This window comes from Sprattus sprattus, assembly GCF_963457725.1.
Source record: "Sprattus sprattus genome assembly, chromosome: 13".
In the NCBI taxonomy this organism is placed as follows: domain Eukaryota; kingdom Metazoa; phylum Chordata; class Actinopteri; order Clupeiformes; family Clupeidae; genus Sprattus; species Sprattus sprattus.
The window spans coordinates 18,405,244-18,549,422 of NC_137911.1; the positions used below are offsets into that span (position 1 = coordinate 18,405,244).

The 144,179-nt window shown below is 41.3% G+C and overlaps 10 protein-coding genes across 55 annotated transcripts; 6 read left to right on the plus strand and 4 right to left on the minus strand.

The window, feature by feature from the left end:
• Positions 1-1,364: 1,364 nt before the first annotated feature.
• Positions 1,365-4,105, plus strand: fhl5 (four and a half LIM domains 5; the record flags this gene model as incomplete). Its single annotated transcript, XM_080849672.1, has 5 exons — positions 1,365-1,523; positions 1,977-2,151; positions 2,657-2,826; positions 3,129-3,315; positions 3,954-4,105. 5 exons carry the CDS (start codon positions 1,365-1,367, stop codon positions 4,103-4,105), a joined length of 843 nt encoding a protein of 280 aa, XP_080705798.1.
• Positions 4,106-5,626: 1,521 nt separating this feature from the next.
• On the plus strand, positions 5,627-15,001 carry LOC308373941 (transforming growth factor-beta receptor-associated protein 1; the record flags this gene model as incomplete). The annotated part of the gene is made up of 11 exons (XM_080849616.1): positions 5,627-6,302; positions 8,337-8,531; positions 9,628-9,782; positions 11,149-11,231; positions 11,509-11,853; positions 12,031-12,088; positions 12,189-12,332; positions 12,757-12,897; positions 13,049-13,205; positions 13,938-14,359; positions 14,846-15,001. The coding sequence occupies 11 exons, from the start codon at positions 5,627-5,629 to the stop codon at positions 14,999-15,001; spliced, it is 2,532 nt and encodes an 843-aa protein (XP_080705742.1).
• Positions 15,002-30,365: 15,364 nt separating this feature from the next.
• On the plus strand, positions 30,366-35,197 carry col10a1a (collagen, type X, alpha 1a; the record flags this gene model as incomplete). Its single annotated transcript, XM_080849720.1, has 2 exons — positions 30,366-30,492; positions 32,779-35,197. 2 exons carry the CDS (start codon positions 30,366-30,368, stop codon positions 34,623-34,625), a joined length of 1,974 nt encoding a protein of 657 aa, XP_080705846.1. The 3' UTR covers positions 34,626-35,197.
• Positions 35,198-41,219: 6,022 nt separating this feature from the next.
• fyna (FYN proto-oncogene, Src family tyrosine kinase a) lies at positions 41,220-47,472 on the plus strand (the record flags this gene model as incomplete). Of its 2 annotated transcripts, XM_080850624.1 has the most annotated exons (11): positions 41,220-41,466; positions 41,653-41,749; positions 42,358-42,456; positions 43,065-43,168; positions 43,433-43,582; positions 44,524-44,688; positions 45,315-45,494; positions 45,847-45,923; positions 46,283-46,436; positions 46,841-46,972; positions 47,260-47,472. In XM_080850624.1, the coding sequence occupies 11 exons, from the start codon at positions 41,220-41,222 to the stop codon at positions 47,466-47,468; spliced, it is 1,614 nt and encodes a 537-aa protein (XP_080706750.1). In that variant the 3' UTR covers positions 47,469-47,472. The 2 variants fall into 2 exon arrangements, with proteins under 2 accessions (XP_080706750.1, XP_080706751.1); XM_080850625.1 differs by lacking the exon at positions 44,524-44,688.
• A 3,224-nt stretch (positions 47,473-50,696) lies between these two features.
• On the plus strand, positions 50,697-88,044 carry LOC308374608 (uncharacterized protein). 45 transcript variants are annotated; one of them, XM_080850435.1, is made up of 59 exons: positions 50,697-51,004; positions 52,379-52,540; positions 52,691-52,807; positions 53,068-53,172; positions 53,290-53,376; positions 53,672-53,776; positions 54,555-54,668; positions 54,816-54,935; positions 56,853-56,960; positions 57,150-57,176; positions 57,296-57,322; positions 61,021-61,086; positions 61,174-61,263; positions 62,384-62,494; positions 62,990-63,112; positions 63,802-67,041; positions 67,170-67,214; positions 68,990-69,037; positions 70,367-70,414; positions 70,806-70,847; positions 71,006-71,053; positions 71,244-71,279; positions 71,763-71,804; positions 71,997-72,038; positions 72,172-72,213; positions 72,393-72,434; positions 72,595-72,636; positions 72,774-72,815; positions 72,985-73,026; positions 73,233-73,295; positions 73,412-73,453; positions 73,629-73,670; positions 73,873-73,914; positions 74,052-74,093; positions 74,273-74,314; positions 74,479-74,520; positions 74,658-74,699; positions 74,872-74,913; positions 75,121-75,162; positions 75,300-75,341; positions 75,514-75,555; positions 75,763-75,804; positions 75,942-75,983; positions 76,135-76,176; positions 76,307-76,348; positions 76,855-76,902; positions 77,349-77,396; positions 79,621-79,662; positions 80,015-80,056; positions 80,158-80,205; positions 80,426-80,467; positions 81,162-81,203; positions 81,319-81,366; positions 81,822-81,869; positions 82,151-82,192; positions 83,183-83,221; positions 83,359-83,406; positions 83,738-83,776; positions 83,892-88,044. In XM_080850435.1, the coding sequence occupies exons 1-59, from the start codon at positions 50,983-50,985 to the stop codon at positions 83,975-83,977; spliced, it is 6,540 nt and encodes a 2,179-aa protein (XP_080706561.1). In that variant the 5' UTR covers positions 50,697-50,982; the 3' UTR covers positions 83,978-88,044. The 45 variants fall into 45 exon arrangements, with proteins under 45 accessions (XP_080706561.1, XP_080706583.1, XP_080706601.1 ...); XM_080850457.1 differs by lacking the exon at positions 82,151-82,192 and adding an exon at positions 83,057-83,095; XM_080850475.1 differs by having other exon boundaries at positions 76,855-76,872.
• Positions 88,045-92,390: 4,346 nt separating this feature from the next.
• On the minus strand, positions 92,391-93,274 carry fabp7a (fatty acid binding protein 7, brain, a; the record flags this gene model as incomplete). Its single annotated transcript, XM_080849703.1, has 4 exons — positions 92,391-92,441; positions 92,568-92,669; positions 92,915-93,087; positions 93,205-93,274. 4 exons carry the CDS (start codon positions 93,272-93,274, stop codon positions 92,391-92,393), a joined length of 396 nt encoding a protein of 131 aa, XP_080705829.1.
• Positions 93,275-99,404: 6,130 nt separating this feature from the next.
• Positions 99,405-101,715, minus strand: gja1a (gap junction protein alpha 1a). The gene is made up of 2 exons (XM_080849718.1): positions 101,587-101,715; positions 99,405-101,004 (listed from the first exon to the last, which is right to left on the minus strand). Exon 2 carries the CDS (start codon positions 100,979-100,981, stop codon positions 99,881-99,883), a length of 1,101 nt encoding a protein of 366 aa, XP_080705844.1. The 5' UTR covers positions 100,982-101,004; positions 101,587-101,715; the 3' UTR covers positions 99,405-99,880.
• Positions 101,716-102,647: 932 nt separating this feature from the next.
• LOC308374292 (uncharacterized protein) lies at positions 102,648-111,821 on the minus strand (the record flags this gene model as incomplete). Its single annotated transcript, XM_080850031.1, has 15 exons — positions 102,648-102,797; positions 103,736-103,941; positions 104,694-104,793; positions 104,907-104,985; positions 105,153-105,314; positions 105,543-105,645; positions 105,962-106,134; positions 106,403-106,507; positions 107,026-107,099; positions 108,033-110,243; positions 110,499-110,541; positions 110,633-110,684; positions 110,926-110,998; positions 111,213-111,358; positions 111,694-111,821. The coding sequence occupies 15 exons, from the start codon at positions 111,819-111,821 to the stop codon at positions 102,658-102,660; spliced, it is 3,795 nt and encodes a 1,264-aa protein (XP_080706157.1). The 3' UTR covers positions 102,648-102,657.
• A 2,265-nt stretch (positions 111,822-114,086) lies between these two features.
• Positions 114,087-142,452, plus strand: fam184aa (family with sequence similarity 184 member Aa; the record flags this gene model as incomplete). Its single annotated transcript, XM_080849783.1, has 17 exons — positions 114,087-114,269; positions 115,228-116,082; positions 116,381-116,516; positions 117,190-117,371; positions 118,362-118,547; positions 119,777-119,899; positions 121,318-121,479; positions 122,094-122,215; positions 125,598-125,748; positions 129,154-129,366; positions 133,755-133,908; positions 134,454-134,581; positions 136,104-136,288; positions 137,530-137,676; positions 138,758-138,875; positions 139,379-139,483; positions 142,326-142,452. The coding sequence occupies 17 exons, from the start codon at positions 114,087-114,089 to the stop codon at positions 142,332-142,334; spliced, it is 3,159 nt and encodes a 1,052-aa protein (XP_080705909.1). The 3' UTR covers positions 142,335-142,452.
• A 1,072-nt stretch (positions 142,453-143,524) lies between these two features.
• pln2 (phospholamban 2) lies at positions 143,525-143,683 on the minus strand (the record flags this gene model as incomplete). The annotated part of the gene is made up of 1 exon (XM_080850814.1): positions 143,525-143,683. One exon carries the CDS (start codon positions 143,681-143,683, stop codon positions 143,525-143,527), a length of 159 nt encoding a protein of 52 aa, XP_080706940.1.
• Positions 143,684-144,179: the final 496 nt, after the last annotated feature.

Here is a 144,179-nt window from a genome sequence, read left to right on the forward strand (position 1 = left end):
AAAACAGATATCTTACCTAGATGTGGGAACAAGTCCATTGGATTCTGGTAGGAACATTATTCAAATGACATAATTTGCATAATAAAATAACTAAAACGACTTGCATGATTTTCATATTGTCATGAAATTATTAATCCTCCAGGGCAATACAATGCCATGAAGGCCTGCGGTTTTTGAGAACACTTTGTGTCCCAGGATCTTGGCATGGCCATCCAGAGGCTCTGCCAACTTAGACACAATCCTGCAGAACAATGACTACAGGAGCATAGTACAAACACCAACCACACAGTCTCCTCTGGTACTGGTGGGTTTGTGTTGCCTCTAACCAGGGCCCAACAGCTGACCTTTACTAGATCTGTTTGATTACGTGTTTGGACTAGAGGCCTTCCTGGGCTATTTTTTGCCTATTTTTTCCCTGAAGAGCCAACCCCCTCCATAATCCTTCTGCAAAATGATACATCTGCACACACAGTTTGTTTCACATATCATAAGTGGTTTGCATATTTGCCCTCATTTGAAATGTTCATCTGTAAAAAGCAACCTTCACTGTCTATTTACGACTAAAATGCCTGATAAATAATTGTTTGTTCAGGCTGAACACATACGGAGGCCCCTCTCGAGGAAAGCTGGCCCTGTTTGCCTCACCCTGCAGCCACAGAGAGCCTGTCAACTGATCTCATGCCAAGACAGTGTCAGTATTTATTAAGATACTTAGCAATCACTTGGGCCCATGGCCTTGTGTTCGTGGCTGAAGCACAGTTAGACTTTGCCACCAGCGACATATGTGTATGTGTGTGTGTGTGTTAGTGCAAGGACGAATTCCACCTCAATCAAAATTACACGGCATGACATGTTTGGTGGTAGATAACCCACATGCCCGCCTACCAGGCCCGATACTTATTGTTGTTTTTTCGTGTCGTAAAACGAGCGGGCATACAGTGTGCAGTGGGGGAACTCCCATAAAAGGTGCAGCAATGTGCTGTCGGCATGGTCTCTCTCCCCAGGGACCCTCAGCTAATAAGAGGGCTCGTATTTATAGGCTGTCTGTTCAATGCATCCCCCCTAATCCCTGGCCATCACTGCGCCTCTTCACTCTACGACCCCTCTAGCCAAAAGCCTCTGCGTATGTGTGTGTGTGCGCGCGTGAACATCACAGTGCAGTAAGTACCATGCATTTGTCACTATAAATGTTACATGACAGATATTAACATTGCTTTTATCTATGTTATACCTTGACCTGCAGGTAAGCACTGGGACTGTGCAGCCTTCAATTTTATTACAGTGTTCATTGGCTGTATATACCACTGCAGCAGATATTTGGATTGTCTTTCCAAAAGCTATTTCTCTCTGACCCTCAAGAAACGATGTCTGCTGAACGCTTTGACTGCCATTACTGCAAGGAGTCCTTGCTGGGGAAGAAATACATCCTGAAGGAGGACACCCAGTACTGCACTAAATGCTATGAGAATCTGTTTGCTAACAGCTGTGATGAATGCACCCTGCCTATTGGATGCAACAGCAAGGTAAGAGAGACATGGCAGTTAGCTACGTTTTTACAACTCTTTGGCAAAATACATGTACTCTCTCCCACACACACACACAAATACAAATACAAATACAAATACAAATACACCTACTCTCTCTCTTTCTTGCACACACACACACACACATACATGCACACAAGTACACATACTCTTTCTCTTTTGCACACACACAGTCACGCACAAAAATACATACTCTCTCTCTCTCTCTTGCACACACACACACACACACACACAAATACACACACTCTCTCTCGCACACGCATACACGCATACATCTTACATAAAACCCACAAACAAAACTCTCTTTACAACACAATCGCATTCTTTTTTCAAAGCATTCTTCTCATTCTGAATTAGTTTCATGCATTTTTGCTTCGGCCATAACTAGAGTGTACTGTACCTTGTTCTCCCTCTTTTCTCCCTCCATGGCAGGACCTGTCCTATAAGGAGCGCCACTGGCACGACCAGTGCTTCAAGTGTGCCAAATGCAGCCGCTCCCTGGTGGAAAAGGCCTTCGCCGCCAAAGATGAGCTCCTGCTCTGCACCGACTGCTACTCTCACGAGTACTCCTCCAAGTGTAACACCTGCAAGAAGACCATCATGCCAGGTACTGTCTGACTGGATTGGCCTGCAGTGCTAAATGTCATATTGGTACTTTGCAATGAGAGTTTAGTCTAGAGGACAACTTGTTGAAAATGAATGCACACAAGACAACTATCCCCCTGACCCAACCTGTGCATATGCCTGTTTAGCATTCTCCTCCTATGAGCCCGGCACTTTGACTGTTAGCCCTGCCTTCAGAATGTGTTTGGAGTAGTTGGGACATGTTGCTGTAATTGCACCTATCCACATTGCAAACTTCACCAAGGTATTGAGATGTAAATGCTTTTACTTCTGGCTACATGAGAATAACGTAAGGGCAACCAAGCAATTTTTTTTACGTTGATATACATTTGGCTACATGAGACACTAAGGCAGTCCAATACTAGCATATTGTTTGTATTTAGTGTGGTCCAGAGTGCTAGATGTGGGCATCAGCACTGAACACTAAAATTCTCCTCTTTGTGTGTGTGTGTGTGTGTGTCTGTGTGTGTGCCTGCGTCTGATCTCAGGCTCAAGGAAGATGGAGTACAAAGGGAATAGCTGGCATGAAACCTGTTTCCTGTGCCAGCGCTGCCAACAGCCAATAGGAACCAAGTCCTTCATCCCCAAAGACAATGGCTACTTCTGTGTCCAGTGCTATGAGAAGCAGTTTGCCTACCAGTGTTGTGCTTGTAAAAAAGTAAGTCATGATTCCAGTGAGTCAGTTTGATTAAAGATAATAAAAAGAATAGGCATTACATTTGTCGCAGAAAATGACTGTGATGACAAGCTTTGTTGCTCATGTAATTGTGATTCACTGGAACAAATCCAAAAGTTCAAATCCCAACGTGCATTGCATTCAAATAACAAAATGGCTTTGTGGAAGTTCCAATACCAAAAGAGTCTAAAGGTGTCAGTCAGGGTGCATTATTCTCTAATAACTGCACTACCTTCACATTACTACATCCTGTGACCTGAAGCTAAACCACATGTCCACCGCAGGCTATAACCACCGGTGGAGTGACTTACCAGGACAAGCCGTGGCACAGGGAGTGTTTCCAGTGCATCGGCTGCAAGAAGCAGCTGGCAGGGCAGCGCTTCACTTCCCGAGAGAACTACCCATACTGCCTGGACTGCTTCAGCAACCTCTACGCAAAGAAGTGTGTTGGCTGCACCAAACCCATTACAAGTAAGTTTGAGCGTTTGACAGTAGGTATAACCAACAGATTCTCCAGTGATCTGAGAGATCTAGCAGGTGTGTGCTTCTCAAACATGTCTAAGAGATCATTTGCTCCTGTTCCATTTAGTGATTTATAAACAGACATTGTGGAATGTAAGAAATAATAGCAACTTCATGTCACTGGGTGTGCTTTACTCGTCACAATGCAGACCAGCGGCCAACAGAACAACATTCAGTATCAAATTGTCTGAATGAGTCTGACTGCTAGATGTGTGTGCAAAACTGTCTTGCCAGTTTTATAATAGAGCTATGGTGCATTACATGTTTTGCAAGTGCAACATTATGGAGTATTAACACTAGCTGGCTTTGCATGTCTATGTCTTTTGGTTTGCGGCATGCCCCACATATGGACATGCTGGCATATCATAATGCGTGAACATTTGTGTATGTGCATATATTTATGTACCTGCATATGTGTATCTGTCTGCACACGCTATTTGTACCTAAAGATGTATGGGCTGTGTACTTGCATTTGTTTGGTTTGTATCTGTGTATCTTATGTATTGACTATGTGTTTGTGTGTGTGTGCGTGCCTATGTGTGTGTGTGGTGTGTGTGTGTGTGGTGTGGTTGTGTGTGTGTGTGAAGGCCTGGCTGGATCGAAGTACACCTCGTTTGAGGAGCGTCAGTGGCACAGCGAGTGCTTCACCTGCATGCAGTGCTCCGTGTCACTGGTGGGCCGAGGCTTCCTCACACAGAGGGACGACATCCTCTGCACCGATTGCGGACGGGAGAAGTGAGATGGCCAAAAATATGTACACATGTACACACACACACACAGACACACAAACAAACATAGATGCACACATACACACGCAAACACACACTCACACACAACTATATAAATATATACACACAAACAAACACGCACACACACAACTGGGAGCCTTGAGGTCAGGAAGAGAACCCAGAACATGTGGCCTGTTTAGGATATAATGCAGTGTATTCAGTGTATTATACCACTATGTTGTTGTAGCTCCTAAAATGCTAAAAAAGGTGAATCTGCCATAATTCACTTTCTCTGTGAGCACTTTAAAGAACTAAACACAGTTTGTATGAGTGTATCCACGTTGCAGTTGTGTGATATTCTATAAAATATAAAACATGCCCTTGTATCTTGTTCTTGTCTTTTTATGCAGAGTCTTACTAAATGTTTAATGGCTTAATGTTTTTTGCATTCAGATTTTCCAAACAAAATAAGCGTAACCACACAGAAGAGTGAATGCAATGGCAACATTACAGTGCACACATTACCAACAAATGGACTCTAATGGATCAGCATTAAGTAAGCATAGTGCCTTAAAGCATTCAAATGCATAATGCTTAGTTAAACTCTGATGGAAACTGCTCGGCCCTTCGGCGGGCCAAGATTTGACACAAAATCTTCATGGTATCACTGTCAAGCAACATCTTTCTGACATTTCAGATAGGGCATATGGTACTCAAAAGGTGTTTTATCATATTTTGAGGGCTTCTCTGTAGCATGACTTGAAAATATGCCTCCATCCTATGCCTTAAACTGAAAAGTAGGCCTTGCAATTTGGGTATGCAATTTTAGGCGGAAACTGCCAAAAAATGGAAAGACTCCATGCATTTGAGTTTGCCGCAGCACACACTCACACACAGACACTGGTTAATGAAAGCACGTGAGCATATGAGCCTCCTCTGTGTGGCATTGTGCAACTGTGAGCGCAAACCGAAGAAATGGCTACAAAGTGCTGACTCCTGCTTCCTCTCAGGATGTCTGCAGTCACATGGCAAGGTCAAAGTATACTTAGAGGAGTGAGGTTTTTTACACCAGCGCTGTGAGCAAGGCGAGGTAAGGACAACTTCACTTTAAAAGACCAACAACAAACATTGCAGAGTGTGATTTGAGCATTGCATTGATTGAGGGTGATAAACAATCTCTTTATTTTTACTCTTTTCTATCTACAAGCAGACAGAGTGAAGTATGCAAACGGTTTTAAAGTGCTGCTGAGGCGAGGGGGGCTAGAGGGTTAAGATGGCAAGTTGCCAAGAAGCTGAGAATTTAATGGTGATTAGTGGGTAGTTGGTAATTTGTTTATTATTTACAAATTGTGTAAAAATTGTCCAAAATCTTCCAAAAATATAGAAGCAGAACATTTACTTTCAGAGTACTTGTATAATTTTTCATTGCAGAGTATAAGTTTGGCGACTACTATACAATTGATATCATCTTTCTCCCTCGACTAAGCATTTGAAAGTGTTCCGCTGTCACTTCACACAATCAGTGAGCCGCCATGAGTCTCAGAGTCTTCAGCTCCGTGCTTCTGACAGAGAAGCCGACGACAGGGAAAGGGAAGGACAAAGCTGGCATTCAGTGTGTGGAGTGCTGCTGCAAGAGCCTCTATATAGGGGGGAAGGACAGTGTGGTCCATCAGTTAAACCTGCCCGCCATGGGGGCCGCCGCCACTCCAAACGTCCGGGAGGTCAACCGCAGACAGATGGGCAGGGGTGGCGCCGTCGTTCAGCTGAGGGCTATCCCTGTCCTGAACCACCTGCTCGTGCTCTGGGACGGTTCCGTCACCGCCCTGAACATGTTCTCCTTAGAACCCGTCGCGCCACTGAAGAAGCTCCAGAACGTGTCCTGCATGGAGGTGAGCGCCTCTGCTTCCCCCACCCAGCCAGTGTTTGTGGAGCTCCTCACGGCCTCCATGAAGAGGAGGTGCGTAAGCCTCCACAGGGTGTATGTGAATAAGTGGGAGTGCCTGAAGCAGCTGCCCCTGTTGCAGGAGCCCATGGCTTTGGCAGTGAGAGAACCCTGTGTGTGTGTGGCCACAGCTGACAGGTACATGTTGCACGATTATGAGAGTGGAAACACACTCGACCTGTTTCATCACAACCTGAGCAAGCCCAACCTGATCGTAAAACAGGCGGGGGAAAGGGAGTTCCTGCTGAATGGACCTGGATCACTGGGTGAGAGTTAATCCATTCATTAGGCAATCAATCAACCAATCAAATAATTAATACATTAATTCAATTAATTAAATAAGCCCTCTGTCTGGTTCTCCCTCCATCCATCCATTCATCTCTCTATCTATCCATCCATCCATCCATCCATCCATCCATCTATCTATCTATCTATCTATCTATCTATCTATCTATCTATCTATCTATCTATCTATCTATCTATCTATCTATCTATCTACAGTGCCACTTTAAAGTATGTGAACCCCTTGACCACTTAGGAGTTTTCTGTTGTTTTACCATGATTTTTCATTTTTTTTCATCACCAATTTTCCATAGAAGGAATGTCAGGTTTATGTTTATCATTTGCATGTACTTTTTTTAGAGGGAATTGTTTGAGTAGCCAAAAGACTACATGAAACATGGAATTAGTCCATTTCAAAAGTAAGTGAACCCCCAGCTGAATTTGTAAAGTCAAGCAGGTAACAGATTCAGTGAAACTTATTTGGGTGCTTAATTAGTCAATTAAGCAAACCGATCATCTGAGACATCCTTAGGGAAAGGTTTGGGCAACACAGATTAAAAGAGAGAGGAAACCAACCAAACTACTGTAGTGCCAAGGTGTACCCACACAGATCAACAATGCCGAAAGGAAACGAGATATCCGAGAACATCAGAAAGAAGGTTCTGACAGCCCATCAGTCTTGGGAAAGCTATAAGACCATCTCCAAAAGATTCCAGCTCCATCCATCCATCCAAGACAAATAATTTAGAAATGGAGGGCATTCAACATGACCGCATCTCTGCCTAGAAGTGGACGCCCATCAAGACCATCACCAAGAAGCACCAGAAGAAGAATAAATCAGGTAAAAGTCAACCCACACATCACCTCTAAAGAGTTTCAGACCTCTCTGGCAGCATCTGGGGTAAATGTACATGGGTCTACAATCAGACGAAAATTGAATAGACATGACATTCATGATCGGGTTGCTAGAAGGAAGCCTCTGCTCTCAAGAAAGAACAAAACTGCCCGTTTCAACTTTGCCCGAGAGCACTTGGATAAACCAAAGGCCTTCTGGAAGTCCCTTCTTTAAACAGATGAGTCCGAGATAGAATTATTTTGTCACAATCAAAACCAACAATTTTCGTCTGATTGTAGACCCATGTACATTTACCCCAGATGCTGCCAGAGAGGTCCGAAACTCTTTGGAGGTGATGTGTGGGTTGACTTTTACCTGATTTATTCTTCTTCTGGTGCTTCTTGGTGATGGTCTTGATGGGCGTCCACTTCTAGGCAGAGATGCGGTCATGTTGAATGCCCTCCATTTCTAAATTATTTGTCTTGGATGGATGGATGGAGCTGGAATCTTTTGGAGATGGTCTTATAGCTTTCCCAAGACTGATGGGCTGTCAGTACCTTCTTCCTGATGTTCTCGGATATCTCGTTTCCTCGTGTGGGTACACCTTGGCACTACAGTAGTTTGGTTGGTTTCCTCTCTCTTTTAATCTGTATGGCCCAAACCTTTCCCTAAGGATGTCTCAGATGATCGGTTTGCTCAATTGACTAATTATTCACCCAAATAAGTTTCACTGAATCTGTTACCTGCTTGACTTTATCAATTCAGCTGGGGGTTCACTTACTTTTGAAATGGACTAATTCCATGTTTCATGTAGTTTTTCAGCTTCTCAAACAATTTCCTCTAAACAAGTACATGCAAATGATAAACATAAACCTGACATTTCATCTATGGAAAATTGGTGATAAAAAAATGAAAAATCATGGTAAAACAACAGAAAACGCTTAAGTCCTCAAGGGGTTCACATACTTTCAAGTGGCACTGTATCTCTCTTACTCTCTGTCTTTCTGTCTTTCTGTCTGTCTGTCTGTCTGTCTGTCGGTCTATCTAATCTAATCTGCTCTGGGTCAATATCCTCTGCAACCTGACTGTATCACTTCAGTTTCACACGCCGTACCTCATGCAGAAACTGTTGGCACTGTGACTGCCAGAGACATCTGACCCCTGGCGTCTGTTCCCCCCTCAGGCATGTTTGTGATGTCAGATGGCATCTCCCAGCGTCCACCGGTGCCGTGGCCTGAGGGCGTCCTGGACGCAGCCGTGTGCTTCCCTTACACCCTGGCCCTGCAGAGTCAAGCAGTGCACGTCTACAGCATGCTGGACCAGAAGCTGAAGCAGGTCATCCCCATACTGAAGGCAGGAGCACTGACCTCGACCACAGGTGGCACTTTCCCACTAGCCTTTACTCCGACATGGTGAAATCATAACGTGGCAGTGTAGTCAGAAAAGCCTTGGGTTTGGGCTTTTAGACTACGGGTAGGGTGATCATGAACATGTGTGTGACACCCATGGAACATTTATTTATACTACAAATAGCTACGTATTTAACAGATTCTGCATGTACATGTAGTCAGTGTCAATCTACTCAACTGACTCAGGTCAACACCTGCCTACTGGTAGTATCTCAGATAGCCAATCGCAAGATACAATTCAGCGATGAAGAGTTCAGTGGTGTGGTTAGGAACAACACAGAATGTGATTGGTTTATGTAAGCCCCATATCCTGACTTTAACTGTAAATATTATTACACAATTTTTCACTTCTCTTCTGTGGTCCAATCAAACCCTAGCAATGCCTCAGACATGGACACTACACATGATCTACTGGTTGAGAGACACGTCACAGGTGTCTATACATTTTAAACATTTTCTGTTTGTTTTTGTTTTTTTTTGCTGTGGATGACAACAGAGAAACCTCCTTGTCATATGTTTAACAGATGATATAATAACTAATGTCTGTAAACTTGGATAGATATTGTGGCAGATAGTGAAGCAAAATGAACTGGACTGAATGTAATAAGTGTGAAAAATCGCAAAATACTACACATACCTATATTTACACTGAACAGATTGTGCATGCAGCCAATGTCAATATATGGAACAACATTCAGGAACTTAAAATTAACAATACTATGTCTTAGTTCTAACTGCGTTATAATGTGCCTACTGTCTGGAGTCTCGGCAGTGCACCTTGCTGAAGATGAGTCATAGCTAACACTGTAATTGGTATTCCTAACATGCTCATTTAAAAAACTTATTTTTTTTCTGTGTAATGTGATCCTATCGAGGATAATGATGGTGGTGATGATAATGATGATAATTATCTTAAGTGGGGCCATTTAAAAAAGACTACAAGAGTCAATCCAGCTGAGGATAACTCCTCAGACCTTTCAAAATACAGAAATACCAGGCTTTTTCTGCACCTCTCTCCACCCTAACACCCCACTCTATCCCTCCCATCCCCCCTTCTTCTCCCAGAGGGTGTGTTTGTCATTGCCGAGAGAGACATTTACTGCCTGCGTCCCAGTGCCCTTGGGGATCAGATAGAAGCCCTGGTGGCTGAAGAGCAGATGGACCAGGCTTTGGTTCTGCTGGAGGGAGTTAAAGATCTCCTGCCACAGGACACATGCAAGGTAGAATACCAGCAAGGGAAGCAGTGAACATATTGGGATCAGGGTTCACCAGGCCTGTTCTGAGGTCAGTGTTTGACTCCAGCTTTGATGTTCGTGTCTAAAGCTCGCTCAGCTGGTATAGTGAAGCGCTAACAACACCAAGGTCATGGCTTTGTTACCCAAGGAACACACATACTGATGAAAATGATAGTGATAAACCTTACTATACAACACAGTAAATCATTTTGGATAAAAGCGTCAGCTGAATGACTAGAGGTAAATGTGAATCTCTATCAGCTGAGGGACGCATCTGTTACACACCCACACAGCTGTTACACATCTGTCTCTTCTCATGTTATGAAATAATACGCAAGAATGTAAATCATATTAGTGGCATAAACCCCTTCAAAATGATTGAATCAGATGAAACACACCTACTGCGCTCAGATGGATGAGAGGGGTCTGGCACACACACACACACACACACACACACACACACACACACACACACACACACACACACACACACACACACACACACACACACACACTACAAGCATTACAACGGCTGAATTTTGATGGGATGTATGTCGCCGTGCTCTTAAGCACTTAATCGAGTCATTGTGTCTATGGGGATAAGCTACCCGCTAGCTTGAGCTGATTACACAGCGTATTCATGAGATACACGGAGACCAGATGTGACACGTGGTATAAAATCAGTTCAGGCGGAAGAGAAAAATATAGGTTGGCCCAGCCCGACCCAAGAGCTGTGGTTCATATCTGGAAGCAGCTGATATCAGTAATATCAGTGCCACTGTCTTACTACAGAGGTCATGGATGACTTGCATTCCACTGGGAGCACATTGCAGATTGCAGACAATTAATTGAACGCCTTTATTGCCATTGTATAGCTCTTCAAACAACACAATTTTGGAGCAGATCCAAGATCATGGGTTCTACACCAAGGAGAATACACAAACTAATGAAAATGTACATGTATTGTGCTGTCACTTGGCATAAAAGTGCCTGTCAAATGAATTAATGTGAGGTAGGAGGCATGCACTAACGTCACAGTTTCGACCATCTTCATAGTTAGCTTTTTAGCTAGACAGCCGGGAAATATCTTTCCCTACTGGCCAGAGCACCAGGGTGATTCTGGTCAGTGTTACTCTCATGTATACATTCATTCCTCATGTAAGTCGGACATGTGGTGTTAAATAATTCAGATAAAGAGCTATGCAGCTAATCTGGTCATGTATTATTATGGATGGACTAATCTTTAATCCCACTGTCATCTTGGCCTTAGGGTTGAAGGGCAAGTTGCATTGTGAGGGCTAACACTTGCTTTTTTTTTTTTTTTACATCATTTATTATTCATGATTCTTAGGACCTACGGAAGAACATTTCCTGCATGTTGGGATTAATGCACTTCAACCAAGAGCGCTTCAGAGAGGCCAAAGAACTCCTAATGTAAGGACTTGTGAATCAATGTTCTAATAATTTATACAACGCTGACATCTTGCCACTATGAATTGACAACATTAGCATTTATTACATTTAAAATTGTTCAGAATGATTTAATTGTAAATGTGTAGCTTCATACAAGCTGAAACACAAATTAGCCATATTATACTTCAGTGAAGCAATATTATACTTCAGCTTCCATTTTGTTTTTGTGAACTGTTGTGACTGCATCAGTTAAAATGTTCTGTGATTAAGCCTTTCCTGCTTTACACTGTTTTCCCAGAGAAAGTCACCTGGACCCGCGGGAAGTCATCCGACTGTACCCAGAGGTGAGCAGCGTCTGTGGCGACTTCGACACCCAGCTGCCATCCATCAGTAACAGCAGAGACCTGCAAGCCCTGAGCAGGGAGGACCAGGCCTCGTACCAGCGCTTCCTCCACTTCCTTGGCGAATTCCTACGAGCGGTCAGAGGGACGGCTCAGGCCGTGGCGTGCCGGTCGGACGTGGACTCTGCACTGTTGAAAGTGTATCTGCAGTCAGGGGAGACTGAGAGGCTCATTCAGCTGGTGTGTGCTCTCAATGACTGTCATCTTGACCTGTGTGCCTCAGAGCTGAAGCAGCACAAAAGGTTAGAATACCTGGTTTATTTACTTGCTTGCAAAAGTCCATTGGGTTTAAATGGTGATGATAATAGTGAAGAATATATTTATTCATTGTTTATTTATTTAATTATTTGGACAAAAGTGTCTGCTAAATACCTTAACCATAACCATCACCATATTTCCACATGTTTTTTTTTCTGCAGATTTTTTGCCCTTGGACTACTCTACCAGAGTCACGGTCAACATTTCAATGCGATCCAGGTAACGATTCAGCACAATGATTCATCTCCATGCCTAAAACTGATCCCGTCCCCTCCAGGACGGCAGACTGCCAGCTACAACAGTGGCTTTGTCTCCGCAGACGTGGGTGAGGATAGATGAAGGGCAGTACGATGACAGCTCTGCGACCAACGTGTACGATCACATCCTGAGCACACTCAGACAACTGAACAACAGAGACACCTTCTGGAAGTTTGCAGACTGGGCTTTGCAGAGAGACCAGGAGGTATTCTATTCTTTCTCTCTCGCCTCCACACAGTACGTACACACACACACACACACACACACACGTTTCTCCTGCTCTGCACAGCAGCATAGGGTAGAGGGCAGAGTTGCACAGCGAATGCAATGCTGAGGCGAGAGTTAAGAGTACAACACCAGAGACCTGCACAGTACTGTACACACGGATACACACACACACACAAGTACGCAGGTCAAAGACCTCCACAAGAGTCAAAACGGGTGTTAAAGACCTCCTTGAGAGTTAAGAGGACAACCCAGAGAGCTGCATTTCCCAGGCACACCTTGGCAGCACATTCTGAAACTGAACTGTGAATTTGTGTGTGTGATTGTCCAATGCTGTAACAGTGTCACTGTCATATAACTATGAATGATAATTGTGATTTTGTATGTCTCATCTCCACATGAAGGCTGGAGTACAGATCTTCATACAGGACACTGAGGGCTCCATCCCTCCCTTTCACTCTGACGAGGTCATCTGTTTTTTGCAAAAGTATCCCGTGTCTTTGCTGACATATCTGGAATATTTAGTCGGAGAATTAAAAAGCAAGGTCGGTGCTAAACCCCTGGCATTCATGTTTAATGCCATAATACCTTAATACGACAAGGCTTGGATGAGATTTAGCGTGGTATTCGGACGAAGGGGGGCAGACCCCTGGCGTCCCTGACATGATGGTCTCTGATGAAGTGGTCTCTTCGCAGGAGGAGAGGCATCACACCCTCCTGGCCCTGGCATATGTCGCCCAGATTCTCCAGCGGGGCACCGAAGAGGCTGTCCAATCTGCTGGCAACAGCGTCAGACGGAAGCTGCAGCAGCTTCTGTGGCAGTCGACTCACTGTGACGCTGGCGCTCTGCACGGTCAGTGGATCTCATGATGATAAACACACACAGATGAATCATTAACACACACACACACACACACAGGTCAGGTCGTCTGAGGTGAAAGCGCTTTTACATTTTTTTTTTATTATATATTTGTACAGTGTAGTCTTGATAAGGCTGAAAATTCAGTAAGTAACAGAAGAAACAGAGTGTAGCAGTGGGTTTGGTTGTCAGTGAGGAGGGAGCACGTCTGGGCATGCATGACAGACTCTGTGTATGTGTGTGTTTGTGCGAAAGACAGAGACTGTGTGTGTATGTATATTTGTGTGTGTCTGTATGTGTGTGTGTGTGTGTGTGTGTGTGCGTGTGTGTATGTGTGTGTGTGTATGTGTGTGTGTGTGTGTGTGTATGAGTGTGTGTGTATCTCAGGACATCCTGTTTCATATTATGATGATCATCTCCAAACCGGTTAATGGCAGATGGTGTTCAATCTGTCAATGAAAATCCCCCTGCAGTGAAATCTGTGATTACACCTTCAAAGCAGCCTTCACTAACCAAAAATGCTCTTTTATCCAAAAAAAATAAATAAATTGAAGGAGAAACAGTTAAACCATGAAACAGAATCAATGTACTATTGTTCTGATATTCTACTGTTAAGGTGTGTCTTATTCTTTTATGAAGGTTCCCTGTAAATGCTGAATGTAATTTTGTCATGATGTTGTTGACATAACACAACCTTCACACATACACACTGCATCTGTATTGCAGATAAAATGTCATGCACAAACTTACACACGGAGAAAGCGATCCTGCTTGGGAAGGCTGGGGAGCATAAGAAGGCCCTTCAGATCTTAGTCCACAACGAGAAAGACAGGCAGGCAGCAGTGGATTACTGCTGGAGGACCTCTGCTGGTCGAGAGCGAGACTTCAGGCAGAGGCTCTTCCTCTCACTGCTCCAAATCTACCTAGACTCCACACCAGCAGTGGGAGCTGCTGCAGACCTGCTGAACAACCATGCTGCCGCGTTCGATGCGATGGTCGTGCTGCAGGTGCTGCCAGGCAGCTGGTCTGCGCAGCTGGTGATGCGCTTCTTGCGGGAAGCGTTAAGGGACGCCTTCCACCAGAGGAGGATGAAGGAGATGGAGAGGGCCTTGGCCAGCGCAGAGCAGCACAGGCTCAGATACACACGGGTGAGCCGCACCAAAACAAACGTGCTTAACAAAGAGTCCAAATGTTCCAACTACAATAAAACTGGAACAGAAACTCAAAAAAAGAAAAGGCTCTTGCTAGAATACCGATGCAGTGGATGTTCTAATGAGAACTTTTAGTTCGGGTGAACTTTATCAAAGAACATTCACCACATTTGCATTTTCACTGTAACTTTCAGATGTCAGGTCAATGCCCTTTTTTTTGTCAATAACTGGTTCTTTATGTGTAGAAACGTCTGCGTAGAATCGTTAATCATAGAACCTTCAGTTATGAACTTTTTACATACCTGACATGTGGAACTTTTGTCCTCGGTTTCGCAGCTCAGGCATTGAAATCGCAGTCCAGGTACTGTATGTGGATCTGCTGTTTTTAACTTCTCTTGACCTGTCATCAGAGCACACAAGGACACATCTAACAAGCTCAAAGGCACTGATGACTGTGCTCTCTGTCTCCCCCTCTCTCCTCAGACTAAGACCTCAAACACCATGATCAAACTGGAGAGCAGCACCATGTGTCATGTCTGCCAGCGACTCCTCACACAGCCCGAGTTTGTCTTCACGCCAACGGGCGAACTCGCCCACCTCCACTGCACAACAGGAGGCAAAAGTGCCCAGACATTATAGTTCCCATCTAGCAAAGCCAGAGTCCCAACCAAACACTATGAAATACAAATCTTAACCCGAAAAGGCCTACATCTCCTTTAGAAGGGGAGGGGGTTGGGAATATCTTGCCTATGACCCCCTCTTGTCTTCCATCTTTCGGTAAATTACTGCATAATTAAAGCAACTTTATGGGACTGGGAATCATGCATCACAAGGCGCTGCACTGCTGAACTGTGTGTAGGGAACAGTGCATGTCCCCAGGGGTTTATGACGTCCGCCTTTTAACCGTGCGCTCGTAAGTCCTTATTGTGGCCGCATGCTGACGTCATCACAGGAGGGCACCCGTTGCCACTACGTACATCTCTTTCGGTTCGTTTGAAGCCAATTACAGCTTAGCTCTGATACTTTCGGTCCCAAGCAGCACAAAAGTGAGAAGGTTGCAGGGGACCAAACGCACCGCCCCGTTTTAATTAGCGACTTTATAGGCAACTAGGCAGTCTGAAGGTGTGCGAGAGTGACTGTGTGCATTCTGGGCATGTTTTCTTATGTTTGCCTGTCAGGCAGGGGCACCTGAACTGGGCCTGGACCCGCTCCAGAAATGCTGACTGTGGTCCGACAGATGCGCCGTCCAGACTCCCACAGGACACACGCTCCGGAGGATATTTCAGCCTCACCACAGTCTAGCCCGACAGGAAGACCCTAGCTATTTTATACACACGCAGGTTACTAGTGCAAGTCATGTGCCCGTCTCCATTAGTGTCCGAAAATAAACGAAAGACAAAATCCTTTTCAGCCCCCTCACAGGCTTAATTTGCCCTGTGGCGGACCCAAAACATACATCCCAGGGCACTATATGACACTGTGAATATTCTGCTTGCATTAAAATACACTCAAAAATACCACAGCAGTGGAGCTTGACTGCTTTTGGAGGGTGATATATATTCCATAGACCATAGCATGTCAAAACCCACTTCCTATGAATGAGATATATTGTTATAGTGGGCAACCGCATGGGCCGTAGTCAGAGGAATCAGAGGCTACTTTTTACATGTTGACCTCAAACGTTCAGGCTGCGGGCCCAAGGACGTCCTTCTGTCCTGGCGTGTCTGTCTTCCAATCCCCTAAAAGGTTTCGCTGCCTGTATATATATAATTCATTAATTCCACAATAAACCCAGTCTTCTGACACATAAATACATATACCGTTTAATTCAAATGATAGTGTTTCGAAAAGTAATAATATGTAAACAAATATAGCAATATGTGGAAGCTTGTTTTAAGTAAGCATAAACACATAGTATTGTGCCAGATGGAGAAGAAAAATGGCCCAGATTTATGAATCGAAGCTCTTTTGACTTAATGCTAACCGTAGGCACAAGTGTTTTTTTTTTCTCTCTCCGTCTGTTCGACTGGACTTTTAAAAGGAGGAGCGTACATAGAAATTGCAGGCTGGGCTAAAAGCTGCCATTGCAAAGGGTTGTGTGTGAGAGGGAGTTTGTAAACACATGAATGCATGCGCGTGGGATGTACCTTGTGTTTTTCTCTTGCACGTCCATGACGCTTTTGGCCCTGAAGGAACCTGGTCCATTACTGTTTGGGTTAAGTCCAACTTCACTGGACTGTGAGTTCTTATTGACCCTTTATAACTCTAATTATTTTTAACATTGCGATGCCCATTTATGTGATTAAAGTTTCAAATGACAAAAAAAAAAAAGTAAAAGGCAAAAAAAAAGTGTGCTTTCTAGTGGTTAAATAATCACTTTGTTGTAAATATTGACTCTCAAATGTCATGGTCTTGTAACTTATCACGTGGGCAGGCTGGATGGTTGCTGGCAGGACTCCTGAATCTTTAAAGGGCACCCACACATATGGTCATTTCACACTCCAGGAAACAGGACGGGATGCAAAAATCAACAGTTATGGAACAGATTATGGTAGAAAACCAGACGTGGCTCTCTTTATAAATATCTATGCCAAAGACAGAGGCAGAAAAGCACAACAGGAACATTCTCTTCTCAAACTCTCTATCTAAATTTAAAAGCATGCCTGATCTTAAATTGCAACTGTTTACTTGGAAACTTTTCAGTAAAACAGTACATTTGATTCAGATGGAGCACGGAGTGTGCCTGAAGCTAAGAGCTTGTCATTGAGTTTTTATTCCAAGACAAGCAAAATATACTGTGTCTCCCCACAATGTCAAGTCAAGTCAGACTAAGGACTGGAGACTTCTGCTGATGCATGTCCATAGTAATTACCTTTCACTACAAAATCAACTCAAGACACTTCAACTCTCTGCTTTTATTTTTACATCACTGCACCTATTAACTGGCCAGAGACAGCTCATCTCGGCCAAATGGTGAAATCAGGTGCTTCAATAAATAAAAACCCTTGCATGGGAAAAGTGTGTAACACAAATTGTATGCCAGTCATTTTTAGAAAACTTGCCACAAATTATGGTGTCGTCTCCCTCGTGACGCATTTTTGAGTGGTGCAGCGGTCAGGGAGAGACAAGGCGAATCTTAATTTGCAACCCATGGCAGCAATAATGTTAAGGTACCAGAAAAACCTAAAAAGATAGAACCTGCTTTAATTTCTAGTTTCCCTAAAGGACCTAATGCTATAGCTGCGGCGTCACAAGTATGGGAATACATAGATTTCGAGGATGATCAAAACATATCTATTTTCTACTCCACCCCCCTCACCCCCCTTTGCTACAACAACGCTGTCATTTCCACAGCTTTCTTTACCATTTTGGAGAGTAGCCACGGGGGAAATGCCGTGGACCACTGGAGACGCCGGGGAAAGTGGCCGTCGCCACAGGCTCCCACCCCGGGCCCTGACTCCCAGACACAGGCCCCCGGACCGCCCAGAACCGAGAGAAATGGTCCCACATCAGGGCAGGCAGGCAGGCAGGCAGACAGACAGAGACAGACAAAGAGGCAGAGATGATGGCTGACCCCATACCACTGTACTGGTATTGTCTGAACATGCAGCGGTTGGGCTATCTAAACACAGGCTGCACAGTGTTTGCCCTCTGTTTGTACTGTCTCATGTGGATTTATGTATTCAAATATAATCCTATAGGCTGCAAAGCCTCCACCAAAACCATTCAAATGTACTCAGATGAACTACAATGTCCTATTTACAGGTGCATAGCTTGAGGTTGTTACTGATGAGATGGGAAAATGTATGGTCAGTATCCTGCCAACCACTTATTCATCTCAAATATATTCAGAGACCTATCATAACAAAAATTATTTCATTACAAAATATCGGTTTGGGTGCTGATCTAGATCCGGATTCTGATTATATTCATAGCTGAAAAAGATTGCTTCTTCTCAGAGCGGTTTTGGAGAAACCAATTTAAAAATATGAGCAGAGAGAGAGCTTGGAGTGTGTCCTTAAGTCGACTGGCCAACACGATGTATGAAAAAAATATTTTTATATGTCTTATCAGTCAAATAATCTGTACAGCAGGAATTAGACCTAAAAGCTGTGAGAGGGATTGCTTGAGGGCCACATCTGTGCCCTGGCACTAAGGTCTTTCCATTTTTCTATCTTTTTAGTTGCTAATGACCAATGGGATTTTAAGACCTTCCAAAATTTTAACAGCCTGTTCATTCTTTGCCTTGTTACCTTTTTCAAGCTCGTAATGATGGATAAAAGCTGTTATGGAAGCAAGTGATTTTGAATGTTTCTCCAGGCGTGCTGACAAACACAAAGCCTCCAGAGATCCAACCAAGGTGTGGTTGTGTTCTGGGGTCCTGAACTTGACGATATGAGTGCCTGCCCTGGAGTCCACTCTAACCACCGTTCCTCCCTTTGCCTCATTCAGATTTCTGGGAAGAGTTCCAACCTTTGGCTGCTGCTTGCTGACTCATGCAAACCTTCAAACTAAACATTTGCCCCTTGAAACTATAAAAAGGCCTGGACTGCCCTTTCCAACCCCCCCTACATTTTGGGACCTAAAAGGGATGTCACTTAGAGCACATTAGCACAGTCAGCAAGAAAGCTGGGTTGTTTTTTTATTTTTATTTTTACTTTTATATACTGGTAACAATTGTAAAATGTTATTCAAGATACGGGTGTGATATTCACAAGACCACTTCAATGAAGAGTAGGTGTGTTGTAAATGAAACATAACTGAATGTAATGATTCTGAGACCTTAAAATACACTTCACAAAGTGGGGGTAAAGATGGTATCTTTAAAATTCATGCATGACACATAGGAAACACTTGTGTAAATGAGCTGTGTTAACTTTGTGGAATGTGTTTGTCTCTTCACTGATGGGTTTCCTTAGTCCAATTGGGGGCCTAAGTCTCGGCACAATGGGAATACCTGACTCTCACAGTTCTTATTTTTTTGGCCCAGGTAAGCTGGTTTAGCTTAGCTATGGAAGGCTATCTTTAAGATCTTTGAAAAACAGAAGCATCTAGAGGAGAGGAAAGACAATCAACATCAACTGTGGAAATCATGATGCAGGAATGCCTTCATGGAGTCACAGTGGTTTGGACCACTTATGAAAACAGCAAATATTTGGGCAAACAAACAAAGCCTAGCCAGTGGTCTGGTACCAAGCGGTGGGCTTGCATGTCCACCCCTGGAGCTCGACAAGCAAAGCAAGGTGCACTTCACAGCCAGCAAGGGAGCTACCACAGTCTACAAACACTGAACTAAATAAACTTCAAGTGTAATTGGGAAAAAAACACAATGACCAATAGCCGGCTATTTTATAGGACAGGCAGTGCATTCAAGGCAAAACTAGGAGAAGTGGAATCTTGGGTCAATTGTTCTGAATGCCAGGAAACACACACTGTAATGAAATGGACCCCTCAATAAATGTACTACAAATGAAATGGACCCCTAAGTAAATGTCCTGCAACAGCACATAACACACTTACCTTAAATATCACTATAAGGAGTCAACATATTGAGAACTTCGACTTTTAAGGTTCTATCATTTTTTTATTATTATTTTTTAAATAAGTGACTGTAGTGGATATGTTACTTAACATCACTTAAAGTGTATAGGAAGTTTTATGAATATTGTGTTTAAGAGCAACAAACGCACATCATTAAAAGGGCTATGGGTACTCAGTCAATACTGATGGACTCTAGTTTGCAGCTAAATAAAATCAAAGCAAAAAAGACACCTCATTTTGATAATTTTTGATAATATGCTGCATTCAATTATTTTCAATATATTGCAACTGTTAGTTAAGAAGTACATCCACCAGAAACCCTTGGCTCACGCAGACAGGTGTATTAGATTGTAAACTCCGAAGTGGTTTGGCACGATTTCAATTCAGAAACAAGGAGTAGCTCCACCTAGTCAGACATTTCACAACCTTTTCATACATATGTGCACATCTTTCCGACGGACAATTTAGAAAAGGTCTACAGAGAAGTCAGTCCAGAGTCATTCCTGTAATGCCATGAAGGCAACATTTATTTAAGTCAACAATGAAATCACTCCATATGATTTAGTATGACAAACAACTCTGTAATGTAACTGGCCTGCCAGGTTCTGTGAAATCTCTGTGGCATCTGGCAACCCCAGTGTTCTGTCTTTCACCTGGCATTTGCCAGTAAGCACAGCATACAGTGACTAAGCGAAATGTGAAGTGGTTTGCTCACCACAACTATAAAGGTAGTGTGAACGGGAACTCATTTTAGCAGATGCAGTGTGTACTTACTGTAGGCCACGCTGCCAGTTCTCCTGCTGGCAGGGGACACACTTGTGTTTAAGCTGCTTTTCTTTTTTCTGTTCCGGATTCGCATCGGGCCAAAGAGTCAGATGCTACTGTATAAATATGAAATCATAAAAATCACTGAGAGGGAACAACTATGAGAGGCTATAAGTTGTGTATAACGGGAAGTATGACTTGTAAAGAAACAGTCACTCTTTCTTAATCATCTTTTGTAAGATTAAAAACAGATGCTGCAAGAATGAGTATGCAATGTTATACTCATTTTAATCTTTGATCTTGTCAGAACTCCACCCCACAAAAAAGCAAGGCATACATATTTACCAATTAATGCGAAAATTAAAAAACCCACAACCAAACATTTGCAATGTTGAGGAACAGTATCTAAGATACGTTAGTCTTTGTACATCAAGATTTTCTACTTTGGGGAACTCTACACCAAGAAGAACCCAGGATGGGGCAGTGGTACAGTAAAAACACAACATTTACTTTCAATTGTGCTGTCACACGGGCCTACCAATAAAGCCTGCTGGAGGCCCTAACATGGATCCTAACCCGTTTAAAAGTGAGCTTCATTAAACTGCAGTTCTATGGAAACAGCGGTTAGGTTATGCATTCGGTAATTCAATATAAAAACAGACCTCGGGTAAATTCAACAGATTAAACCTCCATTGCTCTCCATTTGAGTCCACAGGTCATTTATTTCTTAGAAAAAGGGGAATATAATCTGCCTCGCTGAAGCGAGGAAAAAAACTAAAACAGATTCAAGTGTAGATATAATTTTTTGCCCGTGTGAAAGCAGGCTACTATACCCTTCCCTCTCTCTCATTTTCCCATCTACCTGTCAGCTCCCCTGCGGCATGAAGAGTAATGTCTGGTGTGTGTGTGTATGTGTGTGTTCACGGCTCCTTCTCATTAGGAGCGGGTAGCGCCGCTTCAGTCTCCTCCAGCCCATAGATCTCATCATGAGATAGGCAGAGGAGTTTGGGTGGACTCGCTTCCAAAAAAGCTCACGGCTCGTAATGTCAGGCTCTGGCACGTCAGTCCTTTAATTTGGAGAGGGGTGTTTCAGAGGCCGCGCAGAAAGCTAAGAGCTCGGGCGTAATGTATAGATGAGAGTTTCCAGGCGCGAGTATAATTAGTTTAATTTCAGCTGAATGCCACACTTGATGGGAAACTGTAAATGGGGTATGAAAGTGATAAAAATCTTCAACTCAAGAACTTTGCATAAAGCTCAAAGACAGGTGATGCACATCACTAAAGCATGGGGATTAACTGCTTACAGTTACCTGGCTGAACTGATTCTGCAGCTCTCTGAGAAATGCCATCTAAATAAAACTGATACTTTACCTTATTTTCTCATAAGTAACAAATAGATATGGTCACTGTTGGTTAGAATCACTCAAGCCCAATTTTACTCAGAAAACATTATAGTCTCAATACCTCAGTTGCTCATCTTTGAAAACTGACAGTGAAGAGCTGATATGGATAATCAAACAAACCTCCGGTTTAAACAGGTTAAATCCAGCCCATATTATAGTAATTTTCCATGGAATTATTACAAATCTCTGTCCTCCCATTTACCACAGAGGAATTAAGGAATGTTGATGGTGCTGGAGCGCCTGACCAGACCTGAACCACACTGTTGAATCGGATCCAAATATAACCAGGCAAAGGTAAACTCCTAACTGTTACATCCTGGGAATCAGCTGGAACCTTTTTTCTTTCTTTACCACCAAACCAGAAGCTCCCATTTATAGGGATCATGTACAGAAGTGCAAATACCTGAAATGTCTTTCAAACAGAGCTGAAATGTTTGTGAAGCACCTCTCACTTGCATTGACTTCTGCTTGAACAAGCAATGACCCTGCCCTTGTACCCTTGGAAAAAACATTCCCAGTTCTCCAGGTTCTCTTTTCCCATACAAGCATTCTTGTATGTTCTAGAACTTTTTAATGAGGGTTACTTGGAAATCTTCCCCTGCACTCTGTGCATTAAAAAGCCTGTTGTAAAAGATTAAGGTCTTTTTAAAGACCATGTTAAGAACCTATATAACAGCACACTCAAATAAAATCCCTTGATTGACAGAAGGGGTGGCAGAGCTTTTTCTTTAACTTAAATGGAAAGGGCAGTGGCAAATATAGAAAACAGGCCTCCACCGTAAAGACCGCTGAGATTCACAGCAATCATCATTGTGTACATGAGGCTATTGAGGAAAAACCACGGATGTGACGTCATAATTATTACCTCTGAAGGAAGGGAAAGTCTTACATGTGGATGTGCCTGGTTAACAGGACTACAGCTGTGGTAACTAAGTGCAGCTTTTGCATAAACTAAAATTACAGAGATGACTCAAGGACCGCTCACTTTTTGGTCCCTTGGGGTTGTCACAGGACCAACATGGGTAGACTTTCCATTAAGGGGAGTGTTTGGCTCAACCAAACCTCAGCTGTCTTGTTCTGTGAGGCTTCACTTGTTCATTGTTTAGCGAAGCCCTTCATTTTGTGTTTGTGTGCAGAGTTACTGTACCACCTACCAGTGAGAAACAAAAGGAAGCTACTGTACGTTGAGAGCAGGGAAATTAGCCTACTGAGATGGCAATAACAGAGATTGTGGAACTGTCTAACCAGCGTAATACTCGCAACCTTTTTACATACATCTAACCTATCCAGGTCGTCTGCCAACACTGACATCATGAAGCCTGCAACTCTATGTCCACAATTTCTGATCCTATTTACTAGTAAATATTTTGCATCAATGACAAATACATCTATCATATTCGATAAGCAAAATCATTCAATTCAAAGCAAATTCAATAACTCAAAGCAAAGTTATTCCTATTTTACAGAAGAGAATATATGCACCACAAGCAGCCAACACTGAGAGCTTGTGCGAATGACCAACACAGAGCACTTGGTCAAATAGAAACCAAATGCAAACACATCTTGAAGCTGTGTGATGTTGATTCTACACACCCTCTTTCAGAAGGACCTGTAATTACTGCCATATTTGTCACAATTTATTTTTAGTTTTCGTTGCTTTCATGGCGAATTAAGAGTGATTCCCATCGCTTAAACTTTCCTTTACTCAGAGGCCATCTCATGAAAGTAACTTTAATCAGTTTAGCCATGACTAAACATTCATCTTTTTATGCACTGTGCCAGTGGTGACCTTGCAACGTACCCAGTAAGCTGACATAATAATAGCTTATGAGTGTTTAGTTAGACATCTTTCTGTGTCAAACACGCTGGTTTCAGGTGCAGGGATACACAGCTGCCCCAGACGCTCATAAAACCCCTCTGGGACCACCCCAGGTGACCTCTGTGGCATTCGCACATCAACTCGCTCATCGCATTTGCAGTTCAGCTCAGCGATTGTGAAAAGGGCACACTTGATCCCCAGCAGACAGCAAGCTAGTGCAGACCTGTAATTTGCACTGGTATGCAATCTAAGATTAGTCATTATCTTTAAATACAGGATTTACCACCAACACTTATGCCCTGAGAAAGCTATTAGGGTTGCTTTATTTAACTTTGATTCCTTTAATTGATACCACAATAAGCTCAGGCGAAGCACTCATGTCCCAAAGCTGCCTTTACATGTTGGACATTAAAGAAACCCCTAACAGACAAGCAAGGATACAAGATGCACTGGTAATACCCAAAGACACAAGTTAATTGTTGCAGCTTTTTTTTCCTGACGGAGAGCTTGACAGATGTACTTTATTCAGAGGGGCATCTGCTTTATGATCGATTGTGTGTGAAGAGATCATCCTGTCTTTTAAGTGTGACATCTATAAAACTTTTAAAGCGGCACATGGGGATGAGGGGTCAGCTGACCGTCTGCCAACCAATCAGGAGTCAGGAATGTAAAGGAATGTAAAGGAATTTAACATAAGTGTGTAACAGATGCACCGTGTTCCGCATGAAGGTCCCCTGACACGACGGATAATGACATGACAGACGTAACATGCTGTTCCCCATCTCCACTCAATGCCCAGGGGGACCACAGATGATTTACGCGCCGATTCAGTTTCAGCAGACACAGACATACACAAAGCTATTAAATACACAGAGTTTGTGTCTGGAACTAAGTTGTGATTGTCGTGCTTTGATGTGAAAATACGTCGTTTTTATATATATTTATAGTTGTAATCATTATTGAAGCACATGGGTGCAAACACTAGACCACACAGAAGGCCACAGGCACAATTCCTTCATTCCTTTAAGTGTAGCCATTTTTGACAAGAGTCTCACACTGAGGGAAGTAGAATATTTTAACTAGACTGCACTAGCAACTTTACAGAGGGGCAACTGGCAATTTCCATGTTTTATGGTAAGACGAGGAACAGGGCCAACTCTTTCTGGAGAAGAGCGTATTGTCAGTGGTTTGTAAAGAGACTTGTGATAGCAAATTACTGCTGGTGAAAATGTCCTCCTACACCAAGCGCTACAGAACATTGCAGTGTTGCACAATACCTGATGTGGCATCGAACCCGAATGCCTCTGAAGCAACTCATTAAAATGTCCAGCATGACGAATAAAGCCTAAAAATGTTAAGGCCCTAAATATCACATATTTTCCCAACTTAATTTTAATTTCGTCAGCCCACGTCCAGTGTGTGCGCGTGTGTGTGTGTGCGTTTGTGTGTGTGTGTGTGTGTGTGTGTGTGGTGTGTGTGTGTGTGTGTTTGTGTGCATGCATGCACAACTGTGTGCCAGAGATCTGGCTGCCAGAGAGTGCCATCCTGCAGGGGGACCAATCTGCTCAAGGTGAATTAGAGCATCATCTCAAACACACAGTCACGCCTGCTATATACACAGCTAGTGGAGATATTATACTTCTTATGTTATCATCAAAGGCTTTATTCGTCTTTCACAAAATACACAAAAAAAACATAAAAACAAAAAAAAGCTCTGTGTGCAACAAAATTATCTCACAGAAAGTCCTCCATCATTGCGATACAAGTATCAAACCCAAACATATTCAAAATTAAAAGTCCCTTAAAAGCACGACCATGACTGATACGTTCAGCAGATAGAGAGACCACATCTTTTGTTGGTGTGTGTCCTTCACTGTTCTGTTCTAAGAGCTGGGGCATTACTTCTTTGAGATTCTTCCCAGATATGAAATCTAGACAAGAACACTCAAAAGGCCTGTGTTCCAGTGTCTAACCACATCACCTAGTAAAGCCACACACACACACCGCTACTGTTACTGTAATTGTGACATGTAGATCTGTGGGCAGACTGCCAAAAGCCCTAAGGGGTCTACAGACAGGTTCACTGAGCGTGCTTGAACACAACATCACATAGCCATATGGCATTGTCACCCCCCTCAGAGCTGATATCACTGAATAAAACCAAATACAGACAACACAGAGTATGGAAACTATACCAGTCAAGGCAATCATCTTGAAAGAATAGAAATGGTCTGGCCCTCTAAAACAATAAGGATGAAAGCATGCCATTTAATGGCAGCACTGATGTGCTGTATCTTTGTCCAATAGGAACCATCGCACTGCTTCCTGTTTCCTGTGAGCATCACCCCTGTGAACGTTCTAACTTCCGGCCGCCATTCTGGGGCTCCGTTTCTAAGAGCCTGTAATTTCACCGACAATTGCGCCGGTGGGACGCTGGCAACCCTACCATTCATAAAACTGAAAGTGGCTCTTAGTGGTGTGTCGAATGTATCAAAATTTCAACTTTGCTCTCCAACATATAGGGGTTATCTTTAGCGTTTCCTCACGTGCAGGTTTAGGTCGGATCAACCGACAATTAGGGCACGTTCTCTTGGGTGCCTAGAACTCACCAGGAAGGAAAACCAGATAAGTCTATGTCTGAGTGGTGAGAGCATGCTTATCTACAGACACACACACACACACAGACACACACACACACACACACACACACACACACACACACACAAACACACACACACACAGGACAAAAACAAACCTTTCCTACCCCACCACTACAGTGACATCATGCCTCTTGGGGAATTATGAAATGTCGAAGCCCAGAATCGATTTTAAAACCCAGACCTCCTAGAACACAGATACGGATCAGCCTGCTGTGTCATCACTTATCTCACAGTGTCTGCCTCCTTCCCCATCTCACTGTTTTTCACAGTCCAGAGCCAAACTGCAGCCTACAGTATTTTTCCCCTGTGCCGTACATGGCAACCAAACAGACGTGTTTTACTGTGACCCAACACAGTAAATGAATTAAGAGCTATGTCATTCGGTTTTAATATCGAAGCTGCGAGTCCTACCCAGGGTGGTTATCACAATGGGCAAGGACAGGCCACATCAAAGGGCCTGCGAGAGGGTAATGACTTTTGCAGAGCATCACTTTAAGACCTGCCCATGCCTTCCTCCCCTCCCTGTCACAGATTTCCATGGAGCCGTCTGCAGTCATGGACACAGCCATGTCTTCTTTAGTTTCTCGGGAAAATGCATAATCTTAGCACATGTCCATACAGTGTGCTGTATACAGTGGTATACTGTGTATAATGGCCAGATTAAACTAACTCTGCATTTTCCAACACGTGACTCAATGAAAACAAACACGTATTTTGGATTTGAGCAAAATCTTTGTCAATAAATAGGACCAAAGGAAACTGTATTTCGGGGCTGTGTGGTTTGACAGTTTTTTTTATAAACACACACACACACACACACACAAAATAGCTGAAATTATGTGAGCAAGTGAAAAAAAAGAGACTCCACCCGCTGGGGCTCTGTCATTTGGCTGGATGTTACTAACGTTAGCCGCGTCTAGCCTCTTTTGTGGGCAGTAAACACAAACATAGCCTGGAAGAAAATGGCTGGCTGATACTGACTAAGGTGGCACAGGCAACACAATTTGAGATGTGGGACACCAACCCAAATGCTCACTTCTATACAAAGTCAGCAATGTGTATACAAAAAGCCAACCATAAATGGCATGTTTCATTTCTGGTGTTTAATTGCTGTGTGGATGTGTGCTGATTAATTTGTGTAATCATTCATTCCCAGTCATTTCACACTAAAGTCAGTGAATGCGAATCATCACTTTGGTCTCCAAATACAAAATGTCAAGATGTTTTTGAAATCTCGGTTAAGAAGGGGAACAAGCACAAACAATGCCTTCTCAACTCCAGTTAAATGCCATAACTATACACTGTACCAAAGCATCACTTTGGAAAATTGCACTTGATAGTCCAATTCTGAAAATCGTAAATGCACAAACACGCCTTGTGTTCAAGGAATGCTTAATTACAACCCTATGAGCAGGCAGTCCCCCCTCAGTTGCAGTTTAGGAATATCCCACATAAACCTGGTAAACCCCTACAACACAAATAGACGCACAAACTATCAGGCTGCAAAAAGTCGTCGGGGAATCAACCCAAAAGTGTCATTATGTGCGCGAAGATTTAGGGTACAAAGTGTACATTGACAATTCTAATCATACTTTTGGGGGCCCTTGGGTGTGTACCTTATCATCAATGGGGTGTGTGCTTCTCCTCTGTAGCCAAAACTGAATCAAATAATTACCCGTGCCAACCTAATTGAGAAAGTCACGTTGGCGGGTGGGTGTCTGAGGCCTGGGATGTATGGACAAAATTGATTGATGAAGATGAGCTGGAAATTGCAGGAAGGGCGGAGAGGCCTCTGATTGTGGATAGGCCAAAGTGTGTAGGGACCAGGGAGAGAAATGAGATCGCAGCTTTGAGGTTTTTTCATCGTCAGGATGGTGCACAGCCTCAGAGCTCTTTCTGCCCCCTGCTGGAGGTTCATAGCATTGCCCCTCTGACCTGCATACTATGGCGCTTTCAGTCTGAAGGTGACAGGGTGAAACAAGCCAAACTGAATGTATTTTCCAGTGCTTCTTTTTATATCTTTATTAGCTGTTTCTAGGGCAAAGTACTTAGAAAAATACACAAGCAAAGGACTATAAACTGTTTGGCCTGAAATAGTAAATTTAATGAAAGCCTCACTATACCCTGCCAAACAGACAAGCTGACCAAACATATCCCGGGCAGTGGCACTGTCTATCTCAAGCTGAGAATTAGACTAAACAAGTTTACCCCTGGTGGGCTGTATTAGGACATTAAGCCTAATCATGACTTGGAAGATATAAAGCCTAATCTACTGGAGAGATATGAAGCCTAATCATGACTATGCAAATATGAAGCCTAATCATGACTGGGGAGATATGAAGCCTAATCATGACTGGGGAGATATTAAGCCTAATCATGACTGGGCAAATATGAAGCCTAATTATGACTGGGGATATATTAAGCTATTGATGAAAGACATCTATTCTTTTCCCGCAGGTTCTCTCTCAGAACAATTGCCATGGACTCCTATTTAATTATCTTACATTAAAAGGCTCAGATGGTAAACACTGTCCTTGAAATACAACAAAAAAAACTGTGAAATGTATCTATATATGATACTGTGCATCAGTATCAATGTCTTCTTTATGTTATTTTTCTTTGAAGGGCTCTTATAAAAGGGCTTTTTTAATCCATATTCAGGATGGTGGATGTAAGTTACTATAGCAATATAGCTAGAGTGTCAAGAGATACACAAACTTTTAAAAATAAATATGTGCTGTCTGGCTCTCACATATTTGAATCAAAATGCAACAGACAGTGTTTTAATGTCCATGTTGAAGATGTAAATGTTTCACAAATGTGCACTTTCAATGCGAAGACACTCTCTCTGTTTGTTTGTAAATTAATTCATTTGTTAAAATGGATGGAAAAACATTGAAATAAGTATCAAATATCCTCTTTTGTCATATCTTAAACTTAAAAATCTATTCATAGGGTCTAAAAACATTGAAAGCAAACAGCTCTTCCTGATGTGACATGCCAACTTTGGGCAGATCTTACTCTTAATTATAGCCTAGCTGTGAGATGGGAGGTTCTTGTGTGGTAGGTGCTTTTTTAATGATCCGAGAGGGACAGATATGGTATAAATACCCTCAGCATTGTCCTGGAGAGCAGCAGTTTCTGGAAGTGCTCCTCACCCAAGGATATACAGAGGCAGGAGCAGTGACTGTGATAGTTTTTCCCATTTGGATTCGGGAAAGCCGGTAGGTGCACTCTCTTCTCCCTTCTGCTCAGCACATTCAGGCGGATGCAGGATGCTGCCTAGTCTGGGCCTTTTACTCTGGTTGCTAACATTTTAAATGTACTCTGTTTTCTTGCATTTGACTTTATTTTAAATGTATTATAAACTAAATGTAGTTACATTCTAAAATTCATTCATTCAGATTCAGCATTCACAATGCAACAGAACACATAGGAATAATATTACTTTTGTGCCATGGAAAGCATTGCTGACTTACACAACTTGGTGAACTCAGTGATGCTGGCTTAGCAAGTGGCTACTCAAGGCTTATGGAATGGGAAGGAAAAGATTCTCTCCTTTTCAAGCATTTCAAACTCAAGAGAGTGCTGGTAGCAGGCTGAGATCAGTATATTTTACGAGGCACTTGCATTTGCACCCTAACCCTAGACTTGAAAAATGAGGACCGTTCGTCATGTTCTATCATTTGTGTTCTATTGGCAGCTATATGCATCTTTGAATCATGCAATTCATTCCAGCTGAATCTCAAGAGACACCAGAAGCATTGAATAATCACCTCTCATCTCCATTCCCCCTGTAGATTTAACCTCAGAAAATGGAACTACGAGTAGCAACCATCGTCCTCCTCTTCGTGGCTCTGGCCGCTGCCACTGGCGAGAGATATGTTGTCAAGAAAGTCATGAAGGCACAGCAGTACCAGCCCTACTCAGTGAAGAGCCATGGTGAGTTTTGCAGCTCCTTACTGACATGCTAGTCTGGTCTATCACTGGGTTTAAGACACCTTAAAGAATTAACAACTAAAAGTGTACTTGCTAAATCATAGAGGTTTAGAGGTGACATCAGAAAGAGTCAAACTGCACAAGCTATAACTTACAAAACCTTACCATCCTTACCATGCATAGCTGCATCCCTGCAGAGTGATTGGTTGCACTCAATTCGAAGTTAAACCAATAGTTATTTGCTCAGCATAGGACTGTCTCAACCTCAACATAGGCCTGGCTCAACATATGCATGAAAGAACCTTAGCCTGTACTCTAGATATGTCAGGAACATTTCAAGACCTTTAAAAAAAATAGGAAAACAGTGAATTTATGCAATGGAAATGCAATGAGGATTATTCAGTAGATTACAGCAATGCATTTACCAATGACAATATTTTTCCACTGACATTATCTAAGCAGTCACTGAAACTCATTGAATCATTGTCAAGTGAAGCACTTGTGTTACGTTCAGAGATGTACCTATGTGTACTGCATCATGCAATGTAGTGACAAATATACATCACTCATGTTTGGTATTGAAGTTCTTTTAAAATTTGGTTTAGCTAAATGGAGTAGTGTTATATGACACAATAGTCTAGTCTAATTTAAGACATGTCCTCCAGGTAGTGTACACAGACTAAAAACAACAAATACATGAAGTTCACCAGTTTGATCTTTTTGGAATAATAGATTCAAGGGAGAAATTAGGAAAAAATAGGACACACTGAAACAAAACTTCACACAGCCATGGTTCAAAGAAAAGCGGTCTTGAGTAAATGGGTATGTACACACCTAGTTCAAAAAATACATTTTGCAACATCTGTTTTGGTTCACAGAAGTTGTGCCTCCAAACTTGGCAAATGGGAACAACAGAGTTTACGCACTGTTGAACGTAACCACATTAAGGCACCCATAAAAACGGGGGCCTTCAATTTCCCCCTAGGGGCTCCACTAACGCAGTCTCACATCTGTTAGTGAGAACGGCCTTAAAAGTGAAAACTATTCTTGGCCTAGTCTGGAATTATTTCAGCAACTGAAACCACTGTGCAAAGTGCTCAAAAATCTGCTCTACCAGAAGCAACCTGGTGTAGGCCCACTGAGCAGCTCTGGGGCAGAAGTAGACCGGGTGTGAGCCAAATCTGGGCCAGAATGGCATTGTCTCTCCCCCCCACACGCCCCGCCCCCTTGCTGTTTACAAACTGAATGCCCATTCCTTGGAATGTTAATCTTCTCATGTCTGACCAGACATTTAAAATGTGCTTGGATGGGCCCAGTGTGCTTCTGATGCAGGCAGAATCAGTTCCACTACTCTACAGAGCCTTAAATAACATGCACATATCATGATGTGAATGTTCCTAAAGTAGCAATGAGGTATTTTACACAAACCATTTAAATGAAGGAAAAGTATAAGTTATAAAGTTCTGGATAAATAGTCTTACATAAAGTTTGTTTTCAATCCTTCAATACAATACGATAACTACTCACTTTAATTCAGAATGAAATGCACTTCTCTACCCTTGCATGATAGTACTGAACTGACTTTAACAAAGCAGTAAAACAGAATTTTCAGAGGGAGTTAAGGAAGTGCTGGATGAATAATCCACCTTTTAAACTATGTTGTATTAAGTTTTTGATGTTTTTACCATCTGAAGAGCACAGTTAATGAGTACATAAAATTATTATTGGTCATATTAACTTGACTTAATGAAAACAAAAAAATGCACAGATGAGACTGTCACTGCTGTATTCCAGCGCACACAATTACTTTTTAACAACTCCCAGGACTCCCATGGTTTACTGCATCATCCTCACAACAGATTTTTGCTTACAGTCTAATGTCACAAGGTCATATGACTATTTTTGATTAAAAAATACATATTAACTCAATTTACTGCCACACCAATAAAAAATACATACAAGCACTTTAACCAGTCTGTTTACAGCCTAAGGACAACCTACTGTAATTATTGTATGTCATGTACAATTCAACACACACACAGTGACATATCTTATTTTGTTGATATCTTTTTGGCTCAAGTAAGACTACAGATAACTCAAAATGAGTAAGTGTTAGGGATAGAATATCAGCACACACACACTTCACACCTGTTGCTGCTAAAGCTCCAGGTACTGTTACAGGTGTACTGCACACATGTTGTTGGTGCACCTGTTACTGCTACTCATGATACACCTGTTACTGGAATTCATGGTGCACCTGTAACTGATCGCCTGTTGTTCCTCCTACAGTGGTGTCAGTAGCTGGAGAGCCAGGTGCCCCAGGTGAGCCCGGAGCTGAGGGTCCTGCCGGCCCTCCAGGCCCTGCTGGTGAGAACGGCGTTGGGTATGCTGGCCCAGCCGGACCCCCTGGACCCCCCGGACCCGCTGGCTACTCTGCTGCCGGAAAACCTGGCTCCCCAGGCGGCCCCGGCAAACCCGGTTCCAACGGCGCCCCTGGAGCCAAGGGTGAGACCGGTGCCTATGGTCCTCAGGGACCAAGAGGCATGCCTGGCCCTTCAGGAAGCCCCGGACCTGCTGGTTTGTCCGCCACTGGCAAACCAGGCTCTGCTGGTATGCCCGGAGCCATGGGACCAAGTGGAGAGGCTGGTGCTAAGGGATACACAGGTGCCCCAGGTGCTCCAGGAGCCAAGGGAGATAGGGGTGTTGGTGTGTCTGGCCCACAGGGTGCCACTGGTGCAATGGGTCCCATGGGTCCTTCCGGCCCTGCTGGTGAACCAGGTGTTGGAAAGCCCGGCAGAGTTGGTGCCACAGGTGAGCCCGGAAAGTCAGGTAGCCCAGGTAGAGATGGCGTTCCCGGATCCATGGGAGCTCAGGGACCCAAAGGTCACACTGGAGCCCCAGGAATCGGTGTGTCAGGTAAGCCAGGTGAGAATGGCGCTCCAGGTATGCCCGGCTCCACTGGTGCTAGAGGTGCTCAGGGTCCTGCTGGCGCAACTGGTGCTCCAGGTGTCCCTGGATATGGCAAGCCTGGCGCTAACGGTCTGAAAGGTGAGAGGGGAGTAGTAGGTAGCCCAGGAACCACAGGTCAGAAAGGAGAGCCAGGTGCAATGGGCTCCACAGGTGCAACAGGCTCAACAGGACCCATGGGTCAATCCGGCCCCCAGGGAGCAAAAGGTTACCAGGGTCATAGTGGCCCTGCTGGTATCAAAGGTGATGCAGGTGCACCAGGTATTCCCGGGCACAAGGGATTCAAGGGAGATCAGGGACCTCAGGGTATTGAGGGCAAACAGGGTTACACAGGTGCCACCGGTCCAGTCGGCTCAAGGGGAGCCACCGGAGCCACTGGCCCTAAAGGTGAGACTGGCTTCACAGGTGCCACAGGTGCTCCAGGTAACCCCGGAGCTTCTGGACCCAAGGGCGTTTCCGGTCACCCAGGTGCTGCAGGAGACAGAGGAGATGCTGGTTCTCCTGGTCCCAGAGGCCCAGTTGGCCCAATGGGACCTTCTGGTCCTGCCGGCATGAAGGGTCACACCGGTCTCCCCGGCCCACCTGGCCCCGCTGGCCTTACTTCTAAGGGCATCCCCGGACCCCAAGGGCCACCTGGACTCCCAGGTTCTGATGGCCAGGATGGTAACCCCGGCCCCTCTGGCCCACCCGGACCTCCTGGCGCACCTGGCGAGGTCATCTTTGAGAAGAGCATGGCCCCAGGTGAGATCATGGTGCCCACTCTGGTCAAAGCCCCCATGTCTGCCTTCACTGCCAGCACAACCACCCCCTACCCACCCTCTGGTGAGCCCATTAAGTTTGAGCATGTAGTGTACAACGCTGAGAACCACTATGACCCTGAGACAGGTGTCTTCACCTGCCAGGTCCCAGGTGTGTATTACTTCTCCTACAACATGCACGTGAATGGCGCTAACGCCCTGGTTGCTCTGTTCAGAAACAGCGACCCCGTGATGTTCACTTATGATGAGTACAACAAGGGTTTCCTGGACCAGATGTCCGGTAGCGCTGTGCTTCAGCTCAATGAGCAGGACACCGTTTACATGAAGATCCCCGATGATGATGCTAACGGTATCTTTGCCGCCGACAATGTCCACTGCTCCTTCTCTGGCTTCCTGATTGCTTCTACGTGATGAAGTGATAGAGCCTTTAATGCCACCATTTCTCAACCCGTGAAATGTTACTCAAGTCATAAATGACCTGTTGGAGTAAGAGTTAAGGATGGTCTTTATTTTTGAGAAATAGAGGCATCTTGACTTGAAAATTCAAAGCAAAAGGGTGCAGGTGAGGAAGAGGTAATTTATATAACAGGTTATCAGGGATTTGACAACAACAAGCAGCATAATCAGAGATACTGTTTTTTGTTTTAGTTTTTTTCATTTGTTTGTATTTGCTTTGGTTTTGTAAGTGGAGACAACATGTGAAGGTTTAAGTTTATTTTGTGTCCTGGTAATTTCTTTTTTTTTACAATTTTTCCTTTTTTTACTGATCACAACTGGTGCTCCAAATGCGTTAATGTTTGTTTTTACACAATGTTTTCATGGCCTTCTTAATAACTATATTAAATAACATAACAAATATGTGATACGTATGTGCACAGTTTTGTTTCTGGCTTCATTGTCTCTGACTTGAATATTGTGAAATGGTCAAATTGATCATCAAGAATAAAACAACATATAACACCAAGGCAAAATGTGTCCCATCAATGTTGTTATATACCTAAGATTCAATGTGCTATGTAAAACATAATGGTTGAAATAAATACTGTCTTAAAAAAACACTTCATCTTTGTTGGGGCTTATTTACATATGAACATTGGACATGGTTTGACTTTCCAACTTCGGAATTAGGAAAAACAGGGTTATGCAAGCATTTGGTATTTAAAACCATCATACAAGTAGTCCTTTTGAGAGGAACATTTGCCTAAATAGCTCATGAAACATTCACTTGCATGGGGGGAAGTAAACAGTTTGGCCATAATGGTTTTAACATGAGTGTCTCGTCTTCCACAGATGTGGCACAGCACAGCACTGTCTCTGTGGCAGTAATATAAGGACTCAATAACCAAATATTAACTTCACATGAACTGGCTCCAATCGACAGGAAAACTGGAATCACCATGGAAATCCTTTAATATGGACCCTTTTTCAGAAAGAACTAAGATCCCAGAAAGGGACCAATGTACCACAATTTGAGTTTTTACTGGGTGTTGGTCGGCCCCACTGTTTGCAGAGGTTTTCTTGTTCTTCCTTTTTTGCTCAGAAATAGCTGGGGGTAGGCAGTAAATCTGGGAGTAGCCAGTGCAATGTGGAAGCGCTGGATGTGAAAGAGACACCCCTCACATGAGGGCCCTGGCCCAGGCAGAGCTCTCTCTCGCGGAGGTAATTTAGGCCTGCCTACCACAGGCCACAGGCAGCTGAAGTAACTGAAGTGACCATTTTGAGAGAGGATATGAGAGAGGGAGAGAGGGAAAGAGAGAGTGGGCTGTGGTTTTAGTGAGGAGCAGAAGGAGGTCGGTGCCGTGTCTGCCATCATGAGAGGGTGGACACAAGAGTCCTCACTGCATGTGAGGAAAAGATTGAGCAAAGAGAGAGAGAGAGGGACGCGTTGAAAGCCACAGAGCTCGCTCAAAAAAGATACTCCGGAGCAGACTGGGGGCAGGAGTATTGGGTGAAAACACACCCTTCCTGTGGTGGCAGGATTAGTAGTGAGTGGTTGATCTGGGAGCCCTGGAAATTCTAGGTTTAAAATTGGCTCAGACAGCAAATGACCAAAAACACCCAAATGGTGTCTTCAAGTCATCTCTCTTTACTTGGAAGGGTTTGGTTTTCAGTGAGGTTTGGAGCAGAATTGACCAGAATGTGACGGTCAAGAGTGTTCCCCAACTCAATTTATGATGTGTGTGTTTCAGGAAATAATACAACCAAAACAGAAACCTGGAATGCAGCGCTGTTGTATAATTAGTTTTCGTGTCCCTGAACATGCCAGGGACATTCACAATTTTGCCTAAGAATGGATGTGGGTGACAAAACAAACAAAAAACACACAAACACAAAACAGTCAAACATAGCACAGGAGCAAAACACCATATTAGTTTGTGGTGCTGCTGCAGATCCCCTTTCTGATGGTCAACATTCTAGAGGTTTCCGAAAACTTACCATGCACATGTATGGATATTTGAGTTTCTGCTAAATGGGCATTCATTAAATCTACACTTCCACACCTAGTTTTCCAGTCATACATTCAAACATCCTGCTAGCAATGATTGAGCCAGGCCAAATCAGATGGTTTAGATCAGCATCTATGGGAATATTTCGCCTCAACTGGTATGTGAAGAGAAATGTTTATACATGTTTAGTACTAAACTTCAAGAAAGCAAAAGAAATAATTGTATTTACTCCACGTTTCCTTTCAACCATGTCAATAATAGTGTTCCATGTTTGATAAAACTGTATATCTGATAATGCATTTGGAGCAAATTCATGATTACCACATCCTCTTATAGACAAATATTGAAAATGGGGTACTTCCATTGTAGTGTGGCTGTCAAAGAATGATTCATTTTCTAATAGGATCATGTTTATCAAGAGGACAGTTTGGGTATGTGGCAGGATGCATATTTCGCAGGAGTTGTTTTGACATTGGTGAGGTAGGAGCTGTGTAATATTATTATTTACTAATATTATCATTAATAATATTATTATTATTATTCCATCAAGATGCAAACACATGCCACGGCTTTAGGGGATGTATATTTTCTACCAGCTTTTTTATTATTGCTTTGTTTGTTTGGCAACATTCCTCACCTCAAAACCCTTTTTATGTCAAAGCTTGTTGGCATGTCCTGTAACTGACCAGACATATCTTCGCCACATGATGGCGCTGTATATACAGGGACTATTTACGCAACCTTGGGTGCTACTCATCAACCACTCCTATTTTAGACCGCATAGTGATGAAGACATGCACCTTTAGACACGTGCTTTTTTATAAATGTTACTGTCTTTGCATGTTCCATGCAATATCAGTAAATGTTGTTCATCTGTAACATTTACATTTGTTTTCCAACTACAATATAATTCTTATTGTGTGAAATATCTACATGATGTTCTATAACACTTTGTTTAAAGGCAGCCAAAAAGAATACATGTAATATAATGTATTATTTGACAAAAAATACCTGTTGTTACTGAATTCAGTTTTTTGTATTTTCATAGTTTTGGCACTCTTCCCAGAAGTCTTATTAACATGTATAGCTATATAAAGGGTTTTAAGAAATGCTTTTGATTACACAGGCCTGCGGCTATACTGCTTGAAATAATGTAGTATTATTATTATGATGTGTGCAAAAGGGTAGGTGAAAATGTCCCCCTCTTGCCCTCTGTGGCTAAGTTAAACCATGTCACAATCAAATGCTTGTCAGGAATAAAATAAAGAATATTCCTGTATCATTTTGGTCTAACCCAATTTGGCAACATAACCATTCACTGTTTTCAGTCTGCTGCCATCCTGAAGTCTTTAAAAGTATATTCTCATCATGGGGTTAAATCCATCACAATGGTAACTACCTCAGAGGGTAAGTACCAAACTAACACCACGCTGAAGGCAAAGCTGGAATACTGTAAAATGGTACAGCATTTCTTTGTGCATTTACTTTAGTTAGAACGGTCTGGGTAACATATAGCATGAATCTCCATTGATCACTTATGTCCTCCATACTGCATACTAACTTCAGTGCTGCTGACTTGAGTAGGTTTTTATATTTTTTTTACCAACTAATTAAAGTACGACCTGAAAAGTCTTTCAATAAATTGGGTAGCCAAATGACATAGAAATTGAGAAAACATGTTATGATTTAATGTTATTAAAAAAATCAGCTTTACCTTGATTCAGACTGATTGCATAGTTTCAGACACAAATCAGAGCTGACAAACCTCAACCAAACGTGTTACATATTTATGTTTGATTTTTAGAAAGTAAACAGACTTTTCAGGCTATTCAGATTTCTCGTCATTCAAATAGGCAGTTTTAATCCTGGCCTGCGGCTTGCCAGGTTAATGTCTCACACACAGATGTGTATAGTAGGAGAGGTGGTGTCTTCACTTGAACGCAAGCGAATGGCGATCCCCGATTGGTGTTTGCTGCTGTCAATCACACCTTTCCATGAATCCGCTTCTACATCGCCATCATTTGATGCTCAACGGACCCTGCCGTCTAAAGCATTACGTTAGATTATGTTATTTTCATTTTTCATGTTATAAATATACAGATAGCATTAAATCGATATAGATGCTTCAGCAGAAGAGCGCATAATGTTTTAGACAGCTTGTTTCATGGTAAGCACATGCTTTATTTATTTTACATTTCTGCATGCGGGTGCATTCGCCTGGTTCTCTTTCTACTGATTTCAAGTTAATTCATTGGGGCTATGCGGATAATAGCCCACCTTGTGATAGACCGAGCCATCTTTTACTTGTGATGTTATACGTCTGCTAAAAGCATACTCTGCTCGTCGTTGTCCCTCAAAATCATAAGAAAGTGGTTTCCATAAATGACGTGATTGTGCATGCCGCTCATTCTGTGCCGGAGCGGAATCGGCTATCTCCTGCTGCAGCGGTTGATGCGCAGCGTAAAGGGCATAGATGGAAACCGTATATTGCTTGTAAATCAACCAAGCCAAAAGGCCAAATGTAACGGGAGTGGTCAACGTGTCTTCTCCGGCGCAGTGTTAGATCATGCCAGTCAGTAGCTAAGTGGGGAAGATAATTAAACGGATTTCGGTGAGGTTGTTGTTGTGGCAGTCAATTAACTGTTGCAGAGCGAAAAACAGATCAATAGGATGATGTTGGCTAACCTCTGTGTGATGCCTATTTTTTTTTACATCTAAATTGTGCACAATCTAGTACAGTACATAATCATTCAGTTTTGGGTTTTTAGTATCATTTAGTTATGGAGTTCCCCATAATGGTCCATAGACAGTGACATCGTGGAAGATAAATTGCTGATAACGAATGGTCTGAGATTAAGCCTCCCGTACATTGGCATCTCCCGATGGCATCCTATCAAGTCAGATGCTTCGATAAGTACTTTTTGGATGTAGGGTAAACTGCATGTAGGCCTACACGATGAACAAGAAAACTACATACAGCATTTTTGGGTACATCATCAGTGCCATACAGTGGTGGGGGCATCCACATTGCTAAAGGGGGGTATTAGACACTGCTGCCTGTAGTGTTTCCCTAAGTGTTGGCTACGTTTCATTAGGCAGTTCGCCGCTTACTTTGTAACACCACTGGCCTTGTGGGTACATATGCCCGATCCGCAGTAGATCAGGGTCAGCTGCCGCCTGAACAGTTCACGATGTTGTTGTTTACCAATGTTTACAAATCCTTTGGCTTAAACATGCAGTGCACATTAGCACGTGATTGCCTATGAAATAAACTGAGCTTCTAGTCTACAGAACATACTGAATGCTTTAATCAGTCAGATTTGGGAAGGAAACAGTCTTTCATGTCTTTTAGGCTTTCCACAAAGCATCTGTCTGCAGAGTTCTAAGATGTGGCATATGCTATCATGCATTGCCAACATCCATAAATACTGCCATGTAGACCTTGTATTTAATATGTAAGGAACTTCTGCACCAAAGGAATTTTTACATGTCTGTGGCTTATTGGCGTTTTGACCTCCATTAGAAGTAGATGTGTGTGTCTGTAAATAATCTTAAAGTAATAGAAATGTACTGTGGAGTTGCAGTGGCATGACAGAGAGACACCGTAGAGGAGACATTCATCTGACATACAGTACATCTAAAATACTTCTGCTCTTGTGTATCACCATGCTAACTTTCCCGATCTATCTGAAATGGAGGGCATAACACAGCTTATAGATGGTAGAAACTGAATGATCTATGATGATGATCAAAGTAAGCACAACTGATGTCTAAAAACTAAAAGCACAAACAAAAAAAGAATGCCCTTTTACCCTCTCAAGACAACTTCATTGTTCCCTTTTATGCTAATGTCTCTTAAATCCATTTGCTGGACATGAGAAGGCGAATGTTCACTTGTTTATTGTTTAGCTCATAAATGTATGAATGTGAATACATTCCGATTACATGATGGTGGTTACATTAAATATCATACAAATTTGCTTCATAATACACCAATCAATCGAGAAGCTTAACATTGCCTGACTATTTTGTACCAGTATCTGAATTGACACTCATCATAGAAAGGTTGATGGAGTTGGACTGACATAATGGGGTCTCTCTTGATGCCACTCATTCAGCTAGTTTACACTTAAGAGCGAAATACAAGTAAGGCACTATAAGTCATTATAAAGTGCAGTACCTTTGTAAGGTTGAATTCCTGGCAACACCTTGGGACACCTATTTATTTTCTAATATAATCATTGAAAAGCATTATATAGATGAAAAAACAATTTCATTATTTTACATAAACTAGTTCTAATTATTAAATCTACAGCATATGACTAATACTGCTGCGGCTGGCTGCTTACATATTTACTGAGTTAAGACCCACAGTGAAGTGCAATAGGTTTAGTTATAAATCCTCAGTTAGTGACATGGCATAATGGTGCTTTTTCAAAACAAAACGTGAATTATGAAAGAGTCACTAACATCCAAGTCTGACCAAAATGGAGTCTCTGCCACACAATGTAGAAAACCTGAAGTGAGTTTCCTGCCTTCTCCTCCCAGACGGAAAACAATGGGCTGTGTCCAATGCAAGGACAAAGAGGCGACCAAACTGACGGACGAACGAGAGAACAGCATCACTCAGCACTCGGGGTACCGCTATGGTTCTGATCCCACGCCCCAGCACTACCCCAGCTTTGGTGTCACCGCCATCCCCAACTACAACAACTTCCACACCCCCGTCAGTCAGGGGGTGACAGTGTTCGGGGGCGTAAACTCTTCCTCCCATTCCGGCACCCTACGTTCCAGGGGTGGGGCAGGTAAAATGTGACATTGTCGTTAGATATTGTTGCCATATTGCTGTAGTTACAAGGAAATGAACACATTCATTTCCATTCAGCATTATTTATTTCTATAGCCCTGTAAACAATGGGCATCGGCCCAAGTGTTGTCCCAGAGCCTATATCAATACCTGTGTCATGCTGATTGCATGTCTGTCTGTGCAGGAGTGACCCTGTTTGTAGCACTTTATGACTATGAGGCCAGGACAGAGGAGGACCTCAGCTTCCGAAAGGGAGAGAAGTTTCAGATACTCAACAGCACGTAAGTCTTAAAACTCTAAAATGTCTTAAAACTCTGAAATCCTGTTTATCCATTACTTCCACAGTAAGATCACTGTTTATGTCTTTGCTGCAGTAAACCAGCATATCCCCATTAAACAAATGGGCTTTGGGCATAGGGGGTACATGGATTTCCTTTTCAGTTTGTTTTGCCTGATGAAGACCTGAACGGTTGAAACATTACAGCAATACATTCGATGGCAGCGTAACATCAGTGCTAGGACACTTACTTTCTTTGTCAAGGCGTTTATTGCTGCCTGTAAAAGAGGCGATAAAAGTGATGCAAAGTGCAAACACTGTCTGCCTTTTATTGTTGCTGACAATAAGTTAACTCCTTCTTGCCAACCTGTTTGTTCCTCTCTCTTTATCTGCTTCTCTCGCTCTCAAATTTAAATCCCCATTTCCTTTTGTTGGCATGACATCAATTAATTTCCATCTCCAAATCTACCTAATAATTTGGAAATAAAACGTTCACAATGGTATGGCAAAAATAAATATACCCGTACAGGATGTTTCGGTATGTCCACTGCACAGTATAATATAAACACAATATTGATCTACATAATAATTTCTTTCTGACCGCATGTGCAGGGAGGGGGACTGGTGGGATGCTCGGTCCCTTAACACAGGTGGAACGGGCTACATTCCCAGCAACTATGTGGCTCCAGTCGATTCCATCCAAGCAGAGGAGTAAGTATTCCACTCCACTCTTACACCTATTAATTAACTGTAAATATAGCCCGTTTATCTGCCTTGGCCATGGCAACCATCCATTTAGAACTAGTCTAGTGACGTCACTTTGTCCAATCAGTTAAGAAAAGACTTGATGTTTCGATCAAAACATGGAAATTATATCTGCAATGAACATAACGCATGTGTGGAAACCGTGGTTAAATAAGGATAATGGACTTCATGGTGTTCGGGTAGCAGAAAATAATGCACTTCAAGGTGTAACTTATTACCACTTCAAACATGCATTATTTTCTGCTTCCATTACCCCTTAAGTAAATCTGCAGCACATTATCTGTTGGTAGATGGCCAACAACCCTGGGTAGGAGCCCTAACTTCAGCTGCTATCTCCTCTTTGAGACTTGATATTTTTAGAAAAGTCATTATCACTGTAGCTATATAATTTAAGCAACATTGAGACTGGAAATGTATATGTGTACTCGCGTCATCTCTCATATTTGCAAATTAACTGCATATTTGTTCTCAAGGCACTATGTAAAATAAGTCTAACTTCTTAATCCTGCTCTCTATTTCTGATTGACTCTGTTTTACATTACGCCCTTTTTCAGCTGGTACTTTGGTAAATTAGGCCGCAAGGATGCGGAGAGACAGCTTCTCTCCAATGGCAACCCCAGAGGCACATTTCTAATAAGGGAGAGCGAAACCACCAAAGGTAGTGACAAATTATTTCTATAACCTACTTCTATAAACTTTAAAAGGTAGTGACTAAACGATTTCTCACATCTAAAATGAACTTCATTCACAAAGTGATTTGATGTCTCTTAATATATCAAATTAATCCTGATAAATCTTGATGTGGTGGTTATGTTGCGATCTTTCATGTGTTTGGTGTTATCAATTGGTGTTAGAAGCAGATCACATAACAACTTAAGCCTTAGATGAGGTGTGATCTGGTATGATCGGTTTCTTTTTATAGGGGCCTACTCATTATCCATCCAGGACTGGGATGACGTAAAGGGAGATCACGTGAAACACTACAAAATACGAAAACTGGACAACGGGGGATATTACATCACCACTCGGGCTCAGTTTGAGACCCTCCAGCAGCTAGTGCATCACTATTCAAGTAAGACTGTACACTAAATCATGTCATTCACTACTCAAATAAGACTATACGTACACAAAATCATGTCATTCACTACTTAAGTAAGACTGTACACGAAATCATGTCATTCACTACTCAAATAAGACTATACGTACACAAAATCATGTCATTCACTACTCAAATAAGACTATACGTACACAAAATCAGGTTCAAGTAGGACTGTACACTAAATCATGTAATTTATTACTCAAGTAAGACTGTACACTAAATAATGTAATTCACTATTCAAATAAGACTATACGTACACAAAATCATGTCATTCACTACTCAAGTAAGACTGTACACTCAATCATGTTCAAGTAGGACTGTACACTAAATCATGTAATTTATTACTCAAGTAAGACTGTACACTAAATCATGTCATTCACTACTCAAGTAAGACTGTACACTAAATCATGTCATTCACTACTCAAGTAAGGCTGTACCCTAAGGCATGTCAATCACACACTACACACACACACACATTCAGTCTAATGATGGAAAGCTTCTGGTAGCTTCAGTGTGTTATATATATACTTTATTGTAAATGGCACTGATGTACTATAAGCAAATGTATAGTACTCAATATAGTCATGGTAGTCTTTTGAGAGCTTACTGTATATTGTTCCTCCATCAAAGTCTGTATGGGTAATGTTTACCTGAATGTCTCATAACCTGATGTGTGTTGCTGTACGTATGTCTCATATCCTAATATGTCCCCATGTGTCTTTTATTCTCATTCCCGTATCTGTATCTCTGTCCTGATCTGATCTATCGCACATTTGTATGTTATTCTGGCATGCAAACTGTCTCATATGCCAATCTGGCTCTGTGATTCATATGCTTTTGTGTGTCCTCGGGTGTCTCATATTCTGGTCTGTCTGTCTCGTGTCCTTCTCTATGTCCCCTCCGTCTCGGTGCAGCCAGGGCCGCCGGGCTGTGTTGCCGCCTGATCGTCCCCTGCCACAAAGGCATGCCCCGGCTCGCAGACCTGTCCGTCAAGACCAAAGACGTTTGGGAGATCCCACGGGAATCTCTGCAGCTGATCAAGCGGCTCGGAAATGGCCAGTTTGGGGAAGTCTGGATGGGTACGCTTCCCCACCACATCACACACCACATCTAAAGGCAGGGTTGGGACATATGTTTCAAGGCTGTTTTTTTATACTTAGTGAGCTTTCACACATTTGTTGGTGGCCTTTTTAGAGTCTATAGTACAATAAGAGCCTCATAACCACATAAAGTCACTACACTGTAAAATGTGATAAGTGTGACTTATCACATTTTACAGTGTTAAATGTGTCTCCAATTTAAGTCAGAATCCTGATGACATTTGATTGCCAGGACAGTAAGGTTAAAATTGGAGACACATAGTACATTGGCATTGCAGTTGTTACTGTGATTTTTCTCAACTCTGTTCAGCTATGTTGATTAGTTCATCTCAGTGAATCCTAGTGGCTTTAGGCACAGATGAAAATGTTAGCATAAATGGTAGCATAAAACTAAGTGTCTGAAAATCTATTTATATATTTTAACTTAGATATTCTTTCCCATTTCAGTTGTTTTGCCGGGTTTTTCTTCATCAGTTGTTAAACAATAGTTCCAGGTTAATCAATTCAAGTTCCTTTTAATGGAACCATTTTAGGCATTCTTTCTACATGTTTGTGTTGAGTCACTGTTTCAAAACATGGCCGCCTGCCTACCGTGTTCCTGACAGGTACATGGAATGGCACGACCCAGGTGGCAGTGAAAACTCTGAAGCCGGGGACCATGTCCCCCGAGTCCTTCCTGGAGGAGGCGCAGATCATGAAGAAACTGAGGCATGACAAGCTGGTGCAGCTCTACGCCGTGGTGTCTGAGGAGCCCATCTACATCGTCACTGAGTACATGGGCCAAGGTACCAAACATCTTTTCAGATCAATATATAGTCTTACTCTTTAATCGAGTTACACTAGGGACTATTTTAAAGAAGAAATAATTAGTAAAATAAAGTTTATTTCTATATTTGTGCAAAACAAAGATATGTAGTGTTATTGTGTCTTACACCTTATTTGTTTAATACATATAGACTGTGTTCATGAGCAACATATACGAGGCACCAGCATGTACACGTGTCCTGGCCTACATCAAATGTTCCACTTGAAATAGCCTCATCACTAATGAGTGTAAAAATGGCCAAACTGCTTCTGTTATGTGCATATTTTATGTGGCGCTGCTGCTCTCACTGCCAACTCCTCTTGGATTTACAGGAAGTTTACTTGATTTCTTGAAGGATGGGGAGGGACGGGGGCTTAAACTCCCAAATTTAGTGGACATGGCAGCTCAGGTAAGATCACATTTTTAATTTGGATAATGTTTAAGAAAACAACACAGTGTACTGTTTTTTTTGTCCACCACTACTTTAGACAATATTGTTGCCAAAAAAACATTATTTAAAAAGCTTACTTATGTTAGATTATATAATTCAATGTTAACCTTTGTTTGTACCTTGTAACCTTGTACTTCCAAAAGGTGCCTGTGAGTGGCCTTACTGTTCAGTTTGTTTACAGTCCAAAGGCAGTTTTTGGGTGCAGGATTACATTCTGCATTAACTCAAAACCACAGGACCTTAAGTTTCACCTCACATCTTCACCCTCTCTGAAGTCTCCTGATGTACTAATGGCCTTTATGTGATCCTTTTTGTAGGTGGCATCTGGCATGGCTTATATTGAGAGGATGAACTACATCCACAGGGACCTACGGTCAGCTAACATCCTCGTTGGCGACAGCCTGGTGTGCAAGATTGCTGACTTTGGGCTAGCCAGACTGATTGAGGACAATGAATACACAGCTCGGCAAGGTAAGAACTCTTCTCAGAAATGAAAAGGAAGAAGAGACCATTTACAGCCTGAGGCGTATTACACCAGATGGGTTTTACCTGGTTTACAGAATCAGTTAATCATGAAGCAAGCATGCAGTTTACTCCTGAAAAATGATCTCGAATCTGGAACCTTCAAGGGTTTTTTTGTTTAGGGGGATAGTCGAAAGGTCATACAAAGATGACATGCAGGCAGTAGGTAGCACATACAATACTGTATCTTGAACAGTTGAATAATCTACACAGTACGTGGAGATAACATCTTTGAGGGTTATACTATAGTACCTTTCCAGGTTCTATGCAGAGAAGATAAGATAAGGCTCTCCTATGAGCACAAACCGAGGAAGGTAAACGACCTCAAGGCTGTCATTTCGTCTCTGTTTCAGGTGCGAAGTTCCCCATTAAGTGGACTGCCCCAGAGGCAGCTCTCTATGGAAGGTTCACCATTAAATCTGACGTCTGGTCCTTTGGGATACTGCTCACAGAGCTGGTAACCAAGGGAAGAGTGCCATACCCAGGTGAACTACATATTCATATATATTCTGTCCACTGTACTGTAGGTTTTTTATAGTGTTATTCGAGTGGGGGACTAAGTTGCCGTTTGTGTGTAAGTGTCCACGTTTGTGAGTGCTTATGTGCTGTATATGCATGTCTCTCTATGTGTTGCCTACACACTCACACATGTGCATGTACAGAAGTATTGCCATATCGTGAATTGTGTATGTGTGTACTTATCTTTTTGTGTGTTTTTAGCCAGTACGCTCACACATGTTTTGTCTGCCATGTGTGTGTGTGTGTCCACCAGGCATGAACAACCGTGAGGTTCTGGAGCAGGTGGAGCGAGGCTACCGGATGCCGTGTCCCCAGGACTGCCCCATCTCCCTCCACGAGCTGATGATCCTGTGCTGGAGGAGGGAGCCTGAGGAGAGGCCCACCTTCGAGTACCTCCAAGCCTTCCTTGAGGACTACTTCACTGCCACCGAGCCCCAGTACCAACCTGGAGACAATCTCTAAAGCCGCTCCCTCCCCAAAAGGCGCCATCTCTTTTGTATTATTACTGCTACTATACTTATAACTTATTATATTGATTTAAAACTTGACCGGCTCGCTAACGGGGACAAGGACCCTTCTGATGATACCAACGTGACAGAGGCTTCCATATTTCTCATCAATCTCATTGCTGTGAAAAATTACACATCGAGACTCCATCTTCTGACAGGATGACGTGCAAACAGCGTTATTAGGAGAGTCAAACTATGTTATTGGGAGACACAATCTCTGTGGCTTTCCCCCCCCCACCCCCAGTGTTTTAAGAGGAACTCAATGTGATGGTGTGCTTCTATTTACTGTAAATATCACCTGTGGGTTTACTGAACCTTTGTATACTTGTTTTGCCTTCTTTACTGTACCTTAGTTTATTTTTTGCAACACTTCTCGCGCTCCCTGCCACGATTATTCCGCAATTGTAAAGCATTAAAAAGCATGGATCGGGATGAAAAACAGGTGTGATGTAATGGCAAATCTATTATACAGACTGACTGTGTGGTAATTTTCATCACCATTACATTTGATTTAATTATAATTGATCTTTGGGTTGAAGAGTTGAATCTTTGGGTTGTAATTAACCCTGATTTGCTTTGCAAGGCCAGAGAGAGCACTTTTTTCACAATGGGCTATAACTGGAATGCTTCACTTCCCCGAGCTCTGGCTGGCGGTGTCAGTAACCCTTAATCATATTTGAACATTTATGGCACTTCAGATGAAATTCAATAGGTTAGTGTTCACATTGAAAATAGAAGACACTAATTTGGTGCTAAATTAAGATGGTAACACTTTATTTGGAAAGTCCGCCTACAGTGACTTTACAGATGGTCTGTTGAAATTCAAGTTCAGTCTTTCTAATTGTAAACTGAACATCACCTTAGCCAAACCCAACCCATAACCACACATTTTAGTTAACAGAGTTTCAACAGATAATGTTATGTTTATTATCTTAGCATTCGTAGGTGGTCTAGAGGGGACCATCCAAATAAAGTGTGACCACTGATGTTCACTGAGTCATAATGTGAACCAAAGCATATTTATTGTAGACAAGTTTTGGTTAGGCGATTGGGAGATGGTGATGGTGAACATGCTGCTGTCTTTGGTTTCAATGATTAAAAAAAGGAAATGCATAGCTAATAATATAAAACAACAGCAGCATCCTGCACAAGTATTCAATGTCTGTTGTTTTGAAAATCACATGACCATGATTATGATGTTTTGCTTTTTTGTTTTCTCAAATGAAAATTGGCTTTTCTGTAATTCATCTTTTAAAGATCCTAAACGTTAAATTCATGTGTTAAATTCACGTGAACCTAGCTAAAGGATCCCAGCATGTCTGTGACACTTTCCTTATTTTCAAATGCGGTTCACTGGCATCAAGCAAACATTACAGAACAGAATTTTCATTTACCAGAGGTTAAGAGACAGCATTTCTTCCTTTTTGGTCAGTACTTAAGGAACTGTAATTAAAGTCTAGCAAGCTAATAGACAACAGCTGTGGTATTTACATTTAAGTTAAAACCTTTTTTGGGGTTTTCTTAAAAATGATTGTGTATTTGACCAGATGTATTTGATACAGCTGATTAGCAGTCATCCTGTCACAGAAACGCAAACCGCACTGAAGCAGTCTCTTGCGCTTGCGGCCTGTTCCTCTGTCTGAGGAGAATTCAGTGTCAGACACACTGTGTCCTGCCTCTGGTAGAGACTGTCCGTCTAATACCTCTCGGCCAATGCATGTCTGCAGCGTATAGTGGGCTTCAATAGTGAAAGCGTTTGGTTACAATCACCCCTGAATTTGTCTAGTGAGTCTGGAAAAAAGCTACTATACTGCTTTTTTTTTTTTTACCTCACCTTTATTTTGTATCAAATTAGATTAAAACATTCATCTTCAGAATATTATTTGATTCCTCAACATATTTATTTATGTCTGTTATTATCATGCTTTATTTTGTACAATAAAAGCTCATGCTTTTTACTTGCTGGCCCCCTGACGTGGGTGGTGAGTTTGTTAAAGACCTATACAGTAAAATTTCAGTTTTCACAACATGTTACCAGTAGTGGTAACAAATAAAGAATTCATAGTTTATAGATAGTTTAGAGAAATGTTTTCACAATGACAATGATATCTTGTTTTCTTTTGTTATACTGCACATACTTGGCTCATTTTCTTTTATGCTTAATCTCCACTGTATGAATTCATTTACAATATTACCCCATTTTCCCCTCACACAGCTTTCTCTATGACTGAACATGTTAGTTTTTGTTGGCTGTTGACAAAATAGCTGTTGACACTAAAACCTTGCCTGCCTGAATAGTTACTTAACTTAAAATAATTGATTGGAGCTCAAAACTTAGAATTCAAATTGGACAATTCAAACAAACACCGAACAATGAACTAATACTAGAACAGGAAGATTTTCTAAGCAAATCATTTCAATGAAGGCACGTCTATGACACTGTAATTCCCTCTCATTCCAGCAGAGAGCAGAACTTCTCACATACAGACATGCAGAAGCCAAATTGCTTCCACGCAGATGATGATATTTGTGTAGTGTTAATTTCTATGATATAAATACAGTGCAAGTCATCTGCTTTGGAACAGATAGGAATTCACACATGCATAACCGCTGAGAGTCGATGAATTGACAGGATGTCACATGACGGATGAAAACCTACATGATCTACTGGAACAGGCTCATTTACAGTTCTGTAAGGCACAAAATAAATATACATGTACACAACCGTGTACAACCTGTATACAAAACCCGAGAAGAAACTTGAGAAAAAAAGCCACAGGGACTGCAGATGGAAAACCACATTGCTGTTTTCTGTGGCATTCGTACTGTATTCTGGGCCTGCGGGTCACCATGACCAGGCCAATGACAGAATGAGGGGTGTGTAAGTGGGGGGGGGGGGGGTCTCTTCTTCCAGCCCTGAGTGCGTGATTATATCCTTTCCCCTCTCGCTGTCCGCTAGGGTCCTCTAATGGATCACGCCCCTGCTGCCAAAAAAGGCCAGAGCGCAAGCAGCTGGTGAAGGGAACACCGGCTAATAATAAACCGTACCAGCCAGGGGGATAAGGTTACATTGAAGCTCCCCTTGCTCCTGCCTGCCTGCTTTGTGACCTATACCCATGTGAGGCGTAAATAATATTGGCTAACTTGTTAGCACATATCTGCCCCCTTCACTTCAGAGCCCCTGCTTCCCTCAACCCTGTTTTCGCTCTCTCTCAGTACCGTTCCCTATAGACTCCCTTCTGCTATGCAAAGAGACCAGCCACATTGAAACGTCCATCTACATCAGCCCCCCCACCAATCATTTAGCAAAAAGTTCAACCTTGCTGGATTATATGGCGGCCACACAAGAGCAACACCATTTGATAACTTGGTGTTCAAAAGGGATTTAAAAGAAACAACAACAAACAAGATCACAGAGAAATCTGGCTACCCCTTACCTGATTTGCTGAAGTAACCTTCATTTCAACATGGACGAGGCTGCATCACAAGGTACAGCTTTCTATTTCCTTTGGCGCCTCAGGGTTAGGGCAATGTTGAAGCCTGGTTGATAGTAGCAATAGCTAATGAGACAGGAGATTACAACAGGTCTTACAATGGTGGATTACAAACTTGTGGCAGGAAATGTTTCAGGCAATGACAAGTTACTGAGGTTTCCATTCCACACTACTAGTGTTGTGACGTCAAAGTATATCATACATGACTACCTTATAATATTGGCAAAAGACCATCATATTTGTTGGTACTGTGCCACATTGTGATGGAAAAATAACTTTTTTATTATTATGAATAATTTATTACTGAGGAAAAAATATGACAGGTTGAAAGGTTTTGTTTTTGAGCCAAATATAGAGTACGCCAGAAATGTGCTGTACAAGCAGTACAGTGATATGTTTCAACAAATGTAAACATTGTGCTCTGAAGTTCAAGTGACTTAATGGTTTGCTGCTTTGCTTGTCAGGTACACTGGCACCCTAGCCTTATTTTCAGTGTGTGAAGTACACAGAACGCCATGTTCAAAGAGCCTGTCTAGTCAGCACTTGGACTGAGCTCATTTATTATTTATGGCATACTGTGAACTTGATGAGGAATTCTTCCAATGTGTGTGGATGTAGAGGAATCCACATACATTGGAACAGTTTCATATCATATCAGTGTTCTCTGGATGGCCCTGTTCCTAGAGAACCTAACACCTGTTCTGAACTAAACTGAGTTTTAGCTGAAGATTTTCCACTGACAGCCAAGTTTAGCTCTGGTCCACTGTGGTGTAATACAATAAGGTCTCGCATAATAACAAAATCAAAAGGACATTAACTGTTTAAAGCACTTGAGCTCAACACATGATGTGCAGAGAGAGATTTGTTTATTAATTCAATGCAACTTTGATGATTGTCATGATGATTTGATGAATAGTCATTTGATATAGAATGACATGTGCCTTTATGGAAATGTACAATGTAAGTCGGACAGTGCAAAGACAGTGGTATAGTACTACAAAGCTCCATGGAATGTGACAATACATTTATGTATATTTTGCTATAAAAGAATCAAAGTTTAAGTTTTAGCTTCTAATATGCCCTAATGTGTGGTCACAGACTGCCTTAATGGGCTGTTCTCTATAAATTGCATATTAGCCTAGCTAATGATAAACACAACTTATATATATATATATACATGAAAGCATTTTTCAGGGGTGTGCAATTAATTTAGGTCAAAGTGGCTATTTCAGGGGTCATCTCAACAGTTAAGGGGTAAAATGTTTTAACCTATTTTAACAAATGAAATTCTGAATCCAGGCACAAAAAAACAAATGGAAAGATTCTGCTTTTTGTAATGGTGGTGTTTTACCCACCCATTTTTCCCCAGGCGCAGAAGCGGAGTCTATGAAACAACCCCCCAAGCAAGGCAACGGTTTCCCGAAAATTCAACTCAAGCCGGTACAATGGGTTATAGCCATCGTTCTCATCCTGTCCTGGTCTGCGGTCGGTGCATATTTGTTCGACTTTGTTGATGACAAGCAAATAGCCGGTGAGTTTGGCAGAAGTCACAACCAGACACACAACACACAACACACAGACAGAATCAACACAGTGTGTGTTGCCTCCGCAGTGGTTCCATTGACTTAAAGTGTTTCAATCACCTCTCTGTTTGTTGTTATGTTTGGAAAACACACTACAGCTATTCAGGAAGTGAGCATGGATCCCCTGGCAGCAGCAAACATGGCTGTAGAGGGAATAAAACACCGCACAGACAAGTTGGTGGCCGAAGTGTCTGATGCTGTTTACAATGCTCCAGGTATTGACCAGCGTGTATATTACGTTCATCTGAAAAATATACCATCACTCCCCATCCCATGTTATGAACAACAAAGACGATATATTTCCACACATTTAGGTTACATAGGCATAGCCCTTGAAACAGATACATAACAACTATAATATGTATACTATTACATAATGAGCTATAAGATACTTTGGGATAACTGTACAGTAACAATATGAAAAGAGTTTAGTAATATACAGTGTTTGTTTTTATTATTGCCTCATTCTCTGTAGAGAATATATGTAACTCGGAATACCTAAAGTCAAGTGGTCTCCTAATGGAGGGTATACGAGAAGGAATAAAGGGGGTTGTCGTTGACGTATTTGACATCTTTGAAGGTAATTCCACCCAGCAACACACACACACACACACACACACACACACTCACACAGATCTATGTTGGTTCTTCATTCTCATCTCCTAAGAAATTTTCTTGTTTCTTATTTCTTTTTCAGGAACAATACACACAGTGACCTACTATCCAGACATGGTGTTAACTGGAACAGTGGATGCAATCAATTATGTGACGAGCATGGTGACAGGTATTTTTTAACTGAATCTGAATTGAACACAAACACAAACACATACAACACACATACACACACACACACACCTACACACACACACACACACACACACACACACACACACACACACACACACACACACACACACACACACACACACACACACGAGTATGCAGGCACATAAACAATAGATATATACTGGAACAGAGTAAGACCAAGAAGAAAATCTTGCTTGTTGTATCATCATTTGGAAAATATGGTTTGCAATGATACCTGAAACATTCCTCCATTTGCTGCCTCATAATTCTAGGGAAGCTCCCCAAACCAGGCATTCTGAAAGATGGGGGTGTGGCATTGGAAAACATACAAGATGGCCTTAAGAGCGTAATTGTCTGCTTATTTGACATCTTCGAGGGTAATTCCTTTAAAGCTACAGATGTTCCCTTCATCTACATAACTAACAGCACTTGTGTTTACATTTACATTTAGTCATTAAGCAGACGCTTTTGTCCAATGTACGGCAATCTAGACTTTTCTCATTCGTAGTTCCACGTTGGTGGAACGAGCTTCCTAGCACAACCAGAGCAGGGGCGTCCCTCTCTACCTTTAAGAAGCTCTTGAAGACCCAACTCTTCAGAGAGCACATCCTTTCCTAACTTGCACTTCCTCTCCCTCCCTCTTCTGCTATCTCTTCTAACTAGTAATTAATTCGCACTTACAGAAGTTCCTGCATGTCTGCTTTTCTTATGTTAAGTAGTATTTATTGTCACACTAGGTCTTTATTGCTCGTAGCTTAATTCTCCTCTCCTTTGTACGTCGCTTTGGATTAAAGTGTCTGCTAAATGACTAAATGTAAATGTTAATGAGAAGATATCTGTGTGCAGACATGATGTTCTCTGTTGTTTTCAAATTTTTCTGACATCACCTGAACCACTTTTAGAAGCACCCTGATTGCTCTGACAGAAAATCACCTAGGCCTACTGATCCTCTTAAGGGATTTCACAGTGGGAACTGAGCCTGTGACAAAGAGTTACAGTAACAGGCTAGAAACTGTTTTATTAGCACACAATTAATGCCAGATTATTCATGCGCTCATCCCTTATCTATCTACTGACATTTTAGGCCGCCTTTCTCACATCACCACATATTTTTTGGGTTTTAAATCTTATACATTAACTGTCATTGATTTGTAGGAACACTCGATGCTGTGGCCTTCTTTCCTCACAAGATTTTGACTGGAGCAGCTGATGGAATCAAATATGTGACAAGTGTGGTGTCTGTGCCAAGCTTCCTCGCTCTCCCTAAAGGTATCTCAAAGGTCTTGACCCCTGGCACGTTAAAATACTGCTTAGGTTTTAATGCAGCTAAAACAAAGAAGGCCAAACTAAGATTGAGATAACAAATGCGTAGTTTTGTCACCTATATTTATTCTCCATCATTATTTTCGTCATTAGAGTGGATATCGGAGCTCAACCTTAATCCAATGGATGCCATCATGCAAGCAACTGAAGGAATCACAAACCTGAACAAGGATGCCTTTGACTCTGTGTCAGACATGTTCAAGGGCAGTGAAGGTAGAGTCCTGCTTGCTTCAAGAAAACACATTTTTATATAGAGCTACACTCCAAGTGTTTGCATTGTTTCAGTGGTATTTGATTTAAGTGGCGGACTGTGACACTGCACATAGACACACACACACACACACACACACACACACACACACACATATACAGCCGCGGAAAAAATTAAGAGACCACTTCAAAATTATCAGTTTCTCTGGTTTTACTATTTATTGGTATGTGTTAAAGTAAAATGTACATTTTAGTTTTATTCTATAACCTACTGGCAACATTCCTACCAAATTTCAAATAAAAATATTGTCATTTAGATCATTTATTTGCAGAAAAATGACAATTGGTCAAAATAGCAAAATTGATGCAGTGTCTTCAGATCTCGAATAATGCAAAGAAAACAAGCTCATATTCATTTTTAAACTACACAATACTAATGCTTACACTTAGGAAGAGTTCAGAAATCAATATTTGGTGGAATAACCTTGATTTAAAATCACAACTTTCATGTGTCTTGGCATGCTCTCCACCAGTCTTTCACATTGCCGTTGGGTGACTTGATGCTACTCCTGGCGCAAGAATTCAAGCAGCTCGGCTTCTTTTCATGGCTTGTGACCATCCATCTTCCTCTTGATCACATTTCAGAGGTTTTTGATGGGATTCAGGTCTCGAAATTGGGCTGGCCATGACAGGGTCCTGATCTGGTGGTACTCCATCCACACCTTTACTGGCCTGGCTGTGTGGCATGGAGCATTGCCCTGCTGGAAAAAACACTTCTCAGAGTTGGGGAACATTGTCAGAGCAAAAGGAAGCAAGTTTTTCTTCCGGGACAACGTTGTACTTTGCCTGGCTGAGGTTTGTAAAAGACCATAAGGATTGAAAAAGCGGACTGGAGGTTCTTCTAAGTTCGTCTTCTCTGATGAGTCCGATTTCACAGTAGGTGCAAGACTCTCTGGCTTGTAGGCCTCTCCAGGTCTCTGTCTAACCATCAGACGACCATGTGTTGGGCAAAGCTGAAAATTGGACTCATCAGAGAAGACGAACTAGAAGACCCTCCAGTCCGCTTTTTTCAATCCTTATGGTCTTTTACAAACCTCAGCCAGGCAAAGTACAACGTTGTCCCGGAAGAAAAACTTGCTTCCTTTAGCTCTGACAATGTTCCCCAACTCTGAGAAATGTTTTTTCCAGCAGGGCAATGCTCCATGCCACACAGCCAGGCCAGTAAAGGTGTGGATGGAGTACCACCAGATCAGGACCCTGTCATGGCCAGCCCAATTTCGAGACCTGAATCCCATCAAAGACCTCTGAAATGTGATCAAGAGGAAGATGGATGGTCACAAGCCATGAAAAGAAGCCGAGCTGCTTGAATTCTTGCGCCAGGAGTAGCATAAAGTCACCCAACGGCAATGTGAAAGACTGGTGGAGAGCATGCCAAGACACATGAAAGTTGTGATTTTAAATCAAGGTTTTTCCACCAAATATTGATTTCTGAACTCTTCCTAAGTGTAAGCATTAGTATTGTGTAGTTTAAAAATGAATATGAGCTTGTTTTCTTTGCATTATTCGAGATCTGAAGACACTGCATCTTTTTTGCTATTTTGACCAATTGTCATTTTTCTGCAAATAAATGATCTAAATGACAATATTTTTATTTGAAATTTGGTAGGAATGTTGCCAGTAGGTTATAGAATAAAACAAAAATGTACATTTTACTTTAACACATACCAATAAATAGTAAAACCAGAGAAACTGATAATTTTGAAGTGGTCTCTTAATTTTTTCCGCGGCTGTATATAGACACACACACACACAGAGACACAGTGTGTGTGTGTGTGTGTGTATATTTACACGTATACTCTTAGTCACCAAAAATGACACTAATGATCTGTAAACTCAGTCAACTTTTTTTGATAATTTTAGAAATAAGCTTTGATCCCATGAAAGTTGTGACTGATGCAGTAGAGGAGATCGCGGACAGGAGGAGCATGTTCTTGTCATATCTGTCAAACATAATGATGGAGGACAAAGGTGACTGGTGCTGATGTTTCACAATCCATATTATTCCCCCACTTATATCTTACCGCTTATACCACATATATTTGCACTGATTATGTTATGGAATATTTAAAAGTTGTACAGTGTACAGTTCTTACTGCTTTCCAAGTAGGCTGAGTGTCTGTGTTCATACACTTACACATCTGCTCCCCTTTGGTTTAGATGAGCCACCCATGACCAGGAGGAAAGGTATGCGCTCAACTTTTTTGGAATCAAGGTTTCAAACCTTGATTCCAAATCTTTGAGTCTAAATCTGTTCACTTGCCGTTATGTATTCAGCCACATTTTTTATTGTATTTTTTTTACAGGGGAGTTTTTGCCTCCAATGGAAAAAGGTTTGTGTCTGCCTGCACTCGTCATATAGAAAAATATAAAAAGTCATATAAAATACACATATAGCTGATTTTGTGAATACCAACAGCTTTATCATTTATTTTTTAGATGCTTACATTGCTGCATCATTTTCAACATATTGCTTTTACATTTATGGAATTTTTAAAAATATAACGTAATGGGATATGTCATTGCAATGCAAGACTTCACATTCCTCTTACACATAATCCCATGATCATACTTACTTATCTATTTCGCAGCTTTCATCCATTTGAAATTAGCTAAATCTCACCTACTGACCAACCAAGACAATAATACTGAACTCACATCCTGACAAACTGACAAATGAAAAACTGACATTGAATACATTGCACGTGCTAACACAGAAAGAACTTGTGTATCCGTGACTATGGATTACTTCTAACTTTAAAATGAAAATACGCTTATGTGTTATGTGTTTTTTCAATGTTTGTCTCATCCTATGAATGTGAATGCTTAATGAAAAACCACACATTTGTGAATGTTTGGGCATTTTGCATTCGCTGCATTGTCAGCTCATGTTTGGTCAGTGTATGTTTGGTGCTGGGGGTTCTGTTTATCCTGTGTGCAAAATAAACACATTTAATAATCATATTAAACTTAATATAACTGAGGCTTATTCTTTAAGATGTGCAAAGCATGGGGTCTTTCTGAAATAAACGGTGGTTTTCTAAGTGCACTTTTTCTTCATTTCATACACTCCATCTTACATTTACTCTTTGTCTGATCGATGTAACAGACTTGAATGTGGTATGCAAATAATGCATAGCATTATAACACATTGTAAAACATGACTCAAATAGGTGTATAAGCTTATTTTTAAGTAGGTGTAAAGTACGTAACTACAAAACAAAACAGCTATGCCAACTTTCTTAAGGAACTCAAGTAGGTTTAAGTTTCAAAATTGTTTAAAATTCGAGTTTCATAGTTAATAATAATAATAAAGTATCAGATTAGTTTCTGGTAGTTGCATCAGTTACACTGCTGTAACATGTACCAGGTGTAATGTAATAGTTATATATGTAACAACTAAATAATATTTAGTCCATTGCATGAATGCATCATGCTACTTTTCTTACTGGAATGGGTTCTGTTTTAACTCGGATGCTTTTACATTCTCTAAACGTCTCACCACATCTGAACTCACTCATGACATTTGTACCTTTGAGATCAGCTCACCTGTGAAATATACATTATATTACATGTTACGTTAATGAGTTTGAGGTTGGTAACGAAACGGACAAAACAGTTGCAGAAATTATGGGAACAAGAGAAGAAGCGGTTGCAAAGATGAAGATTAAGCTAGCCACTACAGCCTGGCCAAAACACATCCTGGAAGATGAAGAACCAGTGGATGAGCACACTGAGAAACAGGAGGATGTTCACCAGGAAGAACCTGACGTTATCACAGCACCAGAAAGTGACGCTGAAGATTCTGAACCTGAGGAATCACCTGACGCTGACAGCACTGATGCTGTTATCAAAGATGAGGAGGAGACAGGGCAGGAGCAGGATGAATACGACACAGCTCAACAAGAGAGTCAATATGATAATGAAGATGAAGAAGATGATGGTGATGATAGGGACAGTAATGAGGACGCTGGCATAGATGAACTAGCCATTGAGAAGACAGCTTCAGATGAGGATGAGGAGACAGCCAGAGATGAGGATGAGGATGACCAAAGTGAGGATGAAGAAGAGAAGGCCGACTTGGCTTATGAATCTGATTACAGTGATATTGACAGGAAGGAAGACTCTGATTATTCCAAGGAACTTGTGCGTGATACGGAGAGTGAGGTCATAGAAGAGGTGAGATTAGACACAGACATAACGGAGTCTGAAGAGGATGATGAATCTCACATCAGTGCAGAGGAAGATGTAAAAGAAATTGAGCCTGCAGCTGATGCTGAAACGGCTGTTTCTCAACCAGTTGTCTCAGACGATTCTGAGATAACTGCAGTTGCAGATGAAATAGAGCCTGCAGCTGATGCTGAAACTGAAACTGCTGCACCTGAGCCAGTCGACTCAAATCATTTAGAAATGTCTGAGATCTCTGATACTGTAGACAAACCTGAAGAACAAAGAACACCTGATGTTGACACAGTTGGGTCCGTCAATGATTCAGTCATATCTGAGGATGTTATTGATTTTGAAGATCTAGTAACCGCTGACATTTCTGTACCTAAGCCCGTCGTGAATGAGTCTAACATCATTGAGGATGGAGATGAAATTCCTGATGATCATGAAGAACTTATTGCACTTCAATTAACTCTGATTGACCTTGTGGATAAAGACTCTGATCCTGATGATGATGAGGATTATGATCAAGACACTGGGATCACTGTGGATGATTCTGAAGAACAGGGCACACTTGAACTTGCTCTATTTGAACCAGACGAGAGTGATTCAGGCTTAACTGACGAAGATCAAGACACTCTAGACAACATTACAGGACAGACAAAAGAATCTAGCCTCAATCTAACCGAATCAGGAGGGTCTGATGATTCCGACATCATAACTAAGGCTGGTGTTTTTCCAGCTGAGGAGCACTCTGTTTTGGATGACACTGACGATGATGCGAACAACAACAACAACGAAATCAAGAGGGCCAGAAGCAAGCCGCTAAGACGCAACAGGCTTCACTATGGCATTGAGGACACAAGCCAAGGCTTTAAAAAAGGTATCAGTGTTATTAATGTCAGGTATGATTTCTTAAGGGAGAGGATTATGAAGTAGGCCTCAAAGAAAAATACACATTACTATGTCATTCATTTCATTACCCCATTACATTAGTTTTGCTAACTTAGATTGCTAATTGTTATGCCGTTCTGTAGACATGTGTGTTAGAATACAAAATGTAATCAATACATCAGCTTTTCGCTTTTAACCTGTCATTAATCACCATCATTATGGCTTAACACTAGAAGTGCTGAGGCCTCGTAATCTTGCTATTCTACTGGCACACCTTTTGTGAACGTAACAGATTATTAACTGGATTTGTGTAATAGCAAACACACTTAAGTTAAGTCTGTATGAAGTTGTCTATGTATCCTAGAAAGGGACAATGATGTATCTCGGAAAGGCAATACAATGGAGTCTGTACATAGGGACTGCAGACTGTATTGAGACGCAATACCCACATTGTATTGGTGATGTAATCCGCATCTCTGAATGTGATACATTCCTGGTAAGACTGTCAAAAATAAGGCCTAGTGTAATTTTTACATGAGATTATACCACACACTGTGAAGGCCTAGTGATGAGTGGTTAGCAATTAAACTCATGCACTGCCATGACCATACTATGCAGCTATGGAGGGCTGTTGGTTCAGTTACAGTGTTACACATGAAAAACCACATGTTCATGGTGATGCACAAGTCCACTGTGAATTAAATTTCAAAATAAAGTGACGCTACCCTGCGTATTTAACTTAATGAATCCTACAGTTCCATTTGGGTGGGCAGTTTGATAACTTCTTATTTCATAACATTTCATAACTAAGCTGACAATCATAAATTACTATTTTAAAACATCTAATTGTACCCCATATTTGTGTCTGCTTGGTGTTTAACTAATTGTCTGTATCAAACTAATACCTGTCCTGTCAGCTTTTTCTATCAGGTCTTTCATACATGAGCTCATAAATGTACTTACTTTTTAGTTCTTGAACAAGAGAAGGTATCCAAGCAGCAGAGGACCAGAGAAGAAGTATTCAAAATCATTCAAGGTACTTTACTAGTTTGAGTTTGGTTTAAAAATATACACTGGGAAGAAAGAGTCCATTTCCCCCTCACAAGCTTGTCTATTCCAACAGAGCTAAAAGCCACAAAAGCTGAAAAGGAGGCAGTTAAGTTAAACCTTGAAGCCAGAAAGAAGGAGGAGGAGGAAGAGAAGAAGGATAAAGGTAAGGCCAGAACATGTGTGAAAAATGGAGACCCAGTACACACAGTATCCTGTGGTAGAAATAACTTAAATTTACTAATGTAAGCCATGACTTTGTATGTTATGCTGCTCATCAACAAGCTTCCGCGGTCCATCAACAAAATCCTGCTGCTTGCTAAAATGCATAGAACAGCAATAATGTCACTGTTTGCTTGCTATGTGCCCTTTAAGCACACTAGCTTCTGTCCTAAATAACTAAACAAATTACAATTAACAGTATCACCAGACAGGAGGTAAAACATTGAGTATAATTTACATTCATATAGATTAATCACTTATACACTAATACATCCCAGCCACTTGGTATATTCACGTTGAGCAGTCATCAACTACATTTCATGCATTCTCATATCAAAGTTGACATCTACAATGCAATTGGACTACTATTAAGCATCGGATTTCCTGACATATTTGAATCCGAGTGTAACATACTGCTTATGTCTTGATTTTCATGGGAAACTAAAATCATGAAGTTGACCAAGTTAGGTAACATATAGGCCTCATCTTCAGACGCATAAGCATTATTTTGTAAATTAAGTTAACAAGAGTAAGGATTAACACAATGTGAACAAACTGAAAGCTTGAAAAGGGCAAACGAGAATTTTGACAGATGACAAAAAAGGTATTCAAGTAAACTACAATAGTTGCCATCAACAAAATGATCAGCAGTAACATAGAAATAAATAAACAACCTTACATATCTACTTAAAATCATACAAATGACCACTACTTGGCGATAATTCTTGGATATTCTCCTACAATACCAAGCAATAGAAAGATATTTGATATCCTGAGAAGTAAATCTTAGACTATGATCAAAAAGATGGCAAAAAGATGCTAGCATGATGTTCTTTCACAATAAGTTAGACAGCAAAACATTTAGGTGACCATGGCTACATGGTCTCAACCATGTCGACAAGCATACAAGCACACCAAAGGGTTAAATATATAAAATGTTTCTTCATATGCCTGTCTGTACAAAAATAACTGAGAAACTAGGAAGTAGGTACATTAATGCACATTTTTAAACTGATGACAATCAGAAAAAGGTTAGTACTATTTAAGTCTATGTTTATTAACAGAAGAGACTGACACAGCTGAGGAACTGCCTGAAAAGGAGAAAAAGCCTGAACCACTGGAGGAGAAGGTGACTGAGGAAGGAGCTAAAGCTGTAGGAGAGCTGAAGCATGGAGGTACAAGGACCAAACTTGAAACCTAAGCTTTTCAGTTACAGATGAACGATCAAACCAAGGCTTTAATGGACACTTTTAGCGTTATCCTTGAAAACGTGTGACAAATGTTAGTAGAGTAATGTGGCGGTGGCTCTCTTGTACATTGAGAAAAGGTGGTAAAATTCTTCACGAAAGGATACTGGAGGTAGACACAAGAAAATTATACACTTAACACATTAGGCACCAGAACCTCTAGGTAATCCAATGGTATCTGTACACCAGAGGATAAGATTTAGACAGTTATCCACAGCTATCTGCCCAGTATTACCATAACTGTATGCATTCAACAATATTCTACGTACATACTAGTCAGATCACATGAACGCTCTTCTTGGACCAATGACATATATCACTACGGCAGAGAAAAATCACAAGTTTCACAAAAAGCTATGAACAAGTTAACATTCAAAATTGAAAAACAAAGTGTTTACTATTGAAGCCTATGTTTACAAACAGAAGAGAATGTCAGAGTTGAGCCTGCACAGGAGGAAGTGACGGAAGTAAAAGTTGATGGAGGAGTTAACGTCACCAGCAAACGCTGGATAAAAGTGAAGGCTTTACAAGAGCTGAAGAAGGAAGGTAACAAGAAAACAACAACTTTTCCAAAACTACAACTTTACTTCAGGGTTACCTAAATAAAAGAATATACATAATAGGCATTTTCAGCATTTTTACCACCATAAAAAATACATAGCGCTGGATATGTCATTTTCAGTCTCAGGGTGGTAAATCTAGTCACAACAGATTCACACAGAGTTACATATAGGACAGATATGCACATACACATATCCTTAAACAAATGTAGCCTCCACCAAAATGGCCTGTTTTCATAAATACTTTATGACATTATGGAATCTTAATACTATTGAAACCAATGTTTGCAAACAGAAATAGCTGTTATTGGTAGAGGTAGAGGGAGCAGTAGTGGAGAAAGTAACTGAAGCTGAAAGGATGAGAAAAGCACAGGACTTAGAGGAATTAGAACCCAATAGCAAATAACAACAAAAGAACCTTTGGTTTACCAGTACAATTACACCAGATTTTAAATCTTACATGCATGCTAACATCTAACATTGATACATTAAGAGAATATAATCCACTTCTTACCCATGCTATGCGTTGCTACCTATGAAAACTAGAACATACCATAGAAAATGCAGCTTTCGCTATATTTCAACGCATCTTGATGACTTGCTAAATGAGTATAGAAACAAAACCTTTCTTCCAACATGTGTCTATATTATCACTTCATATTTCACAAAATACAGAACCTGCACTTCCACCTGTACCTGTAAAGGAAAAAGCTAAGCCAGAACCTGTAAAAGAAAAACCTAAGCAAGAACCCATTACAGAGGAGGCTAAGCCAGAACCAGAAAAGCAGAAAGCCAAGCTTGAATCCGTAAAGGAGAAGGCTAAACCAGAACCTACTACCGATAAGGAAGAAGCTATGGTAGAACTCAAGAAGGAGAAACCTAGGCCAGAATCTCCTAAGGACAAGGCCATTGCAGAGAAGACAAAGCCAGAGCCCAAAAAGGAGAGAGCTAAGGAAGAACTTGTAAAAGAGAAGGCCACACCAGAACCTGTGAAGGAGAAAGCTGAGCCTAAGCCCAAAAAGGAAGAACTTAAGCTTGAACCTGAAAAGGAAACTGCTAAGAAAATTACTGTAAAAGAAACTGCAAAGCCAGTGCCCACAAAGGAGGAGGTTAAGCCAGAACCAGTGAAGGAGAAAATTAAGACTCTGAAAGAAACAGCTAAGAAAGCTCTGAAGGAGAAAACTGAGCCAGAACCAGCAGTGGAGAAGGCTAAACCAGAACCTGCCCCTGCTAAAGAGAAGGCTAAGCCTGAACCAGCAAAAGAAAAAGCTAAGCCAGTACCCATAAAGGAGAAAGCAAAGCCTGAACCTGTAAAGGAAAAAGCCAAGCCAGAGCCTGCTAAGGAGAAACTTAAGCCAGAGCCTGTGAAGGAGAAAGCTGAGGCAGAACCTGTGAAGGACAAAGCTAAAAAAGAACTTGCTAAAGAGAAGGTTAAGCCAGAAGCTGTTAAGGAAAAAGCTAAACCAGAACCTTCTAAGAAAAAGGCTCAACCTGAGCCTGCAACGGAGCAAGCTAAGCCGGAGCTCGCTAAACCGGAGCTCGCTAAAGCGAAAGCTAGCCCAGAACCAACTAAAGAAAAAGCTAAGCCTGTACCTGTGAAGGAGGAAGATAAGGCTGCACCTTTGAAAGAAAAGGCTAAGCCAGAACCTGAAAAGGAGAAGGCTAAGCCAGCACCTGTGAAGGAGAAGACTAAACCAGAGCCTGTAAAGGAGAAGACTAAAGCTGAACCAGTCCCTGAAAAGAAGGCTAAGCCAGAACCTGTAAAGGAGAAGACTAAGCCAGAGCCTGTAAAGGAGAAGGCTAAACCAGAGCCTGTGAAGGAGAAGGCTAAGACAGAACCTGTAAAGGAGAAGGCTAAGCCAGAACCTGTAAAGGAGAAGGCTAAGCCAGAACCTGTAAAGGAGAAGGCTAAACCTGAGCCTGTGAAGGAGAAGGCTAAGCCAGAGCCTGTGAAGGAGAAGGCTAAGCCAGAACTTGTAAAGGAGAAGGCTCAGCCAGAACCTGCAAAGGAGAAGACTAAAGCAGAACCAGTCCCTGAAAAGAAGGCTAAGCCAGAACCTGTAAAGGAGAAAGCTATGCCAGAACCTGTAAAGGAGAAAGCTAAGCCAGAACCTGTGAAGGAGAAGGCTAAGCCAGAACCAGTCCCTGAAAAGAAAGCTAAGCCAGAACCTGTAAAGGAGAAGGCTAAGCCAGAACCCGTCCCTGTGAAAAAAGCTAAGCCAGGGCCTGTGAAGGAGAAAACTAAGCCAGAATCTGCCCCTTTAAATGAGAAGACTAAAGCAGAACCAGTCCCTGAAAAGAAGGCTAAGCCAGAACCTGTAAAGGAGAAGGCTAAGCCAGAAGCCGTCCCTGAAAAGAAAGCTAAGCCAGAACCTGCCCCTGTGAAGGACAAGGCTAAACCAAAGCCTGTAAAAGAGGAGGCTAAGCCAGAAACTGTAAAGGAGAAGGCTAAGCCAGAACCCATCCCTGAAAAGAAGGCTAAGCCAGAACCTGTAAAGGAGAAGGCTAAGCCAGAACCCGTCCCTGAAAAGAAAGCTAAGCCAGAACCTGCCCCTATGAAGGACAAGGCTAAACCAAAGCCTGTAAAAGAGGAGGCTAAGCCAGAACCTGTAAAGGAGAAGGCTAAGCCAGAACCCATCCCTGAAAAGAAGGCTAAGCCAGAACCTGTAAAGGAGAAGGCTAAACCAGAGCCTGTGAGGGAGAAGACTAAGCCAGAACCTGCAAAGGAGAAAGCTAAACCAGGGCCTGTAAAGGAGAAGGCTAAACCAGAACTTGTAAAAGAGAAGGCTAAGCCAGAACCCGTCCCTGAAAAGAAAGCTAAGCCAGAACCTGTGAAGGAGAAGGCTAAACCAGAGCCTGTGAAGGAGAAGACTAAAGCAGAACCAGTCCCTGAAAAGAAGGCTAAGCCAGAACCTGCCTCTGTGAAGGAGAAGGCTAAACCAGAACCTGTAAAGGAGAAAGCTAAGCCAGAACCTGTAAAAGAGAAGGCTAAGCCAGTACCTGTGAAGGAGAAGGCTAAGCCAGAACCCGTACCTGTGAAGGAGAAGGCTAAGCCAGAACCTGCCTCTGTGAAGGAGAAGGCTAAACCAGAACCTGTAAAGGAGAAAGCTAAGCCAGAACCTGTAAAAGAGAAGGCTAAGCCAGTACCTGTAAAAGAGAAGGCTAAACCAGAGCCTGTGAAGGAGAAGGCTAAGCCAGAACCAGTCCCTGTGAAGGGGAAGGCTAAAGCAGAACCCGTCCCTGAAAAGAAGGATAAGCCAGAACCTGTAAAGGAGAAGGCTAAACCAGAGCCTGTGAAGGAGAAGGCTAAGCCAGAACCTGTGAAGGAGAAGGCTAAGCCAGAACCTGTGAAGACAAAAGCTAAAGAAGAACCTACCCCTGTAAAGAAGGCTGAGCCAGAAACTGTGAAGGAGAAGGCTAAGCCAGAACCTACGAAGGAGAAGGCTAAGCCAGAACCCACCGCTGTGAAGGAGAAGGCTAAGCCAGAACATGTGAAGGAGAAGGCTAAGCCAGAACCTGTGAAGGAGAAGGCTAAGCCAGAACCAGTGAAGACAAAAGCTAAAGAAGAACCTACCCCTGTAAAGAAGGCTAAGCCAGAAACTGTGAAGGAGAAGGCTAAGCCAGAACATGTGAAGGAGAAGGCTAAGCCAGAACCTGTGAAGGAGAAGGCTAAGCCAGAACCAGTGAAGACAAAAGCTAAAGAAGAACCTACCCCTGTAAAGAAGGCTAAGCCAGAAACTGTGAAGGAGAAGGCTAAGCCAGAACCTACGAAAGAGAAGGCTAAGCCAGAACCTACAAAGGAGAATGCTAAGCCAGAACCCACCACTGTGAAGGAGAAAGCTAAGCCAGAACCTACGAAGGAAAAGGCTAAGGCAGAACCTGTAGAGAAGGCTAAGCCAGCCAAAGTGGTGAAAGGTAAGATCAAAATTGTGTGTAATGATTTATTGTTATTAACAAGAAATTACCATTTGCATATTGTTTGTGTGCATTAACATCCTGAGTAGTGATTCAAACTATAAGTGTTTTTCTTTTCCTGTGCCAAGCAGAACCTGAGGCTCCAAAAGAGAAGGCAAAAGCAGCAAAGAAAGGTATTAACACAAACAATGCTTTGATGCTGCTGATTTCGTTGTATGGCTTTTCTTTGGTTGCCCAAAAATCATCAAACAAGTGAGCTCATGTGGGAGGGTATCTTTACTGTCTATAGGTACTAACTAGAGAGGTGTCTAGACTATGCAACTATAATGGGGTTGGTTTGAGCTAATAGAGCAAAGCATAAAATATATAGAAATATGATATGAAGATTTTCTAAAGCGCCAATCAACACATCCAGGGCCCAGCAAGCTAGCGCTGATTGGCTAGTCAGTACAGGATACAATGTGTTGAGTGGCGCTTTAGAAAATCTGCCAAAAGCGCTGATTGGCACTTTAGACAGGACGTAAAAACACTGCCATAATTCGTAACTGAAATCCGAAAACTGAAAACAGGTTTCGTATTTGAAATCCGTATCTGCAGATAGATTTTGAAAGTGAAGATAGTTTTTGAAAGTGTAGATACATCTTTGTATTTGAAAACCGTATCTGTAAATAGATTTTGAAAGTGAAGATTGTTTTTGAAAGTGTATACATTTCGTATTTGAAATCCGTATCTGTAGATAGTTTGAAAGTGAAGATGGTTTAACAGATACAAAATCTATATTACAGATACAAGATATTTATGGCATTGATATGATTCCATAATCGCTTTGCTTGGTAGGACTTTTTAAAACATGCAAGCTCTATACGGATGATTTGCGCAAAAATCAGGTTTACATCATGCTGCAATAAGTTATGTTGGTCTTATGTTCTACAGCATTTACTGGAGGGATAAAAAGCTTTTGCTCATTTCTGAGCTGAAGTCAAGTTGAAATTGACAGTGCGCTCATTCACTGACCAAGCCAAGCTAAGCTGAAAAGCAAGAAGCAACACATAACACATGCCATGCACTTTCAGGCATTGAGCACTTACGTTTTAATGATACATATATTGAATTAAAAAAAACAATACATAATTCCTATTTGCAACTTTCATTGCAGAATTTGTATTATTACCAATCCTTTGAATTAAAAGGAGAAGTCAGAGTGAAAGTCCTGTTGCTTGCTAATGCTCTCGTAGCTTAACTGCTAGAGCAAGTAGCCTACATACAGTGCCAGTGGATATGATTATCAGCACTGTGCTGCAAGTTGCTTTTGAAAAGAGGGTCTGCCCTTGTCTGGGAATTCCCTATCCCTTCACTGCATTTCATTTGCTCAGTTAGTCTGGCAAACTACTCATCAGCGATCCACTTCACTCACGTAATTGGACACACCTTTAACCAATCAGACCAACGATACTATACAACGATACAACGATCGGTAATAAAGCAAACACATATTTTTTCTGTATGAATTGTTCCAGGGCAAGTTTCTGTTCTGTTTCCAAAGAAAACTTGCCTTATCGAAGTTTTGCGGTGCTTCGGCGGCCACCATGTCCAATGTTAAAAAACTCTCTGTGCAGTAGATTTTGTAACGTAGCCATGGTAAGTTTAAATCCGCCAATGGCGCGCCAGGTAGCCAAAAGCCAGTTTGTGATTGGCTCCAAGGATTCTGGAAATCTTGAAATGAACGGCTATCCAAAGTTGGCCAGACCCAGTGCAGAGGCAAAATCAATTTGGCCGGAAGAAGTGGGGCGGGACTTCCCAGACTAGGTCTGCCCCTATTATATGTCAAAGTAAAATGTACTGCCAAAGGAGTAAATGTAAATGAAACAACAGTAAAACATTCTCACCTCAGACAGATGAGTAAATCCACCCTCCAATAACAAACCTCATTCTTGTGTTTGTTATGTAGAACCCGAGAAGCCAAAGAAAAAGACCAAGCCGATGCCTGCTGAGAAAGGTAAGATAGGGGATGTATGCTATGTGTATCACAACTAAATGAAATCGACTTTACCTATAGGACCTGCATAGCTACAGCTACGTTTATTTGCGGTGATAATTAGCTGAACAAGAAGTTGAAAACGGTGGCTTTCAACTGTTAAAACAAGATTAATCACCTCCTTTACACTTTTGGTTCATTTAACATTTTTCAGCTGGTCTAAAAAGTGCCTAGCCTAAAAACAAAAAGGCAAAACACAACCACTGGATGTTATCTTTCCCTATAGAATCTGAGGTTCCAAAAGAGAAGGTTGAACCTTTAAAGACAGGCACAGCATATTAATAATATAGTATACTAATTAAGATATTCTTGATAGCCCAGTAGTGCTTATCGCATATAAGACAGTCAGCATTTACTTTTGCTCATTTCTGAGTCGGCATGTTAGAATTGCTGTTCGAATGAATTATGTACTATAGTGGTTGAATTGTCTGCTCTGTCATAATTGAGAACCCAAGGTAAGAAAGGTATGGTATGAACAATACTTTATGCTGCGTTTACAAGGTCACTTTGATCACTTGAACCAGCTGGCTTTTAGAGATTAGTACATTACTTATTGGAGTTATCATATAATTATACCACTCCAAGAGCCTGAACTTCCAAAGGAAAGAGTCATACCAGCAAAGAAAAGTATTCGAAAAAGTTTTTTTCCCGTTTTGTCTCTGCATAAAAGCTACAGCTAATTAGTTTAGCCTGAAACACTAACCTAAGTCCATGAAAGCCTTTTTATCGGCCCAATTAATTTGCACTATAATTCAACAGTACTTTGGGTGACTACAGTAGAGTGGAACACAATGATCTACTTTCATTTTGCTTTTAACCAAACATGTACATGCCACAGCCTTTGAAGCTTTGTTCGAGTTTTTAAATCATCAACTTTTCCCTGTTTCCCTCAATAGATAAGAACATAATAGAGTGATGTGTTTGCGCTTTCACTTAACTGCAGGGTATTCCAAAGAACAAAAGACATAAAAAAGGCTCTTCATGCTGTTTAGAAGCTGCCTCATTTTCTGCTGTGCAAAATGAAAGGTGTTGTCCACTATTCTGGTAAAATGATGTTTATATTTGAGCGCATCAGACAATTAGCAATTAGCTGAATATGACAAAAAGGATACTGGATTAGAATTGTGGACTTTGTCTTCAAAACTGTCCTTCTAAACATCAATAATACTGTTATCTTAAGTGAACAAACATCTCAGTTTAATGAATTATGCTTCTTCTGCACTCCGCTTGTCGTATTTTACCAAAATTGCCATGAAATTTGCCCTGACAAAAATGTCTCGCCTTCGGTAGAAGCAGAGGTTCCAAAGGAGAAAGCTAAGCCGGCACCACCTGTGAAAGGTAATGAATGCTTTGTTGTCACTATTTCTCTCTGTATTTACATGAGTTTGTACTACTGTACAAACTGGAATGACAAGCAATGCATATAAATGAATAGACTCATGCTAACTTATGCTAAAGTGGCAATCATACTGCAAACAATCCAGTTGCCTGAGATAGTCGGACTACAGAGTGATGATGTTATAACACTTTATCTTTGTCACTACCTGTGGCTTCAAAGTATAAACCAAAAGCGATAAAGAAAGGTGATTTTTGTGGTGTAAACATGTCTGTGCTGCTGGCTGCACTATGTTGTCTGGCCCGATTGTGTATCCTGAACTTTTTGTGCCTTAAGAAAGTCCTATTATGTTGAGACGATTGTCTAATAAATCACTATTTTTTTGTGACACAGTGCTTGTGGTACCAAAAGCAAGACCGACTCCAACCAAAATAGGTATAAATTTCAATTTAGTTTACACCCAAGCCAGTTTGAATGAAGCTTTCTTCCAACATGCATCCTCCTTATTTCAAACTATTGGATAACAGCCACCATCTCTACATACTGACCTATTCAATCCTATAGCTATTAAAATGCATTCCTTTCTACCATAGAACTTGAATCTCTGAAGAACATCACCGAACCAGTTCCTGTAAAGAAAGGTAATCTTCATCTCGTGTCTGCTATGACAAAACTTTCATATATTCCAGAGAAGGACATTGGTGTGATGCACTTCATTTAAACAAAAAAAATATATATTTATATATTACATCTAATTCATTTAAGAAAATGCGGATTGAAATGATGATGGTGGTAATAATCATGAAAATGATGGCCTTCCTCCTAATACAGAGATTCCAAAGGAGAAACCCAAACCTGAAGTGAAAGGTGACATTTTTTGCTTAAGTGGTAAAATGGCTTCAAGACATACAAAACGTACCTAACGTAGACATACATACCTGAGGCTTTCCCCCTAAAACAACTGACCTACTAGCTAGTCAGTAATTAGGCCTATGTAAATACTCACAGCCCTATACAGACTCACAACCTTACTAATAAAAATTAATAAAAGGTTTATATTAGGATGTTATAGTTTATTAGATGTAATCTCAAATCAGTTGTTCTCATATCTTGAAACTTGAACCTCCAAAGAAGAAGGATAAACCAGCTAAGAAAGGCATCTCTCTCGATCTATGTTTATTTTAGTTTGATGTGGCAGAGTGCAAAACTCCCCTCCTGCCAATATTAATATATTTATATCAGAATTGCCAATGTTAGCATATTTACATCAGCAATGCCACTGTTAATATATCTCAAAACTAACTCTGCTGTTCTTTAGTTGTGGCCTAAAAATATGTTTTGCCAATACAGAACCCAAGGTTCCAAAGGAGGAAGTCAAGCCAGTTTTAAAAGGTATTTTTTTTTCAAAAGAACACTGTTCCTGCCACAGGAACATTGAGCCAGCTTCTGATTATTCAGACTATTACAGAGAAGCATTATGCGTAACACTTAAAGAAGTGTATCTTTGGAACCAGTTTTTACACAGTAAACCTCGCAACTTTAGAACCTCAGAAAGAGACACTTTGTTTTTCGTATTTTATTTAGAGCCTGCACCTACAAAGGAGAAGGCCAAACCAGCTAAGAAAGGTACCTGTGTTTCATTTGAGAACAGCAAATGTTTTGAGCCATGCCTAACTGCTGCTGATGACATTTTCAGAAAAAAAAACGCTAACACTCTTCAGTTAAGGTTTTCATCTAAGTTATCTTTTGTTCAATGCAGAACCCGAGGTTCCAAAGGAGAAACCCAAGCCAGTTGTAAAAGGTGTACATACATGCATATACTGTATGCTTTTTATGCTTTAAAACATAGCTGAGCTACCTCTTCTCATTCCTTAATTTGCACCTGTAACTAAACACATCTACAGCCCCTGCTGATATATTTCAGAAATAACAGAACTATGGCATTCTTTTTTTTAATGAATTATGTTTTGCCGACTTCAGAACCTGCGGTTCCAAAGGAGAAATCCAAACCAGTTGTAAAAGGTAACTTTTCAATTGAACAGTCATAAGTAACCTGCCACAGAAATACTTAAAATCAGTGTCTGATTTTTCAGACAACAAAAACACTAAAGAAGTGTATCTTTGAAACAATTTTCTACTCTAGATCCTCAGAAAAACATACTGTATTTCTTATTTCATTCAGAGCCTGAACCTCCAAAGGAGAAGGCCATACCAGCTAAGAAAGGTATCTCTACTAAATGCTTAAGTTGAGAACAGCAAATGTTATAAGCCATATCTAACTGCTGCTGCTTACATTTTCAGATTTAACACTGTTGCTCTTGAGGTTAGCTTTTCATCTAAATACTCTTTTGTTCAAAACAGAACCTGAGGTTCCAAAGGAGAAACCCAAACCAGTCGTAAAAGGTGTACATACATGCATTTATGCTTTATATGCTTTAAAACATAGCTGAGCTACCTCTTCTCATGCCTTAATTTGCACCTGTAACTAAACACATCTACAGCCCCTGCTGATATATTTCAGAAATAACAGTACGTCATTCTTTTTTTATCAATTTTGTTTTGCCGACTTCAGAACCAGAGGTTCCAAAGGAGAAATCCAAACCAGTTGTAAAAGGTATCTTTTCAATTGAATAGTCATCAAACCTAAGTAATCTGGCACAGAAATATTTCTACTTAAAATCAGCGTCTGATTTTTCAGACAAACAAAACAAAAACACTTAAGAACACTGAAGAAGTGTATCTTTGAAACTATTTTTCACACAGTAAAAAATGCTACTCTAGATCCTCAGAAAAACATACTGTATTTCTTATCTCATTCAGAGCCTGAACCTCCCAAGGAGAAGGCCAAACCAGCTAAGAAGGGTATCTCTACTACATGCTTAAGTTGAGAACAGCAAATGTTATGAGCCATATCTAACTGCTGCTGCATATATTTTCAGATTTAACACTGTTGCTCTTGAGGTTAGCTTTTCATCTAAATGATCTTTTGTTCAATGCAGAACCTGAGGTTCCAAAGGAGAAACTCAAACCAGTCGTAAAAGGTATACATACATGCATATATGCTTTATATGCCTTAAAACATAGCAAGGCCCCCTTTTCTCATGCCTAATTTACATGACACCCAAAACTTAACATCTACAGCCCCTGCTGATATATTTCAGAAATAGCAGTACTATGTCATTCTTTTTTTAATCAATTATGTTTTGCCGACTATAGAACTCGAGGTTCCAAAGGAGAAAGTCAAACCAGCAATAAAAGGTAACTTTTCAGTAGAACAGTCAGAAAACCTAACCTGTCACAGGAATATTTATCTTTAAAATCAGTGTCTGATTACTCATAAAAGTACACTACAGACACTAAGAACAAAAAAATAAGTGTATCTTTGAAACCATTTTTCACACCGTAAAAAATGCTACTCTAGATCCTTAGAAAAACATACTGTATTTCGTATCTCATTCAGAGCCTGAACCTCCCAAGGAGAAGGCCAAACCAGCTAAGAAAGGTATCTCTACTAAATGCTTAAGTTGAGAACAGCAAATGTTATGAGCCATATTTAACTGCTGCTGCTTACATTTTCAGATTTAACACTAATGCTCTTGAGGTTAGCTTTTCATCTAAATACTCTTTTGTTCAATGCAGAACCCGAGGTTCCAAAGGAGAAACCCAAGCCAGTTGTAAAAGGTGTACATACATGCATATACTGTATGCTTTTTATGCTTTAAAACATAGCTGAGCTACCTCTTCTCATTCCTTAATTTGCACCTGTAACTAAACACATCTACAGCCCCTGCTGATATATTTCAGAAATAACAGAACTATGGCATTCTTTTTTTTAATTAATTATGTTTTGCCGACTTCAGAACCTGCGGTTCCAAAGGAGAAATCCAAACCAGTTGTAAAAGGTAACTTTTCAATTGAACAGTCATAAGTAACCTGCCACAGATATACTTAAAATCAGTGTCTGATTTTTCAGACAAACAACAAAAACACTAAAGAAGTGTATCTTTGAAACAATTTTCTACTCTAGATCCTCAGAAAAACATACTGTATTTCTTATTTCATTCAGAGCCTGAACCTCCCAAGGAGAAGGCCATACCAGCTAAGAAAGGTATCTCTACTAAATGCTTAAGTTGAGAACAGCAAATGTTATAAGCCATATCTAACTGCTGCTGCTTACATTTTCAGATTTAACACTGTTGCTCTTGAGGTTAGCTTTTCATCTAAATACTCTTTTGTTCAAAACAGAACCTGAGGTTCCAAAGGAGAAACCCAAACCAGTCGTAAAAGGTGTACATACATGCATTTATGCTTTATATGCTTTAAAACATAGCTGAGCTACCTCTTCTCATGCCTTAATTTGCACCTGTAACTAAACACATCTACAGCCCCTGCTGATATATTTCAGAAATAACAGTACTATGTCATTCTTTTTTTATCAATTTTGTTTTGCCGACTTCAGAACCAGAGGTTCCAAAGGAGAAATCCAAACCAGTTGTAAAAGGTATCTTTTCAATTGAATAGTCATCAAACCTAAGTAATCTGGCACAGAAATATTTCTACTTAAAATCAGCGTCTGATTTTTCAGACAAACAAAACAAAAACACTTAAGAACACTGAAGAAGTGTATCTTTGAAACTATTTTTCACACAGTAAAAAATGCTACTCTAGATCCTCAGAAAAAACATACTGTATTTCTTATCTCATTCAGAGCCTGAACCTCCCAAGGAGAAGGCCAAACCAGCTAAGAAAGGTATCTCTACTACATGCTTAAGTTGAGAACAGCAAATGTTATGAGCCATATCTAACTGCTTCTGCATATATTGTCAGATTTAACACTAATGCTCTTGAGGTTAGCTTTTCATCTAAATTATCTTTTGTTCAATGCAGAACCTGAGGTTCCAAAGGAGAAACCCAAACCAGTCGTAAAAGGTGTACATACATGCATTTATGCTTTATATGCTTTAAAACATAGCTGAGCTACCTCTTCTCATGCCTTAATTTGCACCTGTAACTAAACACATCTACAGCCCCTGCTGATATATTTCAGAAATAACAGTACTATGTCATTCTTTTTTTATCAATTTTGTTTTGCCGACTTCAGAACCAGAGGTTCCAAAGGAGAAATCCAAACCAGTTGTAAAAGGTATCTTTTCAATTGAATAGTCATCAAACCTAAGTAATCTGGCACAGAAATATTTCTACTTAAAATCAGCGTCTGATTTTTCAGACAAACAAAACAAAAACACTTAAGAACACTGAAGAAGTGTATCTTTGAAACTATTTTTCACACAGTAAAAAATGCTACTCTAGATCCTCAGAAAAAACATACTGTATTTCTTATCTCATTCAGAGCCTGAACCTCCCAAGGAGAAGGCCAAACCAGCTAAGAAAGGTATCTCTACTACATGCTTAAGTTGAGAACAGCAAATGTTATGAGCCATATCTAACTGCTTCTGCATATATTGTCAGATTTAACACTAATGCTCTTGAGGTTAGCTTTTCATCTAAATTATCTTTTGTTCAATGCAGAACCTGAGGTTCCAAAGGAGAAACCCAAACCAGTCGTAAAAGGTTTACATTCATGCATTTATGCTTTATGCTTTATAACATTGCTAGGCTCCCTTTTCTCAAGCCTTAATTTGCATAGCACCCCAAATTTAAAAAACAATATCGGTACTATGTCATTCTTTTTTTTTTCATTAATTGTGTTTTGCTAACTCAGAACCCAAGGTTCCAAAGGAGAAAGTCAAACCAGCTATAAAAGGTATCTCTACTAAATGCTTAGGTTTCGAAAAGCAAATGATACAAGCTACCTCTACTGTCGCTGCTAATATTTTCAGAAACAATGCTCTTCAGTTCAGCTTTTCACTTCAATTATCTTTTGTCCGATGCAGAAACTGTGGTTTCAAAGGAGAAAGCCAAACCAGCCGTAAAAGGTGTGCAGATATACACAAATATGCTTTATATTCTTTTTAAACATATCTGCGTTACATTTCCTTAATGGCCTTCTAAACGGAAGTTCAGGAAGAAAATGTAACAAATTTGCGATGGCCGTCATATAAACGCTTGGCTGAAACTGAGATGTCTTCTTCCGCTGTGGCTCTTGCTTGCTGTCAACCTATCATCTCCCCTTACATTACCTATCTTCCTTTGGAATGGAATGGGGGGTGTACGCAGATACTGCTTGACTCCTTCAGGAGCTGACTGCGCTGGCATAACCCCCCCCCCCCCCCCCCAGGTGTTTCAGGATCCTGACCAGAGACCTTCGCCAATCATGCTCTTCTGCTTGAATATCTTTGGCAAATTTGGAACTCAAACCCAGGAAACGTCTTCAATTGCATGGCAGCCCTTCCTAAACATGCCTGCTGCCTCTGCAAATATATTTCAGAAATAACAGTACTAATGAAATTCTTTTTCCTCAATTATGTCTTGTCCCATGCAGAAGCTGAGGTTCCAAAAGGTAAAGCCAAACCTGTTCCAGAAAAGAAAGGTATCCTTCATCCAGAAATATCAATGATGCTACATTGGACATACTGTATGGCATATTACAAAATAGTAAAAGTAAAACAAATATTTATATTATCTTAAAAAGACATTTGTACCAACTGCATATGAAAGTCTTGGTGAGACAAAGGTATCTAACACCTTTACACATAAGCCTACCGTCCTGGGCTAGTTTTACAAAGGTGTAAACAAAGTTTTACACATCTGTAATTTGATTCAGAGCCTGTAATTTCGAAGGAGAAGGCCAAGCCAGCTAAGAAAGGTATCTCCCAGTGATCAGATACACTGTTATCAGATCCATTGTTATCTGATCACAACAGATACTCAAGGGCCTTGTACCCCTGGCTTGCACTGGCACTGTACTGTAAAAGCAATACTAAAAGCCTTTTTGTACTTTTTCATTGGCCTAATCTGATGTGTTCTTTCATATAGGAGCTGAGCCTCCAAAGATGAAAGCAAAGCCAGTGCCAGAACTGAAAGGTAATGAGTCCCTTAGGGTTGTTTTGCTGGATAAAAAATGACTGAAATTATCTCATTTTCATATGATAAATGTTAAATGTAAAAACACAACCTGGTATATTTTACGAGTATAATACACACAATTACTAATAACAGTGGGCCTCATTCTCGACCTTTTTCTGTAATTCTTCAGAAATGTTTCTTACACGACTTCGCAAAAACAACGTAAGAGAAACGCTTCCGCTGCATTCCCGCACGCTTGAAAATGTGTTCATAAGCAGCCGAAGTCTTCTCAGCTGGGTTCCTTCCGATTAGCTTCTTAGAGGTCGTTTACATGGAGCCTAGTTTGTCAATCTGATACGGATAGCTAATACAGATAGCCCTATCATACATACGAACACTCTCTATCCGCACCTTGTTTCCGCAACGATCGCAGTCCGGGGTAGAAAGTGAGTAGATTTGAATCGGTACGGGGGCTGGTGTTCGTCTGCACGGTTTCACGCAACCTGATGACGTCACTGCCCCACGTGATCAATTCGTGATCTCCAACCACTATTTATATCCCTTGTTCTCCCTCAAAATCTCACTCGTGGTAGGCCTCGTATTCACTCTCATTAACCCAGCCTACTGATTTTTAATTAGCCTCCTATCTTGATCTAATTCTTCTTATTCAGACGTAACATAACTTTCATGACCACAAATATAAATTGGCCAGCGATTTAATTGCTTTTTTATTCATAAATGTATGTAAAATGGCCGAAGCAAAGGCTCATGGGAAATGGGATGACAGACATGTCATGTTGTACTGTTCCAAACTCTTTATTATCAATAGAAAATATAATTCATTTTCGCATATCCTTTAGTCTGACCACTGATTTTATTAACCACCATAATGTAATGTTGCTAATTGGAGCTTGAATGTCTTGTGTAATGTATTTATCCGTTTGCTGCTTCCTTTAACTTGTGCTTTTGAGGTTTTTCACGTTTTTTTCAGTTGTGTAAGTAAAGCGCTAAAGCGCCACCCACAGGCGTGGGGTATGTACTACAGTCGGTTCACCACAATCTGCAGCCTCCGTGTTTACGCAAATCTCTCGTTGCCAGCCTCCGTATTTACGAAATTAAAAGATTCGATTGGTGTGAAAAGTAAATCCGATTCGGAGGCCCTAGACTTCGTGTGCATAGCACCTTAGATTGATGCGCGTTCTCGTGAAAGTGGATTTGCATACATAATGCCCTGCCAGCTCCTTATTAGGAGACGCAATTTTAGAAACGTGTGCTGTCGCAATCTCCCGAATCCACCTCGTAACAGGTGTTCATTAATAAGGTGGAGATATTGTATAACGTTGAACGTCCGAAGTCCGTAAAACACATTTAAGTAGTCACTTTTTTTTTTTTAATCGAAAAATAGGCACCATAGGTGTGAAGACCGGTCCCAAGTACGAGTATAAATTGTAGTCCGTCCTGTTGTTCAAAATGACCACCATAGGGGTGAAGACTGGCCACCAGTAGTAGTATAAATTGCAATAAATTCATGCCTTAGTTCTTAGAGATTGAGCTTAGTGTTTATTTATTTATTCACTTACATTTGCAGTGTTCATGTCATTCTCAATCAGTCTCTTAGCAGACGCGGCCTTTGTCCAAAGTGACGTACAAGGGAGAGAACAGTCAAGCTACGAGCCATATAGACCTAGTGTAACAATAAACACTACCTCGTATAATTATGACTATAAATGTGAAACGTAATTGTTAATGATACAAATATTCTCGTATTTATTATTATCATAATTATTTTAATCCGAGGATGTCTGTAGAGTTGACGTGAACGCAATCACCAACGGGTTCTCACAAATTCGCCCGTTAACCCTTTTACTGTAATACGGAGTTTTTTCAAATGTCATTCCTCAACGCGATTCCTCAAATAACCACAAGATGGCCCGTGGAATCGCATTTGAGAAGATTACGGCAGAGTTACGACTGCTATTTCGAGTTCTGAAAGTTGTCTGAAGTTCAGAAGAAAGCACAGAAGAAAAAAATAACGAGAATGCAAATGTTTTCATAAATGTTTCCGAAGTGGAGTTCCTTCTGAAATCCTTCGGAAAGTCTTCCCAACTGCTGTCGAGAATGAGGCCCAGTGTTTGTATGACTTAAAACCTTAGATACTTAAGTTGCTGTACTGTAAGGAGTATTGTCAGCATATTCATTCGTATGGTAGAAAGAGTAAATCATGTTTTCTTGTCTGATTCAGAGCCTGAGCCTCCAAGAGAGAAGGCCAAACCAGCTAAGAAAGGTACTGTATCTCCTCTACAATTACCTTGGTTCACCACATGCTGCTCTGCACTGTGACATAGCACCTTCAGTTTCTAGAATATATCTCACAAATATCTCAATACATTCTCAGTACAAGCTCCCTTTGAGCTATCCATCTTATCATTGTCCAACACATTCCAATAACTAAAACTAGTTTTATGAATATGGGAATATGTAAGTTACTAATATGTACAAATTAAAGTTACAAATATATGTATATACGTAATGTTTGTAAGTTATTAATATGTACGTATGTGACTTATTTATATGTGCCTATGTAATCCCAGTTCCAATATGGGGAAATTATTTTCATCCTCTTTTCTCTGAATTAGAGCCTGAGATTCCAAAGGAGAAGGCCAGACCTGCTAAGAAAGGTATCCTCCAGCAGCAGATCACTCCATGATTACTTTAGCATAACTCTAAGAAATTTTGAATCTCTTATTTCTAATCTGTAATTTTTCATATTCAAACACAGACCAAGAAGCTCCAAAGGAAAAAGCCAAGGCTGCCCCGGCACTAAAAGGTAATAATTTGGATATACATCTCGAAATACTGCTTCTTTCAGATTCTTCAGTCTATTTATTTTGTGAATTCTCTGAACACTGCGAGTTACCCCCCAGTGTGGCAGTGTCTAAGGTCTCAATAATCAAGGCGGTAGAATTATAAATGCTATAGTCCTTTCAACAATGGGTCATTGCCTATAATGTACCTTTATGCTTGTTTTGTTTTCTTACCTGATTCAGAGCCTGTAGCTCCAAAGGAGAAGGCCAGATCACCTAAGAAAGGTCTTTGCCATTCAACATTGTTTGATGCTGAGTAGAGTAGACGCCTCACTACAGAATGTGTGTGTTTGTGCGTGTGTGTGTGTGTGCGTGCGTGTGTGAGTTTGTGAGTGTGTTTATGTGTGTGTGTGTTTGTGTGTTTGTGTGTGTTTGTGTGTGTGTGTGTGTGTGTAGCTGTGTAGATGTGTAGCTGTGTAGCTGTGTAGGAGACTTGCACGTGCACTTTGCTCATCTGGAAATGGTTCCTGCTCTACATGCTGTCCAATCTCTCTATACATATATATACATACATATCTGAGAAATGTAAGGACCGGTACAGAACCAGTACCACCAAGGCAGCCTGCCTGGGAGAGTGGGCCTAGTCCTAGACTGCTCCGACTATATCAGCTGATTACAGTACTGTGTAATGGTGCAGGTGGTAAACTAACAACAGCACTGATGTCTTTAGATGGCCCAACTTTGATGATAAAAAGAAAAAAGCCACGCAGCAAATATTTCAAAGACACCTTGCATGATTATTTGCATTTGTGAACCTTTTTGGTTTAAAAATGCTCAAATTCCAAAAGACCAAAAACTGAAGTAAGGTTTTTCAAAACATTTTAAAGATCTTTGGTAAGTAGCTTCTGCTGTTATTTATTTGCAGGCAAACATATTTACATTATAGGTTATATTTACATTTTACTTTTGTCTGTTTTAGAACCTGAGGTTTCAAAGGAGAAAGTCAAAATGGCAAAGAAGGGTAAGGCGGCTGCTTTTTTCCCAACAGTTAAATGTCATTCTGTGAGCCAGACGTGGCATTTAAAAACATATTCTGTCTTTGCAAAAACCCAATAACCCTTTTCTGTTTCTGACAGAAGCCGAGGCGCCAAAGGAAAAAGCTAAGCCTGAACCAACAAAGAAAGGTAACCAAATAAATGATTTCCTGTATAAATTGCAAATCAGTTGGATTCTGCCAAATTATTTTTCAGATATTCAACCCCTAGATTAATGGTGGTAAGACGGGGTAAAATCAACACATCCCTTTTGTTTCAAGCAAATCTACACATTTACTTAATTTAATGATGAAAACCCCAAGTTCCCCCGCATTAGAGATGACTATGCGAGAGTGAAGTAGATATAAACAACTCCACCGGTGACCACAGGTGCATCCACACAGCCACTTTTCTGTTTTGTTTCCATCCCCCCTCTCAAACACTACATATTATGATGCGAAAGAGTGATATTGCAAAAGTCATTCATACACAACATGTCAAGGAGTGTTTTCTCTTGTTCCCCAAAAGACCATCAGAAATGTGAACCTTTGAAAGGTTATTTCAGTTGCTGAAGTATTTTTTGCATCTGGTTTATTTCTGAATAGAATTTGATTCTCTGACAAATATTACAAAAGCAACTCTGGGAAAGAAAGGTAAAAAAAAAATTGGGTTTTAAAAAATAATAATGAATGCATCCTTAGACACACTAGTGATCACTCCCGGTCGAATTGAGTTGCTTGTCAACTGCTTTAAGAACCCGTCAAAGCATGCCCCTTCTAACAGGGTGCATGTTTACTGCTTCACCCACTGATATATCTAATTGGATCTAATGTTTATGACTTGATAAACAGCTATATTTAGTGAAATTTAGTATTAAGTTGAATGTGTTTTCACAGCATCTACATATTTTTTTTTGTTTTCTTTTTTAACTTAGAACACAAAGTTATAAAGGAGAAAGCTAAACCAGCCAAGAAAGGTATTTTACATAGATACAATGAATTTTAGTTACAAGATTGGGACAAGATGTGCCTAAATCCCTGTTGTTTCTAAGCAATATTGATCGTGCTGCTTTGTCACAATTCAGCTATTGGCTTTTGCAAACAACACTGATCTGGAGCATCATTGTAGTCACTCATCTCTCACCGCAAGAGCAGATGCTAGTGTATAATGAGAGGAATCAGCAGTGGCTTAAGCAGTGGCAGTAAAGTGACTACTAGTAGCATAGAGCTTGGAATCTTGAGCTTACGCTACTGTGTGTGGGTGTGAGAGAGACAGACAGAGAGAGAGAGAGTTAGAGAGGGAGGGGGAGAGGGTGTGTGTGTGTGTGTGTGTGTGAGAGAGAGAGGGGGGGGAGAGGGAGGTAGGTAGGTAGAGAGAGAAAGAGAGGGAAGGGAAAGAGAGGGAGAGACACATGCAGAGAGAGAGAGGGTTTGAACTAATGTCAAACAACTGCATGAGCTTGAATCTAGAATCAAGGCTAACTGAAACAGACTACATGTCTCAGTGATCACAAAGGGAGATGCAGGATATTAGAACTAGCATACTAAACACACTATTTTTAGTATAAATACACTATTTTGTAAACATTTGCATGTCAAAGAGGTGGCTATTAATACTTACGATAGAAAAGAGTGAAATGCATTTCTATTAAATCAAAATTACATAATCTGCACTATGCTTTTTATTCAAACTCTGTTGCTTCCCATATAGCAAACAAATCTTTAGAAATATTCTAACATAGATAAATATGTATGATAAATGTCCTTACTTGGTTACTGAGCTCCCTCTCTGATTCCACAAGCTTCACTTAACAAATCTTTGTGTCTTGATATAAAACCAGTGGTACTGAAAGAGAAGCCAAGGTTTGCACCCGTGACAGGTATATGGCATATACTAATACACTAAAAACATTATGGGCAACCCCATTCCCATTCTGACTGTAGTGTCCCTTTCCTCTCTGTTTCAGAGCCTGAAATCCCAAAGAAGGCTAAACCTGTAAAAAAAGGTATCTCATGCTGTTTGTTATGTTTGTAATAAATTAATATGTTTTAATACAAGTACTACTTCAGTTACACTGCCAAAGTACCTCCACTAAAATAAAAAGTTGAGGAATTCTAACATGGGTATGATATTGCATTACAGAGCCTGTGGCACCAGTTGAAGCTGTTGTACCAACACCTTCAAAGGAAGGTAAGATTAGGTTATGTTTCCCTCTCCAAGTGAATGCTGTGGTCTCATTTGCATGAATAATGGTTTGTGTGGGTGTCTATATATGTTACACATTTTCTGTATTTTTTTCTATTTCTTCTGTAAAATTGTATTTATTGTTACACTAGGTCTCTATTGCTCGTAGCTTGATTGTACTCTCCCTTGTATGTCGCTTTGGACAAAAGTGTCTGCTAAATGACTTAATTTAATGTTATGTAATATATATACACTAGTTCTATTTTAATGGTCACTAGTGATGCATGTTGTAAATTCAAGGTCTTGTCATTGACATTACCTATTGATTTATCCATAGAACCACCCATACTAGACGGCCTCGGTGTGGAGGAAGAGGGTAAGAATACACCTAGTAATGTTGACCATTTGCTTTCCCTATTTAACGCTCAAAGCAGGCTGAAAATAAGTAGACCATTGTGTGATACTTTTCTCTCATTTTCGTCCAAATCCAGAGGATATCCCCTACTTCCAGTGCTTCTTTGTAGACGAAGACGACACACACTACCCGTTCTTCCCATTCTCGCCGCCACAAATCTGAGACCATGCCATCCACATATGATCTTGAAAAGTCTGAGCCCAGTGGAAGAAGCTTGTTGGCACATCGAGTCACAACATTACCTTTTTCACTGGGCTGTGCGATAGTGACCACGATAGTGACCACTGCTTCGACGCGGTTCATTCATCAGCTGGTGTCCTTTAATGAAACTCAAGGACTGCAAATGACAAATGGTGGTGACAGTTTTGTCCGTTCACCTCGATATGCTTTTAACAGACCACAGAAGCAGGAGATACCAACTTTTCCCAGGTGTTGAAAAAACCTTAAACATTTCTCTGTTAGTATATCAGTAAAGTTTTAACTTACATTTAGTTGTCACAGTACAGTTCATGAAAGGTTAGGATGTCATCTTATGTTTAAATAAACACTTCAGCCATGTCTTATTTTAATTTATGTTTGTCTTGACAATGGCTAAATAGTTTCAATTCGCAGTTTTAGATGAGATCAGTTTTTGCGGTGCACTATTGCATCATAAAATGTTTAAGTAATTTCACACACAAAGTTACAGACATGGAGGTAAGGGACCCGAGCCACCAGCAAAAGAACAAGGCTGAGTTTTCTCTGAGCCCCTTCACGTCGTACGTTTCCTCTGCTCTGTTTTCCCGACCAGACCAGGAAGGGCGGGCTGTTATTAACCTGAAAGAGCTATCGCAGGTACCGACCACCGCCTTATTACTACCTGACAACCCCTTTGTGGGCATATCTAACAGTACGTCTGTGTCTCTACACAGATCAAAAAGTCTTATTTCTACATCTACGTAAATGCTTCTCATTTTGATAGGGTGCTGATTCAAAGCATTCCATTATATTAGCTGTCAAGAATGAGGTTCTTTTTTTTTTTTTTTTTCTTTTTTTAAAAAGAAAACCTTTCAATTGACTTGTATGTTGTATTTGACAAATTTGCTAAATTCTGCAACATTTTTGTTCTTTTTTTCAACAAATAATCGGAGAACGTGGTTTGTGGATGCTCAGCCATCAGATATACAAGATGATAAACTTCTGATTTGTTTGAATTACTTGCCACTTACTTCTCATCAATCATATTTGTATTCAAATTGTAGCTAATGCAACATTTGAAATATTCTGAAATGTAACCATAAGAGATAGGACTGGCGTGCTTCTCATGAAATGTATGACATGAATGAAAGGTATGTACATGGTAGACATTGTCTGGGGGGAGGGGGGTAAAGTCAATTTTTTACCAACAGACCAAATTTCATGTCAGCCAAAATTGCATTGAAAGAATAACTGTATTCAAGCTGTTTGTCTCTACAGACTTTGAGAACGACACATATTTTTACATATTTTTTCATTGTGAAGTCGCACATGTAAGGAAGAAGTACAAATATTGAATAATTATATTAATATTTTATATATGTATCATATATATGTTTTTCATAGTAATATCTTATAATGAGACCTAATAATAGGGATTGACTTTTATTTTGCCTTGTGCCTTTTTCCAAGAATATATCGATGCCTAAAGTCAGGATTACTGATTCTGCTTATCTTGACTTTTTATTGGACGACAAGAAAATAATTCAATTCAAGTAATTATGCCTAATTATGGAGTTAATTTACCAACCTTGCAATCTATTTCTATATTTGTCCCTTTGATTCTGGAAGCTTAAGTCCCTTAAGTCACGCACTACCTATCTGACTCAAGCAACTATATAAGTATTTAGAATTACAGACATTGCTTTTATCTGATTCTTGTTTTTCATAGAGATCAGAGGTCATGTTTCATTTCATCCATTGAATCAATGAGGTAGGAGTTATTTTCATTACTTGTATTTCAGTTTGACAGAGTAAGTGAAGTACGAGGTAACACTCTGCACACAAGAGCACACTGTAGAACCAGAGCATCTCCTTTCACCCTCTCTGTGTCCCTGCAGAGCATCATAGTGTTAATGTTACGGCATATCGATGGGAATTTGCTTTTGGTAGTTGTCCACCCTAATGTCAACACAACATTTTGTGATTTAAGAGGGCAGCTCGAGAGGCAAAGGCATACGAGACAAGTTGACAAATAGTAGGGACCATACACCGAGTATAGGACATTGAGACGGTCACTTATAATGGTGCAAAACATTGGCCAAGTAAACAAGACCCTTTATTGTTTATTTATTTTTTATTTTATTTTTGTTTATTATTCATTTTTATGAGAACAGAAATGTTTGACTGTGTTTGCCAGTTCATGTCAGTCATGCCAAATCAGTCAGCGCTGTGTCAATTTCAATGTGGGCTTTAAGTATATAAAAAAAAAAAACATGGTTGTCAATGAAATGTGACACAGATGCGAATGGTTTGTGGTCTTCAGATTCAGGGCAGTATTTTGAAGGTCCAAAGCATGGTGGCAATTAACCAACACAGTCCATGTGTATCTAACTATTCCAGGGGGCAAAAGTGGACCGCTGGCTATCAGGCATGCCCACATTCACTCACAGTTGTTTTCAACTCTGCAAGTAAATCAAAGCATGCTAGGTAGTTGGCAGTTCATAATGATGAGAATAACTATACACACGTGACATAAAGACGTCAATGCCATGTTAACGCCCTTGAGTTGAAGCCCTCTGTTGTAATCTAGCAGATTTTGTTTACAAAACTGTATTTTGAAAGGTCAGAGGGATATGTTTACATTGCCTCAACAAAATATTTACTTAAGGTACTGAATGAAATATCGAGAAAATGGTCTGATAATAGACTACACTATCTTGATTACTGTTATAATGGTCACTAACAAATATTGTGAAAATCTAAGTAATTTTTGAGTGACAACATTATGGTGTGTGATGTGACAATAACTTTAATTATTGTTGAAGTATTATTGAGACTAAGATGGGGCAAGAGCCCCAAGGCCAAGGTCACTCTGCTGAGACTCTGTGACACATGCAAACAAGAGCTCTATGATCAACGTTGTGCAAATTGTCTGACCAGTGGTCAACTTGATGGTCTTGTGCTATGTCTGACAGACATGCAGTGGCGTATCTTATGTCACCATCTCAAGTCAGGTGTCAAACAGTAGCTGAACTGTAATATGGCTTCTGTGCCAGTATATACACACTACTGATGAAACATTTTAAATGAACGAGGAATGCTACTTGGACTATTTGAACAAGTAGCCTAGTCAGCTGCATGATGTGTGGTAGTTTGGCGCTTCTAAACATACTAGCCAACTGAACTAGAAGTTCAGAGAAGTGGCATGCTGTGTATAGTACTACTAGAATCAGATGTGTTTAACTGGAGTTATGTGTATAATTACTCAAAAGCGTTACTTCAACCATGTTTTCAGGACTTATTTGTATATTCACTCTAAAATATGAAATATATTAAATATACACTTGCAGAAAATGGCATAGAATTACAGTCATAAACCCAAAGATTTGTGTTGTTTAGCTTTTTAATTAATATCCTTGTGTATGTATGCTTTTATGAATATGCAATATTCAACCAGATATATTAGGTTAAAAAATCTAAGGATTTACTCATTGTTTCACCTTATTTAGCCTAGTCAAGATGTTTCAGTACTGTATTTTACAAACAAATACATGTGCACTGCAGCTACAACAGTATAACATGTTATTGTAGTGCACAAGCCTTCTTAAGGGGCTAATGTACATCCCCACTTCAGATCTTCACATTTTGTAAGGTGTTTCAGTTTATCAGTCAGATTGTCTGTTTACTTACACACAAAGATACATTTATAATGGTCTAATAGCCAATGCATGTACATGTTGTGATAGCCAGTACATGTTTTAATGGTAACTTAACAGTAATTGTCAAATAAGTGCTGTACAAGTTCAAAAGGATGTCTGGTTTCATGAATTGTCATTATTGCACTTTATATGGTGGTTTTAACCTGTTGCAATGGGGGCAGTTGACTTCCCCTAACTGTACTGATATATTTTACTTTCCCCTTTTAAAAGAAAAACATCAGAACTGCACATAGTATCGATACTGGGTAAAGTTGTTGATTTAATTTCGTCAATGGAGTTTTAACTATGTAGAAGTTTGTCAAGAATATCTAATAAACTGCCTCTGTAGTGAAATGATTTGTTTTCTATTTGTGCTGGGCATATCACAGTATTTGCTCTGTACTATAAGTAATTTTTAAAGAAATTCATCAGCATTCGCTTTTATGTTGGTGTCAATTTAAGGTACCACTAGGTGTCACCATTTCACACAAGCGTTGGCCAAAGTCTTCGGTGTCAGACTGTCACTATGCAAGTATTTAAGGTTTAAAGCACCCTGATTTTTTTACCCTCGTAAGTACTCTCTAATGTATTTATATTTAAGTATTTACATTTTGAAAACATATTTGTTTTACACTTTAAATTTGGAAAAAAAAAGTATCCTGCGGTACAGCAAATTACATTTCTGCACTGACATTTAACAATACAATACGAAACACTACCCCAATATTTATCCCACACTAGTTTACAGAATGCTAGTTGAAACCCTAACTCTTCAGGAAAGCCCTGCATATATCTGAACCCTTGCAGAGACCTCTCTCCACTGGAGTTTGAATACAACTATCATCAGAGTCACTACAGCCTTGGCCTAAGTCACGCTAGTCCTCTACCAGCCATAATGAAGTCCCATGCTCCGGAACTCAGCTTCATTTGAGGCTGACTCCTCTGTTCTATTCTCCTAGCTGTCCATGGGCTGTCTGTATTTCCCATGGAAGACATGGAGAGATTCCAATCGTCCCCTTTGTCTTTTCACAGGGACACAAGCAGACACTCTTTCAGGACACTTGGCACCGAGCGGCAGTGATGTCACACGCAAACCTCAAAGCAGTTGGACTCGAATAAAAAAAAAAAAGGGCAAAATCAATCAGGTTACACTCAGTCCACAAAGACAAGAGGTACAATCAGGTTACACTCAGTCCACAAAGACAAGAGGTACAATCAGGTTACACTCAGTCCACAAAGACAAGAAGTGCAATCAGGTTACAGCTAGACCTCAACCCCAGTCCCCAAAAAAGCCAAAGGGGTCAAACATTCAGGCTATCTCAGCAACTGCCAAAGTGGCATGAGACAGAGAGGGTCGTCCACCCTTTTTTTCTAGTTTCCCACACACTCTGAGCACCCCTTTCTCTCCATTCAGGAGCCAAAGAAAGCACGCCATTGGGCACTGCCAACTGCATAATGACTCGCTTTTCTATCAGAGTAGGACGAGACTGGTCTGCACATTATGTGTGATTCAATTTGTATTCCCATGCAAACTTATTTAAGATGAGGTTGATTCCACAGGCCAAGAGTTCACAATATTAGGAAATTTGCGTGCGATCCGTATCAGAGTAAAACATACAGTATTAAAAAGTACTCAGGAAGTCCCATTTAAGGCAAGACACAGAGTCTATGCATAATCAAAGGGACCCACTCTTTGACCCACTTCTACAGTCAAAATAGGCTAAAGAGTGGACACACAGGGAGAAAGCTAAAGATCAGCAGATCTGTGAGAGGCACTTCGTTAATTAGGATTAGCGTTTGGGAGTGACTGGCACCTCCTGGTTGCCTTGGACAACAACACACATTCTACTCTAGGAACCTGACGGCAGCCAGTCTCAGGAGAAAGGTGTGTGAAAAAGCAGAATGACATAACCCCTCTCACTTACTTCAGTGATTGAATTGAGTCCACAACAGTCCATTCATACTATAGCCTGCAACCTAAAGTGAACTGAATCTGATCTATATTGAACATTTAAATATCCTAAATTACTGCAACACCAACAAGCTAAACGACTTTAATTTGCAACTGATTCTGTACCAAAATACTTTTTATTAAATGCACTGCATAACTTAACTTTCATAATGTTGGGCACATTTTCAAAAAATGTGTCATTTTTGTGTTCTACAGCTTCACCATTTGAAGATAAAGTGCATCAGGAGCATTTTGAGCTTAAACAATAGGATGAGCACTAAACACAATAGTTCATTTGAGGATACAGTGCATGAGAAGCATTGTGAGCATTAAAGATAGGATGAGCACTGGACACAATAGTCCGTTTTCTTCCACTCCAGTTCCTGTGGCTTTGTGATAGAAGGAATCCATTCATAAACAGTCTGCTGTTTAACAGACAACGTTCAATGGAAACTGAATCCGCAGCCTTCAGCCAGATTTCAGCACAATATAGCCACACACATTTGTATTCATTTATGAGCACGTGTCTTCATTTTACAAAACAGAATACATTTTTTGAATTCAAAAGTTTTAATGTTCAATATTTTTTTATTGAAAAAAGCAAGGCTATTGTAGGACAAGTATTAATATTCAGTAACATACTGCCACATACACAGCATCATACAGTTAAAGAGTCACATCTGTAATTTTCTAATCTTTACCTTTTTACCTTATATTGTATTTCTGTCATTTAAAAACTAGTCATATCTGCCATACATATATGTCAATCTAATTTCCTTAATGTGGTTGGTCAACTCTATCGAACGACATCCCTATATAAAGACAAGTGGGATTAAGAGATTATCATGGAGCCACAGATGACAGCTCACCCCCAGCGGCAGGTGGATGTCTCAGAGGTTACTATGAGTCATTCTCCTTCATTAGTGTTTCTCTAAAGAGGAACAAGGGCAGTTTGTGCCCACAGCTGTCAAATGAAGAGCCAATGAACAGTGGCAAGCCTGTCCCCTTTTCAGATCTCTTTTTCAGTTTGTGAGGTTCACAAAATTCTTATCAAAGCCCTATTAACATGTGCTGCATTTGTGGCTGGCTTTATGGAAACTCCGTTTAAGGGCTCATATTTCCACTTACCTGAACCTGGACTGTCCCGAGTCAAACCTGGAGCTGGTTTCACCTCCCACTGGTCAACTATCTGTTCTGTAAAATGCCAAGGTCATGTCTAACTATTTTTCTTACAGGAACAAAAATACTTGAGATGAAACTCCATGGTAAATTAGGACATTCGGGGTTTATGGTCACCTGAGGTGATCAGTTCCAGAATTATACGTAGAGAGAGAGAGAGCTATGCAGCAAATGATTTGAAAAGTTCACTTGACCTTATGCCCTTAGCAAGCTAACTACAGTGTTAAAGTTGAAAATCGTGCATCACATCATTTTAAACGGTTCATACAGCTAGATATGATATGCTTGCAGCTAATAATAAGGAAAATAAGATGAACTCCACCGCTAACGTTTAACGACTACTTACCTTTAAAAGTTTGGGTCTAGTTGTGGACCTGTGGCATCTGTTTTGCGACGTTACGATACCAACTCTTCAGCTACAGAGTTAATAGTTATGAGTTAATTCATCATTAATTACAAATAAGAAAACTAGCATGCGGCACGCTAAAGTAGCATGGTTCAAGCATTCGGGGATTCCTCCGTTGAAGACTCATGGGTAGGGTAAATCCATAAAGGCCAATATCACGTGCACACAGGGTCTTGACAAAGACTAATGACCTCACACCTTTGACAACCTCCCTGGTCTTTTAGTTTTTGAGCCTCTCGTAAAGTATAGGCCCAAATGCAATTAAATTAGGTTTCTACATAAAATGTTATGCACAGTGCTGCATCTTCCCAGCTTTAACTTACATTCCCTCATACAATGTGACTTGTAGAGACAAGAGTGTGCTGCACATTGCCTCGTGGATGGGCTGAACCATAACACTTGCATAAACAAAAATAACTGAACTGTTACATTAGCCCACTGTTGTATGTTAATAATGTTTGACCAAGTTTCTTTAACAACAGATAAATTACTAGTACAGTAACTGTGGAGAGGGACCCTTATTGTAAGAAACTGGAAATCAGCATAAGGCTGTTAATATGCAGAATACTGCAGTTGTACAGAAACAGGACTGTTTTTGTGCGGTAGGCAGGGCACAACTCACTCAGTTATACATATGCAGTATAAGGCAGAAACCACCAAACCAACTATATGTGTCTTGTCAAACAGGTCAGAAAATAGGGTAAAGATGGTTTAAGTGAACTGAAGTGTGCAAGGTCCCTTGTACAACAAGCAGTTGATAAGACAGGGTGGTTTCATTTTGGAAATCTTAAATTGCAATAAGCTAGAGAAAATACAGCATTTCCTTTTCCACTTTGGTGCTGATAAATACACTACTGGTATTTGTGAAAAACTTCTGACTTGACATTAAAGAAACATGTCCAACTCAGTAACGTACTCAGTGATCAGATTTGTTTATTTTTTGTTTATTTTTTAGACATACAAATATGAATTGATATTGAATAACTTCTGAACAATTTCTGGAACATTGTTGTAAAATAAAACACTCACTGACATTGTCATTCAATACAAATTTTATAAAAATGCAGGACTTCCTTACTCAGATGCAGAGGAAAAAGAGTACGCAAACCCAAACACTCAAATAAGCAGGACATCGCATTGACATTTCTCAGGATGTGATGGACTTTATGCCTTCTCGTATGTGCGAACGGCCTCAATGCCCTCAAAGGTCAGGTGCTGTCAAAGGACAAAGGCATGTAAGTGATTGAACCATAATTAGCGTGAGAATATTATGAGGATTTGGCACTTGACTGTACAACTGTATCCAACTCATCGCCAGAGCCAAAGATTATGATTGCTCACCATGACCATTTTCCCGTCCTTGATCTCCCGGACAAACTTTGTCTCTTTGCCATCCCACTTCTGAACATGCAGCAGTTTGTCTCCATCCATGGTTAGAACAGACTGCATTGTGATTAGAAGTCATTATGTTCTCATAAAAGTTAGCAATACAAACATTACTATAGCATTAGTAGGCTACTAGCTGGGGGCCAACCTGCATTTTATCACCTTTTTTTAACAACAGTAATTTATTGAATTTCTTGTCCAGTATCTGTTCACTTGCATCAATAATAGAATTTATATTTCAAGCAATAGCCTACTCCATCGTGCTTTAATAACTATTTGAAACTATTAATGCTTATACCAACCTTTACTTTCCTGTCGTCGGCAGTGGTCTCCTCAATCTCTTCCCCGAATTTGAATGAAATCTCGGTGTTCTTGAAGGTGCTGAGAGTTTTCACCACGATTTTGTCTCCGTCTTGACTGATGACTATGGTCGGCTTGGTTACATTGCCGACTTGCCTCGTAGCAAAAGGGACACCTGTTGCAGCAAAATGATAAATCAATGATGGATGAGATTGCTTTGTGGCCACTCCTGAATTAAAAGCTAATTTGCGTGTCATGTGTGTATTATTATTGTAGTGCTAAGTTGACTTACCTAGCGCCTTCATGTACTCATCAAAGTTCTGGCTGTCAATCAGCTTCCAGGTGGCACAAAATGCATCCATGACGACAGTTCGGTAGTTGTACTCACAGGACGGGTGACAATGAACGGATGAGCCCAAAATGCGTGGTGTGTGCTCTAAATTCAGCCAGCGTTGAAACGCAAAATCCAATCTAATTAATACTGTCAAAGAGACGGGGTCAGCCCGAGGCAGCGTTTGGTCATCCTGATTGGATGATTTGAGACCTTGCGTGAAATTGTGATTGGTCCAGAAACATGGCGAGAACGTGGTACTGTACATCAGTAATTTAACATGTTTAATCCCTTAACGGGTTTCTTCTCAGCTGTTGTCTTGTATTGCAATGTATAGTTTAGACTCCGTTAGGGCAGGGTTTAGAGGATTTGTTTTATAATCAACAGAAAACATTTAATACTCGAAGAATATTTAGGGTTTATTATACTTCAGCTTACAATTAAAACTAGAAAATGCATTTCCTGAAGGAAATACCAGTGCATGAAATGCAAAGGTTAAGAAAGGAAGAAGAAAAGAAAGAAGAGTGAAAGAAGGAAAGAAGAAAGGAAAGAAGAGTGTAAGAAGAGTGTAAGAAGGAAAGAAGAGTGAAGAAAGGAAAGAAAAGTGGAAGAAGGAAAGAAGAGTGGATGAAGGAAAAAAGAAAGGCAAGAAGAGTGGAAGAAGGAAAGACAAAAGGAAAGAAGAGTGAAGAAAGGAGAGAAGAGTGGAAGAGGGAAAGAAGAAAGGAAAGAAGAGTGAAAGAAGGAAAGAAGAAAAGAAAGAATAGTGAAGAAAGGAAAGAAGAGAGGAAGAAGGAAAGAAGAAAAGAAAGAAGAGTGAAATAATGAAAGAAGAAAGGAAAGAAGAGTGAAGGAAGGAAAGAAGAGTGTAAGAAGGAAAGAAGAAAGGAAAGAAGAGTGTAAGAAGGAAAGAAGAGTGAAGAAAGGAAAGAAAAGTGGAAGAAGGAAAGAAGAGTGGATGAAGGAAAAAAGAAAGGCAAGAAGAGTGGAAGAAGGAAAGAAAAATGGAAGAAGAAAATAAGAAAGGAAAGAAGAGTGGAAGAAGGAAAGAAGAGTGAACAAGAGTGGCTCTGGATGAAGAGATAAAGAGAGAGTGAAAATATTGAAAAAAGGAGATAAAAATGGAGTGAAGAAGAGAGATTGAGTGTGAGAGAAAGTTGACAGAGAGAAAGATGGAGAGATGGAGAGAAAAAAAATAGAGAATGGATGGTGTCTTAATGTTCCTAGTTACAGTTAAATTGAGAGGGACAGAGAGAGAAGAGGTTCTTTGGATTTGGCACAGGTGTCAGTGAAGCATACTAAGGCAGAAGGCAGTAACTTCTATGTTAAAGCTCAGTGGTATGATAACAATGGAATAATGACCCTATTAATTAATCAGTAGTAATACTATTTCATTTATCACAATTACCAATACAATGATTATCACACACACACACACACACACACACACACCATTGAATTATCACATTAAGCACATAAAACAATGAACTTGAATTGTCACATGAAACACATAAAACATCTATGTCAGTCCATTGGGGTGTGTGTGTGTGTGTGTGTGTGTGTGTGTGTGTGTGTGTGTGTGTGTGTGTGTGTGTGTGTGTGTGTGTGTGTGTGTGTGAGAGAGAGAGAGAGAACGATAGAGAATGAGGCCCATTTTCCCCCTCCACATGCCCCCGCTCGCCAAGCGAAGTTACCCGATTTAGATGCACCTTTTTCGGACTAGCCACAGGCACTGGGTGGGGGAATAGCCCGATAGCTTAGCATATCTGCCATGCAATTCTAATGGTAATGCTACCTAGCTTGGTATGCTAACTGTCGGTAGCCTATACATCGTGAAATCAACCAAAATACTGATGTCACTGGCTTTAATTTGATAATGGCATGTTAGTAGTACATTTAATATCAGTACATTTGTTTAATTACTGCTGATATTTTACAAATACGTCAAAAACTCATTTTTGACCAAACTTGAAGTTACGGTCTTTTGCCTTAGCACGGCAGAGTAAAGCACAGGTGCAAGCCAGTTTAAAGACCCTATTATGATGTCATAATGGCCCAATGTAAGTCAATGGGAGAAATTTAGATTCGTTTTTCTTTAATATCTTAAAAAGTATAAAGTTTAGAAAAGTGAAAAATACATAGCATAAGTGTCGTTTACAAGACCTACGCGACATAGTTTGAATGAAGTTTCTACGTTAAGTGGTTCGGGCTGAATTAATCGCAGAAAAAGGTAACAAGAATAAGAAGAAGAAGAAGCCTAGGAATAACAATACAGGGCATTTCATGCACTGTAATAATTCCATAGTCAGCCAAGCTGAATATTATTACACTTAAGTAGTCTATTCTTTATAGCCTACTATTTACTGTATATGCTATATAAATTAGGAATGTATAAGACTGACAACAGGTTGTTGGTCTTTGCTTAGTATGCCACATTAAGTAGCCTAATTTAGCATAGCACACAGGGTGGTTAAGGTTTTTCCATCGGGAATATGTTTTTCCATTTTCCATTTCTGTTATATTAGTAACATCACTTTGATGTGATACACCTGCATCACTGTTTGTATATAATGTGATTTCAAATGAATAAATGGACCAAGGTGTTGATTTAAGAGTTATTATTATCATTTAGTGTAAACAGTATTATTCACTGTTACTTCCACCATGACCATTACTTTGTGGTCATCTACTTTGTTTAACTACAAGTACATTGAAGTATAATTATATTTTTTCACAAGCTTGGCAACACTACAGTTGAATGTACAACTAATGCCATGTATCTCAAACTTGTCGAAAGGAAATGTCAAATATTTGTGAGAGAAACTTGTTTGGGAGCAAGTTTTAGAAATTTAATTTCTATCTGTGGCTTCTCATTGACTTCTTTCACACATTCAGGGATGGGCAGCACGTGGAGAGGGAAAACACACAGACACATGTTTCATAGAATGCATTGCAGTGTAGTTTAATCACATCTTTGAGTTTACATTGTTGGTTAAAGCGTCTACGCATTTTATGATAAGCAAAATATCATTATCCACCCTGAAACGTTCTAGGAATTTCTGAGTCATATCAAATATCCCCGAACTGAGTCATGTGAATGATTCAGAGACTGTATTATCACCGCAGCGTTGCATGTAATATCACAAACACCCACAAGATGTCAGCCAACGGCCAGACCCAGAGACTGAAATGGACTCTGGGTTCCCTTCTTTGGTTACAAGCTTCAGTTACAGACTTGTTGTTTGATACGTACAGTAATACATGTGCTTCACTGATGTAAACAACTACAATGAATATAACGTTTATAACAGTACTGCTGTGGAACCACAAGATCATTCTCAAAAGATATTTAACCAAATTTCTTCCAAAAAGAGCTCATTCTCTTTTTAAAGAGAACTATATCAACATGAAAAAAAAATAAGAATCGGTGTTAAACTAAGTTGGCTTCTTACAGTATAATATTACAATATAATATATTATAAAACATATCTGTAAAGTATATAACACACCAAGACACAGAGAGACATCAGTGGGAGCAGCCTGCACAAACACTTGGTGCTAGGATCAAGTCATTGAGTCAGTCAAGACCCCTCACACAGAAACATGGTGTTCAGTCCAGGTTTCAGCTTTGGTGACCTGACCAAGAACAGCTCAAATGCAGCCGCTATAGAAGCAGATGGCTTGGAGTGTGCTCTGAGCTGCTACAAGCTCTAACCATACATTAAGAGTTATGAACCACTCCCATGTTTGAACAAATTATAGAGCAGGATGTCTGTCTGTGGAGGGGTGCTGGATGAACTGAATCTTCACATAGCCTCGACCTCTTACCGAAAGTGTTGATGACGGTTTGTTTAGACACTGAAATAAGCAAAACTAAACTATTTTTGAAGCATTATCAACAGTGTCATTCAACCTCTGAAAGTATACTGCTCATCGTCCCACAAACATGACTCAATGCCACACATTTCTAAAAATAGTCCCTAAATGGTGTTTATTTTCAAGATCTTCCATGTTAAGCCACAGTTCACCCCGATATGGCGAAGTCCAAACATGGTTTCACCCTGTTGAGATGAAGACTCACTGTGGTATGGAAAAAGTCCTGAAACTTTACTTGCTGCTGTTTTCAATTACCCTCCAGGTCTGAATGGCATGTCCGCTGGATTCAGATTTACAGTCTGGCAGAGAACAGAGCCAGACAAAGCCAGAGACAGAGCTGGCACTTCACCAGTAGGGGCAGTAACGATGCCATGTCACCACTGGGTGCTGTACCATATGCGTTTTATCATCAGTCAACCAAGATCTTTAATCTCAAATGTTGACAGTTTGAACTGTAAAAACATACCCATATATTATACAGCATAAACATGTTCATGTGTTCTTTGTGTATGTTTGATTTGGTAAATAAGCAAAGAGGATCTTGGATGTGTTAAATTACATTGTTGAAAGAAATGTTTTAATAGAGCCAGATAGAGGGAAGCTGTTGCAGTTGCTTGCCGTGTTGCCAGAAACTAATGACATTGAGTAGCATGGGACCCCTTGGCCTCGGGCCAGAGTAAAACAGCGGCTTCCCATTTGGAGTCCGTTTTCAAACATTCATCATGTCCCTCAATAGACTAGAATAGAGCCTGCTTATGGTGGGATAAGTAATGTCAAAAACTTTGTGCTTACTCAATTCAAGCACATATGTAAGAGTCCAAGAAGACCCTAAACGCTTCACCATCTGGAGAGCTTGAAGGGACAGAGGATGTGACCTTGGTCAGCATTCTAATTTTAACTCAATCAAAACATCCTCTCTTGTGTTTATGGGACCCTGGAAGTTATATGTGATCCGATTCTGTTGTTCACATACTGTGAATGATCTGCCTGTTCATTTTTGTCTGCTAAGTCTTACCCAAAGGACGAAAAATCAGCTGGTTCAGACCCATTCCTGTGCCAACTGCTAACAGGACAAATACTGCTTGCAACATTTTTATAGTCTATTCGAGAGACTGTTAACCAACAAGGCTATGAAACCAGACAGAATTGCACACATCAGTATACTTTAAGACTTTCATTGGACATATTATTTTTTACTGCTTAGACCTAGGGAATGCATTTTTACTATTAAGAGTTTCACATTTTTCTATATTTTACTAGAGTTTTATGCGTTTTTTTCTCTCTATAGAACTAGTCTAAGGTTGAGGTAGAGTCTGTCAAGACTGACACGTGAACACACAGCAGTAAGTTTCCACCCAGGGAGAGCAGAGGCTGGCCCTAAAGAAAGGAGTAGTTTGTAGAGTGGGTTATGTGGTTTGAAAACAAGATTCATACATATGCTGCATATTTTCCATCTGGGCTCTCTGTCTTACAGTATAGACCCACCCTTTGGGTACGACTACAGTGCACGCACAAGCACACGCACACACACAGAAAAGCATTCTGAGGTCTATTTATCTCATATTAACTAAGAAAATACCTCTTATGTTTTCTACTCTTTTTTTAAGTTGCGTGAAGCCATTATGTAATAAATTAGAAGTACCGAGTCAGAACAATTCTTTTGGTCAGAACCAAAGTGAGACAGAAATACTTTGTTTCTTTATCCACCCACATATGGCTGTTTGACTGTAATCCAAACATATGTTTTCATTTAACGCTGTGAATAAATAGGAAAATCTGAGCGAGGGGAACTATTTGAATCTCATTACCTCATTTACTTTCAGATGATAAAAAAAACCTAACTTCATCATTCTCAATGCAAACAATTTGTCACAAATGTTTCATATAAAAGAGCCATGTTTGACTGACTTTAATTTAAGTAAACACTACTTCAAAAGCTGTTAATCCCTTTGATTCTCTGACCAGATTGGTGCTGCAAAAACCCACAACAGTAGGTTGGTATTTATACATATCAACTGTCTACAAACAGCTTTCAGTATTCAGGTTCAGACAAAAACCTCATTCAAATTTCATGTTCATGTAAACGTTTTATATAAAACATAAGAAAAACATCAAAACCAGTGCAAACATTGCTCTTAACAAAAACAAAGTATGTCTAAATGTGATAAAGCTGTACTTGAGAACTTTTTGGTTTGCACTAACGTCAGTACTGCTGACTGATACCAATATCAATCATCATTGCGGTACTGGTAATCTTCTTAATAAACAGCAAATGTTTTCCGAGGAACTGTTCATCCCGACAATATATTACAGCTCTAAATACCAGAGAAGAATTCTTAGCTGAGACACAAAACCAACAGAGAAACAAACAAGCTATAAATCATTTCTGTCTGTGTCTTCCATGCATCATTCACCCTCTGAAACTACAACACTCAATAAATTAGTACCATAGAACACTGCCTGAAGGATTGTCTCTCTGAAAAAAAAGAAAAACAACAATGGCTCCATACATAATGTAAACCGTGTAGATGTAAAGCTATTAACATTAGTGATGCCAATTCTGCCTAGAGTCTGAATACAGAGTACCACTGGTCTCTTCTAGCATAGAGTCTGAATAACTCAATTGAATCCCTCTGTCAATTAGGCTGGAATGTAGCTGAAGGATTTTTGGCACATCAAAGTGTGGAACGGCATTGCCTAGTGCCTAGGCAGGGGCTCCCGTTGGGTGAAGCCTTTCACATGGTGTTCCTCTGATCTTTGGCTAGATGTCAAGATCATCTGGCCTTGCTCGACTGCTCGCCCGGCTACTGGGCCGAGGGTCAAGCTGCTTTAGGAGTGCGATGTCCTTACCCGGCGTCACTTTTTCTGGGTAGTGAAAATCCTGGGTGTGGCAGCAGGGGTACATGAGCACTTTCTGGCCCAGCTGGTTCTGCTCCGTGCTGTAATTGGTCCAGTTCTGAGCCTTGGCCTGCTTGCTGTAGCTCTCGCAGGAGTTGTTCTTGTCTGCTGTGTTTAGATTGTACTCCAGGTTAGACATGGGGGCCGAGCAGTCATTGTAGTAGACATAACTAGAGGGCGGTATCTCGCCCATGCAAGGCTTTAGGTGAACGTTATGGTGCAGTTGACTTACAGCCTTCTCCTTTACCTTGTCTTTCATTCTCTTATATATTACATAAAAGAACTCAATGACATTAAGACCTAGAGAGACTAGCGAAACTACCAACATGAAGATTATGAAGATGGTCTTCTCAGTCGGGCGGGAGAGGAAACAGTCAACCTGGTGCGGACAGGGAAACCTTTCACAAGTGTAGATGGCAGAGAGGTGGAATCCATAAATATACCACTGCATCAGCAAGAAGGCCACCTCAAAAACAGACTTGAGAATAATGCTCAAAATGTAAGTGTATAGAAGGCCCCCTCTCATTTTAATCTTCCCATGCTGCTCCAGCCCATACTTGAACTTCCTCTGCTGAATTTTCTGAAGTGGCACGTCCACATCTCCACCTTGACTCTGAATCGCTCTCAGGTTCTCCTCTTTCCTGAGGAGTTTATCCTCCTTGTGTATGAGGTAGAGGACGTGACTGAGGTAAAGGAGAGTTGGTACGGAAACGAAGATGATCTGCAGCACCCAGAAGCGCACGTGAGAGATGGGGAACGACTTGTCGTAACAGACGTTCTCACAGCCGGGCTGCTGCGTGTTGCACTTGAAGGCCGACTGTTCGTCACCCCACGCCGATTCCACTGCCGTTCCCAGCACCAGTATCCGGAAGATGAAGAGGACAGAGAGCCAGACCTTGCCTCCCGCTGTGGAGTACGCCTGGACCTTGTCAAGAAGTTTCCCTAAAGCACTCCAGTCGCCCATGATGATTACGGATGCTCTGTAGGCTACACACAGGAAGACGGCTAGATTAACAGCCTAGAACAGTAAATACTATGTAGGCTACCCCTACTGTTTAAACTTTAGTCCCCAAATATTTTCCTTTCTTCCACATTTAGGAAGAAATTACTATGAAAGAAAACCTACTTATATCTTTCAGTCATGGGCTTAATGCGTTAAAATAACACTGGACAAATCGTTTAAAAACTGAATGTTTTGGCTAGCCTACATTAGCCTACGTCTAAAGTCTCAGCTCAGAAACAGCTGGAAGGTTCCAAATGTGTCATCCAGATGTGAGGACCAGTCCAGCTTTTGAACAAAAACTAGACAAAATACTTACATATAACGATAACAAGTGTGTAAACGTAAACCGTGCCAAAACGGAAGGGAAAACAACAAGTTTCAATGGATTTTTTAGTTTCTTAAAACGTTTAAGTTTAACATTTTCATCAGTTCACAGAATTATGATGCCTACACAATTTACATTTCCACTCACCATCACAGTACATATGCACTGCTATAAACGGTTTTAGCCAGCAGATCATACCAAAGCAACGGTGAAGTTTCTGAGAAACTTTTTTTCCACTTACCTGAAGCGTTTAGTCAGTGGTCGCGTTTGAAATCTTCAAACACTAGGCCTATTAGACACAGACGATTACTTTTAAAAATAAAGACATAAATCTTCAATACATTTTCACATTGCCCATTTTTCATCTTTACTTCACGAGGAAAGTTTTAGGTCATCTGATTCCTTATCCAGCCTGCATGACTCCGTGACTTGATTCATCCCATTTTTCTCCCCTCAAAAGATATTTAGGAATGCGAGCATCACATGGGCGATATATCGCCACCTGGCGCAACATTTTAGAATTGAGATACAATCTACAATGGATGCTGAAAGCTGTCGGGAGAAAATGAGGATCCAATTAGATCTGATAAAATAACTCCCAAGATCATTTAAAATATGCTATCAAAAATAAAGAAAAGCTATTACTAAAACTTCATCACAGTTGTTTATGTGGTAGGTTATTATAGTGCATACAGTATCCTGATCAATAATACTTTTGATCTGAAACTTGAAAAAAAAAAATGACTGTGTGTCTTTTAAAAAAATCACTTAATATATGGTCGTAGATGTGCTGGCTCTCCTTTGGAAGCCTCACAGCTGTTAATAATCGATCATTTAAATTATTTTTCAACATTCATTATTTCAGTGTTTTTATTGTAGTGTGTCTTTTAGGTGCGATGGCTGGCTCCCATAGGGAAACCTCACACAGCTGATTGGTCTGGGCTGTCAGAAATGCATAGAAGGACACAGGCCGGTTCTTGACCTCAACCAGTGAAAACCACAAAGAACACGAATGGAAGCAGCCATCATGCGTTACAGAGGGAAAGTTATTTATTCCAATCAGGGCATCTTTTAAGCAAACACATAATTTGTTGCGTCCGAAAAGAATATAATTTCTGAGAAAACGGAGGGAGATTTTGGTGGATTTGCACCACTTACATACTCTATTATATACATGTCTGGTCCAGTCACAGATATTTGACAGTGAGACAAGAACTAGTCCATAAATAGCAAGCAAATGGCATTGTTAGTTTAGCAGGTCATCGTTTAAAACTTATATGACCTTCACTATTGTGTCCTCCAACAGAAGACTTTACTTCCGGGGTGTCATGGAGGAACGTAGGGGGAGTATTCCTTCAACCCAGTCGTTTGGCTTTGACAACATTCGCTCCCAGATTTCAACCTCCTGGTTCACAGAGTCCATCCAGTCCACTTTTTTGCCGTAGCTCTCTCCTGAATCAAAAAACAATTCATCGATAGATCAGGAAAAATACCTTAGACATATCGTGAGAGAGAAAAAGAGAGAAAGGTGCAAAATTTGCACAGCATCAGAGATTCGTTAATTTGGGTTAGGGTTGCATTTGGATAAGATAGAGACTGAGGACACCTAGGTAACTAAATACAAAACAAAAAAGAAAATTGAACTGATCCCACACTGGGGGGAAAATCCTGGCAATTATTTTATAAAACTAGTCACCCTGAAAAATAACTAGCTGATAAGGCAGCTAGGCAGGAGAAGAGATTCACACACCCTTGCATTCATACAAACCACTTGAGGTTACCGGGAGCAGGAAGCACCAGCCAGTATTTTATTAATAAGATTTAAAAAAAAAAAAAAAAAAAAAAAAAAACACTACTAAACCAAATCGAAAAGAATATAACCGTGCAGGCTCTCTGTGCATGTCAACATTAATGGGGGACGCAGGAGAAGGCCATCCTACTGTGAGAAAGAAAGTAAGACTCATCTCTCGTGGGGGTCGTTTGTGTGTGTGACACACACACACACACACACACACACACACACACACACACACACACACGCATATCTAAGCTACTGCCATGCTTTCCATCACTTGAGTACATCTTCTGTTTAACGAGCTGGGAGTGTAAATTGATATGTAACGGCAAACACACAGAATGGACAGCAATTTGCTAAATCAACCTAAGCTTTTATTGGTTAGGATCGCAGACAGCACCTTCAAAAACCCTAACCAATAGATAGGCCTTGTTATTTTGTATGGATGAATAAGTACCGTATTTGGGCACTCTCAAAAGGAGCTTGGCTCCATGGCAAGTGTTTTTTTGTGTGCGTTTGTTTATCTCTAAGCATCCTAACTCATATTTAAATCGATACCTGCCTATACCTGGAGAAGCAGTGAGAACACCCGTACCTGTGCCCGAGCTCAGTCGCACCCCTCCCAGGAACTGATTGGAGAGTTTGTGGTGGTCCCACACCGTCAGCTCGCAGCAGGCCTCGCGCACCTCGCCCGCCCTGAAGCCGTCGAACACCATGGCGTGGTTGTACACGGGGCTCTGAGACTTCTTTACCACTCTGGTCTTCTGACGACTCTTCTTACTCGTGTCTGGTAGCATGTAACTAGGGAAGGAAGCACCAGAGGTGGAGGAGATCAAGTTTGGAGAGCAAAAATCTACTTGAGACCCCTTTAAATGTGACTGATTAATTCACTACCTGGGTAAAAATCTTTGACTGATTTGGAAAGCATTTTAGTAGTCTGTATACATGAACACTAAAAAGAGAACACTGTTGAACCTTTAAAGGCACCCAGTGCAACTTTCGAGGCTTAAAAATAAACATTCAATTTCTAGTCTTTTTTACACGTAGTAAGTTTCAATAACTCCATACCATTACATATCGACATTCAAGGAGCAAAGATGAGACGTCGTTGTGTGGTGAGAACTGATAGAAAATCGATAACGACAACAATCGCCGCCATTTTCTTTATTTTTTGTGACCCACAATAATTAAAGCAGGATTCCAGTCAATGGGAAAATGGCCTCTCCCCACCGGCGATTGTTGTTGTTTACGATTTTCTATCAGTTCTCACCACACAACGACGTCTCATCTTTGCTCCTTGAATGTCGATATGTAATGGTATGGAGTTATTGAAACTTACGTGTAAAAAAGACTAGAAATTGAATGTTTATTTTTCATTGAATGTTTATATAAAGTTGCACTGGGTGCCTTTAAGTCAATGAAGAACCCACCTCAGGAGTGATGTGGACTACAGAGAGTGCCCCTTATACCAGGAATTAAGCCTTCTGAGCTTAAACTCCAAGCTCTAAAGTGACTGCAAGGTTTGCAAAATACAGTTTTCCAAAAACAATTACCACTTCACAAAGGAGTCCACATTGTGGGACTTCAGTTGACAGAGATCTTTAGCTTCTTTCAACCACACATGGATTTCTCCTGTGGCCGATTTGGAGCCACCTGGAACCACAACAGAGATGTTAAGAGGGCAGGCCATGTCATTTTTGCATCAGGCCTAATCAAGCACATGTTAAATAAGTTAGTTAGGTGGGTTTTGAATCATTTGGGAGTACCTGTTGCCACTGCGGGTGTATATTTCATTGCGACAAACAAAGCTCCACGATAGTCCTGAGATTCCATCCCCTCACCACCCTTCAGGTAAAAACATAAATAAAATATGTCGAAATATATTAAATAATTGTAACTATTTACACAAAATGATTCACTTTGTGTGGCAATCAGGGACTACTGAACTATGAGCTCAAAAGGACTTAATCATTGGTATGAGTTAATGGTGTGGCAAGGCTTGCTCTGTTTACCTTGGGCTGTAGATTGTACCAGGTCAGAGCCTCATGGCCCCAGTCCCAGGTCTTCAGGCTCAGCTCCACCTGCCCCAGAAAGACGTTTCTGCCCCTGGAGTCATTGTGCCAGACAGACAGGTTCAACGTCTTGTCCAGCAGATCTTTCTTTTTAATTTTGTACTGAGAGGAAAACAGCAAAGTGAAGTGAAAATGTATTCATGTCCTGTACAAGGGAAGAAAAAAACTGTGTTGTGCTTATCAGACTGTACCACTTTCACTGTGTCAACAACAGGCAAGCAAAAAAGTGTTAAGGACAAAGTAGGTCAACAGTATGTGCACAAGATCCCAAGCACAGCTCTCCAAGCACAGCTCTCCACACTATTCAGAAGGCTGTGTGTAAGTACACACCCTGAGTGATTCGACATAAACTGGGTTGTTTGTGTTCTTCTTAATGGAGGTCTTCATTTTAGTACGCCGGAACTTATCCGGGATAAGGTATGTCTTCACATAACTGTCAGGAACAAACAGAAGAACTCTTAAGTACAGTTAGTGTTCACAAAGTAATTTAATTTATTGCGGCATATTATCTTAATTAAACAAGAAGCATTTTGCTGACAAAAGACTGCATAGAATCCATGGCACTTTCCACACTTGGTTGTGGTACATACACTCACTAGTAACTGAATTAAATACATAAAAAAAAAAAACTTCGATTTTTACAGATACAATAACTATATCGCATTTTTCTATAGATTTCCATAATACTGAATATCTCATAACCCATTAAGCATTAAGGTTGTGGACTGTTGTTCTTGAAAGGAACTTACGGGTTTGTGCGTTGTTTGCGTGCACTGCCATAGGCCAGGTCCTGACATTGTTCCACCATGAGGATAAGTTCCTCAGCCGGGCTGTACATCATGGCGAACTCAACAGCCCCTTGGACTACAACATTCCCATAATCCCCAGCTTCGCTGTAGATACTCAACAGACTGCCTGTGCGCTGAGGACAGAGATCAACAGAGTTCAGAGTTTAGTTCCCCAGAAACCACAACTATGAATCTCTAAAATTATTGCAGTAGAAAAACAAAACTAATATTTATTTCCCCCAAAGGACATGGACTCCATGAAACATCAATGTACACCCTCATGTTTAAGGGCCTTCAAGGTCAACATGCAACTTGTGTCTCGTTGCATATCATGTAAAATAGGATGGGAACTGTTTAATGTTAATAAAACCTAAATAGAATTAATGTTAAGGTCTTATTCACCCCTGAGAAAGATAATGCATTAGATATGTGGCTCTTCCTGGCTGAAAGATCAGACCCATAGCTGGACACGGAGCTTTGGTCATCATCTGTGTCCAGAGCCTCATCCTAAAAACAAAGAGTATGCACTGCATGAACACTAATGGCATATATACTGCAAACCCAAACACACAATACATATGATATATGTAAGAATGTGCAGGGCACATAAATAACATGCTGAATACATGCTAATATATTTATGCTAAATACATAACCATATCCATAATAACAATAGAACATGCAGAAACCATGCAGATCTATAGATGCACAGAAGCACAGAACACACTAATTAAAACATATATAGAACATAGAACATGCAACAGGTACCATACACAAAACACATGACATAGACGGTACACTGGATGAAAGAGGTAGATCATTGAGAACACAGATCACTACGAGCTTATATTACCTAGAAAACATACGAAATACCTGGAAAAGAAAAGTAAGTTCACCTGGCATGTAGTATGTGTATGTGCAGTAAAACAAATAAATACAAATATCAATTTCAATCTAGAGGTGTACTTTTGAATAGAAACATGTACTGTATGTGAGTTATCTGCGAAACAACATGACACACAGACCTCCCATTCAGCAGAGGATGCAATGATCCCTCTGGTTCCGTCAGGTTTTGCTGGTGTGGACCTCTGCTCACCCTCTGGAACAGAAATAATATCCTGTCTATGTCTGATAGTAAAAGAAAGTTTTTAAAAAAAAGGCCTATACCACATAAATTATTGTACTACTACTTTTTAGGTGCAAAAAGGTAAATACTGCAAAAATGAGTGCACACTGCTGTAGGCACATAACAATAACTATTCTACAAAAAAAATGAGTGCATACTATTGTTATAGGCACACAAGCCCTGGTGCAATACCCCCTTAAAAGTGACTCAGCATTAATAGGATTGGTTTGGGCCCAAAGGCCTGGGTGAATCAGGGAAGCCTGACACGTATGCCACACAAATGGAGATGCTTTGTGAACACAGCCTCTGGAGTTTCCTCCCTTCTGAGAGTGCATTCAGCACAACTTGTGCTTTCAGGTCACAGTGTTTAGAAACTGTGTTTAAAAGGCAGAGAGAGAGCGAGAGTGTGTCGCAAGGCAAGGATTCAATCCAGCTCAAAGACCTTTCACAAGCACGGCATTAATCAACGAGCCCTCCAAGTCTCGTTCTCTACCCCAGCTCCCTATTTGGGGAATCTTGGGAGAGAAACGGACAGGGCGGATGACAAACGATTGCTGTTTTAAAAGGGTGTGTCAATGCCAAGTAGGGTGGTGTTGCTGTGAGAATGTTACTGCTTCAGGCCATGAAACGCAAGAGAAATCTAACACTCCAAAACAGCACAAGTTGTGACAGATAGCTGCGCTCTCTTCTGCATGTAATTTAAGTAAACCATCAGATGAAATATGTGCCCTAGAGAAACACATAAAATCCTAATAGTGTATATAATAAAAACACATTTTTCAAGAGTGTGATTACGTGACAATGGTTTACTGTGTAATGATTTAGATACTTGTTCAAATGAATACAAATAGTGTGAATATATCATTAAATGTATTTATAATATAACTTTTAAATATGTTAACATACCTTGGATACCCTCTGACTCTGAGGGCAGGATGACTATGGCGGGTATTTTATAATTTCCATTTCCCAGTTGTACGCTTGGGGTGGGCTGGTCTTCTGGCCTAAGAGGACGTACATCAACACTTGAGGAAACATGTTCAGGGGTAGCGATTTCCTCCTCAGACACATGCACATCACCGACAGCAGACGCGAAGGGATTTCCCTGCTGGAGTTCAAAGGGGGACCCTGCTGACTGTATCGTCTTATCCAGATCAGCATCCCTCTTGGGCACCTCCTGCCTGTCATCTCCAGCATGTCCACTCTCGTTTAATATCTCAGTCACAGAAGGTTTAATGGAACTAAGTTCTACAACATTGCTAAAATCCAGATTTATGTCACGTGGAGTACGAGTCGACACACTCTCTTCATCCACACCAGGGGTTGGTAAGGACGTGTCCTGAACCATGTCTCGGTCGACCTCTAGGGACTTGATGGAAAAAGGCCACTTATCTTCCTGGTCGTAAGGAAGGGGTTCTCTACTCCCTCTGGCTTTGCCCACAGTCCCTTCCTCTGAGGGTGTGTGTGAGTCCTGGCCTCTGGTCACGTGATCAACACTAAGCTGCGAAGGCAGTGGTGTATAGGCCCTCAGAGACCTAATCACAAACGGAGTTCGCTTCTCCCCCTCCTCGTCCGCCACTACTTCAGTGTGATCTAATTCAGAGGATGATTTCATTCTACCGCTAAGGCCATCGCTTACAGGCCTGTTTGCTGCCTCTGCTGCCTCCCATGTGGCAGATCCCAGAGTTAAAGCAGAGGAATGTGTTTGTCCCGGCCTTATTTCAAGGAGAGATTCATCGAGTTCCATTTGCTCTCTATGCCATGGGGCCACTGTTTGAGCAGCTGGTGATTGAATCTCAGTATGCCTCTGGTTTATTCCCAATTCATCTTCCTTGGTACCAACCTCAGAAATGCCACCGCCTGATTGTGAACCACTTAAATCGCTAGATAGCATTTCATCTCCTGCATGAACAACTAGGTAGGAACGAGTGCTCAGTTTTGGAAGTTTATATTCTATGTCAGGAGTCACTAATGTGCCCTCTGGCACTTCATGGCAAACATCCGGAAAAGACTCGCTGATGTCCATGGGAGAATCTTGACTCTCTACTGAAGGGACTTTATTTAGCTGTCCTGGCTCTAAGGCCTTAGCTGCATTTCCACCACTTGTCTCATCCTCTGTTTCCTTGTTTTTGAAATCTGCTGAATGTGAGCCCATTTTGCCAAATATGTTAACACTTGCATACAACTCTTGCCGTGACGGGCTATCCTCCTTATCACGATCCACATCTCGTTCACTGGACACCACCTGTCTGTTTTCAGAATCCTCACTAGCTGTGACTTGTGTGTTGCGTGATACACCATGTGAAGGATAAATGAAGTTTATTCGTGGCTGTTTCTTCAGCGTAATCTCTGGCTGCTCCATCTCAAACTGACTTTTCTCATGAAGCTCTGCAGACTCACTGCCAGAGCAGGAAATAGCTTCTTGAGATAGAGATCCAAAGGAAGCAGCTTCATACCTTATCGTTTCTATCTGCTTGGTGGTCGAGGGGAGCGAGCTCGAGGCTTCAGGCGTGGTGTGTTCTGCTGAGTCAGAATTAGCACTCTTCTCCAAAAAACTTCTCTGACGAGGAACTGGCCTCTCGCTTACGTGAGAAATGTTTACATCGTGCGAGACATTCTGATGGAAGTGCAGGAGGACTGGTTCACAGGGAGTATGAGGGACAGACTGGGACTCACTCTGATCTTCTGTGTCTGACGACGAGCAGCTAGTATGGGCCTCGCTCTCCCCATACTCAACCCCAGTGCCTGAGAGTGATCCATCATGCTTCAAATCAGACTGTGCAAATATGTTGGGTTCAACAGATATCTGATAGCTGTCTTCGACTGACGCTCCTTTACGCAAAGCAGGTGGGAGGGACACCCTCCTGTATGACTCTGCAGGCTTGACAGCATCCTTAGGGGTGGCTGGCTTAAAGGGAGATTGCAGAAACATGAAACTCCTGTTCTCAGCAGGAGGTAAATCGTTTACTCCTGGTGAATGATTGCCAGGATCGGTGGCAGCGCTGACAGGTGTGTGTGTGTTAGGGAAAGGGTTAGAAGATTTTCCAGCACACTGCGTTCCCCCTTCATCTGGGTAGCTAGGTGATTTCTGTTCACCAGTGTCAGAGGAGGTGGGGTCTGTAAGATAGGATGGTACTGTCATTTTCTGATTGACAACCGTTGCCTTCATCAGAAAGTGAAAGCATAGAAGAAGCACAGAAGTCCTTCTATGCAAAAGCATCAGCTTTTATAAACACATTGGCCTGGTATTTGTTACATTACATATAGAACATTATATTCATTGTCATAGTTTATTCATGTCTTAGAAGGAAATATGTAAAATAACATAAAGTGTGATAAAATAACTGTAGCAATTAGTCTCAATAGACCCACCATCATTCACATAGAAATCTTCATCAGTGTATTCCCGGTATGTCTAATGGGTTAGGAAAATACTATTAATTATGGATCTGATTCACTTACATAATTGTTGAATGTTTTACATGAAGGAGAGCATTTTAACCAACCTCTTCAATAAAAGTCGGAAGTCGCCTGGAGGTGATAACATGAAACATAAATCTCTTTCAAGCACATATTATTCAACACTGAGATCCTGAAAACGAATATGGCCTTCATGTCTCTTAAATTACAAACCTTATTCAGTCCATACTATCAATCACATTATCTCTTATTTCTGTATGTTTACAAAAAGCTTATCACACTTTACTCTGTGGTGCAAAGAGTCACTGGATTGTGCTTGGTTATCCTTGTGAGGTTAGTGCTGTGATTAGCATCAGAATAATCATAAATATTACTGTACTTGGAGTTGATAACTTCTTCGCTTCCCCTGTCTTCTGTTGCAGCATTATTCATAAAGGGGTTGATCTTGTGGGCTACACCATAAATACAAAGGGGTTGAATTATTACCTCTGTAGAATATATAAATATGCATAGTTCCAAGCACACATCATACAAAGGCGAAAGTTCTGCAGAGCCTTACTCAATTCATGTCAAGACTATACTTGTCTGTACAGTGGCACTGATATTGCCAAAAGGAGTTAATTCAAATACCCATCAGACAGGTAACAAATGAAGCATGTGTAATACCTGGTGTCCTCTTTTTCCTCATAGAGGACTTAACGACAGTTGTGATATCGCATGGCTTGCCATAGCGTTCCGCCTTGAGATCCTCGAACCACTCGCCCGTCTTGACCCTCAACTGCTGTGGGTCTGGGGTGGTGGCCTTCAGCCGCCTGCAACAAAACAGTAAACAACTCTTCATAGAGCATACATATCCTCAAGAGAGCTGTTTATAAATACATATATTTTGCAACCATTGTTCTTGTTTATTAATCAGAATCACGAACACTTACCGTGTTAATACATTTAAACTTAAAGTGAATTCAATTATTTTCTTCAGCTAAACGAAATATGTGTTTCGATCAATTCCACAACACGGAAGCTCAATACATTAACTCAAACCTTTTGCAGCAGATGGTTTTACAGAGGCATGGTGTTACAAGCGATGATCATGGCAGCGGTGATTACACATGCCTTCGGTTTGTGAAACGAGGTAAAAGCATCATACCTCTGGCGTCCGGTGTCATGCTTCCTCAAGTTTTCATCTCGCTGTAAAACTTTTAGGATCGCTTCTTCCTCCTCTGCGGACAGAAAGCTCAAATCCAGGAGCTCGGGAAGGACATTGCTCGGCTTCATCGCAAGCTGTCGTTCACCTGTTTGAAGCACTCAACTCAGTTTCCTTGTACCCTCTAAACGTTCAATAGATCCACCCCTGTTATGAATCCATTGTAAGCATGGGACAAAACAATCATCCAAAACAAAACAAACCGTCCCTCACATTAAAAACTGTGCTCACCTCCACACCTCGTTTGACCAACAGGTTTGTCTTGTTTTTTTTGAGAAGCACTGCGTAGTATTTTGCTTTCTTGATTACCGCGCTAAACGGAACTCTTGCGTGACTGTCACCTGGGATAAAGAGGTGAGGCTTCACTGGCGTGAGACGAGAAATTCAGGCGCAGCAACGACTCCATGCAAGCAGTCACACTGAGAAACCACGGAACCAGATATCCCAAAGCATCCTCTGCTCAATCAATGCTGTGTAAATGATTGACAAAACCATTGTGTCCTTGGTTAACGCCCAGAGAAAAGAAGTGTAATGTTTACTCTCACAGAACCAACCAAACCCATGTTTGTTATTTATTATGTAAATACACACTCTTTATAATCGTTTTGGAAGAGTTACCACGCCTTTTTCAATCTTCAAGTATTTAAGCATAATCTAAATCACGTAAAGACACCATAATGCTGCAATAACAGATCTGGCACTTATGATAGTCGCTCACATAGCTGCCCAGGGTCACTTTGAAATGTTTATCACACATGACCAGTAAAAGTCTGTAAATGGGCCTTTAAGGTAGGACTACACGTATATTCCCACCTCGTCATACTACAATTGTAGCAGTAGTATCTGTTGCAATATGATTTTTTTTATTATAAAAGTAGGCCTATATCGGTCATAGTTCCACTGGGAAGTTTAGTAGTGTGTTGGCAAAAGGAATTTCACACTGGCTCAAACAAGTTCCAGTATTGCCCATGACAGGTATGTCTTTCCTCTAAGCTGCTAAAAAAGGAACAAAACCTAAAGGCTGCGAACAGTGCAAAGACTAAAGACGGTATTAAATTCACATACCCCACCTTCTCCAAACAATTGTTTAGAGGGCGTGAGCCTAAGTACTTGAGTAGGCCTTTACTTATTGTGCCCTGGGTGTTTTAGCTTAATGCCCCATACTTTGTGTATTGGGCTGCGTATTTGATGTATCATGGGCTATGTCCAACTTCATAATGATGTCAATGGTCAGGGGTGTGCAGTGTGATTACTTAATGATCATGAAGATATGATTTATGTGGTTCACAAACTAAAGAGTGCATTTTTTGTGTTAACCTTTTAGTTCAAGCGAATACTATTTTCTGCTATGAATAAAGATACATTTAAGACATATAACAAAAACACTAAGTCAAACTACATTTCTATGTATTAGGTAGTTTCTAAACATTGAGTGGAGATTGAATTACAGTGAAACACCAGTAGATGGCATTCGATTCCGAAAATAAAATATTAGGAACACTGCTTGAGACTGCTTTGTCCTGCGGTTTCTCCAACACAAACCCACTGTCACAAACACATTATAGATGTATTATTCCACGACTTTACGAGGATATCCTATATATGATATAATAATTTCACAACTGAAGAAGACATATTCAAAGACTGCCTATACGGTGTATTTAAAACATACAAAACAAACTAAAAAATTCGCATTCATTTCGAAAAGAGATAACTGAAACCATATCATGATAAGTCACAGAAATACCACAGCACTGAACTGACAGACGTGATCTTTCAAAGCCAGCCCAGCTGCTAAGGGCTGCAGTCCCACCGGAGCAATGACGTCATTAGCCAAGAAGTGACCATAGAAATGCCATTTACAGAATCCGGATCGTTGGGCTTAGTTGTTACCCTGGAGCAGGTCTCTTAATTTAGCATTTCTGTTTTTTTCTGTATCTGTACATTTTACGCAAACTGGTGCACTGGATCGGATATTTTGGTCATCCACAAATACAGCGCTAAATCGTTGCAGTTGGCATCCTCCAGGAGAGCTCTTTCGCTCGTCGGGATTTTCATTCTCTGATGTAAATTATTTATGAACCACCGTGGATACATACTTGAGCATCTTCTGTCTGACATGCAATCGAGCGACTACCGGGGCTTAGTAGTAGAGAGTTTGTAAAAATAGTGCAAGGCGCGGAACGGGGAGCAGTGCGGAAAAAACACGACTGTTACATGGGTTGACACAGAGATTACCAGCAGTTAACCAACAGGACACTATGCCTGATGACAGAACGTAACCTCGTTCAAAGGCATCTTTAGCTGCCTGTTGTGACAGCACGGTGGATGTGAAGATGGCGACGGGAGCGGGCTGGCAGCAGCAGTACAGTCCTGCTTCTGGCAATCCCCCTTCAACAACTGGATTAGGGAATAATCCTTCTTCGTCGACAAATGTGTTTTACGAAACTGGTCTCAACATGGAGTACACGCAAGACCTGCATCTGAAAATGAGCAAAAAGATAGCACAACTAACAAAGGTTAGTAGATGGAGTCTGCCTATCAGGGGATGCTGCTTTGTTCGTGCAAGGTGTCGCACCACTATTACGATACCTGTTTTAGTAACTTCGTTATCCATAGGCTAGTCCATACATATTAAGGGCCCTCTCTGTATACATTTAAATAATTTTCATTTTTTTCCAGTCATAATGGCTTCTTAAAACTCGCAGATTTGTGCGCGTAGTCTTGTTTACCAAGCTGTCCTTTCAGTTCTTCAACATGCATTACAATTTCATGAATTCAATTCAAAGTCACATTGGAGAGCATCATTTCATTTGGCTTGAATTAACTATGTTAATTTACCCCACCAGCCCTTATTGATCCATATAAATACCTGCTGAGAGCTGTCTATACCATTAATATAGTGTAAAATGCACCTGCACCTACAGAATAAGACTAAGTGCATAACTGGAGGGTACATAGTGAAACTATTGTCACTAGAACTGTATTCTGCAATCACGATTTTTTTTGTAGATCACTGTGACAGTTGGGGGTGTCATCAGCTTAATCTTCTTATATAACTGAGAGCCAAGTTAATCAATCCGAATCCGCTAATGAGCACATCAGTAAATAAACTAGGTTAATTCACCACTAGGGAATACAGACGATCTCTCTGTCTCCAAAAACAAAATACAAGATATGCAAGATGAAGGTCTAAGCTTCATTTTGCCTGCAGTTTAAAAGCGGAGAGGTTGAGATGGTCCCTACCGATTTAGGATTGCCAGAAATCTCTTGAGACTTGTATCAACAGTACCCCTGAACAGTCACAAACTAGTGTTTTCACACTTACTTGCTGTGAGTGTACTCTGCCTGAAGTATTACTTATTATTCTGGCCATTAGTGATAGACCATACAAATAGGAGCGTGCTGTTTGTTGACGTGCTGCTGTACTGCAGTCAGGTCCTTTCAGTCAATCATTCTGCCTGTTGATTCCTCTAGGTAATTTACGCACTCAACACCAAAAACGACGAGCACGAGGACGCCATCCAGTCCCTCAAGGAGGCCCACGAAGACGAGGTGCAGCACATCCTCTCGGATACGCGCGAGAAGATCATGCAGTACAAGAGCAAGATGGGCGACGACTCCGACCTCAAGCGGCGCCTGCAGTCGCTGGAGGAGTCGGTAGAACTATACGATCACATGAAACGCCAGGCATTGGCCGAGTTCGAGATGTACCGGCAGCGCATGGAAGACACACAGCTATGCACGGAAGCGCAGCACACGCAGCGTGTGGTCAGCATGTCGCGCGAAGTGGAGGAGATGCGCCACGACTTCGAAGAGAAACTGCGCGCCTTTGGGCTGGTGCAGGCTCAGTTCGAGCAGGATAAACGCCGCGCAATTGAGGAGCTGAAGGCCACTCACCGGCAGGAGGTCCAGGAGCTTCTGCAGAGTCAACAGAACCAAACCGCCTCCTCCAGTCTGAACCAGGAGAAGCTGGCCGAGCTGCACCGTGCCGAGGTGGAGGAGCTCATGGACCGGGTTGAGGAGTTAACACAGGAGAAGGTGCAACTAGTGGAGGAGTACGAGGCGAAGCTTACCAAAGCCCAGGCCTTCTACGAGCGTGAGCTGGAGGCAATGAGACGCACGCAGCAGCTCACCTCGGAAAACCTCCTGGCCTGGAAGCGGACTGAGGTGGAGCTCCGTAAGGAGTTCCAGCTCCAGGAGGCTGCCTTGCAAAGGACTCTGGGAAAACTCCGCGTCGAGCTCCAGAGAGCTCAGGAGGAGGGCAGAGAGAACAGGGATAAGACTAACAGACTGCAGGCCTCCCTGAACAGCGCAGAGTGCACAATAAAGGTGAAACTGTATACGCTATTTTGGCAGTGTTATGGTGGTATAGTTGTATAGTATACGTGTACGCAGTAGTACTCATGTTGGTAATGCACTACTATCTCACAGCCCAGAGAATGTGGTTGCTCATTTTCTCAGTGAGGGCATCTGTTCAGTTAAAATAACATCACACACACAATAACATACACACCTCACAGAGGAAACCAGAAGTGTTGGGCAAAAATGATGTTTGAATTCCTATAAACTGTGATGTAACATTGGTGGTGCTATTAAAGGAGACGGGGTAACGTTGTGTGCCTCTCAGGAGTTGCACAAGCAACTGGAGGAGGCGATCCAGGACGGAGAGATCTGGGTGATGCAGCTGAAGGACACAGAGTACGAGCTGGATTCCAGCCGAGACCGCGTGCAGCAGCAGGCCAGGGAGATCCTCCACAAAGCCAGTGAGCCTCTTAAAACCCTTTAAACTCATGTCCATCGACACTGTTGAAACGGGAGGGTTTAGCAGAGGAGAGGGTCCTCCGGCAGCTGGCTGTATGTGATTACTTCACATTTAGTAGCTGACACCTTAATTGAAAGCTACTAGCCCTGGCATGTTAGTAGAAAATGTCTTAGATATTATAAGACCCTGACCATGCAGGACCCATATCTTGTCTTTTTTAATTACTGGTGGGATGGCAATATGCTGAGTTCTAGAGATAATACAAATAGCCATTTTGTTCCTTTAAGATACCAGCTGGGCTGCCCAATCTATCATCAGGCATTTTTAAAAAGAGGCAGCTATTAGGATGACTCACACAAAACAGGTTTTAATATGCCTGGCAAAGTCAGAGAAAATCCTCAAAAGCCAGCAAGGAATATTCTACATTCCCCTTGCACATTTTGGAAGTCATTCATTTTGTATTGATCCCTTCAAGCCAACCAGCCTTTTTAATCTATTATCAGATCCTTGATAATGCTAAGGAGGATGCACACAACATATTTCCTTGTGGGTGTCAGGTAACATGTCGAGGAAATCGTGAAAACAAGGGAAAGGGTCTGCTTCCAAGGGGGATTCATTATTGTAATGTATGCCTTTAAGCCCACCAACCAGCGCTGTCGTTCATGCTCTCGTAGGTCAGATCGGGTCCCTGCAGGCCTCACAGATGAGTCAGGAGGCGACGATCCGTGACCTGGAGTCGGAGCAGAACCGTCTGAGGGAGCGCATCGTGGAGCAGGAGCAAGAGCGCGAGCAGCTGCAGGCTCAGACCAAGAGCCTGGACGAGCAGCAGCGGCAGCATATCCAGGCGCTGGAGAAAGTAGGCCAAACCACGGCGGCACGCTACACCACGCCATGCCACGCCACTGCACACCACACCATGCCACGCTCCTCTGTCTTCCCGTCCCGTGCACAATCTCCGCCTGCTGCTTCTTATTAGAATCACTGTTGGGGTGTGGAGCCTGTCTAGCTGACCCCCTACCCAATTAACAGTGTAATGTGACATCTAGTTATAACTGTTTGTGACAAATGATGGAAATAACCAAGTCATTGGATGTGCAACAGTTTCAACACATTAAGTTAACATTAACGCTGGCATTACATTTTTTATCACAAATCAATTCAATTCAATTTTATTTATATATTACAGAGCCCAGAGACTGAACCCACTAGAGCATGTACTTAGGCGACTTGGCCAAGGGAAAACTCCTTTTTAACAGGAAGAAACCTTGAGCAGAACCTCAGCTCAAAGGGGGGCTCATCCGCTGGGCGCCAGCTGGGTAGGGAGATAGAGATAAAAAAAAGGGTGGAGGGGGGGGGGCAGAAGGGAAGGGAGGAGAGAAGAAGAAGAGAAAATTAGGAGCAAGCAGATGGATTCATACATGTATCAGAGGATACAACATATTAGCACACATGTGGCATGTACACGCCAATGCACACGTGATGTATGCCGAGATATATACATCCATATTTGTGAGGGACAAAAAATTAAGTACTGTAGCCTCTTCTAGAGATGTAAATTGTTAAATGAAGTTTGTTAGCAATATTTGAATTGCATAACCCCTTTTGTGCAGAGTTAGTTTATGATTTCTGAAATGTCCCTGATCTAAAAATGAGAATGGCATTACGTGATGGCACACCTAGACTGCTATTCCCTTTCTATTAAATTGTGATGAGTCCAATAGGACAGACATTTGAAGTGCATTTTCATGCTTTCGCTCTTAGTGCTAGGCATAAGTCACTCCAATATGCACCACCGGAATAGCTTGCTCTTTCAGTCCGCCTCAGTGTCACACCTCTTCTCCCGCAGACCCTGTTGGAGGAGAAGGAGAAGTACGAGTCGGAGCTGGCTCAGGTGAACACCAAGTACGTGGAGGAGGTGGAGCGGCTGAAGGAGACTCAGGCACAGGCGCTGGACGAGCTGACGGAGAAGCACATTGCCATGCAGGAGAAAGCGCTCAACGCCGCCGAAAGGGAGAAGAACCAGCGGCTCGCCGTTAGTATACACAGCCGCACGTTGTGATTGTTTGCCCATTATGAACAATCTACCAAACGTCTGTACACAGTCTATTGGAAATAAGGAATATGAAAAGACTTAGCTAAGGTTTGGTGTAAGGTTTGATGTTAGGGTCAGGTTGTGGTTATGGGTCAGTGGATGGGGAGATGAGCACTGAAACAGACAGTGTTAGTTGACAGTTTCGAGTGAAGGTTGCCAAAATAACTACTGATATTTCACAGTTCACTAATAGCACATTTAAATAAAATCTTACTGTATATATTGCCTATTTCCAGATTAATTATCTAGATAGATGTGCAAACTCGATAGTAAAAGCTCAGCTAATTAACCTCAGAGTCAGTTTATTTGCTGAGCTGAAAGACATTATGTGGGGAATTTTTTTTGAGAAGGTGTTAAAGGCCAAGAGAAAACAGCGCTGTTAGGTGTTAGAAGACAGACACAGGAACAGACTATACCTATGAGGAACTGGGATACTTATTCATGATAATGATTAGTATTAGCAGCAACACATACTCTGGTGAGAAAGATCATTTGGTGGTGACCCACAGTGTCAGGATTGGAGTTGTAAACATGAATCATTGTCTTATAAACAAGCTAACATGCTAACAAGGGTCTTTTGGCGATACAGTTGATGTTGATGTGCTGTGAAGGTATTTCTTACATTTTGTTGCTTGGATGGACGGCAAGTGCGAGTGAAAGGTGTGTTTGACCATATACCATCAAAATGAATTTGAAGACGATACAGAAAGTAGCTGCCTGTTAAAACATGCCCCAAACACGCCAAATTGTTGATTAGTGTCACTGTCCCTGCCTGTCCCACTCTTCGAATTCTTTCCCTTGTGCAACCAAATTCTGTTCATATGCTGGATTTTATACTTTTTGTAAGGACAGTGAATCCAACAAAACGCTCAGTTCCACTGCAGACATCGTTGCCCGTAGAAAATCAATGATAACCAGAGGGAGCACAGACATCAATCATCCTTGTTTTGGCGTGATGTTATTATTCTGTGTCTTTATTGTTGATGCTGTGCTGTTACTGTCGATTCTGTGATGCGAATGTTGATGCAGTGTGCGTTTTTTTGCTGATACTGTGCTGTCGTTGATTCTGTGATGTTAACGTTGATGCAGTGCTGTTGTTGATAATGTGTCATTATTATTGTGGCTGTGATGTTTTTGTTGATACTGTGCTGTTGTTCTCATCCTGGCAGGACATGGGGCAACAGTATGAGATCCGGCGTATGTCGCTGGAGGAACAGAGGAACCACCTGCAGCAGCAGCTGGAGAACCTCCGCGAGGAGCTCAACGCCAAACTCAGCATCGCCAACCAGGAGGCAAGGAACGCTCTCATAACACTCAACACTTACAGGTCTTTCAGGGACAGTCATTACTCCGAACACTTACTGGCTTTTCAGGAATGTTCGCACAATGTTGATCGGAACGATCTGATGGCGCTGGAAATGTACTGGCTTGTCGTGGATGCTCTCCTTTTCCCGATTATAGCCTGTCTATGTGTATTAGTCTTTTCATTTCACCAAAATTAAAAACTTCAACCAAAGCTCTGATATGTACAATTAGGCAGTGAAAGAAAAGGTACTTTTTGATCATCATTTTTTTCGTCATGCTGGTTAACAGAATCAGACAGTTTAGCTCTAAAGACTTAATGGCTTTTCATCTGTGTGCATGAGAAACAGTTATTTGCATTCCATCAAAGTGACAGTAAGATTCAAACAGGGGACTGATATTCAAAATTGAGCAGTGCAGAAAAGATACGTCTGATGTATTTTTGCTTCATTCATGCTCTTCAGTGGAAACTCAGGCGAAAATATCCTATTCCATCTGGGTGGGTTGTGTTGAACACCACCAATGTGTGGATTTTGGATATAAGCATCGCTCTGGTCAAGTATGCCAAAGTCTGATTTATCTATCTGGCAAAAAAATATCACCCTTTACTGGAAGCAGGAGCAAACCTGTGTTATGGGTTAATGCAATTAATCTATCTCGGATATCCTCAAAGTTAGGACATATCCTGACAGGCTTTTAAAAATGTTGGTTTTAAACATTAAACCACTTGAAAGACTCAAACGTCCAGGTAGTCTGATTTAGATTCAATTCTCATTCAGCTTTAAATTAATGTCATCCTTGACGTTAAAGACAAGACTTTTCTTGTCATTTCTATTCAGTTATTGTAGTGTAATTAGAATAGAAGGCAGAATAAGAAAAATCTCTGTTCTTGGCTGCAACAAAATACAGAAAGAGATTGCATTCATCCAACTTCCCACATCTAATGAATTCCCCATATAGGCTACAGGTCACTGCTGCACTTCGTGTTTTATGTATCAGGTCCTTCCCCTGCCTCTGGGTTTTGGATTCTGTATCAGGTCCTTCCCCTGCCTCTGGGTTATGGATGATGCATCAGGTCCTTCCCCTGTCTCTGGGTTATGGATGATGCATCAGGTCCTTCCCCTGTCTCTGGGTTATGGATTATGCATCAGGTCCTTCCCTGGTCTCTGGGATATGGATTCGGCCTGGCTCTTCCCAATTCAGCCTCTTTTTTTTTTACTTCTCTCTGTGAAGCGTCTCTTTTTGTGCAACAGTGCTCCTACATTTCCATTCAGCCATTCCCGCCAGCCGTTTTCGCCCTCAAACTAGTGCCTAAAGAGTTGTATTTTGCATCGGTATAATTCTTCGATCTTTACTCTTAGTCTGTGTAGAATAATGAATTATGACCTCCCATCTCTGTGCCTAGCAGGTGTCTCACCTGCAGGAGCTGGTGAAGGATGGAGAACTTAATTTGCAGTCTGCCCAAGGCCACATCTGCTGTTTTAAGGAGACGCAGGAGAAGCTGCTCATCGAGCTGGACGCCACCAGAGCCAGAGTCCGGGAGACCAGCAACATGCTCACAGACCTCCAGGTAGGAAACAATGACTCAGCATAATTAACACGCCCAGTTAATCCCTTGGGGGTTTTGTAGTTTATTTTTGTGGACAGTTAATGCACAAAATGACTGTCTCTGCATGCTTTGACTGGTGATAAAAACATCAATGGGTTGGGCTGTTTGAAGTGCGAAAGGCCTGGGAAATGGATTAGCCACCATGGCAGAGTAATTAAAAAAGAAATGAGTCCACACGCAGCTTCTGAGGCGACCCAAACGACAGCTATTGTTCCTCTTCTGTGGGTCTTGGCACTCTAAAATGGAGACAGCCTCTCTCAGAGGACTCCATTTTGTCATGAGCGCCGTGGCATCGACTGTGCTCTGTGCGTTGTGGCCATGACTCATTCTGCTTTTTTGCATCCCTTTCTCCCAAACTGAACGCACACACACACACACACACACACACACACACACACACACACACACACACACACACACACAAACAAACACACCTATATATATATTAACACACATATCCACATGCCAACCCACATGCATACACATGCAACCCCACAATAACCCATACCCACATCTGTATTTATTTACAACTGTACACTATACATACACACACACACACACACACCCCCACACAGGAGGAAATCGAGACCGAGAAGCAACAGCACGAGGCCAAGGTCATCTCCATCAAGACCGAGGAGAAGCAGAAGATGGACAAAATGGCAGAGGACCTGGATATGAAGTGGACAGCAGCTCTGAGGTGTGTGTGTGTGTGTGTGTGTGTGTGTGTGTGTGTGTATGTGTGTGTGTGTGTGTGTGTCGTCCCTGCTGCTCATTGCTCACTCCTTCCTGCTCCTGCTCCTGTTCCTCTCCTCTCCTCTGCTCTCCTCCTGGGAGCTCCTAAATAGCGCATCACTGTCTCTCACTGTGCACTCTCTCTCCACAGCACAATCCATGACAAATCCTATAAAGGAGTCGTCCAGGGGGATTAGCATATGCTAATTAGCGGCACTGTGGGTTTAGATTGAATTTTCCAAGTGGTGTAATTACTGACACTTCCTGGTGCTGAACTTTAGGGCACCGGGACTCGCTGCCTCGTCACGCTCCACTCTGACACGTTCTGACACCCACTCACTCCCACACACTCTTTTGAGCTCTTACTGTCTCAGACACTTTCATACTTCACTTGGACTTCTTCTCACTCTTTCAAGTTCTGCTGTTACTGTCTCACAGTCTTTCATACTATCCTTGTGCACTCTCTCACAGACATATTCAGTGATCTCACTCCCTCGCGCTCGATCGCCTTGTGGTTTTACTCTCTTGCACTCTTCTTATCTCACTGTCACATACTGTCACACTCCCACACTGTCATAATCTCACACACTGTCATATTTTAACCTGTCTTCACTACTCCTACTCCTCACGGTGAAAGTATAAGTGCACCCTGAAAAGTGTTTGTTTGTTTTTCTGGCTGTGAACTAAATGATATGACGGAACTGTGATGAAACACATCAAATGGTGCTTTCAAAATGATGCAGTGTTAGGTTCAGAGCGGGGGATGAGCTTACACTGCATTGCTTTTACTCTCTTGCACACCTTCACTCTCTCTCTCTAAATTACAACACACTCACTCATACTCATACTTACTCCCTCTCACTATCTCACTGTCATGTGTTCTGTAAGTGCCACTCATCTCCCACAGCTTTGCTCTCATTCCCTCACAGTTTCACTGTAGTACGCTCTGTCACGCTCTCTCACTGCTCCAGCTCTCACTCTCCTACTCTTAGTGTGTCTAGCAGTCTCTGTTTCTTTCTCCATCACTTCCTGTCTGTATATATTCCGGATCTGGGGCCGTATTCACAAAGCCTTTTATCTTACCACTAGGAGTGCTCCTAACTCGCGCTAAAACCTTTTACGTAGGAGTAATTTCTTAAAAGTGATTCACAACGGCTCTGAGACCTACTCATATTAAGGATAATACCAACTCCTAAGCTTAAGATAAAAACTCCGTTGCTATGGATGACGTCGCTTCTCATGCACGAGTTTAGAAGGGGTGAGGACGGTGATTGGTTGTTGACAGGCTCTCTCATTAAAAACTCATTTGTGACGTCTCTCTAACAATCCCACTATATCGACTGAAAATAAGAGAATAACCTAGGCTTCAAATTAAGTCATATTAAATAGTTATGGACAGTGCAGTCAGCAGAATGCACACGCATGATGACAAGTTTGTGCATCCAACGGGAATGACACTTTGCACGTTAAGAGAAATATAAAGCGATCAATATAAAATATGGCAATTGCATATAATCAAGGCAGTAATAATTAAAGCACCCAGCAAACTGTAAGGCTATTATATTTCCAGCCCTTGACCACTTCAAATATCAGCACATGCGGCCCTTTAAGCCCTCCAATCTTAATTGATCAAAGCGAAACGAACGTGAAACGTATAGCCTAAGCGAAAGCCTACTGGTCCCAGGACCAATAGCCACTGTCACCCCAGCGGCATCCAGCTGGTAAGTTCTCAAAAACCTTCTGCAGACCGCTCTCCGTTGAAATGCACAAGTCATCGGTACATCCAACTGTTGGATGATGTGGGGTCTACAGTGCGTTGATAGTTTGATGAATTAAACGGCTGAATGATGATTCCCAGTGTCGTCATTTGCGTTTTCCGCGAAGCCAAATAGGCTATCTTTATGTTTCCAAACATTTCACTTCGGGACACATCGTTGTTTAAAGGCGTCATTGCATCCCGCGCTAATTCTACGACAATATTAATACCTTCACGGTTTAGGCAATGTCTTTTATCAATTCCAAGTCGGCTGCAGCCATCTTACGATTTTTTGTGAATAGGTCTTAGTGACTTAGGAGTCCTCATGAGGAGTTTTAAGCTGTCCTAGACTTAGGTGCTACTTTTAGGGATAAAATATTTTGTGAATTGCTCTTAGTAACTCCTTAGTAACGCTTTTTCCAGCATGTCTGTTTATACACAGTGTTGCCAGAGCACAAAGAATAATAAAACAACACATTCATTTGTAATATGGAATTTAGGTTAAAAAACACTCACATACCATACACACACACCACATACACACATAATCACACACACACACACAGACCTTTAGAGAAGGTGAAATACAAACATTAGTTTAAGCATCACGAGTAGATGTCAGACTCCCTGTCCTCATGCTATGGCAGGCTGCATCATATTGTGCAGCCAGTGAAGCAGCATGTCCTCCTAATATTTGTGACACTTTATCTGTGTCTTTTAGTGAGGAATTATGTCTGAGAATTGTAAAACAATGTTTAGCTCTTTTGGACACCATGCTTTTATTGTATTGTCCTTTCTCTATGGCAAGACTGTGCTCACATAGCCTGTCCTTGGTAAGGATCTGTCTCTGCTGTGTATCTCTGATGATGATTATATCTCTTTAGTGCCAAGTAGCATTCTAATTTGTGATGTGATTTGGTTTGATTGGAGTGTTCCAAAGAATCTTAGGTCCTTTGGTTCATTCTTGCTTTGATTCTTTATTTGGGTCATTCTCATTTGACTTTAGTAAATGGTGTTATTCTGAGAATCAGAAAATAAACAGTGTGTAAGCTGACTTCAGAACCAACTGACAGAGGAGGCTGGTTTCAGGGCTGATCTCTTGAGTTTGAAGTGCTTAAAATTGCAGTGTATTTTGTGTGTTTAACCCCAATGGGTCTACCTTAATCAGCCCTGCATGCATTTGTGGGTGTTTTCCTTTGAATCTTGAGAATATTTCTACATAATTTGGCACACAGGGACTTTTTGACAGCTAGTGTAGCCTAGCTTACTGAGGGGGCCATAAATCATACATCTGTATAATAGCATGACTATATTATCAAAGATGTTTCACCAGATTCTAATTGGGATTTGTATCTCTCTATATATCTCTGTGTTCTCCCCTGTCTGTCTGTCTGTCTCCCTATCTCTTCCTTTTTCTGCTTTCATCTCTCTCTCTCTGTCTATCTCCTCCTTCTCTCACTCTCTTCTTCCCTCATTTCCTCTCTCTGTCCCTCTATATCTTTCTCCACCTCTCACTTTCTCTGCCTTCGTCCATCTCTCTCCCTCTCTCTCTCTCTCTCTCTCTCTCTCTCTCTCTCTTTCCCTCTCTCAGTGCTGAGCTGGAGTCCCTGCGTGAGGAGTTGGGAGATGAGCACGAGGCGAACCGGCAGGCCACCCTCACTCAGCTCTCCCAGCAGAAGGACCTGGAGATGATGGCCGCCCGCGAGACCTGGCAGAGGAAGGTGGAGGACCTGCTAGAGCAGGTAACCCTCTGCAGACGCTCCCCTCACACAGCATAAACACACCATCCTCTGGGTGTAGCCGGCCTACTCTACTTCATGCCAACACACACATATACGCACGCACTTAAACAGACTCACGCGCGCACAAGCATTTTCTAAGCAAGTCTGACTGGACCCACCAGGTAGTTGTGAAGCCTTTGATTGGCAGAAACTGAAGTGCAGTGCTGGTGACAGACAAAGAACTCTGCAGAGCTATGAGCCCTCTGAGTCAAGCCTGAGAAATAGATGTTACACCCATTTCTGCCTGCCAGTATCGACCAACACAGCACTATTAGCCAGAAAGCCCTCCTCATTTATCTCTGTCAGTGGTGGGTTGAGCATTCGATCCGCTCAGCTTGTATTGGTCCCTCGTGAACAAACACTCATGTCAGATGTTCTTCTTCAAATATCTGAGCAGGATTTTTTTTGGGTGGGGGGGGGGGGGGGGGGGGGGGGGGGGGGGGGGGGGGGGAGTTCCTACACTGATCCGTCTGATGTGCCAATCTCTGTAGGGCCCTTTTGGTCTCCTCTCGGTCTCATTGACATACGTCTGTCTAATTCCTTCTGCCTTGCTGTCAGTCCTCACAGACTCATCACCATCTCTCCAAGCGTTAGAGGCCATGTAACAGAGGCTGCTTTGCTGAAATGTCTGACAGGCCCGACATGGGCTCTGTAAAGTGCTTTGAGACATTCTTCATTGTAATGGTGCTATTTAACCAGAAACATTTAAAATTAACCTTAATTAACTTAAACTTTATTTTCCATTCAAAATCTGGTATAGCAGTCTGTTGTCTCTTGTTTGGTCCTGTGTATACCTCTTAGGTCCTCAAAAAAGTTATATCACATGAAATGTGAAGAGGAAAAGTGGGACAATTGTGCATAAGTTTGTCATAGTGTCAAAGTAAGCACATATCAAGAGGTTTCACTGGTTTTTGCCACTAGCATCTCGTTAGTGATTAGCAATTGTTCCGTTATGCTGTTTTAAGTAGATTTTTAAATGTGTCAAGCCAATGTTACTGAGTGGCGTTTTAAAGCAAGAAGTCCCAAATGCTGCCGCATTTATTTTTATTACTTATTTTGCCATATATAACACATATCCTTTGTGTTGTCAGCACATGTATCTCCCAGTGAAGCTGAGAGATTTGTATAGGCCCAGCAGGACACAGGCCTAGCGTAGTCCTAAGTAAATGTGGAGGTTTTTGCAGTCTGGTTTCATAGAAGTGGTTCTCTATGTCCAGTTATTAATTTGAATCTTCTTTAGGGCAATTGAGGGAATAGGTTGGATTCATATTTCATAAGATTTTGACAAATTGTGAATATTTGATTTAATATCTAGATCTCATTTAAAACCCATCATTGTATTGTCCTCTGGATATGTTAATTAATAATGCAAACCAATTGCTCACTTTTGTAAAAAAAACAAAAAATGTGGGTCCCTTGTAAAGAGCTTGAATGGAATAGTGGAGAATAGTTTTTTTTAGTAATTATTTTCTCCATTGTGTGTGTGTTTGTGTGAGTGTATGTTCGTGCATGTGTGTGTGTGTGTGTGTGTGTGTAGATATTTGCAAGTGTGTGCATCATGCCTGTAGAGAGAGCAATAATAGTGCAATATAAATTCTTCTTCTCTGCTTCCTCCCTGCCTTTCTATTACTCGCGCTGCTATAATGCCTTGAGCCGAGTACACTCCCCCCCCCCCCCCCCCCCCCCCCCCTCTCTCTCTCTCTCCATCTCTCTCTCTCTCTTACCCGCTCTCTTTAATCTGCAGAGACAAAATTTCCCAGGGCCTTAAAGATTCCCTCAGTGTAGGTGAGCTCATCTGTTCGCCTTTCGAACAGCTAGAGACGCGTCCGACGCGTGCGCTAGTGCGTTAGCAGGCTAACATGTTCTCTGCTCTTCCTCCCCATCTTTCCTTTTGTTTTTAGACCCTGACTCTGCGCTTGAGATAAGGATTTGTTTTCCTATTCCTTTGAGTTTATTTGCTCTATTTGTTAGAACTGCGGCAGCTCTCTCATGTTCGCCAGACTCTAATCTTGGCTCCATCTTATTTCAGATTGTATTAGGATCAAATAAATGTTTCTTCTTCTTCTTTTTCTTCTTCCTCCTGTGCGCTCTAGCTTGCTTGTGTAGGCTAGACTGTTGGGATTACTTTCCTGCGGTTTGTCTTGTAGTGTGTGAAACATGGCCTGTTACTGAGTGCTGTTTGTAATAAATCACTGGCAAAGCCTCACTGTCAAAGACCACCTGCCATGCACATGCTAAGGTGCCCTGGACTGATTTTCCTCAGGAGTTCTGTTAACATGCTCTCAGCTGTTGCTAAAGGCCACCCCAGCTGTTAGTTTGATGTTTTTGTTGATGGTTTTTTTTTTTCTAATGAAAAATCAACTCAGTCAAGCTCAAACAAATGTTGTGTTTTTAAAAAGGCACCTGTGATGTTTGTCTTATGTTAAGCTGCCAGTTTAGCTGCAGGCTCCCAAAAGACAAAGAAAAGAAAAAAATGGTAGGAAGTGTTTCTGATGCCATTGGGCCGCTGTGCTCATGTCTGTATGGAAAACTCACTTGTATTTCTGTAAGCTTTTATTTTTGCTGTGCTCTCTGAACACTTGAAAAAAAATCAAGCTAGCATTTTCATTATAAATACTTGGGTGTAATGATAGATCAGCTTTTATCCTGGAAAGACCACTTTGAATTTATCTGTGAATTTATTAATTTATTCCTAATTCATTTTTATACAAGTTTTCTACAGTGTCGTAACACTACATGGTACAAGTGGTTATCCACTACTTTAAGGTCAAAACTGTTCCACCAAGATTGTAGGCCAACATCTTGAGAAGCTCTATGAATCATATTACCTCTATGGAACATATTAAGGCTGGTCAACAACATTGTCTCTGATCCCAACCATGTCCTGAATAGTGAATACGAATTGTTACCATCAGAGATACATGGTTCCGCCATTTTAGAGGGTAAGATTAAAAATCTCTTCGGTGCACCAGTCAATCCTGAAACTAAATATGGAGCTTAATCCCAGAGCTTAATCCAAAACCACATGTATGTTGAATGGAAGGTTGTTTTTTGTGATTATAATTTAGGTTAGGTTATATTTATGTGTTTTTGTATTTTGTCCTAATTTTGTACTCATCATCATCATCAACATCAACATGAACATCAACATCATTATGAACATCTATCATCCATATTGCACTGTTAAATGGACTGTTCTCTTTCTCTCTCTCCATCTCCCTTTCTGTATTTCTCTTTTTATCTAATTTCTCTATCTCTCCCCCATTCTCTTGCCCTCTCTCCTTTTCTCTCCCCCTTTCTTTCTTGCTTTCTCTCTTATTGTCTATTTCTCTCTCTCTCTCTCTCTCTGTCCATCCCGTCTCTCAGATCTCTCTGCTGAAGCAGAGTCTGGAGCTGCAGCTCTCCCAGTCCAAGAGTGCCCTGCAGCAGATGCAGTCCAAGTTTGCCCAAGAGCGGGAGCACCTGGCCCAGGAGATGCAGGAGATGACACTGGACCACCAGCACCGTGAGCGCCGCCTACAGGAGGCCCACTGCATTGCTGTGCGGACCATGGAGGAAGCCCGCCAACGCAAACTCAGGGTATGTTATAGTCACTATCACTGAATCATAGGCAACCTCAGGGTATGTCATGCTCACATTAGTTTAGCTAACCTAAGGCAATCTGAGGGTACATTATGCTAACCAAAGCTTGGCTAACCTCAGGGTATGCTAAAGTTACAAAAGCTTAGTTACAAAGCTTGGCTAACCTCGGGGTACGTTATTGTCACAAGGCCTTATCTACCCTAAAGGCAGAGTTTAGCTAACTTAAGGCTGGGTAACTGGGTGGTTAGCCAGCATGAAGGTTAAACCAGGTCTCTAAAGAGTGACAAATCCCCGACGACGCCCCCGACACGCCCACATTTAACTCGCCCCGCCCCTGCCGTATGCCCTTGATGGGCACAGGAGTTCTCTTGGCTGCAGATAGAGCACCAGTATACTCATTTGTTTTTTACTTGACATCATTGAAAGACAGATGCAATGATTAATGCATCCATGGCCAGGATATTTATAACATGCTAGTATGCCTAATGAGTTCGCAATTCACAACTTTACCAGGCGTGAAGTAGCCTCGGAATCTGAATATAATGTTCAAGCAAACACATTTACAAAAAATAATGCCCATAACATCATTGAATATTAAGGTCTGCCTAATATTCGTTAGAATTGAAGGCTATATATATTTTTTATAGGCCTAATCGAATTTATTATAGCCTATTAACGAAGTTCGGAGTCAAATCTATAGTGAAAAGGCAGGCTGTAGCCTCAAACTGTGTTGGCTACAAACACTCATTAAAAACTGATGCTAATTATCTGGGAAAAATTCTCTAACTGCAGTCAAGTTGTCATTGCTTGTATCAAACCATTGTGAATTTGTCGTAACATTAAAACAGTGGTTTCCTCAGGTGAACGAAACTTTTGGAAGATCAAATGCCAGGATGCTTTATTTTCATTGGTTGCTGGATTAAATCTAACCCAGATACAACAGATACAAAAGATTTTTTTTCTGATTGGCTATTCCAGGGGATTCGGGAAGACGTGCTTGATTCCTCCATGGTGAGGCAGCGCGGCCAGGTCATGTTTGCACGCTGCGGCACATTAAATAGCCTAGAGGTTTTTTTCAGCGTGAGAAATACGATGTGTGGCGGGAGTGCGTGATTAAAGACCGAAATGAGTGACTGGCACGCTCAATGCGTGACACTTGAGAGCCCTGATATACTATACTAATCAGAGTTTACCGACTACATTAAGCTTAAGTATAGCCAATATTAAGGTACACTATGCTTACCAACATTACCTAACCTGTATAATAAGCTTACCAGGATCAGTTAGTAGCGTACTAACCTCAGGGAACAGAAAGCTGATTAAAGTTTACCAGCCTCAAGTAAAAAAAAAAAATAATAATAATGATCTGTGCATATTAGCATCATGGGATCTAATACATATTGATGCCCATCAGCCTGAGGATATTGAATCCAGGGCCCTCTGATGTACAGTCATACAAACAGACATGGATGGCAAATGCAATGCTAAACCTGGATCTTAGAGCCTGTGTATACTTTTTAACACAGTAATGAGGACATTTAATGAAGCAATGATTAGTACACATTAAAGCTAGATGACAGTAGTGAATAACAGTCTTTATTCTGGCTTGTCCCCAGACTGTGCCTGCATGGCATGCCATTAAATGAGTGCTCCTGCATGCACTCATCCTAGACCTGCAGAGAGAGAGTGAGTTGCTATTTTTGGGCCCCAGAGGCTGTGAGATGGGCGTGATGATTCAGACGATGTTCATTTGAGTCATGGGATGAGCTCACGGTTTTCAGCTGATACAGATGGCATTTTCTTTGTTTTTCTTTCTCATCTGACTTTTATCAAAAGTGGCTATTTATGCTTCAAGTGCCTGTTTGACACTGATCTAGAAAACATGAGATAGCATCTGACTCTTCAATGGATCTGATCCAGTCATAGCATCGATGCAGGATGTAGCCATTCCAGAACCCAAATACCATCTGATTCTGACCTGTAGCTAAACTGGTAGAGCAAGGCGCTAAAAACATCAAAGTCAAGGTGCTAACAACATCAAGGTAATGGCGCTAACAACCCCAGGGTCATGGGCTCAGTCCCCAAGGAGTACACACACCGATGAAAATGTAAATCTACATGGAGACTGTAAAGTCGTGCTTTTGGATAAAAAAAAAACATGAATATAAACGGTTCACTGTACATTTCACCTCCATCCGTACATGTCTCAGAGTGTCTGTCCTCCCTGAATGATTGTCATCATCACTGTCTCTCCATCCCCCCCCCCCGTCAGCCTCACCTCCAACAACCCACCCCCACTCCACAGTGCAGTGGGACTCATTCTCCTCACCCCGCTGCTCTTGTCACTCTCTGGATGCTGCCACCCCACCACATTGTCTGCCTTCACCCCAGTACGACGAAGTAACTCCAGCGACTCAGCCGTGGCCCAAGGGCCCAGTGCCGAATTCATGGTAAATGTAATGTTTTGTACTTAAAATGATTCAATTTGCTGTTCAAGAAGTTGTGGAGTTGGATGTGTTGAGCTTTACTCAGAAGATGGATCTCACTTGAAAATTATGATTTGTTGTTAATATGGATCTTATTCGAAAATCATAAGTTCTTTGTGTCTCTGACAGTTAGTGTGCGGTTTTCTTAAAGCCTTCAGTGTGTTAAAGGGGATTTTTTTAGTTCTTGACTGCTATGATTCAGAATTTAAGATCTCATTGGAAAATCATGATTTGTCGCTGTCTCTCGTGGTAAAAGTGATAAAGCATTCGGTCTTTACTGCTTTCGGTGGCTCAGATATGCTGCTTTTGAGCTGGCCTGGGCTAGTGGAGGACTAGTTCTAGGCTGGTATGACTCAGAGTATGGATCTTGAGAACAGTAATTTGTCATCTTTTATCAGGTCCATTTATGTCGCTCATGAAAAGATTACATTTCGACTAATTCCTTGTTTCCATGTATCAGTTCCAGCCCACTGTTGTCAGTCATGAATAGATCATATTACGTCTCATTATGTGTCTTATTTGTCTGCTCCATCACTGTCAGTCCTCGATAGATTCAATTCAATTCCCTTTCATTTATTTATTTATTTATAAAGCACCATCAACAATCGGCATTGTTTCAAGGCACTGTAAAGATCCCAAGGCCTAAACCAAGATAACATGGAGGCCCACCCAGTAACATAGTTCAGGCAAATATCTCCACTGGATTTTTCTTTGAAATTTCAAAACATTGCTATGACAGACGTGACAGCCCATCACCCGTACAGTGTCTGGCAGATGCTACGCTGGAGATTGTTTCCACCTCTCAACCTCCTTTTCCTCTGCCGTCAGGGTTTGCTGTGGTATATTTAGACTCCATCCAGAACAAGGCCTTTAGAGCAGAGCATTGTGCATAAGCTAACGTGACCTCACCCCCAACGCGTCCCCCCCCCCCGCCTCCTTGCCATGCAAGCCTGGCCAAGAGAGCGGCCTCCTTTTTAAGCTTCTTTCTCCGTCCTCAGGATTACTGATAAATAAATAAACAAAGTTGCGCTCTTCCATCAGGAATCCCAGTGTGTTAGAGCGTGAATGTGTCTAATGGCACAGCCAGCTTTTCTGAGCTTTTCTGCAGTTCAGGAGAGGGGGGTGGTAGCGTTGACAGGGTAGTGGGTAGCGTTGACAGGGTAGTAGGGGGGGGGGGGGGGTGTCAGAGGCCGGCAGGTATGAATGGGGAATGAGAAAGAGGCAGTGATGAGGCAGAGATGTAGCTGAAAGGGAGGCCCCGCTGGGCCGTATTATGGTGTCATGGGGAGCCGAGGCTGCTGCCGTGCCACGCAGCAGAGTATCAGAGACAAGCACTTTCTAAGAAATTCATTTTAGATTGATTGTGTCATTGTGTGTGTGTGAGAGAAAGAGTGCATGTGTGTGTGTGTGTGTGTGTGTGTGTGTGTGTGTGTGTGTGTGTGTGTGTGTGTGTGTGTGTGTGTGTGTGTGTGTGTGTGTCTGTATGTATGTGTGTGTGGTCATGTGTCATGTCATCTGGTGAATCAGTTTTGTGTTCACCTGCTTGTGTCAGCAGGGGTGCAAGAATCTGTGGTCCACAGAGCCATTTATTTTCTTCTCTGCTTGCACTGAATGCAATCTATGTGTGCTGTGTGTCTGTGAGTGTGCCTGTGTGAATGCTCTCTGGATGTGTGTGGCTGTATTATCTGTGTGATTTATATACGTCTGTGTTGTGTGTGTGGACTATGAAGGTGTGTGTTGCATGTCTGTGTGTGTGTTATGACTGGGTCTGTGTGTGTATGTTATGACTATGAGTGTGTATGTTATGACTATGCACTATATGTGTGAGCATCTATAATGCCTGTGTGTGTGTGTGTGTGTGTGTGTGTGTGTGCGGTGTGTGTGTGTGTGTGTGTGTAGGAGCTGGATGAGCGTACGAAGCAGGAGCAACACGGGGAGCTGCAGGCTCTGAGGGAGGCGCACAGGCAGACGCTGGAGATCCTGCGGCAGCAGTCTGAGCAGGAGCTGCAGACGCTCCGCTTCGAGCTCGAGGACGAGGGCAAGGCCATGCTGGGTGCGGACCATACCGCTGTCTCACTTTCTCAGTTCTGTCTCACTCCTGTCCCACTCCTGTCTCATTCCTGTCCCAGCACTGTCTCACTCCTGTCCCAGCACTTTCTCACTCCTGTCTCACACCTGTCTTAGCGCTGTCTCACTCCTGTCTCACACCTGTCTTAGCGCTGTCTCACTCCTGTCTCACACCTGTCTTAGCGCTGTCTCACTCCTGTCTCACACCTGTCTTAGCACTGTCTCACTCTTGTCTCACACCTGTCTTAGCGCTGTCTCACTCCTGTCTCACACCTGTCTTAGCACTGTCTCACTCCTGTCTCATTCATCCCGTATCTATCCTTATCTCAGTCCTCTCCAATTACTTCTTGCTTCAATCTCACTCTTCTTATATCTGTCCCTGTATCCTGTTATATTGTGCAGTTTTCTTTACTGTAACATTTTTGTAGTTTACTTCTAGGGTACTGTTTTCGTTTGTTTATAGTCTGCTTTTTCATGCTTTTTGAGCTGGTAGCATGATCGTGGTGCATTACTATCCCCTTTGTCCCGCAGCATCCCTGCGTTCGGAGCTCAATCACCTGCATGCCACAGCTATCGAGCACCTGAGACAAGTCCACCAGCAGGAGCACAAGGCTGCCAAGGTGGAGCTGGAGAACACTCTGGAACAAAGCAAGAACATTGTGAGTAGATCTATTTTTCAACCATATACTATATTTTATTGATATCAGCAACAGCAGCAGACACAATTGGAAAGACCCACAATGTTGCGTGGCTTGAAGCTGCTGCGAAAAGTAGAATTTTTTATATTCTGAGAGCTATCACTGAAATAGATCCTCTCAGACAAATCAATGTAGAGCTATCGAGCTCTCCTGGGCTCTCATCAGCATAGAGACCACCGCCTGGGTGTATTAAAGTATCAGACAATTTCCAATGAGATGAGCATGTCTGTCTGCCAATTATATTGTGTGTGTGTGTGTGTGTGTGAGTGTGTGTGTGTGTGTGTGTGAGTGTGTGTGTGTGTGTGTGTGTGTGTGTGTGTGTGTCTGTCCATAACACATTGAAGGGACTGGTTGGGCGTTTGAAATGGAAATTAGTGAAAAGCCTAATAGCAGCCTTCCATTAAAGCTTGTGCATCTATACATTATGCAGCTGAATTCAGTATTTCATGACTAAAATGGGTGGGCTCAGCCTTTGTCTTTGAGTGTTTATGTCTGTCTGTCTGTCTGTCTGTCTGTCTGTGTGTGTGTGTGTGTGTGTGTGTGTGTGTGTGTGTGTGTGTGTGTGTGTGTGTGTGTGTGTGTGTGTGTGTGTGTGTGTGTGTGTGTGTGTGTGTGTGTGTGTGTATCGGTGTGTGTGGGCAGTCTGTTCCAGTAAACGGAATTCTCTAATATGCACATCAGAGAATTCCTCCTCAAGAAGCGTGTTTGTTTGTTGTGGAACGCCTGAAATAAACGAGTGCTCATGGGTGTTGTGTATCATAATCGTGGGCTTTTATGCATGAGACGAATCCATCGAGATGTCTGCCTGGATGAAGTTAATAAGAACGAAACCAACCTAATTTTTCTCCAGTTCCTAAATTCAAATGGTGGGCTTTCTGCCAGACTAGAGAAAGAACATGAGGAGGATCTGAAAACGGACAGGAACTGATATGTCAAAACCAGACGATTTCATTAAGCCACAACACAGTTTCATCATAGATTATCCTTTGCGCCACAGGGAATGAAAAGGGTTCCTTTGATAAGGCGTAGGATAAGGTACTGACGATTTCTTTCGCCGCAATCTTATATTCAGGTTAGAACTCTCTCTTTATTTCTCTCTTTCTCTCTCTCCCTCTCTCGTACAGGCTCTCCCTCTTTATCTTGTTCTCTCCTTTCCTTTCATGTATATCCCTCTCTAATTTATACTATAGCACAATGGTGTGCTTTTTAATGTAACCCAGTTCAATATTTTGTAAGCCTCGGGGGCTGGAAAGGAGATCTGCCATTGCTTTTGGTGAGCAGATTCTGTAACAGCCTAATTAAATTAACCTGTGCACAGATGACTGGACTCCTCCACTCGTTATATTCATGGACAGATTTAGACGTTCAGTCATGCGTCTGTGAAACGAGTTTGCGACCGGCCGGAGCAGGGTCAGGGGATGTGAGTTTGTGATGATGGTGTGATTCTGTCTCATTTGTTCTGCACGTGTGGTGCATTCGGCAGGAGGAGGAGCTGTTCGGGCAGGTCTCTGACCTGCAGAAGGAGGTGACCTGCCGGAAGAAACGCATCGTGGACCTGGACCGCGAGATCCACTCGCTGAACGAGACCATCAGCACACTCACCAAGGAGCTGGAGCTCAAAGGCAAAGAGGTGCTGCGCATTCGTAGCGAGGCCAACCTGCAGATCAGGTGAGACATCCAACATCTGGTCCAAACCACTCTACTCCCCACTTTTATTTAATTTATCCAACAGCAAATTTAGATTATATTAATGTATTATATTCATATTCATATCCATATTATGGAGATTAAAATGCCACAGGTCCCAACAGCAAGTAATTTACCCCCAGGCCTCTCAGCGTACTTGCTATTACTTTGAGTTGCCACTAAAGAGTACCGTGAAAGTTAAAGGAGTACCCTCACACTGCTGCTAATTATATCCAACTGGACACATGAATCACACAGTGTGCCAACCTTGCGATAAGTCCTTATCAGTCAATTTCAGTCAATTTCAGCTCATTACATTTTCACTGGACACAAGGCTGCATATTTTTTTTCCCCGGTACATAGGTCTTAAGTCGACTTCAAAACAGCAAAGAATACTTTCATTTCTTACAAGGGGAATTACTGTCAGAGCATATATAATTCATAAACAGTTTGATGTGAAAGACCAGGGAGGCTAAAAGGGTTAAGCTGACTGAAAGCAGTGGTAATATAGATGCTAATGCAGGCGCAAAGGAGTGTGAAAAGCTAATACTGCTGGGCGAAATCGTCCCTCAGGACACAGTGACTCAGCTTCATCTATGAAAGATCCTTCTAAGGACTCCTCTCCAGATACAAATGTATCCCTGAGACAGAGGAGTAACACTTCAGAGAAATAAACATATTTATATAATTTCTAATAAAAAAATGAAACAACACTGCACTGTGCTATTATGGAGAGAGGAGACATTTTTGATAACACAGCAAAATATTGCAAGGTAATTATAACACGACGTTGCATGCAAATAAATTAACCAGCTGTCACATTAGAAAGAAGTGCATTTACAGTTCTACATTTTTGAGACGATAAAACACAACATAATATGTTGTTATAAAGACAATAACAAATGGTAAAAATAGAGATGATAATAATAATGCTGTTATGGCGAAGATAACAAATAGGGATGTTGTCACTGAGACAATAATAAATGTTAATGTGATTAAAACAAAAAGTACTACTCATTCTAATGAGAATGAATTATAATGTCATTATAGAGGTGATAACTAATGTTCATTTTGTTATAGAGATGATAACTATGATATTGTTGTTAAAGAGTTGATGATGAATAGACAATAACAAATGGTAATGTTGTTATAGAGATGATAACATATTATATTTTTGTTAACGAGATGATAACGAATGATGATGTGGTTGTATGTCTGCTTAGAGCTCATGAGCAGGACCTTACCAAGAGGCATGAGAGGGAGGTGGGTGAAATAAGCGTCAGCCACAGCCGAGAGAAGCAGATCATGCTGTCTGACTTCAACAAGGCCCAGGAGGTCCTCAAGGACAAGATCTCTGCCCTGCAGATCCTGTAAGTGCTGAAGACACATCATCACTTTGACATTGAATTTTGTTGCTTCACTTTTCGTATGAACTCAGTACATTAGGTTCATTATTCATTATTTAACCTGAATAAACCATGAATCTAAATATTAATTAACTTAATGATAATGAAAAATGCTGGAGTTGATTACATTGTATTGGAGAGGATTTGCAAATTATTCTTATACTTATACTGTACATTAACTTCAGCATTATGAAAACTCCAAACACCACCAAGCACCATAGAAATTACTTTATTAATATTAACCCCTGTGTTTAATTAATGTTATTAAGTGGAACCTTAGTTTACAGTGTTCTCAAATTGATTATATCAAAGAGCAGCCCACACCAAATGAAGACGACAAACAAATAAAACTGTGCTCCCAAATGAAGCCGGACACCTTGTTGTTGTTAAGCTGTACAATTTGAAAGTAGCTTTTATACAGTTTTTTAAAAACAGTAGCTTTTATACAGTGGCGTATGTATGACTGTAATGGCTTGTGGCGATAATGGTGCACTGCAGATAACACAAGGAGACCTGTTAAACATGCCTGCATTTTAGTTGTCTGCTTTGTTTGTAGGATTTAGTGGGATCTATTAGCAGAAAGGGAATATAGTATTCATAATTATAGTATTGCATAGTTGCAAGGGTTATCTCCTGCAATTGCGAATCGTTGTGTTTTCATTAGCCTTCATATCTCAATAGGGAGCGGGTCCTCCTCCACGGAGTCTGCCATGTTGTACCGTCATGTTTCTACAGTAGCCCAGAGTGGACAAACCAAAACACTGGCTACCTTTTGCATTTTTATGGCAACTGATGGCCACTGTAGTTTATCCTTCATGCTTGGAAAGGGAGGGGTGACAGAGGGGTATTCAGTTGGTTGCAACCTGCAACTTCGCCACTAGGTGCCACTTAAGCCTTCACACTACCCCTTTAAGCTGAATTTGCAGCTCCACATATACCTTCCTGCTGTCTCAGGAGTTCTGTCTGTCAGCTCTAGGAATGTTTTTCATTTTTGGTGTTAGAATCGCTGGAACCATAAACTGTGATCATGATTTGTGGGTTCTAGGCTGGGGGGCACAGAGGACAAGTTCAGGAACCGCGAGAGCCGACCTGAAGACCTGCAGGTGATCGCTGAGCTCAAGCAGATGGTGGCCGAGAGGGAGGCTCTGGTGAAGAAACTGGTAGTAGGTATTCAAACTGAGCACAGTTTACAAAATATAGAAGAACAGGACCATATTTATTGGTGTAAGTCTTACTATCTGGTAAGGTAACATAAACAAGTACACGAATCACTGGGAGTATTTTACTGAAGTTCACATCCAGATGTGTTTGGCCTTAAGCCGCCAGTAAAAACATTGAAGACATTTATTTATCCTTTCATGTGAACCCAAAACACAACAACCCCAATCAAAAACGTAGGGCACCGAAAGTATACTTACTTGTCCCACTTCAGTGCTCTCTCTATTGCACCTTCGAAAGTAGGCCAATGGCGTATGAAAATCAAGTACGTGATGTTTTCCTTTTGAACAAGTACGCATATGATTACACATGCAGTAGCATAACGCAGCTCATTTCCATATTGTCTGTGCTAGAGAGCTCTTTGTTTGGTTTTCTCCAGTCCTCCCCGTATCAGTATATATGCTGAGCATTATTTGATTGTGTTTCTGTGTTGTGTATTCATGTACAGGATGATAAGAAGTTTTACCAGCTGGAGCTGGTGAACAGAGAAACGGGCTTCAATAAAGTGTTCAACGCCAGCCCCAACGTGGGCGTGATCAACCCTCTCATTAAGGTAAGGCCGTCTATCCACACAGCCTCTCGCCCGAGGTGAATCTACACCGTAGAGTTCCTCAGCGTTACCATTTAAACACTTCAATAATGTCACACAGTGTCAGTGCACACCTGACCACACATACACACACACACACACACGTGCATGCACACACACACACACACACACACACACACGTTCATGCACATACACACACACGCACACACACACACAAACCTACACACACACACAAACGATAATATGCACGCACACACACATACACACACACGCACACTGGCACCGCACACACATGAACACACACACACACACATGCATACACACACACACAGACACATACACAATCTTATACACAACACACACACACACACACACACACACACACACACACACACACACACACACACACACACACACACACACACACACACACACACACACACACACACACACACACACACACAAATTATCCCAGGTGGAAAGACCTGCTGTCACCATGGCCTAGTTTTCTCCAGTTGAGCCACTGTGCTACTGTGTGTTATTTCTGTGTTAGGATTTTTAATCAGACCTTTCTTTAGTGATAAACAACCCTCCAGCTTTGTGCATAATGGAAAAGGTGTTCTATCTAAATGCATATGTATCCAGCCATAGTACAATGAATGGGACTTTTCTGCATGACGTTCCTTTACTTTCTCCCCTATGGTTCATCTGACTCCAGCTATGTTTTTGTTTGTGTGTGTGTGTGTCTGTGTGTGTGTGTGTGTGTGTGTGTGTGTGTGTGTGTGTGTGTGTGTGTGTGTGTGTGTGTGTGTGTGTGTGTGTGTGTATGTTTGAGTGTGTGTTTGTCATGTCTGTGATTATTATTTATCCACGACGGATTCTACTTTGCTTTCCAAGCCATTATTTGTCACAAACTACTTCAGTTACTTTGTCTCTAGAGATTGCTCATTTGATTCAATTCTTTCAAAGTGAAAGATTATAAAATAACAATAATACAAATTATGATAATAATTCAACTAAAAAACTATAATTAGTCAGTGCTCACTCTCAGTAGTCCTCCCAAAACCTTTTTGTTTGTGTCCTTTTTCGATGTATCAAAAGGGTAATATGTCAGCAAACAGGTTCGTCAGCTCTCCAAACCTAAGTGTTGTGGAAGCGGAGGGGGGTTCGGGTACGAGTTTGGGGAGTAGGCTAGAGTCTGTCCCCCCCAACTCCCCCCCAGTGCGGCAGGTTCAGCTCCACACAAACAAACCGCTCCCCCCAGCGACCCCCCCGACAGACCCCGACACCACTCGGAGGTGAGCCCCACCTCGTCGTCGTCGTCGTCGTTAACCCTTTGTTGTCCGCACACCTCCACACCGTACCGTGGCAAGAGACATGCCCTAAACCACAAGAACCCTGTCTGCCATTGGTCTGGTCTCACTGTCTCAGTTCTGTACTTTTTTTCTGTGCACATTTATCTCTGTACCTCAGCAGTCATTGAACAAAAAAAACAGTGTCCGTTTGGGTTTTTGTTTCTCTTAATTTCCTTTTGCTTTCAGATTTTCATTTTCAAAAATTAAAAATTAAGAACTAATTAATTAATCAGTGGTGTATGTCCACAGTGAAACGTGGGTGTGCTTGTCACTTTCCAATGCATCTTGTCGCTGAACAAAAAACACAAATACGTTTGTCTCCCATTTTGTTTTTATTAGTGATATGCATGTATGATCTTGCATACTTCTTCTTTAATCATGCCATGTTTATGAGTTAGACCCCTCACCATATACACTAAGCACAATTGAGTGCTCATTTTGGCCCTCTGAAAAGATAAGCTGATTCTTTGTACCTTTATTTCATTAATATTTCTCTGTGGTTTATCTAGATTTCATGAATGGCATTGGAATGCAAACGAAAGCATGGTCTGTAACATCACATTCAGTTTGCTCTGGTGAAATGCATGTTTCCGTAAAGGTCGCCGGCCTTGAACATCCATCTAATGGTGTAGTATGAGTTGAGCTGTGTGTGTTAGCGTGAATGCCTGTATATTCCAGCCGTTTTTATTTTGGTCGATAAACCACCTCTTCCTTGAGACTGTCTCTCAACTGTTCTGATACTTCTATAATTCCTTGTATATTCATCAGTTTATATAGAAATATATATGTGATTGTTGTAACCCTCATAAATTATTTCTGTCCGATTGAAAGTGTGCATGGCAAGCAATGTAAAGCCTTGGTTGTCATCATGGCTTCAGTATCTGGACATCTTGTACGCTATACTGTACATTCATTACTCTCCTCGAGCCTGCTGCTCTTTAATTAGAAAGTGCTGGGCAGTTTGCACTGCATAATATTTTCCTAGAGACTAAAGATAATATACATTTTGGGAGGGTTGTAGTGGTTCTATAGACATGGATATGGATATATTTGAACCCTTGGATAGCTTAGTGGCACAGTGGCATGACATGGGCTGTACAGGTTATATTATGCTGAAGGGTATGTGCCAGTTTTGTTTGCAAAGATGCTTGTGTAAACACAGTCGAGCCTGTTCTGTTACCGTTGTCTTCTGAACTTATTAAATGACATATTATAGGATACCAATAGATTAAGTATATATGGTTGTTGTCGTTGTGCCATGACCACTAGCAGCACTGTCAAGATTTGCACATTTCAATGAGAATATAATACAAAAAAAACACAGTGCATATTCTGAACTGGTGCTTATTCTGTTCCATTAAGAACTGTTATGATTCTTGATATTTACAGGTATCATATTGCTGCTGTAATGTTGTGTGTGTGTGTGTGTGTGTGTGTGTGTGTGTGTGTGTGTAAGTGCTCTTATTCATTTACCCCCCTTTCTCCTGTAGCCCTCATGAAATGGAAGTCCCAGCTGTGACCCCAAAAGAGTCGGAGCAGCCTGAACTCTTCTCTCAGTACTTCTCTTTCTGACCCTTCATACGGCTGTCAACTCAAACGCATGTGATCACAAGCAACCAACCATCAGCGACTTACACACACACACCATCACTCAGTGTGCCATTCACTGTGATTTTATTTCTTTAATTGTTTTTTATTTTATTTAGAATTTTATGCAATATCAAGAACAAGTAATGCACATTCACTTTTTTGTAATCCAATGAACTGTTTTCTCATAAACAAGCATATTCCTGTCGACACCTGGCAAACAGGATGTCCTTATAATAAATGTTGATTGGACTGCATTTGAATAGATTTAATGGACCATTACTGTTTAAAATGAACAATGTCTTGCCAGTTTTTGAACAAATTGCACTATATATAAATATATATTTATATTATTCCTCTGTCTGTTATGAGTAATAAAAACCTGGTCAGACCTTGGTTTGTACAGTGCCTTTTAAAAGTTTTCAAAATATCTTAACTATGACGAGACACCAGTGTTTTTTTTTTTATCTGGTCACCTCATGTAATGTCAGTTGGGTTACGTAAGAACACCACGGATGACTGAAAGTACAGGTGATGCCATGGATCATGCTTAATGGTGTGCAAACCACCACCCTCCCCCCCCCCCCCCCCCCCTTACATCACCAAGAGACTCATCACAGAAACCGCCTGTGGCGTTTTGACTTAAAAACTGTGATGCACTTACCCAGATACATGCAAATACCTTTTTTACTTCACCTTTAAGGTTATATATTTCCCATCCTGTAATAGAAGCACAATAGAGGTTCACTGGCTGAGTGCCTGCTACCCAAGCTTGTATGATGTCGTGATGTTTTTTGTTTGAAATGTAAAATTATTCCACCCTCTCTAATATATACAGCAACGTTACAGAGCGTACTTCATTTACCAAAATACAGAAACGTAATTTATTTTAGACACCGCACATTTTTTATGATCTGTCTCCCATTTTCATGGTGATAATAATAATGATAAGTGCACTCTATCCCCCCCCCCCCCCCCCCCCATACACACAGACACACTTGCCGCATGTTTTCCCAATTCCAAATGATGCCCTGGCTTAATCTTTTCAGTTCACCTGTAATTGTTTGTCTGAAAGGGTGTGTGTGACCGTGAAGTGATGGCGTCACATGAGCAACACGATGATGTATATGAGAAGCAAGCAGATGAGGATGAGGGAGAAGTTGACGAAGAGCTCCTGCAGGTTACGCTTGGTCTGTGGGTTTATCTCGATGTTGGACGCCCTGCGGATGGCGGAGCGCGTCATGTGCTGCACTCTCTCCATTCTCCCTGACTAGGGTGGACTGCTGGTGGCCGGTCCTGACTCGAGGGCTCCAACTAGTGGTGATGGGAAGTCAATGTAGAAAAGACCAGTAGATTCCGAAGGGGTGATGTGATTTTGGTGGTGCTGACCCAACTGCTTTGGAACTTAAGTAATAAAGAAGAGATGATTGATTTAGCTGTGCAAACAAAAGCAGTTTTACCACAAGTTAAAGACATCATTAGGACTTCACATATATTCATGTGAAGTCCAAAGAAAAACAAAATGAATACCTTTAAATTAAAATATACTACTACCACAGTATTCACTATATGACGTGTTCATACATGGTTGAACACAGTATTGTAGATGCATTGAGTCAGACTTCACAAGTAGAAGACTAAACAGCTAGTGAGTTAAATGCACGGCAACAGCAAAAGGTTTAGAAGTGAGCAAAACTTTCCCCAAACAGTCATGTTGCATTTGTAATAATGCATAATTAGCTGTATTATGTACCATA

Excerpts from the sequence above, each read along its gene's own strand:
- gja1a (XM_080849718.1), bottom strand. The coding sequence starts at position 100,981 with ATGGGCGACTGGAGTGCTTTAGGGAAACTTCTTGACAAGGTCCAGGCG.
- LOC308374608 (XM_080850435.1), top strand. The coding sequence starts at position 50,983 with ATGGACGAGGCTGCATCACAAG. Across the intron at positions 57,177-57,295 it reads ACCCATGACCAGGAGGAAAG|GGGAGTTTTTGCCTCCAATG; the intron begins GTATGCGCTCAA and ends TTTTTTTTACAG. Across the intron at positions 57,323-61,020 it reads TTTGCCTCCAATGGAAAAAG|TTCTTGAACAAGAGAAGGTA; the intron begins GTTTGTGTCTGC and ends CTTACTTTTTAG.